Source organism: Ictidomys tridecemlineatus, chromosome 5 (genome assembly GCF_052094955.1).
Source record: "Ictidomys tridecemlineatus isolate mIctTri1 chromosome 5, mIctTri1.hap1, whole genome shotgun sequence".
Lineage (NCBI taxonomy): Eukaryota > Metazoa > Chordata > Mammalia > Rodentia > Sciuridae > Ictidomys > Ictidomys tridecemlineatus.
The window spans coordinates 9,621,873-9,743,768 of NC_135481.1; the positions used below are offsets into that span (position 1 = coordinate 9,621,873).

The following is a 121,896-nucleotide window of genomic DNA, read 5'->3' on the forward strand; positions in this document are numbered from 1 at the left end:
AGATAGAGAGAGAGAGAGAGAATTTTTTTAATATTTATTTTTTAGTTCTCGGCGGACACAACATCTTTGTTGGTATGTGGTGCTGAGGATCGAACCTGGGCCGCACGCATGCCAGGCGAGCGCGCTACCGCTTGAGCCACATCCTCAGCCCCCAGAAAATCCTTTGTTAAAACAGAAAATTTATAAGCAGTAACTTCTTTAATATTTTAAATTTTGGAGAGTACTGGGGATTTATCCCAGGGGTAATTTACCACTGAGTTATATCATCTACCCTTTTTATTTATTTTGAGACCAGGTATCACTGAGTTGCTGAGGTTAGCCTTGGACCTGTGATCCTCCTGCCTCAGCCTCCCTAGCTGCTGGGATTACAGGCATGTGTCACTGCATCTGGCTTTGTTTTTATTTTATTTTATTTTATTTTATTTAACAAACACATATGGTGTAAATAGCTTTTACTGTTCCAGACAGTGTGCTGTACATTCTCTCTTTAAATCCATTTAATTCCTGTAATAGTCTTCGAGGTAGTTACTATTGGTATAATTATTCTCATTTTACTGAAGAGGAAACTGAGGCACCTTGGCCATGGTCATACAGTTAGTGGTGTGAACCTAGGCAGTCTGGCCTAGAGGCCATTGCTCTTACTCACTAAGCCATGCATGTTGTGCAGATACTTTGGTACTGGGCATTTACCAAGGCCAGACTCCTGTTTCTCAAATGTAAATAATGAGGCTCAAATAGAGGATTTTTTCCCCTAAAAGTAAGAAGACATTTATTTTTAAAAAGTGGCACTAAAATGTGTCATTAAAATTTCAAAATGAGTGGATCCAAAGTTATTTAAAGAGCTTATGTTGGCTGGGCATGGTTATCACCTGTAATCCCAGTGCCTTGGAAGGCCAAGGCAAGAGGATTGCAACTTCAGAACCAGCTTAGTGGTTAGGTGCTCCTGGGTTAAATCCATATTACAAAAAAAAATTTTAAAGGCTGTGAGTGTAACTATGCCTGTGATCCTCCCAGTTTGGGAGGCTAAAGCAGAAGTATCACAAATTTGAGGCCAGCCTCAGCAATTTAGTGACACCCTGTCTCAAAATGAAAAAGGGCAGGAGATATAGCTGTGTGATAACAAACTACTAGGTTCAATTCCTAATACTGCAAAAAAAAAAAAAAAAGTTTGGTTTATTTATTTTTTTAAGTGCAACTGTCATATTCTTTTCTAACTGGAAAAGAAGACGATTCATATTACATATGATATAAATTATGAAAATGCCATAAAGCAAACTCTTGTCTCTTGACTGGGGCAAGATTAAGAGCGAGCAAAAAAGTCTACAGAGAGCCAGGTGCAGTGACACACACATGTAATCCCAGTGTCTCGGGAGGCTGAGACAGGAGAATCAAGAGTTCAGAGCCATCCTCAGCAATAGTGAGGTGCTAATCAAAGCAGTAAGACCCTATCTCTACATAAAATACAAAGTAGGGCTGGGGATGTGGCTCGGTGGTTGAGTGCCCCTGAGTTCAGTTCCTGGTATCAAAAAAAAAAAAAAAGGCTACAGAGAGTAGTTTGCCAGGCTATAGTTCTAAAGGTTATTTTAAATAAGATTTCTATCTTTTCTTAATTTTTTCCATTGCTAATTCTTTGTGTTTTCTCTTACAGATGGTCTTCCCAAGGATTCATTCATATTGCTACTTGATTGTAAACAGTTACCTGGAAATGCTGATGATAACATATTACCTTATTTGAACAAGTTTTCCTTTATTGAGTACCAAACCATGTGATGGTAACTTGGACTAATAAAAGGGAAATGAGTTTGAACTGAAATTAGGTATTATTCCATTGTTTGCATTGAGAAACAACATGAAATGCTATGGGGCCTACATGAGGGAATAGGTGACTTCTGAGGAAATGACTTTTTTTCTTTTTACTGGTGATGTGGCTTAGTGGTTGAGAACTCAGGGGCACTCGACCACTGAGCCACATTAGCAGCCTTATTTTGTATTTTACTTAGAGACAGGGTCTCATTGAGTTGCTTAGGGCCTTGCTGTTCCTGCAGCTAGCTTTGAACTCAGGATCCTCCTGTCTTAGCCTCCCAAGCTGCTGGGATTCCATGTGTGCACCATTGCGCCCCACAGGAGATGACTTTAAAGTTGAAGCCTAGAAGACTGGGGAGAGAGTGGTGTTTGTTTGTTTGTTTATTGTCAATAGACCTTTGTTTTGTTTATTTATATATGGTGCTGAGAATTGAGCCCAGTGCCTCACACATTCTAGGCAAATGTTCTTCCTCTGAGCTGCAAACCCAGCCCTAGAGTGTTAATTCTTTTTTTTTTATGTTTATTTTTTAGTTATAGGTGGACACATATCTTTATTTTATATTTATGTGGTGCTGAGTATTGAATTTAGTGCCTCACGCATGCTAGGCAAGCGCTCCACCTCTGAGCCACAACCCCAGCCCTAGAGTATTAATTCTTGATCCAAAAAAATAATTTAATTATTGTGTGATGTTTGGCCTTTGTACCATTAGAGTGGGTTTTTGTTTGTTTGTTTGTTGTTTTATTTTAATAGTTTCTTATGTGTATAAGTAATCACATTTAAATCTGCTTTAGTAACCGAAATATAAAGGATTTACCATAACTAGCTAAGAGGGACCTTGTCAGTCTTCTGGGCTCTTAATAGGTGACAGGAGGAATGCAAAATCAATTAAGTGGTCTGTTCTCATGGTCATGGGAGGGAACATAGGTTCACAAGTACTTACAAAGGTGAAATAAGTGTCAATTTGTTTGCATTTATTTATTTTTAAAGAAAGAGTGAGAGAGAGAATTTTTTCAATATTTATTTTCCAGTATTTGGCGGACACAACATCTGTCTGTATGTGGTGCTGAGGATCGAACTTGGGCCTCACGCATGCCAGGCGAGAGCGCTACCGCCTGAGCCACATCCCCAGCCCGAAATAAGTGTTATGATGGTCTTCATGCTATAAATGTTTGTTGAATGCTTTCCACATAGCAATATGCCAGACACTGAATGCAGAGCAATGAATAGGAAAGTCAGAACTAAAAGTGGGAAAAACTGGATAGGGAAGAAAGTTAGTTGTATAGTCCCTTAATGAGGATTTTGAATTAGAGTGGTAGCAGTAGAAATGAAAAGGTTTGAATTTCAAGAATCACATAATGAGGTATAGTTGATCACTAATTCAGTAAGGGGAAACGGGAACTTTGAAAAGGCCTTTTTTACATGTTTGAGTGAAGATGCCATTATAGGAAGAGTCAATAAAAAGAGGATCTTGGTTCAGGGTGGAGAAGTTGCTATATTTTATTCTGGACCTATTAAATTTCAGGCATCACTGGGCAGGAAAACCTCAGGTTCTGAAAAGAGACTAGTGAGAAAAATTTAAAGTTTGAAACAAAAAAGGGTAATATTTCCAATGAAAACCATTTGTAGGCAGGTATGAAATAAATTGAAGGCTGACATGTAGAAAGAAGAGAATAACTTTTTTTTTTTTTAAGTTTATGGACACAGCACCTTTATTTATTTATTTTTATGTGGTGCTGAGGATTGAACCCAATGCCTCACACATGCTAGGCAAGCACTCTGCCACTGAGCTACAACCCCAACCCAACTTTTTTTTTTTTTTAATATTTACTTTTTTTGTTTTAGGTGGACACAATATCTTTTATTTATTTTTATGTGGTGCTGAGGATCGAACCCAGTACCTCGAGCATGCCAGGCCAGCGCACTACCACTTGAGCCACATCCCTAGCCCCGCCAACTTTTTTTATTATAGAAAATTTCAAACATCGAGGGCTTGGGTTGTGGCTCAGGTAGAGGGCTTGAGTACCATGTGTGAGGCACTAGGTTCGATCCTCAGCACCACATAAAAATAAAATAAAGATATTGTAAAAGAAAAAGAAAATTTCAAACACTGACATTGATATAGTAGTAAAAATCCCCATGGACTCCATTACTGTACTTCAGCAGATAACAGTCCTAGCCATTCTTTTTTTCACCTATAGCCTTCACCCTCACCCAGCTCCAAATACTTAAAATTAAATCTCACATGTTCTTTGATCTGTAAGCAAATATTTTAGAATATCTCAAAAGTATGTGTTTTTTTTTTTTAATAGTATAACTATAATAAAGAAGCACTGTTAACTTTTTTTTTTTTTTTCTTGGAGTACTGGGGATTAAATCCAGGGGCACTCTATCACTGAGCTACATCCACAACCCTTTGTATTTTGAGAATCTCATTAAGTTCTCAGGCTGGCCTTGATCTTAGGATCCTCATGCCTTAGCCTCCCAAGTTGCTGAGATTACACGTGTGTCACCATGCCTGGCATAGATAGATAGATAGATATCTTTTCTATCTCTTACTATACAAAGATCTATGGTAATCTTGAGACACAAACACAGATACACACACACACCACGGATTGAACCCAGGGGTACTTAACCATTGAGCCACATCCCCAGCCCGCTGCCTTTTTGTTTAAATTTTTTGTAATTATAGATGGACAGAATGCCTTTTTTTGTTTATTTTTATGTGGTGCTAAGGATCAAACCCAGTGCCTCACACATCCTAGGCAAGCACTTTACCACTGAGCTACAGCACCAGCCCTCCCCAGCCCTTCTTATACTTTATTTACAGACAGGTTCTCACTAAGTTGCTTAGGGCCTTGTTAAGTTGCTGAGGTTGGCTTTGAACTTGTAATCCTCCTTACTCACACTCTTAAGCCACTAGGATTACAGGTGTGCACCACTGCTCCTGGCACTTATGTGTTTTTGCAGGCTGTTTCACGACTCTGTTCTTTTCCTCTTTGCTAGGTCAAGATTAAATAGATAGCTTTGTATATTGATAAGTGTGTGTCTTGTTCTTTTTAATGGGCATAATATGCCATGGTAGAGGGGATTTTCTTTGTGAAAGGGTCTCACTATGTTCCTCAGAATGGTCTCAAACAGTATTCTCGTCTCAGCTTCTAGAGGTGCTGGGACTATACAGGTATTCCCTACCATACCCAGCTTTTCTGAATAGAGGATTTTTTTTTTTTCCTTTTGCTACAAGGGATTGAACTCAGGCATTTTACCGCCAAGCCACATTCCCAGCCGTTTTTATTTTTTTTTAATTTTGAGACAGGATCTCACTAAGTTGCTTAGGGTCTGGCTAAATTGCTGAGACTGGCTTTGAACTTGTGATCTTCCTGCCTCAATCTCCCAAGTCACTTGGATTACAGGTGTATATCACCACACCTGGCTTGAATGGAGGAATTTTTTTTTTTTTTTTAGTATTTTTAGTTATAGATGTAAATTATTTATTTATTTTCATGTGGTGCCAATGATCAAACCCAGTGTCTCACATGTGTTAGGCAAGTGTTCTACTACAGCCTGAATGGAGGATTTTTTTAAAAAATATTTATTCACAATACCTTTATTTCACTCATTTATTTTTTACCTGGTGCTGAGGATTGAAACCAGGGCCCTGCGTGTGTGAGAGGAACGCTCTACTGCTGAGCCACAACCCCAGCCCCAAATGGAGGATTTTTTAAAATTTTTTTTTTTAATATTTGTTGATTAACCTTTATTTATTTATTTTATTTACATGTGGTGCTGAGACTCGAACCCAGTGCTGCACACATGCCAGGCAAGCATGCTGAGCCATAACCCCAGCCCCCAAATGGAGGATTTTTAAAAGTAATTTTTGTTTGAATTTCGTGACATTAATTTCCAGGTGTATGCCTATAATCCCAGCGATTCAGCAGGCTTGGGCAGGAGGATCAACAAGTTTGAGGCTAGCCTGGGCAATTTAGTGAGATCTTGTCTCTATGTATAATTTTAAAAATAGGGCTGGAGATCTAGAGTAGCATGTATGAGGGTTAATCTCCACCATCACAAAACAAATGAAAAACCAACTGAAGTTAAAGAGCATATGATGGTCAACAAATGATTGGTTTTTTTTTTTTCACTTAAATTGGGGGAGGTTGAAGCCAAGTTATAGGAGGTGAAGGAGTGAGCTTAGGTAATGAAAATGGTTTGAAAGATGGTAAAGGTTGAAGAAAGCATTGATGTTTCTTTTACCAGCTGAAGATTTAGTGTATAGCTGGACAGATATGATAAATGGAACATGGTGGGTTACTGTTTCCTTTATATCAAGTTCAGTTCAGATTTCTGTATTTTGTTTTGCCGAAGTCTTCTCCTCTACTAGAAACAGATGGATGTCGTGATGCATTTTTTGTCAATACTGACTTTTAAATTTCTGAAAAGTTGTGGTGGCTACATGTTAGACTTCAAAAATAAGTCATACTTTTTTTTTAAAAAAAGAGAGAGTGAGAGAGGAGAGAGAGAGAGAGAGAGAATTTTTAATATTTATTTATTTTTTTTAGTTCTTGGTGGACACAACATCTTTGTTGGTATGTGGTGCTGAGGATCGAACCCGGGCCGCACGCATGCCAGGCGAGTGCGCTACCGCTTGAGCCACATCCCCAGCCCCATAAGTCATATTTTTTAACTTGCTCACATTATTTCCTTTATGTCTTGGAGGCAAACTATGGCCCATGGGACAAATCTATCTAGCCCACTACCTGTTTTTGTACTGCTTGCAAGCTAAGAATTATTTTTTGTTTTTAAATGATTGAAAAACCAATATCATGTTATGTGAAAATTATATGAAATTCAGATTCAGTGTTCATAAACAAGATTTTATTGGGACATAGCCACACTCACCTTTTGTATATTGTCTTAGCTACTTTTTTGTTCTTTTTTAAAGTTGTAAAATATAGATAGCACAAAATTTACTATCCATTATTCAGTGGTATTAATTGAATTCACATTTTTGTGCATTATTTATGGCTGCATTTACATTCCATTGACAGAGCTGAAGAGTTGGGAGGAGACGGCATGATTCACAAAATAAAAAATATTTACTGTTTGGCCCTTGGCCAGTTACAGAAAAAGTTTGCCAATCCTTGGTGGGCTGGCAACATAGCACAGTAGTAGAGCCCTTGGCCTAGTGTACAGATAGACCATAGATTCAATCCCTAGTACCGAACCCCACCCCCAAAAAAGTATTTACTAATCCTTAATCTAAAATAATAGAAATAATTTTCAAAGTGAGTATAAGGCCTATTACTAAGAGACAAAAGTAACAAGTACAATCTATGGATAAATTTCTTTATCCCATTGGGTGTCTTTGTCTCTGCTGTGACAACCCCATTAGTCAAATTGCTGCAGAAATTCATTTTTCTTTTAGCTTGATGGATTCTGGCTCCACCAAAGGAAGTAGACAGTAAATACAGAATTCTTCCAACAGCTTTACTTGGATGGGCAGGATTTCTTCTTCAACAAAACAGGGTCTCTAGCTTTTTCTTTCTTGGTGCTTTAAGGGTTTGTTTGTTTGTTTTATTGGGGATTGAACTCAGAGGCACCCAACCAGTGAGCTACATCCCCAGCCCTATTTTGTATTTTATTTAGAGACAGGGCCTCAATGAGTTGCTTAGCACCTCACTGTTAACTGAGACTGGCTTTGAACTTTCGATCCTCTTGTCTTCCTCTTGTCTCAGCCTCTGGAGCGGCTAGAATTACAAGCATGGGCCACCAAACCCAGCTCGAGATACTTGGTTGTAGCATTGCTAAATTGCTCGGGTTGGCCTTAAGTTTGCAATCTTTTTGCCTTAGTCTTCCAAATTGCTGGGATTACAGGGGTGGGCCATCAAGCTGGACTCTGTGCTTTACGTTGAATAACTCCTGTGCTTTACTTTGAATAACTTGAGTGCTAGTAATGTGGCTCTGTGATAGCATGAGCACAGCCCTGAGTTCGATATCCAGTACTGTAAAAGAAAAACAATGGAACTGATAAATGGTTTGCCACCATTTGTTTATACCTAGTACACAGACACATTTTTTTTCCTCATAATCATTTGAAAGTAAATTAAGGCATGGCATTTTACCCCTAAATACTGTAGAATGTATCTAAGAATAAGAACTTTTTCTTCTTACATAACCATAGTCTTTATGCTTTAAATAAAAGTTCAGTTTAGTTGGTGCATGGTAGCATATAGCTATAATCCCAGTGATTTGGGATGCTGAGGCAGAAAGATCACAAGTTCAAGATCAGCCTCAGCAACTTAGCAAGATCCTGTCTGAAAATGAAAAATAAGGGCTGGGGACATGGCTCAGTGATAGAGCTCCCTGGACTCATTCCCTAGTACCAAAAACAAAACAAAAAGGCTAGGCCAGTTACATTATAGAATGTTCTGTAATCTTCACCTGCCTGGTTATATCGTCATTATTAAAATCCAAGTAAACATTTTTGGCCAAATATGCTACGTAGATTATGTAAAATTCTGGTTATATCCTCAGCAGAGTCCTAATACCTATCTCCCATTTATAATATTTGCCTAGCAAATGATGGAAGGCAGCATAATAGAGCAGTAAGGTAACAAAGGGAGTTTGGATTGAGATTGTTCAAGTCCCAACCTACTATATAGCAGCATCAAAGTGAATAAAATTTTAGTCTGATTTATATTTGTATTTGTGTGTACATGTGTGTGTTAACTTACTGGGCTCTGAACTCAAGGCCTCGGATTTGCCTAGCTACATTCCCAGCCTTTTTTATCTTATCTTTAAACAAGTTCTCACTGAATTGCCTGAGCTGGTGTCAAACTTTTAATCCTTGCCAGGTTCAGTGTTGTATGCGTGTAATCCCCATTATTCAGGAGGCTGAGGCAAGAGGATCTCAACTTCAAGGCCAGCTTCAGTAACTTCGTGAGATGGCTATCTCAAAAAATCAAAAGGGCTTGTGATATAGCTCAGTGGTAAAATGCCCTTGGGTTCAATCCTCAGTACCAAGGGAAATTAAAAAACCAAAAAAACTTTCACTCCCTCTGCTTCAGCCTCCCAAGTAGCTGGGATTACAGCCTGCATCATTGTGTCACTATGTACTGTGGATATCTTATCTGAAAATGGAAACTACCCTGCAGCATTACAATGAGAATGAAAGATTAGTGACATTATATTTGTGACAGTTTTGGGATATGCTTGGGAAAAATGGCTTAGGCCTAGCTATTCTCGTCTCAACATCACTAATTGTCACTGCAGTTCTTCCTGTCTAGCTGTTCACCAGGGAGCTCGTCCCTCCTTAATAACAGAAGAAGTCATGTTTTGCAGAAACATTATTTGGTCTGTCATTTTCCTACATAGAGGAAATGTAGTTGAAAAAATGAGATGATTCCGTGCTGGGCTCAGCTGTCCACAGTTGTGGACATGTAACTAGCTTTTTTCCTAGTATATTAATTCTGAAAATATCCTGGAAGTAGATTCTGCACATTTCTTTATGAAAACATGGAAAATACCATTAAAGACACACTTGACCTTTAATCCTATCTACTTGGGAGGCTGAGACAGGAGAATTACAAATTTGAGGCCAGCCTTGGCAATTTAGTGAGACCCTGTCTCAAAGTAAATAATGAAAAAGGCTAGAGATGTAGTTCAGTGGTAAAGTGACACTGGGTTAAATCCTTAGTACCTAGGGGAGATTGACTGGTGACAAGGATTCAACTCTACTTAGTAGAGTATCATATACCTATAAACCTAGCTACTTGGGAGGGTGAGGTAGGAGGATTGCTTGAATACAGGAGTTTGAGATCATTCTGGGCAACATAACAAGACTCTTAAAAAACAAAAGAATCAACTCTTCACCTGTAAAATTTTGTGGCCTTAGACAAGTCAATTAACCTCTGTGACCTCAGTTTCCTCATCTGAAGTGTATATACCAGTGTCATATGAGGCTGTTGTGAAGACTGGGAAATAATCTGTTTACTGGGAGTGAGGTAATATGAGTTAATTTGGGGGAGAAGCAGGGCACGGCCCTGGGACCCTAGAAAGACTCCTATATTTACATACTCCATTTGTTAGTTATCTGTACTACCAGTGCTGGGAGAAGTTGAAGTTTCCCTGAACTAGATAGTCACACCTGGTGAGAAGTTTCTGAGATGGGAAGAGCACCTCCTCAGCAAAATAATGGGATAAAAAAAAAAAAAAGAAATCACTGTCTGACTGGGGATGTAGCTTAATGGTAGAAGACTTGAATTCCATCCCCAGCACCAAAAAAAAAAAAAAAAAGCTAGACATGGTGGTACATAACCTATAATCCCAGTGATTCCAGAGACTGACAGGAGAATCACAAGTTTGAAGCCAGCACCAGCAACTTAGTGAGGCCTAAAGCAATTTAGTGAGACCCTGTCTCAAAAAATGAAAATAAAGGGGCTAGGGATGTGACTCAGTTGTTGAGTGCCCTTGGTTCAATCCTTGGTACCAAAAAACAACAAAACAATATAGTTAATGTCCTGGTAGCCCTCATGTGTGGGTCCAGTTATTCTTAAAGTCTTCCTGAATGCCTGATCTTCATAGCATTGGGCATTCAGCCATTCCTTGAATTCCATGTGTCAAGAAAATCACTATCTACCGACCTCTTTTGATATCTAGCCCCAAATAACTTGCCTATATGAAGGAATTCAGTTACAGTGAAGAGCAGAAACAGTTAAGCTGATGGTGGAGATTCATCTGTTTCAAGACCAAGAAAGGTTAGGTAATAGGTAGGATTCTCATGATTTAGAGCTGAGGATAAAGGATATGACCACCCAAAGGAGAAAGAGGGCCCTCAAACTAGGATGTCTTTGCTCCTAACATCCAAGAATATCTCCACAAGGAACTTCCCCCAATTCCCAATAACAAAGAAATGAGACTGGGAACTGGAGATGGGATAGTATTTTATCTGTCATCATTAAGTCTGCCACAGTCTTCTGTGGCACCTGCCACAGAATCAGAGGTGAATAAAGCTTTGCTGAATATAAGAGTAGAGGATTCCCAGGTGCAGCACAGTCACTATGGGTTAGGGTTTATAGTAGCAAGGTAAGAAAGGGCTTTATGCCTTGTATGTTCTGGCAGTTCTTACCCTAGGGCCTCATCCTCTTATAAACTAGTTTTTTTGTTTTGTGGTACTGGGGATTGAACTCAAGGGACTTATACCACTGAACTACATTATCAGCCATTTTTATTTTTTTATTTTGAGAAGTTCTCACTAAATTGCTTAGGGCCTCACCAAGTTGCTGAGGCTGGCCTCACACTTGGGATCCTGCCTCAGCCTCCCAAGCCACTGGAATTATAGGCATGCACCCCTGTGTCCAGGTCAGCCAAAATTTGTTTGTTTTTTTGTTTGTTTTGGGAACGAGGCTAATTTATTTTTCTTAAGTTCCTAGTGATTTTTTTTTTTGGACATTCTTAAGTGGAAAGGAAATTGCACATATCCAGATCAGAATAATTGGTCACAACTATCACAAGATAGCAGTTTCTTCATTAATTAGTTTAGAATGTATGAGATATTGTTATTTTGTGATGCTGGGGATTGAACCCACAGCCTTGTGCATGTGAGGCAAGCATTCTACCAACTGAGCTATATCCTCAGCCCCCATATATATTTATAGACATATTTAAGATCCTTTCCAACCCCCAAAGTTCTTTTTGCAGTACTGGGAATTAAATTCAGGGGTGCTCTACTACTGAACGACGTTCCCAGTGTATTTTGTTTTTTGGTACTGGATATTGAATCCAGCCAGGGCTTAACCACTGAACCACATCCCTAGTGCCCCCCTCCCCCTTTTTTTCTTCTGTTTTGTTTTGTTTGTTGAGACAGGATCTTGCTAAGTTGCTGAGGCTAGCTTTGAACTTGTGATCCTTCTGCCTCACCCTCCCAAGTCACTGGGATTTTTTACGTGTGTATACCATGTCCCCAGTTCCAAAATTCTATGATTTCTAAGTTAACTAAAAGTTAGAGGGGAAATAGGACATTCACTCAACATATTTATTGCAATGACCTTGTGCTAAAAACAAAGGATACAAAATGAAGGCAAATGAGACTAAATTAAAACACTGTAAAGTAATAATAGCACACATTCCTTTTTTTGTGTATATGTGCTAATGGTCCTCTCACATGTTAGGCAAGTGCTCTACCACTGAGCTAGCTATACCCTCAGCCCCATTTTTTAAAAAGGCTTTATTGTATTTACTTCATCTCCAAGTTCTTCCTTTGTTTTTTTAAAATATTTTTTAGTTGTCAATAGATCCTTATTTATATACAGTGCTGAGAATTGAACCTAGTGCCTCACACATGCTAGGCAAGTGCTTTTCCACTGAGCCACAACCCCAGCCCCTCAGCCCCATTTTTTTTCTTTATTTTCCTTTGTGATGTTGGGTACTGGTTTTTGATGATTTTTGCTTTGTTTTTTGAATACTGGAAATTGAACTCAGAAGTGCTTTACCACAGAGCTACATCCCCAGCCCTTTTCATTTTTTATTTTGAGATAAGGTCTCACTAAGTCGCTGAGGCTAGCTTGTTTTATTCTTTTTTAAAATATTTTTTAGTTGTAGATGGACATAATACCTTTATTTATCTTTATGTGGTGCTGAGGATCAAACCCAGGTCCTCACACATGCTAGGTGAGTGCTCTACCACTGAACCACAATCCCAGCCCCTTTTTTTTGGTTCTTGACTTGGTGTCTTGCTATGTTGCCTAGGCTGGGTTGAACTCCTGGCCTCAAGTGAGCCCCACCTCAGCCTCAAAAGTATCTGGAATCGTTCCTGGTGGTGCATATCTGTAATCCCACCTTCTTGGGAGACTGAGGCAGGATAGCAAATTTGAGGACAGCCTTGGCAATTTAGTGAGAACTGTTTCAAAATAAAAAATAAGTGCGGGGGCGCTGGGGTTGTGGCTCAGTGGTAAAGTGCTTGCTAGCACGTGTGAGGCACTAAATTCAATCCTCCGCACCACATAAAAATAAAGGTATCCACCTACAAGTGTGTGTGTGTGTGTGTGTGTGTGTGTATACACATACACATATACATACACATATATTTATTTACTTATTTAAAAAAGAAGTGCTGGGAATGTAGCTTAGTGGTAGAGCACTCTAGGTTTCAATCCCTATCCTCCCTTCCCCACGCACACAGTAAAAGAGTAGTTGGCACAGGCAGCAAAGGCATAAGAAAAATACTTTTGCAGGGGATTAACAGGGACCTGGGTTCAAAAACTCCAGCCCGAAATTCTTTCTTCTTATCCTACTGAAGACAGTTCTTGGGGTTCAGAGTCTGCATACCATGAACTACCCTGTGAAGGCCAATATATTAGCCATGGAACAGTCTCATGAGATTTGGCAGTTCTATAAGGATCTGGAATTTACTTCCAGCCAGCCAGGAGCATATCCCTTGGGGGTTGGAGAAGTCAAGAGCCTTGACACTGCTCTCTATCCTGCCACACAGAGACTCAAAGAGTACACTTTCACTCTCCTTTCTTGTGCCTATTTTGTTTTTGTCACTGTAGAACAGATAGTGACGTGGTTCGACTTTGTATTTTTTGGTGCTGGGAATCAAATCTAGGGCCTTGCCCATATAAGGTAAGCACTCTACCACTGAACGACACCTTCAACTCCAAAGTTTCATTGTAAAACGCGGAAACTGAGGCCTAGAAAGGGTCAGCCAGTCCAAGGTGTCAGGCACCACGTGGCGTGGCATAAGAAGGTGGGGTTGGCTTCGGATTAAGCAACCCAGGCATTGCAGCCAGTTTGTGCCACCTCTGAGGCCTAATCTCTTTTCTGCGATTACCTCCCTACTGTCTATGGATCTTTTCTCTCCAGCCCAAGCTCCCTGAGGACGGGCTCGGGTTGTGGCGAGAAGACCGCAAAGAAGATGCTGCTAGAGCTTAGAGAGTGGGTCGGTGGAAGGGCATAAACCCTTAACGCCCAGCCGGTGCACACCCCAAGGCTCTGGGCAAATGTCAGTGTTTGATTTCGACTAGAAACAACTGACAGCCTCGACCTCGCCAGGCCCAGACGGACTTAAGTTCTGTAGCTGTGTACCAGAAGAGCAAGACCGAAACTGCCCATCTCCGGGCAGAGCAGGACCTTGTGCCAACCCCCAGCAACTAGGCCGGAAAGTCCGCGGGGAGCGGCCCGCGCCTGCGCGCCGCCATCTTGCTAAAGAAGCGCCCGCCTGGGCCTAGGGACTGCTTGGTAGCGGTGGGGCGGGGCGGGGCTGCGACACCCAGCTGGGCGGAGCCAGGCCATGGCGACCGCAGAGCCCGGCGGGCCGGCGATGAGGGCTGCCACCCCCGGAGCCCGGCCTGGCGGGGCCTCAGGGCACGCGGCAGGAGCTGTCGGACCGCCCTCCGGGAGGAGCGCCAGCGGAGCCCTCCGGCTGGGGGAGCGAACCCCTGCTACAGTGGAGAAGCGTGGACCGTACATGGTGACGCGCGCGCCGTCCATTCAGGCCAAGCTGCGTAAGTGTGGTCCGAGGTTTTATGCTGCTGTGTAACTGGGGCGGGTCCTGGGGCCCAGTGGTCTCGCACCCAGTGAAGGGTTCGATGCACTCCGCTTCCGTCCCCAAAAATCCGTTCGGAGAGCGGACTCCAAGGGTTCAGGGGACAAGGGCAGACTGGGGGAAACTCGGCTGACTAGGGCCCTTTGACTTCCAGAGAAGCACCGGGACCTGGCCAAGGCTGTTCTGCGGAGAAAAGGCATGCTGGGTTCCTTGCCGAACCGCCCCGACTCTTCAGGGAAAAGGTCTCAGCGGGCTCCACCTCCTCTCTGCCGACAATTTCCAAAGTCGTTATTCCTCAGCCTGGGAGACGGGGTGCTCACGTTTAGGGCTGACCCAGTGATTCCCTGACGGCAGCCTGTCAGGTTCACTATACCTAGGGGTACTTTTTCATTGAGCCAACATCCCCAGCCTTTTTTTTTTTTTTTTTTGGTACCAGGGATTGAACTCAGGGACACTCAACCACTGAGCCACTCCCAAGCCCTATTTTGTATTTTATTTAGAGACAGGGTCTCCCTGAGTTGCTTAGGGTCTCACTTTTCACTGAGGCTGGCCTTGAACTTGCGATGCTACTGCCTCAGCAGGAGTGGGCTGGTATTACAGGCATGATCCACTGCTACCCATTTCAATGCCTTTTAGTGCTGTGAGCTGAAACTTGCAGAAGTGAAGGAATTTGCCCAAGAACTTCTGGTTAAATAAGGTAGCTAGGGGGGTGCTTTTGCTGGTTCATAAAAGGCAAGGTATACTTTCCCCAGGAACATGGGTTGGGGAGTGGAATGGGGCAGTACATTTTCTGAGGAGCTATAAGCCAAATAGCTTGGAGCTATAGGCAGTGGTGACCATGTGACCAGTTAGAAGGCAGTCTGGAGTAGTGCAGTCAGTTTTTTCGTAATCGAGCCTTTCCCTGTGAAATGCCTGTTTTCATCTATGCTTGATTTCTCCTCCCCACTTCCCTTAGGTCAGTGAAGTTTAACAAGGGCTATACTGCTCTTAGCCAGAGTCCAGATGAAAACCTGGTGTCCCTTGATTCTGACAGGTGAGTGTTATCCCTTGGGGAATGACCTGGATAGCATTGCAGATAGCTTGGTGCCTTTGCTTGTTTCCTGTCTCCTCTGAGGCCCTCCATGCACATTCCAGGCTCTTTTCTGAGTGCTATCCTTTCCCAGGATGGCTTGGTTAGAAGATTCACAGGTAATCATCCTGCTCTAGGTTTGGAACTCCAATGTTTCCAGGGAATCATCCTGACCTAATGTATTATATCTGCACTGTTAGTGAGATTGACCTTATTCCTGCTGGAGCCAATTGAGGAAGCCATTTGCACTCACTGCAAATTCTGGGCTTGAGTTCTATGGTGTGGTCTTTGCTTCACAAATCCCTCAGACCCGCCCCTCCCTTTGCATGTTCTCCACCTCGCCATGTGCAGCTGTGCTCCACAGCCTCGCCTGAACTGACTGTCTCCCTCTTCTCCTAGTGATGGGGAGCTGGAATCCAGATACTCTTCCGGGTATTCCTCTGCAGAGGCAAGTCCAGAGCGCCTTTCTGTGCAGGGCCAGGCTACAGGCAGCATCACCACCACTACCAAATGCTTGTTTGGTGCCTGCTGTGTGCACAGCACTGTACCAGACTTCCGGTCTGTTCTCCGATCTTCCACTCTGCCCTCTTCCCCCAGCAGAGGTATAGGCGTCTTAGGAGATCTGTTGAAAATCCAGGAGACGGTATATCCTCAGGGTTGGAAATTACCTCAAAAATTTTCTAGTCTAGACCACAACTTAAAGGAATCCTTTTGATAGATCCTATTTAAGAGTTTACTAGCCTCTGATTGCTTGTATGCTTCTTGTAATTGCATACTTAGGACCTTCAAGAAGCATTGCTTCCTACCCACCCCCAACACATACATAACTCCTTCTTCAGTAATATTTAGTAAAGTCTCCCTGCACTACCCCCACCACCAGTACTGGGGTTTAAACCCAGGGGTGCTCTACTACTGAGCTATATCCCCAATCCATTTTACTTTTTTGAGACGGTCTCACTAAGTTGCTAAAGTTGGCCTTGAACTGAGCCTCCTGAGTAATCATAGGCATGCACCATTGTGCCTGGCAAGAAGTCTTCCTTCTTAATCTGAAATGTTTCATGTAACCTGGACCCATTTATTGGTCCAATACCTGCCTTCCAGCAGCAACTGTAATCTCCCTTTTGACTGTCCTATTTGAGGTCAGCCTTCAACACTCCCCTGCTCATCTTCCACCAGTTTTTATTCTTCCAGGCCAAAAAAAAACTTCAGTTCCTTCAGTTGTTCTAGACTGAGATACTCCTGGCTGGCTTTGTGGACATATTTCTGTCCTAGATAGAAATCCAAGAACATAAAATTCTTGGCTAGCCGCAGTGGCATGCACCTATAGTTGCAGCTACTCAGGAAGCAGAGGCAGGATTGCTTGAGGGCAGGAGTCCAAGGTTAACCTGGGGAACACAGACCTTTTTTTTTTTCTTTGCAGTACTTGAGATTGAACCCAGGGATGCTTTACCACTGAGCTACATCCCCAGTTCTTTTTATTTTTTGAGACAGGGTTTCATTAAGTTGCTTAGACTGACCTTGAACTTACAATTTTCCTGCTTCAGCCACCTGAGTTACTGGTATTAAAAGTTTATGCCACCTTGCCCAGCTAAGACCCTGCAAGGAAGAAAGAAAAAGGTCCAACATGTAGCTAACTCCCTTTAAAGGAGGTAAAATTCTGGGTCTATAACTGCAGATCACCAATATTTCTTCCTTATTTTCCTGGAATTTTTGGTTAACCTTTTATGTTTCTGGGAAAGAGAAAAGGAGTTTGCATGTTGTATCCTCCTTGAGTATCTAAGAGTGTTAAAACTAAGTAAATAGCCAAGAACCAGAGGAAATCTTATACTTTTTCCAGCCTTATTTATTTCCTGTCTGTTCAGTGGAACTGGTGAAACCAGGCTGGCTGGTTCTACTTTGCAGGGACCCAGCTTGGCTGGCAGGGAAGGATAACAGGTCTAATAGGCAGTACAAACAAAGCCGCTCCCTGCCTGCTTCCACAGTAACCCAGGACTCTAAGCCTGTTGTTCTGTTATCATTGTCCTATATTCTTTAGCCTTGACAGGGACATCTGGGTTTTCAGTGGGAAAGATAAGAACAATGACTTCAAACATAATCTAGAATTTAGTGTTAGTACCAGGTGCCTAAGGATTCTTTAGTAAGAGCAGCTCCTGAGGGTCAATGAAGACTGGACATTACTAGCTAAGGCTCCTAGGTGCCCCTCATTGCTGAGAAGGCACAACAGGAAAAGGTGATACTTCCTCCTATAGTCAGGAGGGCTGTGTGGGGTTGGCCTGGGGGTGGAGCATGGACAGGAAGCACTGATATGGGAATGTGAGGCTGCCTTTTGGGCAGCTGGCTTATAATCCCCTCCTCTCTCCTCTTAGCAGGTAAACCAGGATGTGAGCCGGCAGCTGCTACAGGATGGGTATCACCTGGATGAGATTCCAGATGATGAGGATTTGGACCTCATTCCCCCTAAGCCTATGGCCTCCTCCACATGCTCTTGCTGCTGGTGCTGTCTTGGGGATTCTTCCTGTACCCTCCAGTAGCCATAATTCTCCAAGGTGGACCCTGCTCACCACGAGGCCTACAGAACCCTGTTGGCCCTTCATAGCTCAGAGTGCGGTGAGAACTGCTGTCAGTTCACAATCATTGGAGGCACTGACTCTCTGGGAAGGTCCATAACCTGCAGGAGAGCCCTCACCTGGTGCTTCTCAGGCCAGAGCCCCACCTCCAATCTGGGTGATGAGGGGATGGATAGAATTCTGCAGTTTTCCTCTGTTGTTGGAGCAGTTTAGAGAAACTACTTTTAATAAGGGCAGAAACAGGATTTTCGACTAACAGGTGGCTAAGAAAACCAATTGCAGAGATCTTTATTGGTATTTGTCATGGTGCTGTATGGAAGAGGAAAAGAGCTTTTGAGTTCAGGTTGTGCTGTAGATGTGTGGAGGCAGGAGACACCACTTTACAGCCTGTAGCGAGGAATTTCAAATTTTTAACCAGTACAAAGAATTCCGTGTTTTCCTCCTCTTCCCAACTCTAAGGTGGATTAAGGAAGCACTGATGTGGGAATGTGAGGCTGCCTTTTGGGCAGCAATTATTTCTGTTCCATATCCTGGCTTATAATCCTCTCCTCTGTTCTCTTGTCTTACCAAGACAGCAAAGTAAATCCCTTTCGTCCTCTTCATATTACATCTGTCCGGCTGTGGCAGTAAATATAACAGGTTGCTTAATGACACATCAGGATCATGGCTTTCAGAACACTGTACCAGTTCAGTGTCTGTGTAAGTTTAGTAACTCATTCAGCCAGGACAGTGTACCAGTTCAGTGTCTGTGTAAGTTTAGTAACTCATTCAGCCCTTCCCTAGAGAAAAACTGGTCCATCATGTACATATTCATTCATTTATATTTCCTTGGTCTGAGCTAGCTTCTCCACCCAGTCTTTGAGCTGGAAGATTGGCTTGGAAGTACTGGCACTGGCTCTAGAAGCCTGAAGTTTTCATGATTACCAGCAGAGGGAGCTGCAAAGGCAGAGTGCCTTCCTATTTGTTGCTTTTTAAAGTTGTGGGAAGTGGTAGAGTGAGTGTTCTGCTGGTGCTGCTTTGTGGTCTTTGGCCTAGACTGCAGCTCTCAGAATTGGGAGGAGAGACCAAAGCTAGAAACCAGGTCTCTGCCTGAAATCAGCCCACCATTACACAGAGCCTCCCCTGTAGTACAGTCCATTGTGGAGCCAGATTCCTCTGCCCCAGCCTCACAGTGGATGCTCAGGATTCGACTTTATGGACTGGGGGTGTAGGAGCATTTACATAGCATGTGTGAATCCCTGGATTCAACCCCTAGCTCTGCCAAAAATAAAAGACTGGGCTTTAAGGCAAACCACAGTGTGAACCTAGCCTCTCTTGGCCCCGGCCTGAACATAGCAGAAATAGGCATAATTCCCCCTGTTGCCCCCACTGGATAATTTCTTGTTATACGTAGCCTCTTATTGGAATTTAGTTTTTCACTGCTCCTCATCCATTTTTTTTTTCCACCTCACCCAGGACCATGGTGAGGTGGGATGGGCAGGGTTCTCAGCTCAAGGGGCATAGGATTAGGATATGGGTCCCATGCAAAAGTGTCCAAGTTCTTGCTTTACATAATGTCCTGTGACCACTACAGGACATGGTATGGTATCCCTACCACAAGAGGTGACTAGGAGACTGAGAAGTTAGATATAAAATATACCTTAGCATTTGTTGGACAACTATCCTCAAGGTCATCCTAATAGAGCTTGATTGTTTTTCTCAAACTGGAAGGTTGACAGGAGCTTACAGTATTCAGAGGCTGTGATTAATTTACTCTGCTAACTCGCAGCATTCTAGAAGGGAGATAGATCGGAGACCAGAGGTATATCACCTTGGGGTCTGGGGACAGAGGAGGCAGATGGTTTTTCTGTTCTGGAATGAGACTCTGCAACTTTACCAAGGTGCCCAACATTCAGAGCAAGGAACATCAGCATCTCCATTCTGAACCTCTTACCCCACCAGTTAGTTTCTAGGCCTTCAGGTGTCTATGGAGGGGAAGAGCAGATGTGGACGGTATAGATTTGGTGATAGTGGTGGGGACTTAGTGAGGGCAGAAGGTAGCTGTGGAAGCCAGGTATGGATCCATATTTCTGTGGGAGGCTTGGTTAGGACAGATTTATTACCTGGGCATTTGGCAGCTGCTGGGAGGTGGCAGGACCCCCAAATCACACCCTCTGGGTAAATTGTTGCTGTAATCAACACTGGGGCACTTGGCTGCAATTCTCCCTGGAAGGGATGTTCCGCAGTTGGGCAACTCTGTAGGAATTACGTGTGGAGAAAGCTGCAGGAATATGGAGCAGGAGACAACTTGTATTAAGGTGGGACAGAAATGGTGAGTTTGGGGTCAAGGGCCACAGACCAAAATACCACCAGTAAAGGCTCTAAGTTGCTCAGAGCCAAATAGCCTTAATTCAGAGTGCTGGATGTTATTATGCAGGTGACAGTCCCCTATGGAGAGGGGTGCATCTAGGCTTCCCTCACAGACAGGAATGGTTCCATCTGGTATTTACACAGTGCTCTACAGACCTCTTGGCTTGTACTTATACACCCTTGTACGTTTAATAAGAATAAATGCAGTCATGCTAGTTGAGCTGTGTCTGTTGTGGCAACAGGATTTTAAAGAAAGGCCTGGAATGCTAAAAGGAAGAAATAGCTAATAGCCCAGGAAGCACCCTCCCCCTTTTCTGCTGTTCCCCATGGGCATCATTTTCAGGCCTGTTTCACTGGAGATCATGAGTGGAATGGGCCCTTGCAGGTCACTATTTAGAATGGGTTCCCTTTAGCAGACCCTTTCTTTCCTGCTTATCTTTAATTATCAGCTGAAGAAACTTTAGAGGAAAAATTTTTTTTTTTTTTGGTGGTACTATGGACTGAACCCAGGGCTACTCTGCCATTGACCTAATCCTCAACCCTTTTTTTTTTTTTTTAAGACAAGATCTCACTAAGTTGCCCAGACTGGCCTCAAACTTTTTTTTTTTTAGTTATAGTTGGACACAATACCTTTATTTATTTATTTTTATGTGGTGCTGAGTATCGAACTCAGGGCCTTACATGCGCTAGTGAGTGCTCTACTGCTGAGTCATAACCCTAGTCCCTGGGCTCAAAGTTTTGATCTTCCAATCTTCCTCCTGCCTCAGCTTCATAAGCTACTGGGATCACAGGCAGATACCACCATATCCTGTCCCAAAATATTTTTGAAGGTAGTTTTCTGAAATGCCATTTTAATAGGGGGTATAGTATAGAAGCCCAGAAACTTTCTTCTGTATGAGTCTAAGCCTTTGCCCCACAGGAAGGAGCAGCAGTGGCATGAGTCTTTGCATAGTCTGGAGCAAAAGGATTTAAGGCTGCAGGTTAGAAACCGCAGCAGCAACACCAATAGGCAAGCAGCCTCTTGCAGAGGTGTGTTTCACCCCTGGAGATGAGCACAAGGAGAGCAGATGCCCTCCTTAGTACTTCCTGCCAGCTTAAGAGAGGTAGCTGAGTTCCTCACAATGGAAACTGGATCATTCTGTCACTGAATCCCTGTAATCTATAATGACAATATGTTTAGATAATAAGTTGACAATTTTTTCTCATAGTTTCAGCTTGGGTTAGTGGTATGGTATAGCTCCATGATAGAACATACAGAAGGTCCTGGGTTTGCTCCTTAGCACCACCAGTTAAAAAAAAAAATGGGGGTTGGGGATGTAGCTCTGTGGTAGACTGCTTGCCTAGCCTGCATGAAGTCCTGGGTTCAATCCTCAGTGACAGAGCCAGTGCTGCAAAAAATGAATAAATTCAGCTTTGCAGACCACATAGTCTGGTGCAACTACATGACTTCATCATTGCAGCCTAAAAGCAGCTAAAATGTATGTAAATTAGTAGGTATGACCAGAACTGGTCTACCAGCCCTAGTTTGCAGACTCTTGATTAAGGTAAATTGAAAAATAGGAGTGTTGCACTGGTTGAGGTGGCACAAATCTGTAATCCCAGTGGCTTGGGAGGCTGAGGCAGAAGGACTGCCCATTCAAAGCCAGCTTCAGCAACTCAGTGAGACTCCTTCTCTAAATAAAATACTTAACAAAGGACTAGAGATGTGACTCAGTGGTTAAATGTTCCTAGGTTCAATCATTGGTACTAAAAAAAGGGAGTGTTGCACTAGTATATTCTTATACTCATCTTCTCTTTCTGGAGAGCTCAAGGAATGCCTGCAAACTGTGCATCCAAGGCTGAAAGTGGCTTCTTCTCTCCCACTACTTGCTATAAAAAGATTCTGGGATCCAGCCTGCCCACTTTATAAGTAGGAATAAAGCAAAAATTGGACAACATTCAGGGAAGGGTGTTTCAGCCAACTTCAGGGACAGAAATGCCAAAGGTGGAAATGTTCTTTACAGGGTCAAAACAAGTGATCTTTAATTGCTTTGACAGAGCAAGAGAGCCTACCCTTTCCCAATCCTCTACAGCTGAAGAAATAAGTAGGTAGTCCCAAGGCAAGAACCTTGTTCTTAAAATATACCTTACCAATTGCTCTGATGGATGCTGAGGTAATGATAGGTCACAGATTTCACTAGACGGCCTCATACCGTGGGCTGAAGTACAGCTGTTGCCTCCTGAACTGGCAAGAGCCTGGCTCAGGTGTGGTGAGGAGTGGTAACAGAATACAAGAGAAGGATCAGGCCTTAGCCCTCCAATGGGCCTTTCATCCCAAGAGAAGATGGTTTAGCCTGGGGCATGCTCGGAAGTCACAACCCACAGGCTTATTTCCCCAGCTCTTCTAGGGTGCACACAGAGTGCAAAACAAGGAAAGGACTTGGAGTGGCCTGGAGCTAGAGTGACTGGCAGAAGAGAGCTAGCAAGGCAGTTGTCTCTACAGAAGACAGCAGGCCCGAAACATCAGCAAGTCCTTAGGCACAGTAAGCTTCAGTGAGACACTCTCATTGGCCCCAATGAAGAGCACCCCACCACGCTGCAGGGAGATTGCAGCCTGTGCTGTGGGAGTGCTGACTGTCACCGTTCCTTCCACCATCAGGAGGATGCTGGCAGAGTCCAGTGCCAAGACCTTGTATTCAGTGACAGAGCCAGGGACCTGGGCAAGAAGAAGCAGGATAATATAGCTTAGACTCTGCATCAATCAGGTCCCAGACTCAGGACAACTTCAAGGACAGTGAGGAACAGCACTGCTGCCACCTCCCCTAATATTCAAGCTCTTTATCAGCATGGAGGATGGGCCCTGTAACTGTCACTAGTAGGTGTGCTTGACAGAAGGGAAACCCAGCCCCAGGTATACTCCATATTGTAGTCCTTGCCAGTTCACCATCCCCTCTCCCACTTACCTCCATTTTCATAATGGTGAAGTCTGGCACAGGGGGGTCATAGATGAAGAGGTATGGGTCTTCCTGACTCTGTGTTGGGAGGAAGAGCCTGTCCTTGCTGGGGGTAGGGGTATAGCTGAGCATCTCACATAGAGTTGGCACATCGATGAACTTGGGTGTCAAGCCAGCACGCACTGTGTTGTCCGAACATGCCATACACTCCACGCAGTCTGGGGGCAGACAATTGTCATGTGCTAAGCTGAGGAATTATGCCTTGGAGAAGGCTCTCTAGGCCGGGCCTCCTAACCTGAAGTCTGTGAACCCCTTATAGAGTTAGGTAAAAATGTGTAAATACAATGCTGTTTTCTGGGAGAATGGAGTTAAGATACCAGACTCCAAAAATAGGTGACAGGTCAGGAGGAGTCATATTAACCCCTAGGGGAGCCCCAAACTCCTGACTAGTCGTACTTCTGTGACAGACTCCTAGGCAGGAGTGGATGCTGCCAACAGTCAAAAATCACCTGTGAGGGGCTGTAGCTATACCTCAGTGTTAGAGTGTTTGCCTCGCACGTGTGAGGCACTGGGTTCCATCCTCAGCACCACATAAAAGTAAATAAATAAATATATTGTGTCCATCTACAACTAAAAATATATATTAAAAACCAAAATCACCTTCTGAGGGGATGCATATCTTTTTTCTTGGGGGCAGGGGGAGGGTGGGGGTAACCAGAGATTGAACTCAGGGGCACTTAACCACGGAGCCACATCCCCCACCCTTTTTTGTATTTTATTTAGAGACGGTCTCACTTAGGGCTTCGCTAAGTTGCTGAGGCTGGCTTTGAACTTCCTCCTGCCTTAGCCTCCTGAGCTGCTGGGATTACAGGCATACACCACTGTACCCAGCCCTGATACATATATATTTTTTTAAACATTTTTTTAGGTATAGATGGACACAACACAATGCCTTTATTTTTATGTGGTACTGAGGATGGAACCCGGGTCCTGCCTGTGCTAGGCGAGCGCTCTACTGCTGAGCCACAATCCCAGCCCCCCTGATGCATATATTAATGTAAAAAAAAAAAATCCAGGTGGCTAGGTGCAGTAGCGCATGCCTGTAATCCCAGTAACTTGGGAGGCTCAGGCAGGAAAACTGCAGGTTCAAGGACAGCATGAGCAATTTAAGAAAACCCTGTCTCAAACAACAAAAAGGGCTGGGAATGTAGCTCAGTGGTGAAGCACTGAGATCAATCCCCAGTACAGTAAAAAATGGTAGACAGAATAGGCATGTAAAAGCTGGATGATGTGAGGGAGAGAAGAGCAGCCTTGTCCAATATAGCCTGGGTACCAACTTCAGTTCCCACACTCACTGACAGGACTTAACATCAGTCTTATTACCTTCCAGGTTGGCAGAAGATCATAAACAGTGTCTACTGCTAAGCTGACATTCTCCATACCTTACTGGCATTTTCCCTTTCTGCCCAGGAGCTCTCAGAGATTAGAGCTGGATGGACCTTAGAGAAAGTATCCATAGCCATCCTCTTTTTGTCCATATGGGAAAACAAGGTCTACCAGGGATGGCAGTTCTGCTGAAAAGGGGCTCACCTCCCTTCACGTAGGCATGAGGCACATTGGCCTCCAGAAACATGGCCTCTCCAGGCTTCAGGGTAAGCAGGTTCAGGAAGTAGATGGCAAAACAGCCAATGTCACCTGGATACTGCTGGTGCAGCTGTAGCAGGAGCTCTCCACAGATGTCCTCCATCTTGTTTCCAGCAGACACTGAGGGTCACAGAGTAGACCAATGCTTCAGTCCCACTTAGTATATTCTAGCCTTACTCAGGGCAAGGAGTCTTGGGGAAGAGTTCTTGCCCCATGAATGCAGAAGTTGTGCTTGGGCCTGTCCTAGTCATCGCCTGCTCTTTGGGGTCCAGCCTTCCTGATACTCCTGCCCACACAGATGCTCTCTCTCACACTGTCTGCCTGGCTTACATTGACCTCTAAAAGGGCTAAAGTGTGTTCCATTCAGGATAAGATCTCTCAATCTCGACACTACTGGTATTTTGGATCCCTTGTTAAAAATAGGGCTGTCCTGCTCATTCTGGATGCATCCTTAGCCTCTACCTACAAGACACCACCATCACCCCCAATCCAGGTTCTAACAACCAGAAAAGTTTCCACACAATTGCCAAAGTTCCCCTGGTTGAGAACAGTGATCTTGGAACTCATAATCTCGATTGGGAGATGGCTCAAAAGGGTTCCATGAAGGAGAACAAACTCTTAGGCTAGGACATTCTCTTTTTTAGTACTGAAAGCCCCATGTCTCAGAAAATCTCACTCCCAGACAAACTGGGATGGTTGTCTACCCAAGAGAACACAAGGTAAAATGTGCCACGGGCCAAAATGTGTCCTGGAGACTGACCAGGGAAAATGAGCTCAGTCTGGCTACAGCAGTGAGAGCAGGATTCTTGGAAGAGGCAGGCAAAGAAGTGAGGAGGGTATTTATAAATAAAGACAGAGTGTGTTAAGTGCCACAGTGAAGAAATCAGCTTGTCTGGGTTGGAGACAGTTCAGTCCTCATAGCCTGTTGAAGTTCAGAAACAGGTCCCTGGTCTGGAGAGAGCCCAGTTTTAAAGTATGCATGTGATGCATAGACTCACAGGTGCTAAGGCTATACCCAGATGTATGAACAGGGAGCTTTGAGAGTTTAGAGCAGGAGTAGTCTGTTGAGCTGTGAGAACAAGCAGAGAAAACACCCAAAACCACTCCCCACAAAAAGAAAAACAAAAACTGTATGCTTCGGTGAAACAAACAATGTGTGGTTCAAAGGAAGCACAGCAGGGGAAATGTGCAGAAACAAAGCCAGAAGAGAGCTCTGGGGCCACTAGAGACGGGATGGGGGCTACCACATCAGCTTATAGCGGAGAGGTTGTCTGCTTTATATTTCTCGATGCTTATATTGACTCTTCAGCCCAAAAGGTGATGACCATACCCATCAGCCATTTCCTGAACTCTCCTTAGCACAAAACAGGCACATAGGAGGTAGTTAAGAAAAAGCTAATGATTGCAAGCACTAAACATCAGTCCTTTAGAGAAAGAGATGATCCTCTTGTCCCCTTCCTGCTTTCTAGCTCCAAACACAAGTCTATCCATGGGAAGCAGTTGCAGGATTGGGGAGAATTTGAATGCCTGGGTAGAAGGCATCAGAAAAGTCTTCAAGTCTGCCTACAATTATCTAAAGAAAACAACCAGTCAGAAAGCAGCACTCCACCTATGGCCTTGTTCCACAAAGACTGGGAAAGAAATGGTAGTGGCCAACAGGTCTTCTAAGTTGAGTTCTTCAGTATTCCTCTTGGGCAAAGGGGTTGAGAACCCTGTCCCCACAGCCTTGTTTCTATGTCAAGGAGCCCAGGCAAGGGAATTGCACTCATCCAGGTCTATAACTATGCCCACCTTGCTGGGAGACCCGCTTCACCAACAGGTTGAGCTGCTCTACCACCACCTTCTTCTCACTCTTCATCAGCTGAGAGAAGCAGTTCCGCAAAGCAGAGGCCACAGCCTGGGCGTCGCTGCTCGTGCTCTGCCTCAGCTGTGTTGATGCAGCATCCCCAATCAGGAACTGGAACTCGGGCACCTCTGAAGGAATGCCAGGACCAAGACCCGTGTCAGGATGGTAAGATGGAACCTACAGGGCTGGGGCTGTGACTTAGTGGTAGAGCACTTCCCTAGCATGTGTGAAGCATTGGGTTCCATTCTCAGCACCACATATAAATAAATGAATAAAATAAAGGTTCATTAACATCTTAAAAAATATTTTTTTTCTTTGTTTTTTATTGTTGGTCGTTCAAAACATTACATAGTTCTTAATATATCATATTTCCCAGTTTGATTCAAGTGGGTTATGAACTCCCAATTTTACCCCGTATACAGCTTGCTATATCACATCAGTTACCCTTCCATTGATTTACATATTGCCATTCTAGTGACTGATGTATTCTGCTGTCTATCCTATTCTCTACTATACCCCCTCCCCTCCCCTCCCCTCCCCTTTTCTCTCTCTACCCTCACTTGTATTATCTTGTCTTCCCCCTCCTTTCCTCTTATATGTAATTTTGTATAACCCTGAGGATCACCTTCCATTTCCATGCGATTTCCCTTCTCACTCCCTTTCCCTCCCACCTCTCATCCGTTTAATGTTAATCTTCTCAAGCTCTTGTCCCTACCCTGTCCTTGGTTACTCCCCTTATATCAAAGGAGTCATTTGGCATTTGTTTTTTAAAGATTGGCTAGCTTCACTTAGCATAATCTGCTCTAATGCCATCCATTTCCCTCCAAATTCTATGATTTTGTCATTTTTTAATGCAGAGTAATACTCCATTGTGTATAAATGCCACGTTTAAAAATATATTTTTTAAATTTATTTTTTAGTTAAAGATAGACATAATATCTTGATTTATTTTTATGTGGTGCTGAGGATTGAGCCCAGTGCATCACGCGTGCGAGGCAAGCGCTCTACCACTGAGCTATAGCCCCAGCCCCCTAAAACCATATTAAAAAAAAAAAAAAGATGGAACACACAGAAGGACTGATAGGAGGCCTCCCTGTCCCATCCCTAACTAAGGAGCCAGGCACTAAGCAAAACCTGAAGTGCAAACCAATTACTTACCAACAGCCCTCTGCAACCACACTTGGGCCTGGTCTTATTAGTCTGACCCACTGGTTCCAAAAAGTGCTGCATGAGGCCAAGCAGCCCTTTAGTTCCTATGACATTGAGCCTCTGTTCTCTGTCACTGTTCCCCCTCTGGTCTGGGTTTCCCACACATCCCAGGCCCAATACTCAGGCCCTCAGCATTCTGTCCAACTTACTCTTCAGAAAGGTTAGAATCTCCTCAACTGGCCGGAAGCCACACAAGCCCTGGAAGGAAGTAAGAGCAATGGCCATCTCTGGCTTGTGGTTGGCATCAGGGTAGTGCTGTGGAGCCTGGAGGTGCAGCTTCTCTGCCAGTTCCTGGGGGTGGCCAGGGGAGGAGAATGGTCAGGGAGCAGCCATCACCTAGCAGGAACATTAGTCCCACCAGCCCCTGCTCTCTACCCTTCCCAGTTGCCAGATGGCAGTGGCTTCTTACCTCTGGCAATGAACCTGGTCAAGGCATGATGCAGAAACTTGGGGTTCAGCCAATCCAAGGCAGGGCGACAGACTAAATCTGGGGGAGAGCTGGGGCAGACTTTAAGAGCCCTCACCAGTGAATTAGGAAACCCAAACAAGCTCTGACCCTAATAGGCTGTAATTTGGGGTAAATCCCTCCCTTCTCTGGGTCTTACTTTGCCTATCTAAAACTGACAAATTTGGAGACAATTGCTTAGGCTGGGACTCAGAAGTCTGTACAGAAAACTCCATGATGGGGAAATGAGGCGACAGCTATGGTGTGTGCCCTACCCTGGAAGTTGAACTCTCCAGAAAGCCAGTTGGGAAGATGATGATAAGACCTGGGCATGAGCTTAGAGAAACTCCTCTGGCACAGGCTGGTCAGCTATCCACTTAAGATTTAGCTACTGGGTGTATCATCAGCATCTGGCCTCAAGAGCTAATTTGGGAGTGGACACACTGGATTTAGCTCTGGGCTGAAGCCTGGTGTGGGTGAGGTAACAGTAGCAGAAAAAGCCCTTCCCTACCCTGACTGCTACACCTACTCTGTCTGGTACCTTGTTAGGGTGTGCTTGGATAGAGAGGGCTGTTTCCACAGAAAGCACTTTGAAGAGGAAGGGCAGCTTGCCATCAAAAGTGTCCTTGACCTTTGAGCCTAGGCAGTCCTGGTTCTCAGCAATCCACTGGCCCAAGGTCTTTTGCGAGATGTGATTGTCAAGGATCTTGGCATCCCCCCGGGGGTGTGTTCCCATCCACAGCTGAAAAGACAGGAAACTTGAAAGAAGAGGAAGCAGAACCTTGCAACACCCGCTGGTCTGCCACATGTTATGCTGTGCTCCCCAAAGAGTGGCTTCCTTCTGGGACAGGTTCCAAGGTCAGGTACAAATGCTCATACCATCACAGTCACAAAGGGAGAGAGCAGACCCCAGAACAACCAGGAATCAGGAGACTCGGGCCTTAGTTTAGTCTGTCTCTAACCATCTATGTGGCCTTCTGCTATAAATTTCTATTTCCTTCCTCTAGTGTCAGTGTTCTTATCTGTCCAGAGGAGAATGACAACTGCACTGTCAAGGACACTGAAAAACCATGATTCTCAAATGGCTCTGTGAGGGGTTAATATTCATTTATTCCAGTCTCACTCAGAAGCAGGGACTAAAGCCTTCCTTGGTTGTGTCTTTTTCTCTTGGTTTTGTCTTTTTCTCTATTAAATAGGCAGAGAATAACAAAAAAAAAAAAAGGCCAAAGTAAAAATATATATATATATTAGCCAGGCATGGTGGTATACAATCATAATCCCAGCAACTTGGGAGGCTGAGGCAGGAGCATCACAAGTTTGAGGCCAGCCTCAGCAACTGAGTGAGACCCTGTCTCAAAACAATAAAAGGGCTGGGGGTGTAGCTCAGTGGTAAAGTTTTGGTACTTGGCTTCAATCCCCAATACCAGAAAATAAATAAATAACTTGTTGTTTATGAGGGCTAAATAAAAATTCAGCAAGCACTGCTAATTGTGGTGGTGCAAACCCATAGTAATCTTTGTGACTCCAGAGCTGAGGCAGGAGGATCACAAGTTCAAGACCAGCCTAGGCAACTTAGTGAGACCCTGTCTCAAAATAAAAATAAAAAAGGCTGAGGTTGGGGCTGGGGTTGTGGCTCAGTAGTTAAAGTACTTGCCTAGCAAGTGTGAGGCACTGGGTTCGATCCTCAGCCCCACATAAAAATAAATAAATAAAATAAAGATATTGTGTCCATCTACAACTAAAAAAATATTTTAAAAGGGGGGGGGCTGAGGATATAGCTCCACGGTAAAGCACCCCTGGATTCAATTCCCAGTACCAAAAGAAAAAAAGTTTTCAGTAAGTACTAAATTGGAGAAAGGAGCGTACAAGAATTCCTAGACTTTTTGTTATGGTTGGATGTGAGGTGTCACCTGAAAGCTCACGGTATGAGTCAATGCAAGAAGGTTCATAGGAGAAATAACTAGGTTTTAAGAGTTTTAACTCAATCAGTGAAATAATCCTGATAGGGATTAACAGAGTGGTAATTGCAGGGGTAGGGTGTGGCTAGAGGAGGTGGGAATTGGGACGAGGATTTGGGGTATATATTTGTATCTGGCAAGGAGATATGACCCCTCTCTGTTGACTGATCACCAATGTGAGCTGCTTCCCTCCACCATATTCTTCTGCCATGAAGTCCTGCCTCATCTTGAGCCCCAAGGAATTGAGTCTGCTGTCTATGGATTGAAACCTCTGAAACTGTGAATCCCCAAATAAACCTTTCCTCCTCTGCAGTTGTTCTGTTTGGGTCATTTAGTCACAGCAGCGAAAAAGCTGACTAAAACAATTTTATAATAACATTTCTTTTGGTGCCAACATCTGGTCCACTGACCTACACTGATCTGAAGAACCAAGAGGGCCTCCTCATTCTTGCTACCTCACTCCTCCTGGCAGATCTACATGACTTGCTTCAGGCCCTTTAGTGTCACTTGAGGTAAGGTACAGCCTGTGTCTCACCTCCGCATATGGTTTGTCTTCTGCGATTTGGGCCAGTGGGTCACTGCTGGCCAGCAGTCGTGCCACTTCACTGCTGGAGCCCATCTTCCCCCAGGCATAATGCTGCACCACACAGGAAAGTGGGAACACTGGAGGCACAGACAAGAGGGTCAGTGTCCACTCCACTCCTCAGACCTGGCTCTACTGTCCTGAAAGCCAGGCATGAGCCGGGAGACTATAACAAGGGATGGAGTCAAACAAGGGCCTTCTGGTTGTTGGGAGAGACTACACTCTTCTGCAAGCCTCGATGTTCCCTTCTGTAAGATGGATATTGTCTGCTGTGGGGCTGAAACGTACGTCCAGGTGACCTTAAGGGAGCAGGAAGTACCTAGCTCACAGCATATGGTCTCAAGTGCCCCAAGCTCCGCTGAAGAGTGGGAGGGCCTCCTCTCCTCGAGGATTGCAAACCCCATCCAGATGCTACCTCCCCTGCCTAGCGCCCACCCATCGCCCACCCATCTTTTCCCGGAGCCCGAGAGGTGGGTTCGACCTGGCGGGTCATGCCGGGATTAGTCCCCAGGGCGCCACTAACACCACGCTCATTGACACCAAGCCTAACGCTCACCTCGCTGACCTGCCATCTCCGCCGCCCGCGACCGGTTCTCCAGCACGTTAGCCCTTCCCGGCAGCCCTCACGGCCCGCACGCAGAGCTCCATGGGAAGTGTAGTTTCCGGCACTGCTCCCCGCACCGCCCGCGCTGAGGCCCTTTACCACCTCAGGGCTTCAGGAGCTCGCTAGTTCCCAGGCTTCCGCGGGCGGTCCAGAGTCTCGGCATTCTTTCCTTGGCCCGCCTGTATTTATTGAGAATTTGCTAAAAGTACCACAGAATGTTTTGAGGACTGTCAGAGTACTAGACGACACTACTCTTTGTAGAGCTTCCATTCTGAGAAGGGAGGACCGACAAGCGAGTATAATACGGAAATCATATAGTAGGTTGAGAGACTGTTCAGGTCACAGAAAGAGAGCGGATGGGAGCAGAAAGTACTGTGGAATTTAGAAGTCCGGGTGCTATGGGGCACGCCTGTAATCCCAGCAGCCCGGGAGGCTGAGACAGGAGGATTGCAACTTCAAAACCAGCCTCAGCAACTTAGTGAGGCCTTGAGACCCTGTCTCAAAATGAAAAATAAGCTGGGCTGGAGATGTTGCTCAGTGGTAAAGCACTTCTGGGTTCACTCCCTGAGAATCCAAATAAATTAAGAAATAGGCCGGTAAGCCTCATCGGGAAGGTGAGATTTGAGCTCAGACTTGGAGGTGAGAAGACAAAAGGGTTAGAGGCAGAGAAAACGCTAGAACAAAAGCACCTAGAGTGGGAACCTGGGAATGTGCCTGTCCTGATCAGGAGTAAAGAGCAAAGGGGTGCAGAGTGAGCTGAACAGGGGAAGTGAGGAGACTGGGAAGGCCATGGGCAGAGCTTCACAGGCTATGGTGAGGACTTCAGGTTTTACACAGTTTCTCAGGGATGAGAGGGTAATTGCTGTGATATAAGTAGGGACTAACTAATAAGGGTGAAGGCAAATGCTACATGCACACCCTTAACCTCTTTGAGCTTTGGATAAATAACACTGGTATGTTGGAAGGTCTGATGAGGTGACGTAGTCAGGGCTTTGTGCTCCCCTGGCCTTTTCTGTTCTCAGTGCCCCTTTTCCAGGCTGCTACTCACAAGCTGCTCACACAGAAGTCGGGAGTCACCAAGAGATCTGTATGGGGGAGGTTGGGGCTGAGCCTTGGTTGAAGTATGATTTTGCTATATCCTGTGGAGAAAGACTCTGCCATCCTAACCTCCTTAGTCAGCAGCCTAGAAGGAGGACAGTCAGGCGCAAAGCAGTCAAAGCTCTAGGAAGCTAGAGGGAGAGGTTAGAGTCCTGACTCTACCCACCTCCTCCAAAACACTGATTCCTACTGTGTCCAAGAGAAAGAGGGAATGCAATTTTCTCTGTGATGTTCAACTCATGAGTGGACATCACCCTCCCCTGGAGGCCTCTGGCTCAGATAATCCAGTCTGCATTTCAAAGAAACTCTTTCTCATATGCTAAGGAATAACACCATGGAAACCATAAGAATCATGGTTTTGTTTTTGTTTTTGTATCAAACCCAGGACCTTACACACAGTAGGTAAGCATTTACCACTAAGCTACATCCCCAGCCCAAGCACAAGAATCATGGAAATAGCTCACACAGAGCAATACCTCCTACTTTGGAATACTCCTCCTTCACTTTATCTCCATCCTCTCAGCAATACCAAGTTTCTGGGATAAGAGTGAGGGATTTGTTTAAACAGAGGGATTTTTTGTTGGTTGGTTGGTTTTGTCTTGCTACCGGGGATTGAACACAGGGTAGCTTAGCCACATCCCCAGCCCCACCCCACGCTTTTTTAAAAAGAGTTCTTTTAATATAGAAACAATATTTTTATTTATTTATTTATTTATTTATTTATTTATTTGTGGTGCTAATCTCACATGTGCAAGGCAAGCACTTTGCCACTGAGCTATAACCCCAGCCCTTTTTTAATTTTTATTTTTAATTTTTTTTTTTTTTTTTTTTTTTTTTTTAGAGACAGGGTCTAACTAAGTTGCTTAGGGCCTTGCTAAATTGATGAGGCTGGTTTTGAATTCATGATCCACCTGCCTAAGCCTTCTGAGCTGCTGGGATACAGGCATACGCCCCCATGCCTGGCAGCACAGAGATTCTCAAAACATTCCCGTTACCACCACCGAAGAAACCAGTTAAGAGCTGAGCTGGGCAGATGCCATGTACCTATAATCTAGTGACTTGGGAGGAGGCAGGAGTTTCAGGGCAGCCTGGAAAATTTAGCAAGACCCTGTCTCAAAATAAAAAGGGCTGGGTTGTGGCTCAATGATAGAATTGCCCTGGGTCCAATCCCCAGTACCACCAATAAAGAAAAAGAAAAAGAAAGAAAGAAACCAGAGGAGCCCTTTTCAGAAATGCAAAACCTCTTGGGGGTAGGGTTGTGGCTCAGTAGTAGAGTGCTTAGTCAGCATGTGTGAAACACTAGGTTTGATTCTGAGCATCACATAAAAAATAAATAAATAAAGGCATTATGTCTGTCTATGATTAAAAACATTTTTAAAAAAGAAAAAAAAAACAGAGTTTTGCACAGGAAAGGAAGAACTTAGATAATTGGTCAGACAAAACCTCTACCTTATATCCTTCAACAAACACAGAAAGATTTGTCTGTAAGGGAAACTAGGGTGTCTGGAGAACTTAATACCTTCCATTCTTTCCTCTTGCAGGTCTAGCTCTTCTAGAACTGACCACATTCCATTATCTAGGGATGATCTACTTTCCTCTTTGCTCCTGAATAAGCCTCTGATAGGGACTGGTTGACAGGGGAACCAACCAAGTGATTAGATGATTAGAAATTTCATCCCTAATCTCACAGCCCCCAGGGAGGGAATATGGGCTGAAGAGTGAGTTGATCACCACTGGTCAATGATGTAATAATCAATAATGCCTGGTAATGAAGCCTGCATAAAAACAAAAACAAAAACCACAAACAAACAAAAACACCCTGTCAGATTTGGGGAGCTTCCAGATAGCTTGAACACATATAGGTTCCTAGAGGAAGGCGCTCTGCAGAGGGCATAAAAGCTCTGTGGACCTTCCCATATGTCATGCATTATTCATATCTTCCATCTAGCTGTTAGTCTGTTTCTTTTGTAATATTATTTTTTTAATATTTATTTTTTTAAAATATTTATTTCTTTTAGTTGTACACAATGCCTTTATTTTTATTTATTTATTTTTATGTGGTGCTCAGAATCAAACCCAGGGTCTTGCATGCACCAGGCGAGAGCTCTACCACTGAGCCACAACACCAGCCCCCCAAAAAATATTTATTTCTCTTTTTAGTTGTAGGTGGACACAACACCTTTATTTTATTTTGAAAATAAAGGTGCTGAAGATTGAACCCAGTGCCTCACACATGCTAGGAGAGCACTCTACCTCTGAGCCATAACCCCAGCCCTCTTTTGTAATATTCTTTATAATAAACTGATAAAGTGCTGGGTAGTGGTACCCACCTGTACTGCCAGCAGCTTGGGAGGCTGAGGCAGGAGGATTATGAGTTCAAAGCCAGCCTCAGCAACTTAGCAAGCCCTAAGCAACTCAGCAAGACTGTGTCTCTAAATAAAACAATAAAAAGGGCTGGGGATGTGGTTCAGTGGTTAAACATCCCTGGGTTTAATCCCTGGTATCAAAAAATAACACAAAGAACTGATAAATGTTTCATTGAGTTCTGGGAACCACTCTAGCAAATCTGTTGAACTTAAGGAGGAGATCATGGGAACCCTGATTTATAGCCAGACAGAAGCACAGGTAAAACAACCTGGGATATGTGAAGTATGAGGAGCAGTTTTGTAAACTCACCTGTGGGACTGACTTGGGAACTATCTATCTCCAGGAGGATAGTGTTGGAATTGACTTGAATTATAGAACACTTAGTTGGTGTCCACTAGAGAATTGCTTCGTGTTTAGAGAAACAACTGCTGCATCTGATGTCAGAAGTGCTGTGTTGAATGCTGGGACATAGCTCAGTGGGGATATAGCTCAGTAGTGGAGCACCTAGCATGCACAAGGCCCTGGATTAAAAAAAAAAAAAAAAAAAGTATTGAGTGACTGCAAGAGTAGAGGGAGAAAAAAAAAAGAGTTTTCCCAAGATAATCCTATGAGATACATATTGTCCCTAGCACCAATTTAATGGTTTGTGTGTGGGTAGTGCTGGGGACGGAATCAATGCTCAGGGCCCTGTGCATGCTAGGCAAGCACTCTACCATTGAGTTATATTCCCAGCCCACCAGCCCCATTTTAGAGCTGAGAAAAATTGATCTCAATAAGGTGAAGTAACTCGTCCAAGACACAGAGTTCCATGTTGCTATCTCCTTCCTTACTGAATAAATGAGACAGTCGTGCATGTCTGTAATCGAGCTACCTGGGAGGCTGAGGCAGGAGCATCATAAGTTTGAGGCCAACCTAGGCAACTGAGCAAGATCCATCTCAAAAATAAAAGGGGGCAGGGCTGGGGTTGTGGCTCAGTGATAAAGCGCTTGCCTCTCACAGTTGAGGCACTGGGTTCGATCCTCAGCACCACATAAAAATAAATAAAATAAAGGTATGTGTCCATCTACAACTAAAAAAAATTAAAAAGTAAAAAATAAAAGGGGCAGATGGTGTAGCTCAATGATAGAGTACTTGCCTAGCGTGTGCAAACTCCTAGGCACAATCCCCAGTACAAAAAAAAAAAAGTGAAAAAAATGAATAGTCTCTGGTTTCTTACAGGAAAGTGGACAGAGCCTAGGACAGATGGGTGGGAAGCCTCCACATTGGTTAAATCAATTTCATTCCTTCCTTACCAGCTCAGCACTGTACTAGGTTGCAGCAGTCCAGGAGGAGGTTAGGAAAGCCTTAGGCTATATAGATTGTTCTTGTCTCAGGCCACAGATAGCAAATTTCTCTGCCTTTGGAGGGGTGGCCATAGAGACTGAAAGGTAGGCACATTCAAAGGGGACACACATCCCATCCTCCCACTTGAGGATATTTCCCAGAGAAAAGTTCAATTGAACCTTCACAGATAGTTGGGGCTTAAAGGAGAGGAAGTTGGTGAAAGAAAAATTAAATATTCACTAAATGCCTATCATGTGTTTGATACTATATTAGTGCCAAAAATACAACAGTTAGCAAAAGAGACTTCACTTATGCCCCTGTGGAGGTTATGTCTAATGAAGAAGACATACATAAACAAATATGCATTATACACACATATAATTACAATCTACAACCAGCATTATAAAGGAAAAGTACAGAGAAATATGATAGCTTATAATGCACGATGGGTTGATCTAATCAAGAGAAGGAATACTACTTCCGAAGAAAGAGCCTGAGGCTTGGATTTGAAGAAAAATTTGAGTACCATTTCTTTTTTTGCTCTATGGAACTAGGAGTTGAACCCAGGCCTCATGCATGCTAAGCAAGCATTCTATGGTTGAGCTACATCTCCAGCCCTTAAAAGATTAATTAGAGAATAATTGTGAGGTAGGAGGTAAAGGCATACCAGTCAGTGCAAAGGCCCTGACACAGGAGAAAAAGACACAAGTCGGAGGAACTGAAAAGCTACTAGAAAGGATGGAATGCAGGAGGCTGGGCAGGAGAAAAGGTTGGGAAGGAGGATAGGTGGGAGCAGATCCTGCCATACCTTGAGGCCAAATTGAGAACTTAATCTGTATAAAAATTAAACAACAGGTTTTATGATTTTATTTCCTTTAAATAGATCTATGGAGCTGGGCATGGTGGTGCACACTTTAGTCCTAGCTAAGTAAGGAGGCCGAGATGGGAGTTACCACTTGAACCCAGGAGTTAGAGATCAGAGACCCCATTTCAAAAAAAAAAAAAACTACAACAAAAACAGATCTCTGGTTACAACATGAATAACCATAGACCAATTAGCAGCTTTGTTCTAGTCCAGGTTAAGAAATTATATTAATTGGATTACACAGTAGAAATGAACAAAGCCAGAAAGACGGGAATAAAAAAGTTGAACTTGTGGGGAGTTAATTAGCCATCTCCTCTATGACTGAATCCATTACTGAACTCCCTCGTTCACTTAATAAATGCCTGATAACCAGGCTCAAATTCCCACCGTGTGGGTCAAGAAATCCTTATCTCTAAAAGGAGCTGCACAGTCCTCGTCTTTCTCTTTCTTGGAGGATTGTTCTTCAAAGGAGAACCCTTCTGCTTGACTTCTTATCCTTGTCCCCTGCCCTCGAAACTATGTAGAATTTCCAAATTTGCACTCTAGGGAAAGTCCTGTCCCACTTTTGAGAGTTTACTTTGGAAACTCAAAGTTGGAAGTTATCAGACTGAGACTCGGATCCGGCCCCTGGGTCCTACTTCTCCTGTGCTACCCCAACCCTGGAAGAATCTACACAGCGAAAACGTGGATGGAAACAGAAAGCCCACCCAGAGTTCTCAAGTGGGCTGGGCAGGAGGCGGAGTGGGCCTCTGTGACGTTACAGGGACACGCCCCCTAGGCGGGCGCTGCGCCTGCGCTAGAACGGTTGCCTCGCTCCCGGAAGTGGAGGATCTAGACAGAGCGCCGCTGGGTCTGGGTGCCCGGAGGCAGCAGCGCTCGCGGAGCTTGCCCGCTGGCCCCCGACCGCCATGTCGGCCTTCGACACCAACCCATTTGCGGACCCAGTGGACGTAAACCCCTTCCAGGTAGGACCCCCAACTTACAGATCTATTTAGAACCAAGGGCCGCCGCCCCGGCCTTTTTTCGCCAGAGCCGAGAGACGTGGCGTAGGAGGGACGGGCTATTTGTCCAATGGGAGAGCGAGCTCTGAGGGAAGACCTATCATAGCGTCTGGGGGCGGGACTAGCAGCAGGTGGAACTGCGAAGGGGGCGGGGCGCTGCAGCTTGGGTAGAGGTGGGATCTTCAAGCACCTGGGGACGTAGTCCTTCTGATTTGGCCCTTCACTGTGGAGAAGGGTACTGGAGCAGGCAGTCGGACCCTTGGGGAGGTCCCTTAGTGTCAGGGAGGGTAGCATAATATGACTATTACATTTCTGCAGTCTTGAAAAGACACCTGTCTTGAGTCACCTCGGGAGGTGACAGCAACATGATGAGGAACTTAGAAGCCTACGGTGATGGAGAAATGTGAGAAAACCAAAGCACTCTCCACCCCTACCACCAGCAGCTAAACTAGCATGTAAAGTATAGGAGAGTCCCTGAGGTTTATTAGGAAAAAAAATAATAGGAGAGGGTAGGTAGATAGCTCAAGTTTTGTGACATTTGAAGCCATTTCCAATGCCTCTCAATTTAAAAATAGCCTTAATAATTTCCACACCTTGGTTGTGGGTCTAGTTTGGGGTGGGTTTTAGAGGATAGGAGAGCCCAGGAAGAGTCTTGAAGCAAAAGAATGTTGTTCTGATGGACCTAAGTGTAGGACAGGGTAATTGAGACTGTCCTATGAACTGGGCCTGACCTTTGGAACAAACACTCAAGAAAGAAACAGTCTTCCTATCTAAAGCTGAAACCTTCCTGCTTTTGAGCAAAGCACAAGGATGTTCTTTTGCCAGTGAAACGCAGGAACTCCTATTAGCTGCATGGCACCTGTGCCTCTTTTGTGTCTGAACAGTTTTAAAGAAGCCAACTTGTGCTGACTAGTGATTTATGAGCACAGATGTTTCTGCTCTGTCAGGTTGTCACTAGGCACGTTAATTCATCCTGTTTGTACTTTATTTTGGTCATTGGCAGCTTCAAAGTTTCCTGCAGTTATCAGGGAAATCCTTGGAGGGGTCCTTCCTGTGAACCACAGCATGAGTTTTCCCACCTTGAATCTCTTCAAAAGTCAGAGCAAAAGAGACTTGAACTAAATGATTATATATTATCAGGAAAGTGAAAATTTTATGATTCTTTCATGGTTTCAAGGTGACTTTTAGCCGATGGAAACCCTCAAGGCATATTTTGGTAGCTTGTTCCTTATAACATTGGAGAATTCTGAACATTCCTCGTAGCTTAATGCTTCTTGACAGATCTCTTGCAGAGACCGTGTCTCTTATATAAGTCATCTTTATTAGTTGGGTAAGGAAAGAACATTTGCATTTTTTCCTGTCAATGCCAATTGTAACAGTTTTGCTTTAATTATAAAACTGCTGCATAATACCAGGAAGGTTCCAGTAGCTTTTTAAATGGGTGGTTTTGTTTTTTTTTTTTTTTATGGGGTGGGGGGTTGTCCTGTCAGGATCACAGTTTCTGCTGACATCAGAAGCAGTTGGCCATCCAAAGAAGCAGAGAGCTTTTCTTCACTGTTAGCAGTAGCAGGATTATTTTGACCTTTATTAATAGCTCCTTGAAAGTCTTAAACCACATCTCTGGTCCCAGAAATGATTGTGCAAACTGTGAGAGAAATAACTTCTGCATTCAAGCAAGATAGTCTGCCCATCAGACAGCCCCCGGATATAGCAGGACAGGAAGCAGCTGTTAGCATATAAACCAGCAACATCTGGTAGGGAACCTTGTATGAGAAGAAGAAAACTGGCTGGCTGTAGTACTGCTCCCCCTCATCCTATGCTGATTTTAGTTTTTAGCATTGGGAATTGAACCCAGGGGCCTTTTACCACTGAGCTACATCCCCATCTTTTTGTGTTTGTTTTGTTTCTGAAACAGGATCTTCTGGGTGGACGGGATTATAGGTGTGTGCCTAATTTGTGGCTTGCAGTTGTGTAGAGAGAAAGTGCTTTGGAGCTGGGTATGATGGTGAATGCCTATAATCCCAGGGGCTGGGAGGCTGAGGCAGGAAGATTGCAAGTTCAGAACCAGTCTCAGCAACTTAGTAAGACTCTGTCTCAAAATAAAAAGAGCTGGGGATGTAGCTCAGTGGGTAAGCACCCCTGGGTTCAATCCCTGGTATCAAAAATAAATAAATAAATAACCAGCTTTGGATATGTGGCCCCCAGTGTCCTCCTTGTGGTCACAGCTTCCCTCTCTTTCCTTAAGATGAAATTGTCTGCTTCCCTGACTGCCAAGGCTGGGACATTGGAAGGGTGCAGCCCTTGGGAGACTGGGTGTGAACCCAGCTTCATTTACTTAAGGTGTTGGCACAGAGCTCAGGAAAGAGCAGGTGGATAGTCGATAGACTCAGAAACTGTCACACCTAGTCAGCCTCCAGAACAGTTTTTTTTTTTTCCCTGTCTTGTCATATAATGGAGGATTGCAAAAATATACTTAGTGTTCAGAGTCCATGGTTAACTGCTAGAAATGGGAACAAGATTAGAAATTTGTTTTAACCTTTTCAGTTTCATGATGTGGAAACTAAAACATGCCAGAGTCACCAGTAAATTAGTGATGGGAAGAGGCTTAGACCTGGGCTTCATTCTGAGGACAGTACTATTTTAAAAGTTTTTTGTTTTCTTTATACCAGGGATTGATCCCAAGGGTGTTTACCCACTTATCCCCAGCCACAGCCATTTTTATTTTTTATTTTGAAATAGGGTCTTCCTAGGTTGCTTACAACCTTGCTGAGTTGCTGAGGCTGGCTTAGAACCTGCAATCCTCTTGCCTCAGTCCTTGGGATTATAGGTGTGAACCACTACACCTGGTTGTTTTAAAGGTTTTTGAATCTTAGACATTAAACTATTTTGAGGTTATTTTAGGCTAGCTAAGGTAAGAGTGTAACATCATTACTATTATCACCATTCTAGAAATTGGAGTACTGGTAGTGGTGAAAATAGCCAATTATTATTAGCTAAGCTCTCCCCAACCCTCAGAGTGAGAGGGATGAAATAATACAGATTTATTATGTGGGTTTTATGTGCTAGGGCACGCATGCACGCACAACACACACACACACACACACACACACAGAATTGAATCCAGAATTGTCAGTTTGTTAAGCATATACTCTGCTGCTGAGCTCAACCCTTAGTGTGTCCTTTTTTTTAAGAAAAAAAGATGTAGTTTTTAGTTGTTGATGGACCTTTATTTTATTCATTTATTTATATGTGGTGCTGAGAATCAAACCCAGTGCCTCACACATACCAGGCAAATGTTTCACCATTGAGCCACAACCCCAGCCCCCTTATTGTGCTTTTTTAAGGTAGTAGTTTAAACCAGTATATGTTTTGGGTAATGGTAGTTTTGAAAGGTGGTCAGATAGGTTTGGGAATCCCTATGTATTCCTTTTTTTTTTTTTCCTGGTACTGGAGATTTAACCCAGGACACTTAATCACTGAGCCACATCCCCAAAGACCTTTTTATTTTTATTTTTTATTTGAGACAGGGTTTCACTAAGCTATTTAGGGCTTTGCTAAGTTGCTGAAGCTGGCCTTGAACTTGTGTTCCTCCTGCCTCAGCCTCCCAAGTTACTGGGATTACAGGCATGTGCCATCGCACCCAGCCTATTCCATCTTTCTTGAAGGTAACAAGTCTTATTAGTTTGTTGAGAAATCATAAAATAAAGAAATCTGAGACTTTATTTGACCCAGCATTTCTCAAGTTATTCAACTGGAACCTCGTTTCTTACTCTTGTGAAAGCCAGTGAAACTCCCAGTGCATTATTGACTCCCTCATCCAAGTTTTTTATCAAGCCCCTATTCACACCCCAAGATGTGGGCATGGGCTTTTATGACCCCTTCCTTAAGTGTGGTTATAGTTGGGATTATTAGAAAACTTCCTGCAAAGTAAAAACTATGTGTGGAAAGTCACAAGAGTGCAGCAGAGGCTTACCAAACTCCTAGGAGGAAGCAGAAAACTGCAAGCCAAGTGTTGACCATTTCACAACCTCCACTGGCACACCCCTAATGCCTCTGTTAATTATGGCATATCTGCTTGGTACTTCTGGGTATTTGGGTTCCTGCTGTGGAAAGACTCTAGGGTGTCTGCCCCCAAAGTAAAGTTTCTCACTAAGTCTTGTCAGGTATTGAAGAAGTGGAAAACTAAAGGGATGCACTGTACTGTACATTTTATTTTTCATAGTTGGTAAAAGTCAGACCACCCAGGCAAATGCCAGAGCTGCTTTCTTAGTTGGTCCTTTTGCCAGATTTTCCCAGACAGAGAACAGTGATCTCAAGAGGGGGAGTAGAAGAGGTGGTGATGCTGAACAGAGGAAGCCTTTCAGTGTTCAGAGTTGCCAAATCACAATCTCACTTTCACACATTGCCTCCTTGCAGTTAAAAGATAATCTCAATGCTGTGATTGCTTCTCAAGGATTTGAAACATTTTTCTCCTGTGGGAGGAGAAAGTGGTGGCAGAAAAGTGATTTGGGTGTGAAGAAAGTTACATGAAGTTCTCTGCATAGACATGAGGACTTTGCCACTTCCCAGAGAGGGTTGGCTCCAGTTTTAACTGTTACTTTGGGAATTCTTAGAATCATGAAGTGGACCTGGTACAACTGTCCTATGGAACAGGATCATTGTCTTAAGAAATTTGAGAGTGTCAAGGTTTTTATATCTTAGGGCTAACTCCAGAAAGCTGCCCAGATGGGAATATTCTTGCCTTTATGGTTTGCACCTGGAGCCAGGCTTGTTAGAATTTGGCTGGAGATTCAAGTGAATTTAGACTCTACTTCTGTTAAATTTTCTCTGGAGCCACTATGTGTAGGATAATCCTATGTTCAGAGAATGGTAATATTTAACCAGGACAAACGAAGGGTACTTGCCATTCATTCAGAGAATAGGGCTGTGCACATTTGCAAGGTGTGACTCAGCCAGTAAGTGCCCCTTTGAGATGCTGACACATTTGTGCAGGTCATTGAGGCCCTGCTGCTATGCAGACCAGTGCAGGAGAGCAAGGTAAATGGGCATGTGGTCATTGGTCAGATAGAGCTTCTAATCCAGCAGAACTAAGAATACTCACTGATAGGACAGCACAGCATGAGTAGGATGATGTCAGTGTGCAAGAGGAACTGTGAGGAATCTTGGGAGGAAGGACAAAGCCATACAGGAATACCCTGGTATTCTGTCTTTGACCCTGTTCTCTCTACCTTCACTTACCATGACCTCAGAATAGCATTCACACACCAGTGATCCTAGATCCTGATCTCAAACTCTCTATCTTGAACTTCTAACTAGTATTTTACAGCTCCCAATTGGACCTTTCCGGCTATTTCAACCAGATATAATCCATAGGTGTCTCTAACCCGATTTAGAATCTTCTTAAATCCCCTCCCTACCTACCACACCCAGCCTGAAAAACCTGTTTTTCCTTTCCTGTCATCATTATCTTAGTTAATGGTGGCAGTGTTCTCTAGTCACCCAAGCTAGCAACCCCCAGTTCCTAACTCCTTCCTTTCCCTTCCCTTCTTGCTCTGCAGTCCTTCCATTTCCCCACCAACCTAGAGTTGCCAAACTGTGGCATCAACCTGAGAAGGTCTCTGGAGTTCTTCCTTCTTTCTCCATCCCTAGCTGCCACTTCTTAGTTCAGTCCTCAGTGTCTCCCATGTTGATTGTCTTGTTCCAGCCAGAGCTCCAGCCATCATCCTTCCGGCATATTCACGTTCCTCACTGCTGCCAGATCATGGCATACCCTGCTCACACATCTCTGGTTGTTACCTATTGCCTATAAGGTCAAGTCCAAACTCTTTCACCCTGGCCTTGCCCTTGTGAGTCTGGTTTCCTGATACTCCTGGCTTCTCTCCACATACCCCTCTCCACAGCCTCCATAACCACCTCCTATTTCCTGAACATTTGCAAGCTCTTTTTTTTTTTTTTTTGGTGGTGCTGGGTATTGAACTCAGGAGCACTCTACCACTGAGATGCTTCCCCAGCCCTTCTTAAATTATGAGATAAGGTCTTCCTAATTTGCTGAGGCTTGAACTTGGGGATCTTCCTGCCTCAGCCTCTGGAGTCTCTGAGCCAGCATCAGCCCAGTGTGTGTGATGGGGTGGGATTGAACCCAGGGTTACTCTATCAACACTAAGCTACATTCCAGCAACCACCCTCCTTTTTTTTTTTTTTTTTTTTCTTTTTTGGTACTGGAGATTGAACTCAGGGGCACTTGACCCCTGAGCCATATCCCCAGCCCTTTTTTAAATGTAATTTATGTTGAGAAAGGATCTCACTGAGTTGCTAAGCACCTCGCTTTTGCTGAAGCTGGCTTTGAACTCTTTATCCTCCTGTCTCAGCTTCCCAAGCCATTGGGATTACAGGTTTGTGCCACCACACCTGGCCCAGCCCTTTTTTATTTTGAGACAGAGTCTCACTAAGTTGCTTAGGACCTTGCTAAGTACTGAGGCTGGCCTTGAACTTGCTATCCTCCTGCCTCAGCCTCCTGAATCACTGGAATTATAGGCATGCACCCCCCCCCACCACCATTGTGTTTGTGTTTTTAAGGTAAAAATAACATGATCACATTATAGAAAATTTAGAAAACTGAAATAAAGGCATCCATATTTCTACCAGTCTTTTGCAGCCATTGTTATTTTGATGTGTATTCCTGCCAATCTTTTTCATATGATTATTTTGAAAAACTGTATTTTAGCATTTATATAACAGAGCCTTTTCTGTATCGTTATGCTGTCTGCATAGCTGTGATTTTTTCTGGCTGTTCAGGCCTTCGAGGGGATGTGCACCAAAACACACTTGTGCTTTGTGTCATTAGATATTTGTCTTTTTTTTCCTCCTTTTGTGAATCCTGGTGCAATGAACATTTCTGTAAGTACAAGGGTTTTTTTGTTTGTTTGTTTGTTTACATGTTTTTGTCATATTTCCTTAGATAGATTCTCAGGTTCCTGGTGAGAGAGCTTGAAAGAGTACTTGTGGCTCTTTGTGCCCAGGACCCAGCCAACTCCACTGGGGACAATTTTTATCATTCTGTGACACTTTCTTATTCTGTGACACTAAGCCTCATCTCAAGCAAGTAGGACTTCACCAAGGTTGGTGACTCTGCCTCCTAGAAGGAAAGACTGAGTTTTTAAATCTGTGAGATATTTCTTAATTGTGTTTATTTTTTTAAAATTTATTTTGCATTACAATTCTTCATACACCATTATACAATGATTTATCATATCTCTGATTATATATAAGGTACGTTGACACCAAATTCACATCTTCATTTTTCTTTTTTTCTTTTAAAGTTTTTTTTTTTAAGAGAGAGAGAGAGAAAGAGAGAGAGAGAGAGACAGAATTTTTTAATATTTATTTTTTAGTTCTCGGCGGACACAACATCTTTGTTTGTGTGTGGTGCTGAGGATCGAACCCGGGCCGCACACATGCCAGACCAGCGTGCTACCGCTTGAGCCACATCCCCAGCCCTGTGTTTATTTTTTTTAAATATTTTATTTACATTTTAGTTTTCGGCAGAGACAACATCTTTGTTTGTATGTGGTGCTGAGGATACAACCCGGGCCACGCCCATGCCAGGGGAGCGCGCTACCACTTGAGCCACATCCCAGCTCCAAATTGTGTTTATTTGAAATCAGCCTCATACTGGGCGCTTGGGGAGAGTGTAACGTGGGAAAACGGGGAAAAGTAAGTGGGCTCAGGCCCACATAGAACCTGTGAAATGAATGGAAGGAGATTTGCAAACCAAGGAAAACAAGTGTTTCATGACCCTCAGGAGCAGAGCCCCTCCTTCCCTCTTCTTCTAGTGTCCTCCATCTCAACTGTGTGGAAATGCTCCTCAGCCCAGGTGGAGGCCTGCCTTCCCAGGCCTTTGCTTGCCTTTTCTCCTTCTTCTGGGAATCCCACCTTTCTCAGCCGTCTGAGGTGTCTATCCTCCCTCCTGGCGTTACTCTGCATCTCACTTTGGTCCCTAGCACATTCATGAGGTGTGTCCACTTGTTTCATCTATCAGACTGTGGACTCTAGAAGGGTAGGTGTTGTGTCTTGATTGTCCTGGTGTGTTTCTTACACTGTCACTCTTTGCTGATTAAAAAGAACTGAGTGTAGGAGTTTTTCCTTGTTATAAGTTCAGTAAAGGGTATTAGCCAGTCTGAGTGGCTGAGGGGGTTTTAGACTGCTGCTCTCTCTTTTTTTTAATATTTATTTTTTTAGTTGTAATTGGATACAATATCTTTAATTAATTTATTTATTTTTATGTGGTGCTGAGGATTGAGCCCAGGGCCTTGCCCATGGTAGGTGAGTGCTCTACTGCTGAGCCACAACCCCTGTCCCAGGTTGCTTCTCTTTTATAGGTGAAACTTAGTCCTCACCATCCTTTTAAATTACCACTTGACCCACTTAAGAACTAATTGGTACTCAGTGAGCAGGAAAGAAAGTTGATGCTGTTGGCTTCCTATTTATAACTCAGGGTGAAAGCTAATGGGGCTGGTCAAGTGTGACCCTTCCTTGAAAGACTCTCTGCGTGTGTCTTACCAAGTATGTTTCCCAAGAATCAGCTCTTTGAAGTCCAGTAAGGAAACAAAGCAGAAGCCCTTGTCCATGTTCTTCTGGAGTGGGGTTCATTCATTCAGCCACACAGTGATAAAACACCTTCCATTTGCCAAGTGCTGTGTCAGGCCTGAGGAACCCTTGCTCTCTTCAGAAGTATTGTCTCATGTCCCTAGAAACAGATAGACTTGGGTTCAGAATCTGGTGCAGCTGCCCCTGAGATCTTAAATGAACTGCTTTCCATCTCTGGGCTTGAGCTTTTCCAGCTGCAAAATAGGAATACTCCTCCCTCATAGAGTTGTCATGAGGAGTTAAATGAGGAGATATATGGCAGACTTTCTTAGCGAGAGTCCCTCAGCTGAGCCATAGAACACAGAAGCTGACTTGAGTGACTTTTCTCATTTCTTTCCAGAATGGATATAACATGTGCATTCTAGATGCACAGGAGAGAAATCAAGTCACTATACATAGAGGATTCCTTATGGGGCATAAGTCTCTCAAAGAACCAGGTTGAAAGAGGCTGGCAGAACCTTCTTTTCTGATGGCTTGACACAGTGGCCAGTTCTGAAATGACTAGAATTTCACAGTAACATGGTTATATATCGTGAACCTGGCACATAATAGACACAGTAAATGTCAGCTTCCTCTCACAATTCCTCCACTTCCCTCCCTTTCTCACCAGACCTCAGATTCTCTTGAAGCTACCCACAGCTCTCAGGGGGAGCCCAGGTCTCCTCAGATGGAAAGTACCCATGTGTCTTACAGAGTGTTTTAGGCTTCTCTTCCCAGGCAAGTTGCCTCTGACCTTTGGGGCCTCTGATATCTACTAGATCTGCCTCCTGGAAAAAGTGGAGGCATTTTTTTCCTCAAATCTTTACTGAGTTGCTGTTCTGCCTTGGCTCCTTCACCAGGCCCCGGGAAGCAAAAAGGATAAACTAGTCCTAGATGCACTTGGCTGCACAGCATTACCAGCCTGTTAGTGGAGACAAAATTTGTTTATGATGAGCCTGGTGAGGACCTAAGGGCCAAGCCTTTAAGATTTTAGAAAAAGGAAGGGAGATCCATATGGATGAGTAGTCACTCCCTTCATCTTTATCCTATCCCAACATCCCCTACTGGACTGCCATTGGCATCTCAACATGGGTCTGGAGGTTGTCTTTTAAACATGTACACCTTGGCCAGATATATATGTGCCAGCACCTGAAACCACTACCAGGGCTGCCCCTCTGTTCCTCTGTCCTATGGTGATTCAGACTCAATTAACCAGTTCCTTGGTGGGTCTGATTTCAGTGACTTCAGCTCAGTCCACTCTGGGTTGAGTCTGAAAGGGAAACAGATACTGAGCCCTACATCTTCCTTGCAAGAAGTCTGTTAATTCTGAAAGAAAATTGCTACTAGTTAGTCAGCTAAAAAATAACCTCAGAACCAATTCCTCCAGCTCCATGTGGCCTCCTAAACCTCATCTTGTCACTTTATTCAAGTCACAGGAGCCACTAGATAAGAGGTTGTATCCAGCAGAAGGGTCATGGTCACAGTGTCTATTTCAGAGGAGGTTGGAGGGCAGTGGGACTGCCTGGGATGAGGCCTGTCCAGGGACTAAAGCTCTAGGCTGGGCCCTGGGGGTGGTCACACAGTCTCAACTTCTAGTTGCTGGCAGCATGGGTGGGAAGATAAGAATTAGTTAACAAAACAAACAAACAAAACCAGGGAACATGTTCAGACTGACCCTCATCTTCATCTCTGTAAATGTTCAGAATAGGGAATTAGCTCCTGCTTTGAATCCCAGGACAAGTTACTTCATCATGTGAGTGTCACTTTTTCCATATCTATAAACAACTCCTATAAATGGAAGGAGTTGTTCTCTGAGGGTCTGAGTTTGAAAGGAGAACAGATACTGAGCCCCAACACTTTTACATTATGTTGAAGAGTTGGGTCTATGGAAGTTTCCAGTAGTGCTTTTCTGGTGGAGGCAAGACTGAGCCTGAAAGACAGGAGCCTGTGGTCGAGTAGCAAGGGGCTGGGAGTGGGATGCAGAGATTCAGGGCTGGTGATAGCCTCGCACCCCTTATGGCTAATTTTCCCAGAGCCTCTGCATGGCCGTGGAATAGGACCCGAACCCTGCACTTGTGACCAGGAAGCGGGGAAGATGTAGGGTCAGGGTGAAAACAGACTGTGTCATGCTACCAGGGGTGTTGCTTGGGTGAAGAGAAGGACAGGAATCTTGAGCCAGGGGCCAGACAGGAAAGAGAGGATTAGAAACTTGGGACAAGGTTGTATTCTGAGGACATTGTACTTTTTGAAAAGAATCCTCCCAAAAACCAGAACAAAAGGTTTTCTTGGCTTTTCATCTGAATGAGCCCTTCATATCTCTACTCCTAGCAAGTATGCCTGATTTAATAAAATCAGCACTGGCAGCCTACAGCTTTGTTTTTGTTCTAAGACCTTATACTGTCCTTTAAAAAATAAGAGGAGCTGGGCATGGTGGTGCATGCTGTAATCATAATGACTTGAGAAATTGAGGGAGAAGGATTGCAAGTTCAAGGCTAGCCTTAGCAACTTACTGAAGCCCTGCTTCAAAATTAAAAACAAAAAATTAAAGAGGAATACATACTTCCTATAGAATAATAGATAAAATAGCACAGAAGGGGGCTAAATGACAGGTAAGCCTCCACCTTCACCACCCCATCCACCTCATCTACTCCCCCCACCAAAAAAAAAAAAAAAAGCCCACTCCTGGGAGGCAAGTTCTATGAACCATCCTGTATCTGTAAGGCACTGATGAGCACCTGTGTGGTGCTGCTTCTAGGCCTCAGGCTGGGTCTGGATCTTTTCTGAGATGTCATTTGAGCTGAAATATTTATAGAAAGGGCTAGGGGGTACAGCTACAGTGTGGCAGGGTGGCCCAGAAGCCTGCAGGAGAGGTTTTTCAGGGCACTAGGCAGGGATCATCATCCTCACTACAGCCAGGTGTCATGGAGTTGCCTGCTCTGGCCTTTCGCCAGGGCACTCTCATCTCCTCCTGTATCTAATACCTCTTTTTCACCTTCACAGGATCCCTCTGTGACACAGCTGACCAGTGCCTCACAGAGTGGCCTCGCTGAGTTCAACCCCTTCTCAGAGGTTGGTGAGCGTGCGTGTTCTCTTGAGTCCTGGGATCCTTTGGTGGTGCCAAGATCTCTGGGGGCAAGGAACTATGGCAGAGAAAGAAGCAGCTCTGAAAATCTGTAGTCCTCAAGGGTACAATCCTAATATGAACTCAGGGTGGGAGTAAGGAGACATCATCAAAGGTTCTCTGCAATTCTCCTGTTAGGATATATGAACTGGGCCCCTCCCTGAGGAGGGCAGAGCACTAGTGAAGGTTCCTGGGTCCAGCAAGGCTGGGGTTACTGGGTTAGGGATCATATTGCCCTGAACTTGAGGCTTGTTGGCCAAGAGTCTGCAGAGGAAGGCCAAAAGCAAGCCCAGAAGGAGTTCCCCTCACCCTGTGGGCTTTCCACTAGTAGAACTTACCTATTTCCCCCTTTGATCTGTCCCACACAGACAAATGCAGCCACAACGGTTCCTGTCACACAACTCCCTGGACCCTCACAGCCAGCAGTTCTCCAGCCCTCAGTGGAACCAACACAGCCAAGCCCCCAGGTACTGTTGACATAGAATCCATTGGCTTCTCCTGCAGTGAGGGCAGATCCATGACTGAGCCCTGAGGCTGAGGGGGAACAGAGGACCTTAATCACTGGCTTCCCTTCAAGGGTCTTCTTGCAAAATTCTTTGGAACTGGTCACTTACAAGTGTAGGGGCTAATTGCCAACTGAAGTACTCACCAGGCTGTGGTCCTTGGTGTATTCAGAGAAAGAATTTGTTCCATTTTACCATTCCAAGTCCTCTTGAAGCCTTTGCCTTATTCTTTATTACTTGGGGCCCAGAATATCTTTATCTATCTTTCTATGGCCCTATTTCTATATCTGTCTCTCTCCCTCTCTCCAACTGGGCTGAGGATAAAACCAGGGCCTTGTCATGCTAGGCAAACACTGTACTACCAAACTACACTCTTGGCCCTACACCCCCAGCCCATCTCTATTGATTTTAACCTAATTTATTCCTGATTTTCTTCATATTTTCCCTTGTCCTTCACCAGATATGGTGAATTTTGTCTGCTTTATGCACAACACTCCACTCTGTCAACTTCCATCCCTATCCCCAGGCTCCTGCCTGAGGCTCCTTGCTGCCTCATGAGTGTGGCCCACAGTGGAATTGTATGTTACAGCTTCTGCCTAGGCAGATTGGCAAGTTCCTGCCTGCCCGATTCCTGGCAGTGGGTGAGCTCTCAGAGAGGCAGATGCTACTAGGAGGAGATAGTATTCTCAGGTAGGCCCAGTGTAGATGCCAAGAGGGAGGCTGGGCATCTACCCTGCCCACGCTGGACCTAGAACCCTGTGGAGGTGAGGCAAGCCTTACATGCAGGGATGACTTTATTTCAGCAGTGTGGTGAGCTGCAGGGATCCAGGCCCTGCTCAGATGAAGGCAGGAAAAGGGAAAGGAGACTAATACCATCAATGTGGTACTGAGGTCTGTTCTCCTGCTTCTGCCTCCAGTGCTTGAAGTTCACCTCCCAAAGGCAATCTTAGCTCTTTGGGGAACTCCTTTTGGTAAAAGGTGTGTTGTGAATGTATGCTAAGTTTGTCATTCTCTGAGATGACCTGCTCCCTAAAGAAGACTGTAGAAGGAACCTGGCCAAACAGTGACAGGAACCTGCAGGAGCAGGGCTCTAGGCCCCATTCTGCTCAGTCTCACCAGAGAGTCACTGAGCTGCCTCGCTCAGATGCTCAGCTCAGCCTGCAGAGGAGATAAAGCATGGACTCTGTACACTGTGAAAGCCAGGCAGGGCTGTGCCTCAGGGCTTGTCTGGGGAGTGTCCAGTCACAGTTCAGGTGATCAGCTCTATTGAGATGGGCTTCTGGAGGCAGCTCCTGCGGGTGGGCAGGGATGGTAGAGAGTTTAAATACAGATCCCTGGGGCTCTATCCCTGACGTCAAGTGACTCCTCTCTGTACTCACTGCTGAAAGCTTTGCACTATTTCCTCTTCACATGCCCACTCCAGGCTCTTCATGTAAGGCATGAGTTTCTGGCTTCATTTAGTCTCTTGTGGGGTTTTCTTCCCTCTGCTATAACCCCAAAGGTCTTTAACTGAACTCAATGCAGACTCCAGTTTGGGGAATAAGGAGGGTGTCATGGGGGATTCTTTTCTTATCTCAAGATTAGGGATAAGGGGAAAGGAGAACCCTAGTAATAGCTTAGTGGCCAGAGGGTGGCGTAGGGGCAATGGGGGATAGATCCCCTTGGCCTCTCTATGGCAGTCCTCAGTTTTTCAAGACACTGTGGGGCTGGTACCTCCTCTGGTACTCCCTACTTGATCTTCTTATTTGGTACAAGGTGCCTTTGCCTGCCTTACCCAAGCTGACACTATTCCTCTGTCTCTAATGTCTGGCTGCCCTCCACCCCATTTTCTCAGGCTGTGGCAGCTGCAGCCCAGGCAGGCCTGCTCCGGCAGCAGGAGGAACTAGACAGGAAAGCTGCTGAGCTGGAACGCAAGGAGCGGGAGCTACAGAACACTGTGGCCAGCTTGCATGGTAAGGGAGGCTGCTGGAGCCTCAGCCCACCCTGCCTGGTACAGGAATGTCCTCAGCCCTGCACAGATTGCCCTCCCAGCACTCATCCTGAGCCACCTTCTTCCTGGGGTAGCTGCAGAACTTCAAGGAATTCTTGGTCTTCTCAGAAGGGCACCAGTCCTAGGGGAGAGCAATAAGTTGGAAGTCTGGAGACCTACAGTGTAGACTTGATGAAGATTATTTTTGCACTCCTTTCCAGCTCTGAAATTCTTTTTCTTTTTCCCAGTAGTGGGAATTGAACTCAGGGTCTTATGCATTCTAGGAAGACATTCTACTATAGCTACCACCCTACCCCTTTTTAAAAATTTTGATTTAGTTTTTCTGGTACTGGGGATTGAACCCAGAGGCACTTCAACACTGAGCCACATCCCTAGCCCTTTTTAAAAATTTTTATCTTGAGACAGGGTCTCATTAAGTTGCTTAGGGCTTCACTAAGTTGCTGAGGCTGGCCTCAAACTTGTGATCCTCCTATCTCAGCCCCTCAAGTAGCTAGGATTAGAAGTGTGTGCCACTATGCACCCAGCCTGAAATTCTGATTCTTTGATAGCATGGAGCAGGCAGTGGTCCCACAATTTCTTACTCATGATGATGACCCTAGTTATCTTGCTTGTGGGCTTGTTATTAATAAAAATAATTACTTAGACCATTTAGCTCTCTACTTCCCAGTGCATTTGGGCTTCATTATCTTTGAGTGAGCTTATTTAAAGGTGTCTCTTTGGGAACGTTTACAATCTTCCATCCCACTCATGCTCCTGCTTGTGGTAGGTCCTCTGCAAACTCTGGTTTGCCTATAAACTGGGCCAGCATGTGCATTTCTCTTTCCACACAGTGAGAGAGAACAACTGGCCAGCCCTGCCCTCATGGTGCCCTGTCAAGCCCTGCTTCTATCAGGATTTCTCCGCTGAGATCCCTGCTGACTACCAGCGGATATGCAAGATGCTGTACTATCTCTGGATGTGTGAGTCCAACTCCTGCCCTCAGAGTTTAAGGGTGCAGTGGGTCTCTTTTTGGTTAGCTTATTCTTCTCTGATGTTGAGACTTTCTTCAGACTTCAGCTTTCCTGATACCTAGCTGTGTAGGGACCTCCCTACACAGGGTGCTCTCTTCTTGAGAGGGTCAGTCGAGACCACTTAGCACATAGAGACTTCCAAGTCCCTGTAAAGCTCACTGCTCTAAAAAGCCCATTTTAGGTGAAAGCCTCTCTCTCAGGCTCCTAGGTTCCTGTGGGTGAGAAAAGAGATTCTGTAGCTCTTTTGTGGGCCACTAGGGCCAGGGAAAAAGTTACTTCCCAAAGATCAGCCCTGGAACTTCACTTTCCCATGACTACTTCCCAGAGACCTGGGCTGTCCTGTTACCTCTCAGGAACTTTAATTTTGAGGTTCCTGAAAACCAGGGTTTGGGAACTGAGATTCTTTACTATTTTTGTAGCTGTCATACAGCATGGACCTCACTTCCTCTCCTAGGGAATGGCTTGCCCTGTTGGGGAGCTTTCAGCTGCCTTGGCTTAGTTTGTTTCTCTCCTCTCCCCTTGCCCAGTGCATTCAGTGACTCTGTTTCTGAACCTGCTTGCCTGCCTAGCCTGGTTCACAGGCAACAGCGCCAAGGGAGTGGACTTCGGCCTCTCGATCCTGTGGTTTGTGATCTTCACCCCCTGTGCCTTCCTTTGTTGGTACCGACCCATCTATAAGGCCTTTAGGTGAGTGGGACTGTGGCAAAGAGTGAGGGTTAGGTTGGCATCCCAGTAGTAGATGACAGACCCTAGGCCTGGGGTCCCATCCCCTTAGTGTATAATAGAGTGCTATGGAAATTTGGTTTCCTAGTGCCACCCAGAGCCAGAGCAGACAAAAACAGGAGCCATTTTCTTCAGTTGGACCTGAACTCTGCTCTAGGCCCTGTCCACAGATGAGGCAAGGAGATCTAGACAAGGGATATGGAGCATCATCTGCCATCCCACTGCACCCAGTCTTGCTGGCAGGGAGGTATTTCAGTTGCTAGGAAGAAGAGTCCTCAGAGAACTCCCCTTGGAGTCTCTAAGTGTGCTTAAGAGTGTTAAGCGGATGTTCTTGGTGGCCTCTCTCTTATGTTCACTGGTATACCCCGTTGACTCTTGGGTATCTGATGAGTGCCAGTGCCTAGGTTAGATACTGTGAACATGAATGGGTACATCTCATAGACCCCTAAGGGTTTTGGAATTGTACCTTCAGGTTGATGTTTTCAGAACTGAAATGGGTCAGGCCCAACTGCATGATCCCATGCATCTTCAGGCAGGACCTGAATACTGCAGGGTACAGAGGTGGAGATGCTCAACCCATAAAGAGCCTTATCTGATATTCCTACTCTCCATTCCCCAGGTCTTTTGTCCATTTTGTCCACCCAGGTCTTTCCAGGTTTTGTGGTGTGGTGGTAGTCGTGTTGAACTCAAGGCCTCTATCACTAAGCTGTGTCCCAACCCCAGGCTTACAGTTATACTATTAGAGATTTATGCCTTTTGCTTAGATTTTTATTGCCTGCTATGAAATGCAGGTACTGCAGGAGATGGAGTGTTAGGCTCTTTATATTATCCTTTGGGCGAATAATTTTATCAGGGAGGCAATAAAAGCCAACCCTTCTTGATTTTTTTGGTAGAATCCATGTGCTTATGTCCTTATGGACAGTGGGACTGGTTCCCTGGGGCCCTGGCTACTTGTCCATTCTGCTTCCTGGCCCCTAGTTAAAATAGATGTCATACAAAGTAAGGAAGGCTCAGGAAATGGCCCAAGCCCTCTCGTGACTTCTTATTTCTCTGTCTCTCCACAGGTCCGACAACTCTTTCAGCTTCTTCGTGTTCTTCTTTGTATTTTTTTGTCAAATAGGGATCTACTTTATCCAGTTGATTGGCATGCCTAACCTGGGGACCAGGTAAGACCTGAGGCATCACAGTGGGAAGTAGGCTTTGAATGTAGGGCTCAGCCTCTCTTGCCCTGTTTACTAGCTCCCAGAGAACTCCATGGATGACCCCAATTCTACCACAGTGGGAGGGGGTGGATGGGCCTGCCTCTGGATCTGCCTTGAGTAAGTTTCCTGCTACTTACTCACCATTCTTAAGGTGGTGAGTATAGGTGAACTTAGCCTGAATCCTTAGGGCTGTACGCTGCGTTGGATTATAGCCTCTTTCTCCCAGAGGCTGAGGGATGACCTGGACTTTATAATATAGACACTGAGCTGCAATGTCCAGAGACATTGTAACTTCAGGAGACAGGGCCCAGCTTCCCCTGTGTAGGCTTCTTCCTGCTGTCCTCCCTGAGCACCTGGCTGACTTGAGTTTTCTGGCTACCTTGGTCCTCAACTCAAAATTAGTCTCTAGAGGAAAAGCTAGGACTGATAATTTGCCTCTCTGTCCCAGTGCACAGAGGCAGTATGAAAGGAAATTGCCGGGTTTCTGTTCTCGTGACTAAAAGGCTCAGGGGTCACTCTAGTTAAACTGGACTAACTAGGCTGCAAGAAATAACCACACAAGAGACACAAATACCTTTTTCTTTGGGGTTGCTGTGACGGCTCCTCTGACCTTAAGGGTCTGCAGAAAGAGAGCGCGAGAGCATGCACTGACCCCTTTTATTGAGAAGCTATTCAAATGAGGCAAGGGGTCAGGTTTCAGGGGACTGAGTCTGTCTTCATTATGTCCACTGTCAGCAGGTTGACTGACACCTGGGTAGGCCACACCCAAGGGCACAGTAAGAGAAGGGGACACACACAAGGCACTTCCATGGAAGATTCTAACCTAAACGGGGCAAGGGGTTATATTACAAAGGAATAGGTGAATATAGCTTCACCCATGGGGTTGTAGGAAGACACACCCATTTCTGTGACTGAGGGCCTCAGCACCCAGCTGGGGAGTGTAACTCAGTCACCCATAAGGTTGGCCTCCCACAGCAGTACAGAAAGGTCAGGCAGGCACTTGGCTGAGAGCCCAAGCCTGGAAGAGTGGCACTATTTTGGTCCCCTCCCTCCAGCACAGCTGGCAAATCCAGAGCATGAGGAGAAGTCTGGCTTCCCTGGCACTCAGAGCCAGTGCCCACTGTCCTCCCACCAGTGTGCTTCCTTCTCACCCAGCTCTTTCTAATCTGCTCTCTTTTTGTGAACTAATTCAATTACTCTTTACCCTAAGCAAGATCCTGATAGAAAGGCTGTCATGGGGGGCTGGGGATATAGCTCAGTTGGTAGAGTGCTTGCCTTGTATGTACAAGGCCCTGGGTTCAATCCCCAGCACCACAAAAAAAAAAAAGAAAAGAAAAAAAGGATAACTGCTGTTTGCCAAGCATGGTGGCATAAACCTGTAATCCCAGATATTCCAAGGCTGAGGCAGGGGGATTGCAAGTTTGAAGCCAGCCTGGACAACTTCAGCAACTTAATGAAACCTTACCTCAAAAAATAAAAAGGACTGAGGATGTGGCCCAGTGGTAAAGTGCCCCTGGTTCAATCCCCAGAACCAAAATAATAATGATGATAATGACAATAACAACTGTTATTCACACTCTGGCCCTGGCCTTGCCCCTCACTGCTCTGCATGGTTCCAACTAGATGTGCTCTGAAGCCTCCAATTGCCTTTCTACAGCCCTTCTGTGACCATTTTCTAATTGTGTTTCACCACATCTTGTTATTTGTTGTAAAATACTTTAACAGAATTTGCCATTGTATTTACCACCTTAACCACTGAGGAATGTACAGTTCTGTGGCATTTAGTTGAATTTTTTTTTTTTATTTCACTCATTTATTTTTTATGTGGTGCTGAGGATCGAACCCAGGGTCCCTCCCGCATGTGCAAGACGAGTGCTCTACCGCTGAGCCACAACCCCAGCCCCTAGTTGAAATATTTTATCAGCCCAGAAGAAAATGCCATTTCACATGGGAAGTCATTCCTCATTCTCTGCTTCCATGAACCCCTGGCAACCATTAAACTTTTTGTGTGGCTCCCTTCATGTAGCATAATGTTTCCAAGATTCAGTCATGTTTTAGTATGTATTAGTACTCTGTTCTTTTGTATGACTGAATATTTCTCCATTGCATGGATATACTATATTTATTCATCAGTTGATGATCATTTGCATTCATTTCAAAATTCTTTTAGCTATTGTGAATAGTGCTAAGAACGTTTTCTGGGGGGTTTACCAGGGATTGAATTCAGGGTCACTCAACAACCACTGAGCCACATTCCCCAGCCCTATTTTGTATTTTATTTAGAGACAAGGTCTCACTGAGTTGCTTAGCACCTCACTTTTGCTGAGGCTGACTTTGAACTTGTGATCCTCCTGTCTCAGCCTCCTGAGCCACCAGGATTTTAGGTATGTGCCACCACTCCCAGCTTGATGTAAACATTTTTATACAGAATTTAATTTGAAGATCATCTTTTGTGCATGTCTGGGTATGTGTGGTGCTGGGGATTGAACCTAGGACCTCATGCATGCTAAGCCAGCCATCTACCATTGAGCTATACCCCTAGCCTCAAGTCTATGTTTATCTTCCCTTTGTATATCTTTCTAGGAGTAGAATTGGTGAGTTATATAGTAATTGTACTTTCTTTTGTTGTGTGGTACTAGAGCTTGAACCTAGGGGCACTTTACCACTGAGCTACATCCCCAGCCCTTTTAATTTCTTATTTTGAGACAAGGACTTGCCAAATTGCTGAGGCTGGCCTCAAACTTGCTATCCTCCTGCCTCAGTGTCTCAAGTCACTGGGATTACAGGCATGTGCCACCACACTCATCTAAGTCTACCTTTAACTTATTTGAGGAGCCTCTAAAGTGTTTCACACAGTACCTGAACTACTGAGCAGTGCATGAGGGTTCCACTTTCTTCATTTTCTCACCAATACTTGTTATTTTCTTTTTAATTTAAATTATTATACCACCCTAAAGATATATTTCACAGTTGTTTTGATTTGTGTTTTCTGAATGCCTAATGATATTGAGTACACTTTATGCTTCTTGGCCATTTGTGTATCTTCTTTGGAGAAATATCTGTTCTATTCTTTTGCTAACTGGGCTTTTTGTTATTGAGTTGTAAGGGTTCTTTACATATTCTGAATACTAGACTTTTACTAGATAATGTTTTCATAAGTTTTATTTTCTGTTCTCTACATTAATTTCTCAATGTCCTTTTTGCTGGGTATGTTGGCACATTCTTGTAGTCCCAACTTGGGAGGCTGAAACAGAAAGATCACAAGTTTGAAGCCAGCCTCAGCAGTTTAGTGAGACCTTATCTCAAAAAATAAAAAGGGCTGGGGGTGTGGCTCAGTGGTAAAATGCCCCTGGGTTCAATCCCTGGTACTGGAAAAAAAAAAAAAATCCTTTCATGCACAAAAGTTATTTGTTTATTACTGGGAACTGAACCCAGAGCCGCATACAAGCTAATAAGCATGTATTCAACCATTGAGCTATAGCTCTACTCTAAAATTTTTGAATTTTGATCAGGTCCAACTTATCTTTTTCTTTTGGTGTCATATCTAAGAAACTATTGCCAAACTTATAATCATGAAGAGTTGTAGTAAGTTTTTAAATCAGGGATTATGAAGATAATCCCTTTTAAAGACGACGATACTGGAACTCAGGGATGTGACAAGGCTGACTAAAGACAGAAGGGGCTATTCCTGAGCTAGTATGAGAAACTTGGTGCCAGGATAAATGCAGCAGGCATTCCATGCACCCTACCCCCAAGGAAAAGGGGGCAGCTGCTACATAATCTTTCTGGACCTCACATGGCTAGAAGATTCCCCATGTGAATCCATTTCTGAGGCCCCAGAGGAGGCCAACCTGGAGTGGCATGAGCTGGTCAGCCCTCAAAGAGGCCTGGCCTCTCTCAGACTAAGGGCTCTGGCCCATAGCGTTCACTGTATTGCATAGAGATGTCCAGGTGGTAGTTGGGACACAGTAGCCAATTGGAAAAAAAACCCTTATGGAACTTCTGGGACCCACTCCCACTTTGCCCCCTCTGGCCCCCCTCTTCCTTTTGTAGTGGTTGGATTGCAGCCCTGTCTACACTGCAGCAAGAGTCCTTGGCCGTGTCCATCATCATGATGGTGGTGGCTGGCTTCTTTACACTATGTGCTGGGCTCTCGCTCTTCCTCCTACAGCGGGTAAGTGAGGGCCAGGCCTCAACAAGCTCAAAGAAGTAAGTGCTCTCTCTGGTCTTTGCCATAAGGGGTGTTCCTCACCTCTGTAGTTGGGCCTTCTAGGACATGGATGTGTACAGCACATGCCTCCAAGACTCTTGAGTGGGCAGTTAGGCAGAGTTGGGTGCCTGGGGGTAAGTCCCTGTGGGAGTATAGCTAGAATTCTGGTTGGCCTATCACTCCACCCTCTTTCCCCAGGTGCACTCCTTCTACCGCCGGACAGGAGCTAGCTTCCAGCAGGCCCAGGAGGAGTTTTCCCAGGGCATCTTCAGCAACAGAACCTTCCGCAATGCGGCCTCATCTGCTGCCCGAGGAACCTTCCAGGGGAATTAGTCCTCCTGATTCTCCTCCCTCTGCCTCAGCCTCTTCTCTCTCCTGCCTTCTAAGCTGCACTTTCCGTGGGTGCCTTATGCAGTGGTTGTGCCCAGCACTGACCCCGGGGCGGGGGGCCTTGTCGTGACTCTTCCTCCTTCCTCAGCAACTAGCTCTCCCTTCCCCCTGAGGGATGGGGAGGGAGGGACAGGAAGTTTTTTTTACACAAGGGAAAAAAAATAACAAAGATCTTTCCTTCTCTGGTGGTGGTTTGGTAGGATTCTTTTGTCTCACTGGAAGCAGTGGGACTGAAGCTGTCTTCCTCCTGTATGCACGCACACACGCGTGCGCGCGCGCTTGCACACACACACACACACAGACACACACACAGAGGATCATTAGCTGGCCTGGGCCTACCCTAGCTGGAATTTTCTGTTGGCATCCTGGAACTCATGTCCTGGGACCACAGTCCTTCCCCAGAAGGCCTGGCCCAAATTGGGCTCTACATAGCGAGCATGGGACCCCCACGGTCCTGCCCTGCCTGACCTGGTTGGGATAAACCTCCCAAGGGTTCCACTTTAGGTGAGCTGCCGTCTAGGTATATGGACAGGTCTGTTTCCCAGATCATTCTGGCATGGTCTCTGGGTTTCCAGAGCCTCTGGCTGGTTGCCCCAGGCTCTTCCCTGCCTCATGTTATTCACAAATATATTCATAACCTTCCTGGTGTGTGTAGCACCTTGTCCCCTCTGGCTCTGAGTCCTTTTCAGACTATGAATGTGCAATGGAGTTGGTTGGGATTGAGATAAGGAGGGATAGGACATTGGTCCCAAGTTGTCCCACCCAGCCTTTGGCAGTCTGCTAGGAGAGTGGGTCTTGAATGTTCTGGTGGTTTGTATGGCCCTGTTTGTTCTGACTTCTCTCCTAAAAGACAGGTATTTGCCTTAGCCTTAATCCTGTCCCCACCAATAACCATTTCCATCTTGTGAAACTCTTGAGGGAGGGGGAATCGTTCTAGAACTGTGTCCTTCAGGCAGGACAGATGAGCCATTTTTCTGAGGGTTCCAAACTAATCCTTCAGGGTTCCTTCCACACCCAGAGTAGAATCTAGGTCATCTTCCATCACTCGGGATTCTTAGGAGGTGTATTACTGTGATGCATCTCTGGGAGTTCACTGCCTGCACCTTGTCCTGCAGAGGTTGCAGGATCTGGTGTGTGGGCTGTGGAAACTTAGCAAGCTGGCCAGTCTGCAGACTTTGGGTCCTGGAGCCCGCCTGAGGCAGCCCCCCAGACTGTCAGCCCACTTAGGCCTAGAGCCACTCAGTGATAATGACAGCGACCAGGGTTTTGTAAACTCCTTTCTGGTGTTTTTCTCCTCCGTGTACAAATGTAAATGTTTTGTCTAAATTTTTGTGCTTAAATAAAAAGACATTTTCAGACAGCACTGGTCCTGATGTCTGGGGAATGTGGGAGTATGGTGTGGTCCATCACATAGAGGCTGAAGGCTTTGGCTGATCTTTGACAGGTGGATGAGCCCCTTCCTCCAAAGACAAAGGGGAAAGGAAACTTGGCCTTTTCCAAAGGCACTGGCTGGTCCCAAGTACTTCTACTTTCAGAACTACCATTCGTTTTTGTACTGGGGATTGAACCCAGGGGTTTACCACTGAGCGACATTCCTATCCCCACCCCCACTCCCCCTTTTGTTTTTGAGACAGTCTTGCTAAATTGCAGAGGCTGACCCCGAACTTGAAATCCGCCTGCCTCGACCTCCGGAGTGGCTGGGATTACAGTTACCACCCCCAGGGAAGGCTGCTAGTCTTGTCTTCCAAGGAGCCATTCTGGGTCCCTCTTGGAATCTCCCCTCCCCCTCACGGTCCTGTTCACCGGGCTCCTCCTCTCACACCCCCTCACGTGGATTATCTCTGGACGCTGTCTCTGGGTGGGATTCCCTGGGTGACTGTATCCGCGGTACTCGGCTCGCTTTCGTGCCCCTCGCGGAAACTTCATTGATCCCAAAAAGGCCTTGAGGGTCCTGGCGGAGGACGCCCAGGGGCCGCTGCGAGAGCGGGAGGAGGACGAGCCTCGGAGCGGGGCGGGGTCGAGGTGCACTTCCGGAGGGCGGCGCTAGGGCCGCGTGGACCCCAGCTGAGCCGCCGTGCGCTACGTGGGCTCGGCTGCCGGCCCGAACCGGCGCCGGGAACCAGGAAGCGCCTGCGGGCGGGCGCGGGATGGCTGGGCCCGGCTGGGGTCCCCCGCGGCTGGACGGCTTCATCCTCACCGAGCGCCTGGGCAGTGGCACCTACGCCACCGTGTACAAGGCCTACGCCAAGGTGGGTGTGGGAGGGGCTACAGCGCCGGGCGCTCGGCTCCTGTGCCGCCGACGCAGGAGACGTGGGGGGTCAGAGACCTCGTAAGATCAGTGGGGCCCGCGGTCTGCCCAGCCCCAGGCTGACCCTGGTGCAGGAGGGTGGAGCTCACTGCCACTCCTGGGTCTTAAAAACAAACACAAGTATACGCCCACTGTTTGCTCTGGAGGGGCGGGGGGACCTTGGTGGGACCCCAGTGTCAGAGGCTGAAGAACTGGCTCAAAACGGAAGTTGCCCGTGGCCTGGGAGGAGTCTGGACAGGACTCTAGAAGGCAAGACCAGTAAGGGGCGGAGTGGCAGTTCTAGAATACTGAGTGACGTACCTTTGCGTGGGCACCTAGAATGCGGTGCAGTGAGGGTTGGGTTGCAGAAGGTTGGAGAACAACCAAGCTGGATTGGGAAGCCAGGATTCCAGAATCCAGCTGCCTCATGAACCTGAGAAGGGGAAGCAGGGATTTCCGCCCCGGGGCTTGTGTGGGTGGGCACGTCCAGGGATTGGAAAGGAGCAAAGGTGCCTCTTCCAGCGAGGCATGACCTTGGCCCTCTCAAGGCAGAGCCCCCAATCTCCTTTCCAACAGAAGGACACTCGAGAGGTGGTAGCTATAAAGTGTGTGGCAAAAAAAAGTCTGAACAAGGCGTCGGTGGAAAACCTCCTGACTGAGATTGAGATCCTCAAGGGCATTCGGCACCCCCATATCGTGCAGCTGAAAGACTTCCAGGTGTGAACCTGGGATGGGGCTCCCCCAAGGGGACTGGAGAAGGGACACACTCTAGGCTGCTTCTCTACTTCTAATCACAGTGGGACAGTGACAATATCTACCTCATCATGGAGTTCTGTGCGGGAGGTGACTTGTCTCGATTCATTCATACCCGAAGGATTCTTCCTGAGAAGGTGGCTCGAGTCTTCATGCAGCAATTGGGTAAAAGCCTCAGATCCCAGCCTCACAGCCCTTCCCATGTTTTCTGTACCTCCTGCATACTACCCCTATCCCCAGGCTTAGAGACCAGGCATTGCTTTGCAGCTGCTGCTGCTTAAGAATTTTTAGGGCCCTGTCTTTCCCATGTTCCAACCGTAGCTTTAGGGTGCTGTGAGAGAGAGGAGCCTCCATTTGCCGGGAGTTCAGGCTTCCACATGTGGAACATAATATGAGAATTTTATTCAACATTTCAAGGCTCAGTAGGTGGAACCCAAGTACATTAACAAGGAAAAGGAAAAGATCCTAAAGGGCCAGGGCATCTCAGGAGACTTGTGAGAAGTCTAGAGGGGAGAAAGGTGGGCACTGGAGGAAAATGAACTTTTGCAAGTGGCAGGAGCCTGGTGCTTATCTGTGAAGCATTTGTGAGACTAGTAAGGCTAGAACTGGGGCTGTGTAAGCTTGAAAAGGCAGATGAAATCCTGGGGAGGGGAGACATAAGCAGGAGAGGGGCTATTCTGACCTGTCTCTCTGCGCGTGTCCTGCTCCCCAGCTAGTGCCCTGCAGTTTCTGCATGAACGAAACATCTCTCACCTGGATCTGAAGCCACAGAACATTCTGCTGAGTTCTTTGGAGAAGCCCCACCTTAAACTGGCAGGTCTGAATCTGGAACAGCAGGGGTGATGTTTTTGGGTGGGTGAGCAGAGGCTCCCTCTGCCTGGCAGGCCCCTGTTGAGACATCAAACAGGGACAGACTGGTAGATCCAGGGCTGAGTCACATCATTGACAGATAGGAGCTTTCTTAGACTGCCTACACTTAACTCCAGCAGTGTAATGGGCAGAGTTAGGGTAAGTTTGTGGTCAGAGTTGGGGCTTACTGTATGTCAGGTTTGGGTTTCAGTCTGGAAACAGTCTCATTGTGTGACCAGCATCAGGGATCAGTCTGTGATCAGGGAACAGACTGGATTGGTTCTCAAACTGTGACTCAATCTGGGGCGGTCTTGGAGGGGGTGTTGTGGGAGAAGAATGGTTGTGGCCCTTGATACAATTTGGACAAGAATGGACTTTAGGCTAGAGGTCAAAGAATATGGTGTAGCCTAAGATGGTGAACAGTGAGGGTGAGGCCCTTATCCATGTAGCTGGTATGATCAGGTAGCTTCCTAGGAAGCAGATGCCTAGAGAGAGTGTGCAGGGTGGTTGGGATTTGCACACCCAGAGGAAGAAATAGGAGGATGTTGCAGAGGCTGGGAAGTGGAATTGATCCTGGTGGTGAGTCTGGAAGGTGGGGAAGAGCCCTGCCATGAGCTGGGGGTGAGGCTTTACAGGCTACAAGTAGAAGCAGCTGGAATTTGAGCCCTGCTGCCTTGCCTTTTGCCTATAGACTTTGGCTTCGCACAGCACATGTCCCCATGGGATGAGAAGCATGTACTCCGCGGTTCTCCCCTCTATATGGCCCCTGAGATGGTGTGTCAGCGACAGTACGACGCCCGTGTGGACCTTTGGTCCGTAGGGGTCATCCTGTATGGTGAGACCTCTGTCCCCCTCTCCCACCCTAACCCAAGGGCTGTACTGTGTGTCCTCTGATAAGACTTCTCTGGACCTCTGGGGTGTAAATGAGAACTACAGTTCTATTGATCTGTGGCCCTGTTTTAAGGAGCATCAGATCCCTCTCCCCAGGAGTGTGCCAGGCCATGCTTGGCCTCCTCCCTTCCCAACCTCTCCTCTGCCTCCATTCCACAGAAGCCCTCTTTGGGCAGCCCCCTTTTGCCTCCAGGTCATTCTTGGAACTGGAAGAGAAGATCCGAAGCAATCGGGTTATTGAGGTGGGTCTGCCAGGGTCTTAGCAACCATGTCAGGGTGGAAGGAATCAGGGCCTTACACAAATTGCAACGTGGGCCCCAGGCTGTCTCCATGGCCATGGGGCAGGCTCTAGCAGGGAAGGTGGGGCTTGGATGCATTGCAGGGATCCGGGACAGTCCACAGCAAACGGGCAGGCCACAACAGAACCAGACCCAAACTTCCCAGGAACATAGTGCAGGGATGGAGGGAGGGATCCACAGACAGGGCTCTACTCCCCTGTGGGCAAGAGCCTGGGAAATGAGGCCTGGCTCTCCACAGGCTCTGTCACCTTGACCCATCTTGTTCCTTTTGGGTCTCAGATTCTCCACATGTCAAACATGTGTCTCTGAGGTTCCTAATAGGGCCCTGGGCTCGGGGCTGAGGTGCTGGAGCCCAGGGCCATTTGTCCCTGCCCTCCTCTTCCCATAGCTCCCCTTGAGGCCCCCGCTCTCCCGAGACTGCCGTGACCTACTACAGCGGCTCCTGGAGCGGGACCCAAGCCGTCGGATCTCCTTCCAGGACTTCTTTGCCCACCCCTGGGTAGACCTGGAGCACATGCCTAGTGGGGAGAGCTTGGCACGAGCAGTAAGCAGACCAACAGGGATGTGGCGGGATAAGGGCATGTGTGGGGGGGGTCCCATCTGCCCCCCCTTGGTGGTGAAAAGGTGGCTCACCCACAGAGGCAAGAGGATGGGCTCGGGGTTTTATCTCAGCCCTGTGCCTGACTCCTGATCTGCCCATCCCCAGAGTGCCCTGGTGGTAGAGGCTGTAAAGAAGGACCAGGAAGGGGACGCTGCGACTGCCTTATCTCTCTACTGCAAGGCTCTGGACTTCTTTGTGCCTGCCCTGCATTGTGAGTGTCAAACTAAGCTCTGTAGTCCCCGAGTACAACAGGAGTGGGGGTCAGCTATATCTGCAGTGATCGATTCCAGAGGAAGTTTCCCATCCAGGATCTTACAGGAGATAAGGCAGAGGATAAACCTGGAACGTGGTGTTTTAGGGATTCTTGGGCTTGGTGTGGCATAGACATCCCTCCCCCCCAAGACTCCTCATGTGAATCTCTACCTTCTGCAGATGAAGTGGATGCCCAGCGGAAGGAAGCAATTAAGGCAAAGGTGGGTGAGATCTTAGGAGGAAAAGGGTGGTATGAGTGGAGAGGCCCCAAAGATCCCAGGGCCTCTGGGGAATAGCTGTCTTAGAATTGGGCTGGGGAGGGGTCAGGCCAGCTTCATTTGACACCTGATGTAGTTACAGCTTCAGAGAGTTATTGAGGACCCACAGGGAGAGCAGGAGGTGGGTGCTACAGGTAGGCAGGTGTGGGACAACTCTCCTCAGCCCTTGACCCTCCTACAGGTAGGGCAGTACGTGTCCCGGGCTGAGGAGCTCAAGGCCATCGTCTCCTCCTCCAACAAGGCCCTGCTGAGACAGGGAACATCAGCCAGAGACCTGCTGAGAGGTAGGCTTAAGTTCCTGGCTTATCTACCAGGCCCCTTGCAGGCCTCCCTCCAGCCTGAGGGGTGGCAGGTTGAGGTAGGCCCCTTGTGTTGAAAAAACCCATCTCCTCACTCTGAGCCTCTGTCTCCTCATCCCAGAGATGGCCCGGGACAAGCCACGCCTCCTAGCTGCCCTGGAAGTGGCTTCGGCTGCCATGGCCAAGGTTTGTATCTGGTGGAGAGTTCTCTATAGGGTAGGGAGGAATTCGAAGCATGATCCTAAATGATCTAGTGTCCTCATGGCTGCAGGAAGAAGAAGCCAATGGAGAGCAGGATGCCTTGGACCTGTACCAACACAGCCTGGGGGAGCTGCTGCTGCTGCTGGCAGGTGAGGTGCCAGCACCACCCACACCAGACCCCTGGCAGCTTTGCCCTCACCACCTGCCCTCTCCTTACAGCGGAGCCCCCAGGCCGAAGGCGAGAATTGCTTCACACTGAGGTGCCTACTAGGGTTGGGAGGCTGGTCGGGGCTTTCTCTTCCCCTTTTATTCTGCTCTTGTCTGTGGAAACTCCTTGGATTCCCTGTGGAGTTCCCTTCCCTTGGGGTTTTCCAAGTTTCCTTCCCTTGGCACGTTCCAAGTCTGAGAGTCAAACATCATGGACTTGTAGTCAGTGGGTCAGGGATGGGATGCTCAGATTAGCAGGAAGTGCTAGGCTCTTGTAGCCAGGAAGCCTTCCTGGAGGAGGCAGCAAATAAGGGGTTAGCGAGGAGACTGTTCTAATGGGGCAGAGGGTTCTGGAAAGCATTAGGAGTGAGGAAGAGCTCAAATTTAGGCCCTGCTCCCATCTATGGGCATGTCTTCCCTCTGCAGGTTCAGAACCTCATGGCTCGGGCTGAATACCTGAAGGAGCAGGTCAAGGTGGGCCATCTTGGGGTGAGGGTTTGTGGGTTCTCTATGCTTGTGGCTGCCCCCTTTGCATATTTTGTGGCCCTCTTCTCTGTTTCTGGTTACCTCATCCTTTGTGCTGCCTTTATGTCTCGCAGATGAGGGAATCTCGCTGGGAAGGAGAGACCCTGGACAAGGAGGGGCTGTCGGAGTCAGTTCGTAGCTGTGAGTCCTGCCTCGGAGGACAGTCCACAAAAGGAGGGATGAGGGTGGCCCAGATTTCTGCTCTCTTTCCAAAGACCTCAGCCTGACCCTTTCCCCTCCCTCCTCCTTAGCTTGCACCTTACAGTGACCTCAGAAGGATGACTGGACAGCACAAGACTCCTGGAGTAAAAGGGCATGCGAATTCAGGCTGACGCCCAAAATTAAATGGCCCTTTGCAGGTCTGGGGAGCTTCCTGGATGGACACTTCTGAGACCTCCATATTCCAGACAATTCCTGGCAGTACTGCCCAGCCTGCAGAGGGCCTGGTGGCCCATGTCATGTGCTGGGAGCACTGGAAGCAGGATTCTGAGACGAGAGTTTCTCTCACGAGACCTTTGTTATTTGGGCACTGCTGGGTCCTGAGCCTGTCAATTTGGGAGCACCAAGCCATTTATGGGTTTTGCTCTGAGAAGAGGGCAGGGGGCCCTCTGCAGGGTACTTTTGCTCTTGCACTGTCCCTGCCAGCAGACAGCTGGACCCACCCTTCTGGGGAGCAGGTATTCCAGCTCATCTTCCTCCTCCACTGGAATAGGCACTCCAGGACCCTCAGGGACCACCCACCCGACAGTGCACTCAGTCCCATGGAACTCCACAGTGTTATTCCGAGCTCATTCCTGCCCACCATCTCTGTACTTTAAGATAATCCTTCAAGCATGAGAGTAATGTTCTTGGTAGGGGTGGTACAAATTTGAGAATCCCATGTCTTATTGTTTCTGCCTTGGCACAACGGGGAGGGGTCCTCAATCCTCATGCCTCTCAGTTCAGTCCTATTTGGAAAACACATATTAGCTGCAGAGTAGGCCCTGTACTGGAATTTGAGCCAAGGATTGGGGGAGTGATTGGGGACTGCTGACCCTAAGAGGCTGCAGGCACACCCAGCACTGTCCAGGATATGTAGTCCTAGGCCTGACACTGCCACTACCCCAGTGTGTGACCCTGGTCAAGCCCCTTTCCTTTTCTGAGCCTCTCATCTCTTCAGGGGTGTAACTGATACCTCCACAGCCCACAGCATGGGCTCTCATGAGGGCAGAGTGAATGTAACGTGGAGAAGAATGTACACACCAGAGAAGATTTCTAACACTTCTGCCCTTAAATGCCTAGAAGTCTAAATTCCTAAAACTAAACACACACAAAAAAGCCTTCTGAAGTGTTGGCTGACTTCTCTGCAGGAGACTGGGTGTAAAGACTGCAATTGTTTCTCTATTAAATTATTTTGGGTACTTGTGCATCTCTTCTTGCCCTAGGGAAAATAGGGAGAGGTAGCCCTGCTCACAGCCGAGGTTAGAGGAGGCCAGGAAATTTGGGGAGCCTTGAGAGTAGGGCTAGGGGGATCACTGCAGGGAGTGGTAAGCACATCTGCTTCCTGCCCGCAGCCCCCTGGGAATCCAGAAGAGCTAGCTGACTGCTGCCATTCCTGCCAGTGGGAAGCACGGGCCTGGGAGCCTGGCAAGGCCCTTTTCCCCTTTGCTCAGAGCTCTGTTTTGGGGCTGGTGGCAGTCCTCAGATGCTCTCTCCTTTATACCACACACTTTCCCCCTCAAGCAGGAGTTGTTTCCAGCAGATTCTGTACTCTTGATCTGACCAGCTGTTGTTAGGAGCGTCCTTGAAGTTTAATAAGAGTGTGGTAGAGCGCTTCAGAGCAGCCACCCAGAAGCTGTTCCTCAGGCTTCCTGATACCAAGCTGCTGTCTTCAACAGTTCAATGGCTTCTGATACAGGGAATGGAGCAGGGAACTAATTCCCCTGAAGCCTTTGACCTGGCCATTGGAGGGCACTGTAGAGCAGTACCACAAGGCAGAAGGAGCAGGCTAAAATCTTGGCTCTGCCACTTGGCTGGGAAGCTTGGGACCCATCAATTAGCCTGTTTATTCTCCATAAAATGAGGATGAAGAAATGTGCCCCATGGGAGTATGTAATGAGGTGTAGTGTACATCAGCCTGGCATACGGTAAATTCAATAAAATGTTATTTTCAGATCTAGGGAGAGAAACATTTCAGATTATCTCTGAAAATGGACCAGACAAAAAGATTGCAGTAGGTGGGAGGAGGGGAATGAATGGACATTTTAGGTGGATAAATGGGGAAGGTGGGCTGGGAGGGAGAGGTTTGGTTCACTGATCCCACCCAACTTGTTATTTCTGATATAGATCTATATCAAGTGATGGAGAACAGGAACCTTAAATTCTTAGACAATGTGGGTATGGAGAGGAGTGGGCCTATATGAAGAATTAGGTACAGGAAATGCCTGGAAGTTTCAGACCCTGAGAAGGTGCTCTCCCTGGGCAAACCATTAGGTGGATGGGTCCAGGCTGGTCCTGTGTGCCAGCCACCTATAATGGAGGCAGTCCTGTTGGAAGGCTAGAGGCAAGGGAGGAGGTAGGCTCTCTGTAGGGCCTTTCTTCTAATGGAAGACACGTGAGAAACCTACAAATTGGCTTTTCGAATACTTTTGCTCTTTGGAGCAGGTTGTTTCCACCTCTCATTTTCAACACAGTGCAAATGCCCCTCAGCAGTGTCCAGGTCTCACCGTGCCTTATCCTCCCACTTTCACAGTCACCCATGGTCAAAACCAGCACCAGGCCAATTTGGAACCTTTCTGCTCCCAAAGGCCACTTCTAGAGCAGATTGAGGGTGCCAGGTGTCCTTGTACCCAGTTTGCCTATTATTTGGCTTCCAGGGATACAAAAGGATATAGAATCTTGGTCCCTACAGGAAGTTATCTAGAAAAACTCTTGTCCACAGAGGCCAGGATGCTGTTCCAGCATCCAAGCCCTTCCTGAGAGAGATGGCCTCATGAGGCTGAGGCATGAGGGATGGAGAGCATCAAGGAATACTCCCCCAGAGTAACTCACACTCACACCTACACACTTGAAATCCCATGGACACAAAACCAGAAAGCCATGTCCAAGCTCACAGATTACTGAAGATCCCCACACAGACTTCCACTCATGGTCACACACGGGAATGGCTCTTGCTGGATGAGACTGAGGCAGCCTTAACATTGCTGCTCCTCTGGACGCAGGCCACCCAGACTCCTCACGCCTCATACAGACTCAGGATGGTGATGCCTGATGGGTACTGGGTTTGAGGCAGAGCAGTGAGTTTTGTGGCTCCCCACCCCCACTGCAGCCTCAGGTCTGTGGGATGGGGGACAAAAGCTCCCACCTCCCAGGCCTGAGCATCAGCTGGGTCAATAGGCATTGTCAGCAGCTTGGCTTAGCAAGTGAGCATGCCCCAGATGTCCCCAGTGCCTGCCTATGGCCTCCAGTGTCTGAGGAGGACCATCTGGATGTTGGGGAAAGGGAGATCCTACGCGCTCCAAACGCCAGCCACCCTCCCCAACTCCTCTCTGGGGACCATCTGGCCTCGGAAAGTCACTTGTTTTTCTGCACCCCTCCTCCCACTGGGTCTGGGCTGACTGGTTGAATGGTCAAGGCAGAAGGGGACTGGAGTTTCCTGAGGTAGGGTCCAGGGGCGCCATCAATCTTCCCAAAATCCTTTGGAAGGTGGAGTCAGAGCCCTTGAATGGTGGGAGGGGAGGCCATCCATCTTGACCTCCCCTCTCTCCTTGAAAAAGCATGTGGAGGACAGAAGGGCTTTCTTACCACCTGCCTGCAAGAGGAAGAAGGAAAAAGGGGGAAAGAATAGGAGGGTAGGTGGAAAGGAGAAGGCACAGAGCATCAGGCTCCAAACTATGATGCTATAGTAGTAGGGTTTGGGGCACTGTGGAAGGGAAGTTTTGGTGGCAGGTAGCTTTCTTTGTGGCCTTTACATCACACCAGGTGGGAGCATGTGATTGTCCACAGTAAGAAAGTATAGAAATGGGATAGGAAGAGAATGAAGTGGATGCATTGAGGGCCTGGAAGGAGAGGCCCCAGCTTGACCCGTAAGCCCTGTGGAAGGCAGGGGTACAGGACAGGCACTGAGCCGGGAATGAGACAGAGGGTAGGAGGACACAGGGGAGAGCAACACAGACTGAGAGAGAAACCCAGAGCACGGAGCTGACAGGCAAACAGGGCAAGACCAGCAGAAGCAGAGAGCCCTCAGCCTGCGCTTTCACAGAACTGGACCCTTCTGCCTGGTAGCCTTCTCTACTCCATTCCAGGGACAGTGCAGACAGGTCAGGGCTTCTTGGGATTCCCAAGACGTGAAGGGAGAGCCAGTGTGGAGGGTCAGTCCCCTCCCACTTTCTGACTCCAGGCACCAAACAGCCCTGCTTTGACAGGGTTCATCGAGTGTCCCCCAATCACCCCCCGACACACACGCTGCCTGCCACCCCAGGCTGGCTCTTGGCCCTGCAAAGCACAGAGGGGGAAGGGGGCTGTCTGATCTCATTAGGCAGAAGGCCCCTGGAGCGCGAAGTGCTGACGTGGGTCCTGCTGCTGACGCTACTGAGGCAGCCCACGCGCCCCCCACACCTGGCTTGGGGCTCCTCCAGCTCAGGGAAAGTCAGAAGGGGTTTGTGTGCAGTAGCTGCGGGGGCCCTTCCCCAGGGTCTCCTGGGAGCTGCTCAGGAGGGCGAAGCCCATGTGATAGCCTAAGCAGCTCTGCCTCCACTCCTGGCCTGGGTCCCTTCTACTTCCCACTCTCAGCTCTTCACCTTCTTTCTCCCCTCTCCTACCCCCACATCACCTACTGCCCGTGTTTTGTGTTCTTTGTTCTTATTTTACAAAGGGAGCCTAATGGGAACTTTGCCCTTGACAATCATCCCTCAGGAGGCTTTCCCACAGGCGGACCTGAGCTTCAGGGTGGAGGGCACCCTGGGTTGCCTGCAGTGTTTCCTTCCTTCATTGCAGGTGGCCCAGGGTGACCCATTTGCTCAGGCACCTTCCAGGAGTCACCAGGACCCTCTGCTCCACCTATCCCTGGCACCAAAGGTGAGCAGGATGACATTTGGGCTCTTCATTTTTTTGTTGTTTTAAAAAATTCAAAAGCATTCTTCACTGCCTAAGCATAAACTCCTGAATACACTGAGCTTGGGAACAGGACCAGCTTTCTGCCTCGCCTCAGGCCACCTCAGGAGCCTGAGGGTGCCAGGGGAGCCTTCCCACTGACTTTGCCTGCCCAACTAGGAAGTGTCACATGACCTCAGAACCCACCCCTCTCCTGTTTTTAAATAATGAGTTACCATCTATTTATTTATTTATTTATTTTTAGTTATACATGGGCACAATATCTTTTTATTTTGTTTATTTATTCTTATGTGGTTCTGAGGATCAAACCCAGGGTCTCACACTTGCGAGGCCAGCGCTCTACCACTGAGCCACAACCCCAGCTCCCCATTTATTGATATGGCCTATCATGTGTCAAGGGCTTTACAAATGGTCATCCTTTGGGGCTGTAGTTGTAGCTCAATGGTAGGGCATTTATCTAGTATGCCTGAGCTCTGGCGCTTGATCCCCAGGACCCCTGAGAGAGAAAAAAGTCACCGTTTGAAACTTGTGCTATTGTTATTTTAGGATGGTGGGACTCTTCTTTTTACAGGGGCAAATAGGCTTAGAGAGGAAGGGAGCCTGCTCAAAGCCACATGATAGTCAGGCTGGAGCACAGGTTCCCTGCTTCTTTCTGTTACATCCTCCATCTCCTAAGTGAGGAAAGGGTAGTAGGCATAGGTGCCAGAGAAAGCTGTGGTTGAGTTGTGGCAGTTCCTGTGGACCCAGGTAATGCCCTGAAGGCCCCCACCTTCCCACATATATCCCCAGATGGCCATCACATCCCCCTCAAAGCCCAGAGCCCAGTCCCTACTTCATCTTGCCCCAGTCTACTGGGTCAGTACAGCCCCCCACTCTCACCCATGGCCCTGGGAGGGTAGAACTAGAACATCTTATAGGGACTGGCAGTGGAGCAGTTCCCTTCCATTCACAAGACCCTTCCACTCCTGGCACTGAGTGTGTCCTCCCCACTGTGCCACTCAGGTAGGCGGTAGAGGATGCCCCTCCAGGGCGGGCTTGGGGCTATGAGCTCCAGGACTCAAGATCAGTAAAAAGTGAAAAGAGAACCATGACATTTGAAATTTTTATTTTTCACTGAGCTAGGAGAGGAGATTCCAGCTATAGAATCCAGACAGAGAGTTCTACAGGAACAGGACAGAAATTGGCTGGGCCCTGGGCCCAGAGAAGGCCTGGAGCTGCTTGGGCTACTGTTTGATGCCAGCTCCATCCTTGGCACTTCGCCCCTTACCCAGCATTGCTCAGCTCCCAGAGCCCACAGTGGCAGCTGCTTGAGGCTCTGACTGCAGCTGCGGCCCTGCCCAAGGAGGAGTGTGGGTTCGGCTGGAGTGGCCAGGGATGCAAAGCCAAAAAGAATCTTAGGAATCATCCAGTCTGTTCCCATTTTCCAGATGATGAAATAGGCCCTGAAAGAGCAGTGGCCTTCAAGGACAATAAAGATGGAGATTGGAATGCAGGCCTCCTGTCTGCTAGGGTATCTCCTATAGCCCTCCTCTGAGAGCATCTGAGGGGTGGTAGCTGATGGGGCTAGGAACCTAGGGGTTGTGTGTCTTTGTGTGCCAGGGTTATCTGTGGCCAACATGGCAGGGTCATTGTGTCCCTTTGTGAATGCTCCTGTGTGCAGGAACTTGAGGGCCAGAGAAGGATGGACATATTTCTATAATATTGGGTGGCCTCCCCAGGCTGAGAAGGGGGATGGGTCCTAAAGGATAGAAAAAGGAACAGAAACTTTGCTCCTAGTGGGAAGGGAGGCACTAGAAGTCAGGTTTGGGGCAAGGATGAGAAGGGTTCTGAGGCTAGGTTAGGGCAAGGGAAATAAAGCCCAAAATGGGGTATAGATCCCTGGAAACTGAGACACACTCTTAGCCCTTATGTGGACCAGCCCTCTGGCCATCCCAATGGGCAACCTCAGGGGAAGTGATCACATGATGTAGCACTTCTCAGCTGATTGCTTGAGGTCCCCCAGTGTGGTCTGGGCCTTGTCCTTAAGTGAGCCGAGGTCCAAGCCTGGGAGGCTGCTCAGCTGCCCGAGGACTGAGGCCTTCTCCTCCTCCTCCTCTGTGTCCTCCTCAATCATCTTGGCCAGCTCCCGGGGTAGCTCCACATCTCCACCTGCCATCTGGATCTGGCTCTCATCTGTCTCGTTCTGAAGGGAAAAGGGGGCGGGGTGGAGGTGCAGGTCTGTGAGGACTCAGAGTTGAAGTGTCAGGAAAGAAACCTGGACTGGGTTCCAGTCCCTGAGCCATAGCCTTAGCTGTCCCCCAACCTTTTTTTTTTTTTTTTTTTTTTTTTGAGATAGGTTCTCATTAAATTGCTTAGGGCCTCACTAAGTTGCAGAAGTTGATTTTGAACTTGCAACCCTCCTTCCTTAGCCTCCCAAGCCACTGGGATTATAGGTGTGCACCATCGCCCCCAGCTCAGGTCCCTAGATTCTTGAGCCCCATGTTCTAGTGAGCTCTTCCCCTACCCATAACACCCCAGGGTCAAGCATTTGATGCATTGACCTGGAGGCCTTGCACTTTCATACTGCCTTACTTCACTCTGAGACACTGAAGGACTTAGCATACTGAGTAAAGAGAAAATGAAAATGCCCAGGAGTCACACTGTTAAAATCAACTGTCATGTACTGACTATTGTTAACACCACCAAAGGACATAACCAATAATAGTGATGGGTACCATTTATCAACTCCTGTTTTATGGCTAATGTTGAGCTGGGTTGCTTTTAATTCTCACAATAAAAAAGTATCTAGGAGGTAGTTCCTCTTGTCTCCACTTTACAAATAGGAAATAGAGGTTCAGATAATTTAAGTAAGTAACTTGCCCAAGGCCACACAGCTAGGAAACAGGGGAGCTAGACTCAAATCTATGTCACTGATTCCAACATCTATGCTGTCTTTTCACAGCACCTGCCCATGGCTAGTGCACTTCTTTGTCCCTGTGGGAGGCATTGGGACCATGTGTCCTACTCAGTCACATCCAAGTCTTGCCCCTTCTTGTAGACTCAGAGTTCCCTAATGGTAGGAGTTGTGTCCCTTAGATACTCAGTGCAAGCATTTGAGTAATGACTCCATTCCTAGCTGGGTTTGCAGCCAGGCAGGCTTTTTGGATTGGTTTTCCCTTTGAGAGACTTCCAAAAGACTGGTGCTCTGTGGGAAGTCAGAGGCAGCCAGGGGCTCAGTAAACATTTGTTGAATGAGTGAAGGTAATGTTCACTGATCTTTCAATTCAAGTGGAAGATCAAGGTCAGAAGTGTTATAGCACTTTACCTCTATTTCCCCTTCAGTCTAGCTCTATTCCAGGCACTCTAGGGTGATATCCTGGAAGTGGCTTATGCTTGGGTTGCTTTCTTAGGTTACAGAAGTAACATACTTGTGTGCTTACGGTGCTGAGTGATTACAGGAGCACAGGGGACATCCTGATAAATACACCTTGGCTGCTTGGAGGTACTTTGCTCTCTACAGGCAGACCCCATGCCAGGAAAACAGCCTTAGGGCCTGAATTGAGCACAGGCTCAGTATTCACAGGCATGAGCTCCATCTCTCTCTGGCTATATGACCTTAGCCAAGTCCTTTAATCTCTCTGAGACTTAGTTTCCTTATTTGTAGATGTGATAGCTACTTGGCAGCATTATTGAGGTTATTAGATGAGAACATGGCCAAGTACCTCTTACATCAGTCACTGGCCTTCTCTTCTTCAGCATGCCCTCCATGCATGCTCAGAAGGCCTGAGAATACTCATTCCTGAGGTAAAATCTACTTTCTGTCTCCTTTGTTCCTTCTGAGGCCAGGCCTGATTGGGGTGGAGGGTTGGGGACACAAACCTGTCAGTCTCTGGATGATTGGGTTTCCCCTAAACACCAAGCCCTCACTCTTGGCAGCGCTGATTAACTGAGTGAATGAACAAATGAATGAAAAAGAAAGATTCAACCAAGCACCCTGTGAGTCTCACGGGCTGAGAGCTCTGGCGCACAGAGTGGATCAAGGAGTTCTAAGCCCAGAGCTCAGGGCGCGGTCCACTCTTACAGCTTGAGCTCTCGTACCTTGGGCAGTCGGTATTTATCTCGAAAGTGAGTCCGCAGCGTGGCCCGCTCTGCTTTTCTCTGCGTGAACTGCGCGTCCCGCTCCATCCTGCCAGGATACCGGGGTGGAGTCAACGCAAGGACTGAAAGAAGGGGCGGGGTCTGCGAGCGAGGGCCCCAAGGGGTCTCTGGAGTACTGGTAGCAACCTGCATGGGTCCAGCCGTCTGGCCTGTGCATAGCTAGGGCTCTCAGACCTGACCCGATTAGATTGCTTTTTGTTGCTTTTCCCCATCATCGTGCCCTCTGCGGACTCTGCACCCGCCACTGAACGGGGGTGTCAGTCTTTCTAACCCTCTCTGCAGATCCCAATATTTGTGCCGTTCCTGACTCATGCCTGTCTTTCCCTCCCTGACAAACTGTGTCATGAGGGGGGAAAATATTAGGAATAGATCTGAGTTCCTATTGTGGCTCCATTACTACTTTAGGGTATGTCTTTAGGTAAGTCACTTGCCTTTCTCATCTGTAAAATGGGGATGAGACATTGCAACTCACAACGCTGTTAGGATTAAGTGAATTAACAAGTAACATTTAACGAAGATTTGCTACGTGCTAGGCTCTGGGCTAGATGATTTACATGCATTAAGTTATTTAATCTACATGAATATATAAAGCATATATTAAGACGACCATCCCCTTTCCAGAAGAGGAAAAGAGGCATAGAAAGGTTAAGTAACTTGCCTAAAGTTACCCAGCTAATGAGAAGCAAAGCCAGGATCTGAACCCAAGCAGCCTAACTGCACCCCCACCTCCGCTGTGTCCCAGGACTGCTGGAACACAGTAGGCTCAATATCCACGGGTGCTCCCATCTCAGGATCTGTCTCCGCGACTCTGAGCACCCCCACCACCACCTCTGCTGTGCTGCTTTTCTCAGAGCTTCTGGCTCAAAGGAGCCCCAGTTGGAAGACACAGGCGGCTAGGACCAGATCGGATTAAGGGATTATTTGCTTCGTCAGAAATGCACGTGCACCCAGCTCCCTGTCCCAGGCACCGATCACCCCTCCCCCTATGCCCTCTGGGCCAGAGTACAGAGCTGGAGCAGGGTCCTGGGTTTGAAAAGCAGTGGCTGTGGGAGTAGCCTAGAAGGCATCTCCCAGCCTCTTATCACATGTAGGAAGGCAGGGGAGGAAAGTTGGGTCCCCAGATTGACCCAAGGGTGAGCACAGCGGCTGTGTGTATGTGTGGGGGTCGCTGGAACCGGGAAGGGATCCCACTCACTTTTCTTCCACCAGTTGCTTCTGATACTCCTCGTACTCCTCTCGGCTCATGCCCTGCGCTTCCGCTGCGGACTTGTCCCCGTCCCCCTTGTCCTCGCCGCCCCCCAGGCTCCCGGTGAGGTTCTTCAGCTGGCCACCCACCATGGTCTTCACCATGAACGCCATGGTCTTCGCCAGCCGGGGCACCAGGCGCCTGGTACCACACACCGGGCTCCGGCACGTCCGCGCTCACTTCAGCACCAGGTCCCGCGGACAGCTCCCGCCGCTAGCCCTCGCCCCACGCTTTGCGCCGCCTGTCGCCCGCCCCCGCCCGGGCCCGCCCCTACCTTCCCAAACCCCTCCTCACGGGGGGCGGGGGGCATGCACGGGGCTGAGAAGGCTGGACCACGTGCCCGCTCCTCACTCCCGCCTCTCCCACGTGCCTCCTTCAACGCCAAGCTCTGCTGGCCACTGCTGACAGCGGATTAGGGCCTGCGGTGATGGGGTCGCTCCTCCGGGGACCGGGGTTGCGCTGATGCTTTCCCTGCTTCCTAACCTCCTTCAACCTACTCCCCTCCTGAGTCACTGATATTCAGGATTTCAGCTGGGAGATCCAAGCAGCAGCAAGGGGCAAAACCTCACCCCATCCTTCTTTCCTCCACCCCCCAGCCCCGAAACCTGCTGGCCCTCGAGCTTGGGACTGGGAAGGAAGGCCCGAAAGCGTTAGCAGGAATCCCAGTTATGGATTCATGTGTTCCCCTCTCGGGGTTCCTCAGTCACGTGCCTGCCCTGCTGTCCATGAGCTGCAGGGATTGAAGAGGGAGAGGATTGTTTGGTAATGCTAGCAGGGCTGGGCCAGGAGGGGCACTGGGAGACACCGCTCCTTGTTCTGGGTGAATTGGGGACGGAATTATATGCAGCTATTACTCCCTCTCCTTCTCTGGTCAAGAGGGAAGGGCTGTGGGGTATCTGGTCTTTGGGCAGGTAAGTGAGCCCTTGGCATGCTTACTTGCTTAGAGCCCACTCCAGGTTACCTACCCAAAGCGGTGGAAGCCATCAGAGAGATCAGACTTGGAGATAAAGGAGCATATCAACACACACAGAAGAGGGAATTCACCTTTAATAAGATGGGGCTCACCAAAAGCTAAGGTGTGGGCAATAGCTGGGCACCCAGAGAAGAGGATCCTAGCAAAGTCCTCTTCTCCACCCCCAGAAGCCACCTGCTTCCCAGAGAGAAGTGGCTTTGAAGTGGGTCAGGCATGCATGCTGGGGGAGAGGGGCTGCCTCCTCAGAGTTCCCAGCACCCTAGAGATGTGTGGCACAGCACCCAAAGGAAGGTTTCCTGTGGACAAACACTCCCGAAGCCTCTTGTCCAGCTCCTGCCTGCTGCAGAGAGAAGATGGTTGCTTGACTTTTTCCTTTCTAGTCTTTTGTTTTTGTTTTTTGGACCAGTGATAGAGCCACATCCCCAACCCCTTTATTATTATTTTTTAAATTTTATTTTGAGACAGGGTCTTGCTAAATTTATTAGGGCCTTGCTAAGTTGCTGAGGCTGGCTTTGAACCTGTGGTCCCCCTGCTTCAGCCTCCCGAGTTGTGGGGATTACAGGTGTACACCACTGCACCCAGCCTCTTCTGGGCTTTTGAAACCAAGACTCACAGTTGCCTTCCTCCATTCACTGCACCACAGCCTTTCTTGCTCTGGGATCTTCTATGGCTCCCTTAGCATGTCACATGAAGTGCATATTTCCCCTTGGCATTTAAGGACCATCTGGGTGGTTTATTGCTACCACTGCCCTTCTGTACACCAGGAAGCCTGTGATTGTTTCCACTTTGTGCTTTTTAAAGCTCAGCACACTTTATTCCTTCCCCGGGATCATCCAAGCCCACACTAATTCTTGTTTTGAGATTCTCCAGCAAGGACTGTCAGTCCCTTGTCCAGGGCCCTCAGCATATCTGCATCTCTAAATGAGAAAAAAAAAATGATAATTCAGTACTTTTGGTGAAAAGAGTCGGACCAGCGCTCATCCATTCAGCAAACACCCATCAAGCAGAAATAGTGACATCCCCTGCCTTTTCAATTATCAATTTCACAAACTGGTCTGTTCGTTTCACCAACAGTACTGAATCATCATTTTTTTCTCCAAAATATTATGCTTTTTTCATTTCCCCATGCCTTTCCCCATGCTGTTCTCTATGCATCCATGCCTTTACCCATCCTGTCATGCTGGGAAACTTCTAGTCATTTTGATGACCCTTATCAAATGTCCTTTTCAGACCAGATCCCTGATCTTCACAAGCTCTATCAAGTGCTTTCTCCTGTACTTCCTGAAGTCCCTGAGCTTCCTGCCATTTATAGCACTGATCATCTAGGGTGTGACTACTGGTTGCTTATCAGTGTCTCACTCTGGCATGAGCTCTGTGACACCAGGACCAGATGGGGCTGGGGTTGAGCAGGTGGTCTGTGCCTGATGAAAGTATGGGTTTGAGCCTGTGCTTTGCTCCTTGCCATCTGGAGGACTGGGCAGCTCCCCTCTGGGCCTCAGGGTCCCTCTTGCAAATTGAATAGCTGTAACCCAGAACCAAGTGATGTTGAGTAGGGTGGGAAGTGCTGCTCATGGAAGACCCACCTAAGATTCACATAGCAGAAAAAGCCAAAAGTCTGGATGAGGAGGAAGAACAGGAAGATGCCGGGCCGTAGACAAGTGGAGGCTCCTGGGGGCCATCCAGATGGGCGGGGGGACTTGACTGCTGCTTTCTGAAAGGGGAAAGTCTGAGATCTTGATCAGCTTCTAACACAGAAGGAGGGGGGGGTACCTGGAATCTGTGCCATACTTGAGCCCTGTTTATCTCCCCAGGTTTGGGGCATGCTGGCTCTCATCTGGGGAACCTGGAGGAGAGGCAGCATGCATTTCCTCCCCCACCCCAGCTCTGATGGCTCCATCTGTGAGAAAAGCTGGGAAGACCTAGATCCTGAGATCATCAGGAGGCCAAGGGCTTAAGAGATGAGAGAAACTGAAGTGGAAAACAAAGACAGGATGAGGGTGAGGGCGAGGGAAAGAGCAAGAAGGTACAAGGGCACAGAAAAGAGCCCCTCTACCATAAAACTCTGAATGATCTTGGGCACAGCCCACCCCATTTCCCTTCTGGTGGTTGAGTTGGAAGAAGGGTGAAAGAGCCCGGACCTCAGGGCTGGGGCCCCCATGCTACCCACTACTTCTCCATTACCACTGGGTCCCGAAGACTCTTATGCAGGAGGCTCAGGATCTGGTCCAGCTCTAAGAAATGGTGCTCGGTGCCCACAGGCAGGTAGAAGATCTGGGCTCCTGAGGCCATGCGAGCAGCTGCATTGCTGGTGTGTGTGTGGAGTGAAAACCATAGGAATGACTCATTACCCCTTCAGGTTGTACCCAAATTAACTAATCATTTCCCACAATTCCCAGGGTAGTGAATAGGTGGGGAACAGACACCATTCATAGGGGGTTTTCTTGGGGACTGGTCTTTTTACTCCAGATCTTTTCCTTAGATCTTGAGCCAGCTCTAGCTCAGACAAGTTCTCTTTAAATCTGTCTTTCTCAACCTGAGGCTCCTTGGGCTCTTTCTTTCACCTACAGACCCCAGGGAATTTAGCTTCTTCCCTCTTCCCCTATACCACCCCAGGTGTCTGGATGTGGGGTGAGAGCGCCCATGGCATCCAGGTGATCTCCCCACTCTTAGGAGTCTATGGGTAGCTCCACAGGCCTGAGTGCTCCAGAGTAGGATGCTAGGAGGCTGGAGAAGGGCAAAAATGAATTCAGGAATTGTCTCCAGCTGGTCTGATCTTGGTTGTGCTCCTTCCAAGAATGTTCATCAAAACATTCGTTCCTTCCATAAACTATCACTGGAGGAAAGCTCAGAGTTACTAAGCCTCGCTGGGGTGGGAATGTCTCAAGGTGTCCTTCATGATGGGCTTTTCCTAGGGATAGTTGCTTTTAAACTAGGACTTTATTCAGTTAAATTGAGGTCAACTCAGCTAACATAACTTCAGCCCCAGGCCCTCTCATTGCCAAACTCTGTGCTGGTTGTTCAGGAAATAATGAAAGGAAGGAAGGGCCCAGAGAGGAGCTGCAGGCAGACAGACAAGTTAGTAGAGAGGCTTCTCTTCCCTCTTCCAGCTCCTCCCTTACTCCACCTTACCTCATCTCTTGCAGGGCCTGGAGCAAAGTCTGCTGTCCATAGAGCAGGGTGCTGATCTTGGCAGAATCCTGCGGAGAGCCAGTCTCTTATCTTTGGTCCAGGACCCAGCTGTCCTCCCCTCAAAGCCCACCTTCCCCAGAGATACTGCAGCCCCCCTCCTTCCAGAGGCCTTACCAGTTTACCAGGGCCCTTCTCATTTGGGGCAGGTAGAGTTTACCTGACTCCTGTTCACCTGGGCTTCTGAAGTCTTCTCTCCTGATCTCAAGCCCCTTCTCCCTAAAGAGGCTTGTTCCCACCAACAGAGTCACCCCTAGACCTTATCAAGCTCTTCCAATTTCTTTTTTTTTTTTAACACAATGCCTTTATTTTTATGTGGTTCTGAGGATCGAACCCAGGTCCCGCCTGCCTGTGCTAGGCAAGCGCTCTATCACTGAGCCACAATCCCAAACCAAGCTCTTCCCATTTCTAAAAATGTTTCTTCCTCCCTGAAGTTCAGCCCAGTCCTCTCTCCCTTTACTTCTCCCAGAGCATGACCCAAGCTGGAGGCCAGTGCTAGTTAACAGCCAGGGCTTGGTTCCCAGTCCTGCAGAGTGACCTAGAGAGGTGGCTGCCCTTTTGGGGGATGAATGGAATCTCTCAGGAACTGAAGGTAGGATCAGAGAGGACTGGCCCTAGGGTGTAAACCCCCTCCCCTCTGTCCCACTCCAGCAGCCCAGACTAATCTGCTCTGGTCTGAGGACAAAAGATTAAAATCTTGACCCTTCAGAACCCAGCAAAGCCTGAAAGTGCTGCTGGTCTCCTCTGCTAGGCACCTAAGCACCTAAGTGTTGGCTGGGTTTAGCTCTCAACCCCCAAGGCTGGGCAGTGCCCTGGGACATGACTCCCTGGGGTTGGAACTTGGAGGGACAGTGAAGATGAAAAGAGGATTCTGATGCAACTGAGCATTAAGCAAGCCACAGGCAAGTCACTTGTGAAGCTACATGCAAATTAGCACCTAGTCTATTTCTGTCATTCGTCTACAGACCCAGATCCAAATTCCTGGCATCTCCTCTCCCCAGCCCCAACTGTATGGCTCTGGAGCTTTTGCTTGTGCAGAGATGTCCTCGGGCATGCTGGCCTGCCCCATCCTGGGACCTGCAGTCTTTAATCCCTGCCCTCTTTGCACTCCAGACTTTAGGGGAGACTAGTTCCTGACTATAGTTCTTTTCCTCTTTTAGGACCACAGGTGGAGACTTGGATGCCCAAGGGGCCACTCACCCAGGCTCCCTCAGGCCTGGCCTGGCCTAGGAACCCCAGCTGCTTCTTCCATTGCATCTCTGCCTGGGCCAACTGCTCAGAGAGAGCCTGGAGGTCCTGCAGGATCTTGTTGTGCCTGCCCAATGTCTCCTCCAGGTCAAAGAACCTTTCCCCTGGGGATGGGGCAGAGCTGGGTGGGTGGCCATTGGGGTGGGGAAAAAGATCCTACCTTCAGGGACTTGAGGAGCATCAAATGGTATGGCTGCTCCCTTGGAGAGTTTCTGGGTGGAGAGGATAGTACAGGACACCTGGGTCCACGTTTGGCTTAGATATGGCTTCCTTAGACCTCCATTTCCCCACTGGTTGAAGGACTCCTGATTCTAAGGACATAGGATCATGATACTCAAATGGGCCACTTCCCCTCCTGCCCACTCCCTGGGTCTCTACCCTCTTCCTGGGCTTTTGAGTTTGGCTGTGGAATTATAACCACCCTGCTGCCCAGGGCCAGCTTGGCCTGCAGCCCTTCCAGCTGCCTTGCCAGACGAAGCTGCTCCATCTCCAGGAAAGGCTGAGGGGGAACCTGAAGGAGGAAGACAGAGATCAAGCCTCAACCTATGGGAGAGCCAAAAGTGGAAAGAGCCTTCCCACAGGATCCCGCAAGAGCCTAGCTTCCCTCCCTGACCAACTATTCACCCCACCCTGGGGGTGGGGCTTCGCTCAGCCTCCCCAGCTCTTTCTAGCCTTCTGAGCTCTGCCTCTACCTCCAGCCCCACACCCCACACTCTTCCCTCCCTGTTGCAGCCTCAGGCCTGTGTATGTAGGGTTCCTTTAAGCTCCCTCCTCCAGGCAGCCTTCCCTGACCCTCAGGCAGTTTAGACCCCTCCTCTGTGCTCGCCACAGCCTGGGTGCCTTTTTTTTTTTTTTAACTAAACTTTTTTCCATAGCTTTATTTTATTTATTTTTTATTTTTCTGTGTGCTGAGGATGGAACCCAGTGCCTCACATGCGCTAGGTGAGCACTCTACCACTGAGCCTCAACCCCAGTGCCCCCTGTGCCTTTTGATAGCCAGCACAGATCACTCTGAGCTCTCTCATATCATAGCCTGACTCCACCAACCAGCCTGGGAGGCCTGGAGACAGAGCCTGACCCCCAGCACTGCCAAGCACAAGGCTTGGGGCCCGAGCAGAATTAAGAGAACAGGTGAGGATAAGGGCTGAAATGGTGAGTCTAAGGACATGATGAGACCGGCAAAAGCATCTGGGGAGGGGTGGGTCCCTGGGCTGCCTCTCGGAGGCAGGCCAGGGCTCGTATCACCTCTGGACCCGGCTCATTCAGGCTGAAAGTCAGGAACGACAGGACATCATGGTCATCTGGAAGGGGGATAGATGAAGGGGACATAAGATCCCTCCACCCAGCAGCCTGCTCATCCAGACCTCACTCTGCCCCCAGGCTCCATTATATCCCAGGAAGGCAAGAGGTCGGGGTGACTTTGGGCATTTGTCTTTCTCACTTCATAAAAATGGTGTGAGAGCCAGGGAAGCAGATGTGTGGGCTGTGAGGGTGAACCACACATTCAGCTAGGCCCCTGTGCGTGGGAATACTGGACAATCACAAAGCATCCAGGGCTGGAGCCATGACAGCAGGCCAAGGGACACCCTCCCATCCCAGAGCACAGTTGCTTTTGGCAACAGCATCCTGCAGGGGCTGCTTCCCCACGGTGGCTTGGATCACATCTCTCTCCTCCTCAGAAACCTTCCAAGGCTCCCCAGTGCCCAGTCTAAAGACCAAAGTCCTACTGGGTGTGGTGGTGCACATCTACAATCCCAGCATCTTGGGAGGCTGAGGCAGGAGGGTCCTGAGCTCAAAGCCAGTCTTAGCAATTTAGCAAGGCCCTAAGCAATTTAGCAAGACCCTGTCTCTAAATAAAATTCAAAAAAGGGCTGAGGGTGTGGCTCAGGGGTTAAGCACTCCTGGGTTCAATCCGGTACCAAAATAAAATAATAAAATAAAGACCAAAGTCCTGCCATTCAAGGACTGCCATGCTCTAATCCCAGCCTGCTTTCCAGCTGCAGACCCTCATGGGCTCCCCCCTGCATCACCTCCCTCTGCTCTATTTCCCTAAATGTCCCCTGTAGCCACTATCCTCCTTTCACCTGCCGCATTGCATGGGGGAGGGGCAATACTGGAATAAAAGCTTCTCACGTTTTATCACATTTGAGAGTTTCGGTAACCCTGCAAGGCAGATGTGACCTTCTCCAGATGGTAATAGAGACCCAGAGAGGGCTCGTGACTTGCTCGGGTCACATGGTGAGGAAGTGGTTGACCCCACACACAGAGCTCTTTAGAAGGGATGCGAAGGATGAGTCATTTCACAGGGTCCCTAGGCGAGCCGGGGCTCAATGGCAGAGCACTTGTGGCAGAGCACTTCCCTAGCACAGCAAGGCCCTGGGCTCCACCCCAGCACTACCCACACAAAAAACGAACACTGCCCAGGGAGGTCCTCACCTGCCAGGGTGCTGGTGGCTGCTGAGACCCCAAAGAAACCTCCAGGAGCCAAAAGCACGGACCCCACATCGACACAGACCTCATCTGGGTCACTGGGAGTGAGACCAGTGCTCAAGGACACCTGAAGGGCATAGAGGGCATGAGCTTCTTCTTGTCGCCTTACCCAGCAGCGGGGGATCATCCCCACCTCTGACTCTCTGGCTCCCCTGGTCCTGAAGAAGGACAGACAGCCAAGTGCTTGGGATCTAAATGACATGAAGGTGACCTGCACTCTGGTTTCATGTGAACACTATGTGCTTGTTCTCTGGGTGACTGCTAGGATTCTGTATACAGGTGGAGGATCCCACATGGGATGTGCCAGGAATGCCACGTGAGTGGAGGGACCCTTTGTCTCTGATACCCTTTGTGGTATCACAGACACGAGTCTGTTGGGGCCATGGGCACCCCCCACAGCAACTGTGTAGCTTGGAGCTCTGTAATCTGCCAGCAAAGGACCCCTAGAAGCAGGAGGGTGACTCACACGCAGCCTCTGCCTCCAGAAGGTGATCCGTGTTCTGATGGGATATGGCCGGTTCCGGAAGTCTCGGTGACAGGAGCCCAGTACCTGGTGATTTGCTCCATCCCTGTGAGAGCTGGAATCTAGCCAGGCCACTTAAGACCCTAGGCCCAGCCAATGAGGGCACTCCAGAAGTCACTCTGCTGAGGCTTGTGGTGACACCCCCTTCCCAGTGGGTGGCCTGGTATGAGACTTGAGTCTCCCTTGCTGTACTCTGCCTCCTTAGCATAAGAAAGAGGGATAGGAAAGCAGGCTTCACCTGGCAGAATATTGGGACTTGGAGTTTACAGAGGAGGCTGGGGCCTCCCTGAGGCCTTTCCCCAGAAGGCCAGAGGCTTGAACCAAGTATGGGTTTCTGTTCCCTGCACCCCACCACCTCATCTCATTGTCCCTTTCTCCCTTAAACTCCAAGTCTCCCCATGACTCTGGGGATACTTCTTTTCTTCTCTTCTATCAAGGCTTGGACCGAGCGGGACTGATAGCTTGGCACATGTCTTTATGGCCAAGGACAATATGACCAGCTCATTTCCCAACAGGGGTGACACAGCAGGCTCTGGAGAGTTAGGAGAAGAGTCATGAGCCCTGAGTTCCTCTGGGCACATGGGTGCACAGACACTGTGGGCAGCTCACACCAGAGCATGTCATTCTCACCTACATGGGAGAGGGAAGCAGCACAGAGCCAGGGAGAAGCAGATCCAGAGCAGCTCCCTGAGTCTGCACTCCTAGCTGTGTGACCTTGGGCAAGTTACCTCACCTCTCCATGCCCGGGGTATTCCCGGTCTTTAAAATGAAGAGGATTATTGCCATTACCTCATAACAATGGCTATGAAGGTAACTAAGAATGAATGTCAAGTGCTTGGGCACTGTGCCTATACAGTAAACTCAGCTCCACAAAGGTTAGCAATTATTCTAATTGTTATGAGTGGAGGGATGTTTGCTAAGAGACACCGACAAACCGGCCCAGCCACTGAGGAGCAGCTGGGCCACGGAGGCCAGCAAGCCACGTCATCCGGGAGAAAGGGAAGACTCAACTGGTGCAGGGAAGGGCGTGGAACCTCCATGGGCAAGTCAGGACTCCAGTCTCAGCTCTGCACACAGCTGTGTGACCTCAGTAAGTCATTTCACCTCTCTGGGCCTCTGTGTCCTCACTTAACAATCCCCACTTAACAAGGGGATTTCACTTGGGACTATTGGGTTGAATTACTTGAGAACTCTGTGGGGCAGTTCCCAGGAAGAGCAAGTGTTCTGGTTTTGGGGCTGCTGCAGGCACAGCTGACACCCAGTAAGAGGTGTCCCAGGAGGCAGCTGTGGGCTCAGAGAGAGCCAGCATGGTGGCAGCTCTAGCGGCGGTGGGGGGCTCCCTGGGGCAGGGGCTGAGCCCTCATAGCCCAGGGTAGGGGCAAGTCAGTCCCCACAGACCCTTACCCAAGCTGCTCAGAAGGGACGTACCCATCGCTGGCCACCACACGGATTACAGGGCTGTCCTGCATGGGAGTGACAATCAGCCTGAGCCCTGGGCACAGAAAGGAGGGCAAGGGAATGGGCAGGCAGGAGAGCGCTACTCACCTGGGTATCCTCGGCCGAGGAGTCAAAGAAGATCCCGATGCCGTCCCATGAGGCCAGCCCCCCAAAGACAGAGCCAACTTGGCCCCTGTTCTGGGTATACCATACAGCCTGCAGGTCCCCAGACCTTCAGCTCAGGGTCTCTGAAGGACACTGGAACCCAGGGCTCATCCCCCTCCTCCCTGACTCACCCACTCTGTTAGGCCTGGGTGGTGGCTACTCACCATGCCCTGGGCTCCCCGGTGCCCGGGCCCAGTCACCCTCATCTGCATCTCCACCTCCCAAGCAGGGAAGAGGACAGAAGTCTCGCTCCACACCGCGCCCTTCTGGTTCCTCATGGATGGCACTAGGCGTACTTCCTCCAGGCCCAGGATGGTATCTGTGGAGCAGGGAAGCTCAAGGGCCAGGGCCCACTATCCTCTCAATCCCCAACTGCCTGTCTTATTGGCTGGAGCCAGGCCCTGGGAGGGGAAGAAGGTCACACCTGACCTGCTATGAAGTCAGGAGCCCATTAGGGCTGGAGTTGTGGCTCAGTGGTAGAGCACTTGCCTCAATCCTAGCACCACATGAAAACAAATAGAGGCATTGAGTCCATACACGACTAAGAAATATATATTAAAAAAAAAAAAATCAGGGGCCCGTTGGACCCATGCAGGAGCCAATTGAAGAAGGGAGATCTACAACCCAGCACAGGAGGGGACAGTGTCCCGGGTGGGAAAGTTGCCTGTGTTCTCACTTCAGCTTCACTGAAGCCTGTGTTATCTGTTTTGATGAGACTCCATTTACCAATGAGAAAACGGAGGCTCAGAAAAGTCAAGGAACCAAGTGGATTGGAATTCATTTCAATCTGACTTCAAAGTACAACATTTTACTGCCATGAGAGAGATTCGTGTTGTCAGATTAGGAGATTAAGGACTTGTGAGGGCAAGGGGAGAGCTTGAAACTACAGAGCACAGGAGAGCAACTTGTGAGAGAGTAGCCCCAGGAGGCTCAGGATTGCAGGTTGTGGAAGCTCAGAGGACACTCACTCGGCTGAATGGGGCTTCATTGTGTGTGTTGCAGGGAGACCTAGTTCCTTCCAAGATGAGGAAGGCTTGAAAGCAGGAGGGGTGGGCAGAGGTGGCTGCTAGCTCTCAGGTCAGTGAGGAGGGGAGAAGGATGGAGCTAGTGTGAGAACCATCCCTGGTGTTGGTGGGGACCTACATAGTAGGAGAGCAGAAAAAGGAGAGACACTGAGAGACTTGGTAAGAACCAGGGGAAGGGAAGTCTGAGTCCCCACTCCAGCTGGCTCCCCAGCCCTCCGGCCTGCCAGCCTGGAACCTGGCCCAGGGCCCAGACCCTGCCAGGACTTTCCAAAGGCTGCTAATCCAGCCTGTTTGCTCTGCAACGGCCAGGGATGGGGGCAGGGAGGCTCAGACACAGCAAGGCTGCAAGTCCCAGGGCCCCTGGAAGCTGCTGCCACCTTGAAGTGACTTGCAGGAGACCAGGGTTGTCTGCTAACTGCTACACTTACATGCTCAGCCTTCTGTGGAGTGTCTGTGGACCTTGCCATAGACCATGGGCTCCTTGAGCCTGACCGGGCTGGACACAGAGGAGCATGGGAGTGGGGGTTCCATAAAAGGTGAATGAATGAATGAAGAAGCTACAAGCAAAATCACTGGGTGATTTCATAAAATGTGCCTCTGCTACCCTACACAGTCTGTGACACTTGGCAAGGCCCAGAACAATGAGCATTGTACCTGCCCTGCCATCCTGACCCTGAGGCAGAGCCTGGCTTGGTGCTGAGAGAAAGAGCCCACTCATATGTTTACTTCCCGTTCCTCTGTGAGGAGATTAGAACAAAGACCCTACTAGCAGGTTTTATCATCTTTAAGGGCCTCAGTCAGCAAGTGGGCCATTTTCCAGAACTTACATCTCATAGATAGTAATACACAGGCCATCTGCTTGCTCTCTTTGCTTTGCCTGCCAGGAAGCTCTAAACTAAATCTATGGTTAAACAAATCTCAAGGTATATGTTTTGGAAGAAAGCCACATTCCTGCGCTTATTTCCTGCCCCATTCTCATTGCAAGTATCTTTCTTACTTATTCCTAAATTAAGCTCCTTTGTATTTTATAATTCTTAGTCATCACAAACTTTTTTTGAGAACAAAATCAGGTAGAAGATAGACTCTTTGTAACAGTTCTGGGTTTGGAGGGCCTTATATACAGACCTGTGGAGTAAGATGCTTTCAGGTTTGATTCTATCCCCAACACACATACAAGGAAGGGCTGGTGCCTGCTGTGGCAAAACAGCTGGACACGAAGATGCCTCCCTCCAGGTAGCCTCCCAGTTCTTGTGGACAGCCATGACCCACCAAGATGAATCCTAGACTGTAAGCTTGTACTGGTCTGAGGTAATTTGTTTCTGTGTGTCTGGGACTTAGAGTGTGTATATGTGTGTGTGAGAGGGAGAGGGAGAGAAGGGAGAGGAGAGGGAGAGGGAGAGGGAGAGGGAGAGGGAGAGGGAGAGGGAGAGGGAGAGGGAGAGGAAGAGAGGAGAGAGAGTTCATGTGTGTTTACCGTCCGAGAGGCAAAGGAAGATGAGGGGTCTAAGGAGAGACAAAGAAGAGAGTGGTCCTAGGGTAGGGAAGGCAGAGAGGAGAAACTGAGGCTCCTGGGTAGGGATGGAATTATAGTGGGTAGAGCAGGAAACCAGCCTGGGAGTGGTCCTGGGGCCCCGACGCTGTCTATGCCAGCCAGGCCCCACCCTGGACAGAGGCACTGGCAGACCCATTCCCCATCTAGTCCCAGCTCCAGCGCTCTGAGGGACCCATGGTGTGGCTGCTCCCCACCTCTTCCCCTCACCTCCGTGATGGCTCCAGAAGGGTATTCCAGCCCCAGGCAATGCCAGCCTTGGGCCTTTGAAGCTGAGCTTGTACTCAAACCTTCGCCAAGGAGGACGGTCTCCCTCAGCGCTGTGGGGGGCCAGGAGCAGGAATAGAAGGCAGAGCAAACGATCTGGACCAAAGACCCTCAGCATCGTGAAGGGAGCCAGTGTCCGGGTGCCAGGGTGGATGATAGGAGGTGGATGATAGGCTAGGAGGCCAGGGAGGCCCTCCTGGGCCAAGGCCAGGTAGGGTGGAGCTGGGGACTGGCCAGGACCTGGGTTTTGGCTCTGTCTTCTTCCTCCCTCCCCAAAAGAGACATCCTGTTACTTCTAGGCCTGATCTCAGGCCCCAGCCCTCCCTCACCTCCAGCCTGTGGAAAGGGCAGCTGACCCCTGCCAGCCTGAGCCCTGTCCCTGCTCCTCAGCTTGGGACGTATTTTCACCTTCCTTAAGCCCCAGCAGCTGGTGGAAGGAGTTGCTCAGGGATGCACAAAGACAAGCCCCACCTTTCAGCAGCCCTGGCCTCTTCTCCCTGTTGGAGAGACCATCCTCTGTACCCTATCTCTGTAATCAATCGCACATGGATGTCCTGACTCTGACCATCCATCCACCTCCCTGCACTCTTCAGCCCAAAAGCTTACCCTGCCCTGCACCCTGGTGCCTCGAAAAAGAAAGGGACTCTTAAGAGACTAAGGAAATAAATGCAGTGTGTAGATACTGGAAGCCTAATCTTAATCCACCAATTGGAAAAAAAAATAAGACAATTGGGTAAACCAGACAATGGACATTTGATTATGTTATGCAATTATCATTAAATTTTGGAATAATATGGTATTTTGTTGTTGTTGTTACTGGGGATTGAACCAAGGGGTGCTTAAATACTGAGCCATATCTCCAACCCTTTTTATTTTGAGACAGGGCCTCACTAAGTTGCTGGCTTTGAACTTGGGATCCTACTACCCCAGCCTCCTGAGTTGCTGAAATTATAGGCATGTACCACTGTCGTGGGCTGTGCTTATATTTTTAAAATATCTTTTGTCTCAGCCAGGCTCTGTGGTGCATACCTATCATCTCAGCTTCTTGGGAGGCTGAGGCAAAAAGAGGGCTAGAGAGTTAGCCTGGGCAACTTAGACCCTGTTTCAATGTTTTTTAAAAAATGAAAAGGGCTGGAGCTTAGCTCAGTGGTAGAGCACTCGCTTAGCATTCATGAGACCCTGGGTTCAGTCTCTATTACTAAAAAAAAAAAAAAAATGTATTTTATCCTTTGGAGAAACATTCTAAAGATTTATGAATAGATTCATATAATGTCTGGGATTGATATTGCAGAGTCTGAGAAGAGCAAGTGAAGTGTAGACAAGAAAGAACTGACCTTGAGTTGATAACCGTTGAAGCTAAATGATAGGAATTTGGGGTTTATTATACTGTTCTCTCTACTTTCTATTTATTTTTGTGATGCTGGTGACGGACCCTCACAAATGCTAAGTGCACACTTTACCACTGAACTACACCCCAAGCCTACGTTTTTTGACTATTTCTGTGATTGATTAAAAAAATTTTTTAGAAGGTAAGGAAACCCTTTAGTTTGAGTATTTTAATATTTCTTTAGTTATTGATGGACCTTTATTTTATTCATTTATTTATATGTGATGCTGAGAATCAAATCCAGTGCCTCACACATGTGAGGCAAGCACTCTACCACTGAGCCACAACCCCAGTCCTTGAGTGTTTTTTAAAAATTTTTCTTTTAGTTGTCAATGGACTTTTTTATTTATTTATATGTGGTACTGAGAATCGACCAGTGCTCACACATGCCCCTCAAGTATTTTTGTTCAAATAAAGGTTGATTTTCCAGAGTGATTCATTAGCCAAGAATTCTGGATAGCTGAAGTTTCTTTCTTTCTTTGTTTCTTCTTTTCCTTTTGTGGTACTGGGGATTAAACCCAGGACCTTGGACATACTAAGCAGTGCTTTACCTCTACCACCGAGCCATCTCCCCAGCCCATTTTACTTTGGGGCAGGGTCTAATTGTCCTAGGCTGGCTTTGAACTTGTGATTCTCCCACTTAGACTCCAGAGTAGTTAAGAACCATAATTTTTTTCCCTTCATGCTGGAGCCCAGGGCCACATGCATGCTCCACATGAACTCTACCTCTGAACTGTACCTGCAGCCCTGCATAGCTAAAGTTTTGCTATGCTTCGTAAGTTCTCTGTAGGACTCAGTTCCTGAAGCTCTAGGAATTGACTGAAGTCATGGTTGTAAATGGACAATTTTAGGATGTGCTAAAGGAAGTCCTTTCTCAACACTAAGCCCGCAACACTTTTGCTTGCTCTCCCCCTGGATTTTAAAGCAAAGCTTTGGAAACGGGGATCCCAACTTGTCCTTTCTTCTTGTCCTTACTCCATTCTTCCAGCTCCTGCCCTGTGGTCCATGAGAATTGCTCTAGCAAGGCCTGAGTAATGGGCCCTGTTCTCTGGACCTAATGAGCTGTTCTCAACCCAACCTCTGCAACATGCAACCTGCCCATGTCCCCCACCCCAATGCCCCTATGTTGTTGAGGCCTCCCTTCCCTGTGCTGAGGCCCCTGCCTTTCTCAACCGCTTCTCCCCTACCTAGGCTGCTCCCTTAGCTGCTTTGTCTCAGCTCCCTAAATTGGGGCTCCTCAGGGCTCCTTTCCCTCCTCACTTTCTATATGCTCCCTGGCCCAGCCTATCTAGGCCCATAGCTTCCAGCACTTTGTTGTGGTTTTTTTTTTTTTTTAGTTGTTAATGGACCTTTATTTATTTATTTATATGTGGTGCTGAGAATTAAATCCAGTGCCTCACACGTGCTAGGCAAGTGCTCTACAACTGAGCTACAACCTCAGACCCCTTTGTTGTGTTCTTGTTCCCCAAATCCCTACTACCAGTATGGCCTCTCCCTGGAGCAACAGGCCCTGAAAGAATGTCTCTCTTTCTGCAGGGGACATCTCTGCTTGTTTGTCACTAAGACTCTCCCAACATCATGTCCAAACTAAATTCCTCTTCACTAGCCCCTACTCAGCCTCCTTTAGTCTCACCACTCATCTTATCATGCTAGAGGGTAAAAGGAATTGCCCCAAGGAGCTGGAGTTGTGGCTCAGTGGTAGAGTGCTCTCCTGGCATGCACAGGCCACTGAGTTTGATCTTCAGCACCACATAAATATAAAATAAAGATATTGTTTCCACTAAAACTTAAAAAATAAATATTTTAAAAATTATTTATTTTTAGCAAAGGAATTGCTCTTAAGTTTGCTCTTGTCATTTTTACACTGTGTCACCATGTCCTTCAATCTCTCTGAGCCTATAATGTGGAAACAATAACAATATATACCAGGGCTGAGTGTGGTGGTGCACACCTATAATCCCAACAGCTCAAGAGACTGAGGCAAGCGGTCACAAGTTTAAAGCCAGCCCCAGCAACTTAGCAAGGTCCTAAGCAACTTAGTGAGACCCTTTCTCAAAATAAACATTTTTTAAAAAAGTACTGGGTATGTGGCTCAGTGTTTAAGTGCACCTGTAATCAATCTCTGGTACCAAAAAATAAAGAAAAATAATATATTCTTCCAAGAGTTTCTAGAGAGTTCCGGAGGTAATACAAATCAAAGACCCATCAGACTGAGTACTCAGTAAAATGCCACCTGTAACCCCAGAAACTCAGAAGGCTGAAGCAGGAAAATCCTAAATTCAAGGTCAATATTGGTAATTTAGCAAGACCCTGTCTCAAAATAAAAAACAAAAAGGGCCAGGTTTGTGGGCCACCACAACTGTAATCCCAGCCACTCAGGAAGCTGAGGCAGGAGGATCACAAGTTTCAGACCAGCCCCAGCAATTTAGTGAGGCCCTAAGCAAATTAGTGAGACCCTGACTCAGAATAAAAATAAATAAATAAATAAGGCTAGAAATGTGAAAAAGCACCCTGGGTTAAATTCCAAGTTCCCCAAACCCCCCAAGCCAAGCCAAGCCAAGCCAAAAAAAAAAAAAAAAAAAAAAAAAAAAAACAAACCAGCTGAATTTATCTTCCTCTCCACACTGTTTCTGCAGCCTGGACCACCATTAATCACCCTCCAACCTGGCTACAGGCTCCCTACCAGCTCATCTCCAACCACAACCTAGACCTCCTCCAGGCCAGTGTGATCTTCCTGAAATGCAGATCTAACTACATCATTCCTCTGTTCTAAAGCCTTCAGTGGCTCCTGGTCATCTTGGCATGCAGTTGAACTTCTCTTTGGACACAACACAACGCCTTTATTTTTATGTGGTGCTGAGGATCGAACCCAGGTCCCGACCATGCTAGGTGAGCGCTCTACCACTGAGCCACAATCCCAGCCCTGAACTTCTCTTTGGATCTGCTAAGCCAATTGGGATCTGGGCCCTGCTTCCTCTTCAGCTTCATTTGCTCCCAAATCACACCCTTTGGCACCTGAGCCCAGTCATACTAAAGCACCTCACCAGCTTTGCTCCAAACTGCCCTTCTTTTGCCGGGAATGCCCTTGTTGTCCCTGCTGCCCTCCCAGTGTTCAAGAAGCTGCCTGGCACCTCCCTTTGCTTCTGCCTCACTAGCTGGTGCTGGTATCAGGGAGCAGGTGTCACCCCACTGGATTTCTGGGCACCAAGTTGAAAGTCTGGAGAAGAGGTTTTCCCCGTTTGTCCACAAGCTCCTAAAGATGTCTTCTCATCTACACTGAGCCAGCAGCCAGCACAGAGCAGAAGGGAAGGATGAGAGAGAAGAGGCCAAGCTACAAAACGAGACTGAGAGACCGTTTGAGAGAGGAGTAATGAATGAATGGGGACATGCTACCAGGTGAGAAAAGAATTGGAACATCCAGCTGCCTGGGCCTACCTTCACTCAGGACCCTATCAGCTGGGCCCTGTCGATTCATATGGGCACCATTACAGAATTCTGGACCCTAGTTGACTTGGACTAGCTAGTGAGAGTTATGAAAATCTCCACCCACCCCTGCATTAGTGAAGTCAGGTTGGTAGGCTCAAACTGGCCATGGAGAATACTTATCCCGTAGGTATCATAAACACTATAAACACTATAAAGAGCTCCCCACCCCACCCCCTGGCCCTAGATTTGGTTGTTAAACATTCACGAGTACACCACTGCATGAACTCTCTCCCACTCTGCAATATCTGAGGGACTGTCCCTTTCCCCTCCCAGACCCTCCCTCCCTGTGCCAGGTCCAGCCTCCCATTCCTTGCTGTAAGGAGTGTTCCACTGCCATTTCCTCCCCCTTTGTATCTTCTGCTTCCCTTACAGGATTTGGACATGACCCAAAAGTCAATGTCCTTCCGGTTGGCAGTCAAATTTGCTGAAGCCTTTGCCTTCATAAAAACCACTCCACATATTCCTCTCTCAAGCTCTCCTTCCTCTCCATTATGGTTAAATTCCTCAGAAAGTTTTTGACCTCAGATTGCTTGTTCCTTCTAGCCACTGCCATCTGGAAAGGTCCCTACCAAAGACAGATATTGCTAAGGCCAACAATGACTTCCTTGTGGTTACTCAGCAGGCAACTCGGCCTCCATTTCCATGTCTCTTGTGAAGCAGGGACCCTGGTGGCCCCACTCTGATCTCTCCCTTGGCCTGTGACGCAGCCTTTTCTTGTTTCCTCCTCAGCACCTATGTAGCCAATTTCTTCATTTTTCTCTTTCAATGATAAGAGTCCCTCAAGGATTGATCTTGGACCTTCTGTGTCCTTCCACAGTGACCTCATACTTGCCCATGGCTTCAGGTTCAATCCTGAAGGGAAGGATGAGAGAGAAGAAAGGGGCCAAACTAGAAAACAAGTCTGAGTATGTGTGTTTGAGAGAGGAGTAATGAATGAATGAGGACATGCTACCAGGTGGGAAAAGAGTTGGAACATCCAGCTGCCTGGGCCTACCTTCACTCAGGACCCCATCAGTTGGGCCACACTCTGGTCTCTAAAATAACTCAAAATTTCTTCCTCTAGTGTCTGGGTTCTAACAACTTACTCAACACCTTAAAGTTTCTTTTCTTTTTCTTGGTACTGGGGATTGAACCATTGAGTTACATCCTCAGCCCTTTTTGTATTTTGAGACGTCTTGTTAAGTTCCTGGGGCTGGCCTGGAATTTGCCATCTTCCTGTCTCAGCCTCCCGAGTCACTGGGATTACAGATGTAGGTCAACACATCTGGCCTCATGGCAGTTTCAACAACATTTAAAATTCAACATACCCTTAACATAACTCCTGATGCTCCCTCCTAAACACAAGTCTCCTGGTTCCCTTGCTTAACAGGTGCCCTGCACATACCCTGCCTGCATCCAGTCATTGGGGTAGTCAGGCATTAATGGTACCTCCCTCTTCTTCATCCTTATACTGAATCCATTACCAAGTCTGGTCAATTTTACCCCTTACATCTCTCTAGAGTCCACCTACCTCCCACCATTCTTTGTATTGAGACAGGGTCTCACCAAGTTACCTCACCTGGCCTCAAACTTGTGGTCCTCTTGTATCAACATTCCAAATTGCTGACAATACGGACACCACACCCAGCCAAACGTGATCATTTTAAAACTACAGTCTGACATGTCACTCTCCTATCCTGCTCATAGCCTGTCATTGGCTTTCCAAGGCTGTTGACCACATCCTGGCTAAAGATTCCCTTCTCCAACTCCATCTCCCTGGCTAAAGATTCCCTTCTCCAACTCCATCTCCCAGCCCCAGGCTATCTGTATAGAATCATCACCCATTTTCTTGGATATTCCAAACAAGCTACCCCCTTGAGTCTCAACTTCTCTCCCTGATGTGCTGCTTACCACCACCTGTGTTCTTGCTCAACCTTCTTATCTTAAATGTTTCTTCCAGGAAGTACTCTTTGATCTCAAGATTCCCATGTTACGCGTTTCTTTCACAGCCCTGATGCTTGTTACTATGTGTGATTGTTTGTCTTTCCAAACATGAACTCCACAGGGTTTGCTTTTGCTCACTGATGAATGCCAGGACTAGCACACAGCCAATATGCAAATATTTGCTGTTGAATGAATGAATGAATAATGGTCCACTTTCAAAAAAATTAGTCTGGCAGTGTTTGCAGAAGATGGAGGTGATGAGGCTGCTGCACCGGCAAGGAGAGAGTGCAGTGGAAGGAAGTGCAGCAGGGCTGAGAAGCAAGTACCAGGCACACTTAAGGTCAGAACACCCTGCTTTTCAGTCTTGCTGCGGTGAGAGGAGGGTCAGGAGTGCTGGGACAACTGGAACCCCCCATCTGCCTCAGGGATTGAATCAAGCCTTCCCATCTTCCCAGGCTCTGTTGGACAACCTGAGTGCAGGGAGAGAAGCCCATAGCTGGTCTTCATTCCCTATCTGTGTGCCCTGCATGGAGTGGGTAAGGAAGATCCCTGAACACAGGGCTGGATCTCCATCCCCTGCAAAGTCCAGTAAGGCACAGGGGTTGGTACAGATGATGGTGGGGTCAGGGCAAAGCTATTACATGGTAGGTGAAACGTGAGAACCACCAAAGGCTGGAGCCTCCCCTTCCCCAACATGGTCCAGGGTTAGCATTTTCAGGCATGAGCTACGCATCTGCCATGGGGACCCCCTCCCCATCTGTCAGGCCTAGCCCCTCCCCTACCCTCAGTTCCACACCCCTTGTGTTGAAGGCTTGAACACAGCAGGAGAGGCAGCCCAGGACCTTCAGGCAACACCCTGTGGACAGCCCCCGCCCCCCCCAGCGCCAGGGCCAGGTGGCACTGGGTGGGGAGGGGCGGACAGTGAGCGCTTCCCCAAGGGCAGACATAGGACAGTCGCTCGTGCAGCTGACACAAAGCGGAGGCTACATTTCCCGGCCATGCTTCCTCCCAGCTCCACTCACAGAGACAGAGGGATGGACAAAATGGCATGGGGGGACGACCCGGCAGGACAGGCAGGCTCGGCGGAGGAAGCGCCGAGGCTGGATGGCGGTGTCCTCATGGAGTGGTTTATTACGATTCCATCTCACAAGGCAGGTAGGCGAGCGGCAGCGGCACATGAAATCCAAGCCCCTGACAGACGTCTGCCTCGGGCGCATGCAAACAGTGCAACATGGTCAAGCGCAAACACGGGCGACCGAGGCGACACGGGACACGGAACACGGAATGGGGAACGAGGCTGGGGCATGGGTCCCTAGAAAGGGGCCAGTCCCCCCCACCCTGGGGAGCAGGACAGGAAAAATAAGATTCGTACTTCTTGTAAAATGCCCATTTGCTGGGTACTTTCTTTCTCCTTATCTTGAAAAATAATAAAAAATAAACACACGGAAAAAAATCTCAAAAAAGTAAAGGAATAAAACTCTAAGAAGGCGAGCGATGGGAGGCCAGGAGATGGCTGACTGTGATGGGGGCACTGCCTCCACTCCTCAGCTGCCTCCCTTCCTGGCCCCTGCAGTGGGCAGGCACCCCAAGCCCTACAGGTGGGTCCATGAGAGAAGGTGCCAGGCTTAGGTGGGGTGCCTGGGGGCCAGAGGGGACAGGCTGGGCAGAGGAAAGAAGCCTGCCAGCCCACTGGGGCTCAGTTCAGGTTTGGGCCCAGCGAGCAGCAGGGGCACCAGGTCTGTGTTCCAGGTTCAGTCCCCACAGGCCCATGACCTGGGTAGAAGCAGAGGTCACAGGTGCAGCTCATGGGCTTTGATGTGTTCAAGCTGCTCTCGAAGCTGGAGGAAGGAGGGCCGTGTGGCGGCATCCAGATGCCAGCAGTTCTTCATGACCTCATAGACTGCGGGTGGGCAGCCATCTGGGGCGTCCATCTTATAGCCCTTTTCCACCCGAGGGACAACGTCCTTCAGGGGCTGTGGGAAGATGAGTGGTACATGTTAGGGTAGTGCCTGTGATAGACCCAACCTGATCTTTTCTTAAAATTGGGAGCAATCTCGCCACAAAGCCATGAAAAGGAATTTCGGCTTTACTATAAATTACTGCAAATTCTGAACCTGCTTGGAATGCCTGCCTGTGCCTTGAACTCACCCACGCCTGGCTCTCTGACCAGAGAGCAGCCCTCTCTGAAACTTTAGTGACACCTCATAAATATTGGCCTTCCCTGGCCAGACAACGACCTTCTCTGAGGCTCTAATGGTCCTCATAAATTCTGATGTTGGGGCCAGCAAAAATTGTAAACTACCATTAGTGTGATGCTTGTCAGAGTTCTGTTATCTGTAACCCCCCTTTGTGTAACTTTCTGGGCTATAAAGCTGGGCTGCAGGAAAGCTGCTGCTGCTGCTGTCTTGTTCCTGCCGTTTTGGGAGGGAGAGGCAGCCCAGCCAGTCGAAATAATAAGCTTGCTTTAATTTGATTTTAATTGGAGTCAGTGGTCTTTTCTTGCGTCCTGGTCTAACACCTGACCATAGAGAGGATTCCTACCTGGCATCCCTCTTCAGGGACCCCCCCTTTCAGCTCTACCTCAGACCCAGGCATGGAAGTGGCCTGGAAACTCCCCAGGGCAGGTCTGAGACTTCAGACCCAGTGGGATGACACACCCCTGCCATTCTATCAGTCCCAGCCATGCACCAGGCCCTAGCGCCCAGACTTACAATTCTTGGGTAAGGCACTCGCCCAAAGGAGTAGATTTCCCAGAGAAGGATTCCAAAGCTCCACACGTCAGACTTGGTGGAGAATTTCTGATATGTGGATGGGAGAAGAAATGTCAGATCCTGAGAATCTAGGGGTAGTGGGTGACACAGAACCCTAGCCCACCACAGCTTAGGACCCAGGGGAAGGCTGGTCCCACCTTCTCTCTCAGAGCCTCGGGGGCTGTCCACTTGACTGGCAGTTTGCCTGTGTCCTGGGTGCTGGAGGCCTCCTTGGTGAGGCCGAAGTCGCTGACCTTGGCCACATTGTCCTCAGACACCAGCACATTTCTGGCAGCCAGGTCCCGGTGCACAAAGTTGTTGCCCTCTAGGTATTCCATGGCCTCACAGACGTCTCTGGGGGGCAGGCCAGTCACATGGCCCCTCAGATCAGGGCTCCCACAGCAGGTTGGGGAGTCTTCCTAGAACCCTCATCCCAACCCCAGGGACTGCTTCACTCACAGTGAGAACTTCAGGAGACAGTCTCCGCCCAGCACCGACCTACCCCGAGATCTCAGGTAGTCCACCAGGCTGCCCTGGGGGCAAGACAGACAAGATCAGCCCCTCAGGTCAGATTTGCCCTGTAGCCCCCTGGACAGTGGGCTTGAGGGCTAGGTAAATGGCAACACCAGGGGAGTAGTAAGAGGGAAGGAGCGGGACATTGCTGCTGGACACCATGTCAGCATTACCCCTCAACCCTCACAGAATCTCTGAGGTAGGCTTATTATTATCATCTTCATTTCACAGGTGAGGAAACTGGCTTGGAGAGGTAACCTGAACTCTTCAAAGTCATGGTCAGCAAATCATGGGCTAGGACAAAAGTCCGGCCCTAGTGATTTCAAAGCTCAGTTGGGGTGGGGGCAGGGGGAGTCAAGGAGGCAGATCCAGCCAGGATTTGGGCAGGTGCTCACCTTGGCCATGTATTCAGTGACAATGTAGAGCCCGCCCTTCTCCTCTAGAATTACACCGAGAAGCTGTACCAGGTTGCTGTGCCGAAGTTGCCTGGGGCAGGACAGGGTGGTTGGAGCCTTTGGAGCCTGCCCAGCTCCCCCCCCCACGCCCCACCCTTGCCTGTGGGCAGCCTCCCCCTGCCTCCACCCAACTCACGTCATGACAGAGGCTTCAGCCAGGAAGGCCTGGGCGGTGGCATCATTCTTAATGCACTTGACAGCAACTTTGTTCCCCCGGTAATCACCCAGCATTACATCTGGAGGGAGAAGAATTGAGGGCTGTTCCTGGACTCCCCAGACATCCCCACTCCCAGCTCTTCCCAGGCTCCTAGACCCTCCAGCTCACCTCCAAACTCTCCCTTCCCAATGGTCTGCAGCAGCTTCAGCTCCTTCATGTTCAGTGCCCAGCCACCTGTGGGAGGGGTCAGTGAGGGTGTGGATGCTGGACAGGCCAAAGATCAGCCCCCAATGGGACAGACAGACTGGACTATCTCCAGAATGGGGGCAGAGCCAGAGGCCTGGGGGTGGGGAGGCAGGTGAGTAGGTTTGGGGTAGATGCACTCACTGCGGTAAAATTCATCCTGGGCTGCCACTGTGCCCTCCATGACCTTTGGTTTGATGAGGCGTGTGCAGAGTCCATCTGCATCAGTGGTGTAGTGCTGGGGAGAGGAGGGCAGGTGCTTAGAGCCAGCCTCCAATGGGCCCCATGTCGTCTCAGCTAGTATGCACTGCTCAGGCCTGACCACCAGAGGGCAGCAGAGGCTGACCCCACCCTCCTGAACTATTTGCATAGGGAGGGCTCCCCATTTCTGGCAGGGCAGGAATGTCTGTCCATTTCCCATGCCACCCTACACCCAGCTGCTGGACAGACAGCTGGCTGTTGCTACCATTCAGGCTCACCAGAATCCTGAGGTAGAGGGCAAACTCTGGTTTGGTCCTAATGTCAACCTCTAGCCAGGTGTGCTCAGGACCCCACCTTCCTTTGCCAAGACAGCGAAGTGAGTCTGGAGGCATCTGGGAAGCTACCGGCAGCTACTGGATGCCAGGTGTGGCTGGGCTAGATCTGAAAGAGCTGGCCTTGGAAGCTGCAAGAACCTATGAGCATGTCCATGCAGGGGAAGCTAGATGTACCTGACCATCAAGGTGTAGGGCTCCTGTTTACATATATACATCTGGGCATGTGGTTATGCAAATGGAGGGAAGGGAGTTCTAGGATGAAAGAGACTCGGACTCCAGTCCTGGAACCTTCAATATATAGCTAGGGGCCCTTAATTGCTTTGAACCTTTATGTCTTAATACACAAAACGGGGATAATGCCACCTTTCTTAGGGGAGGATTATAGGATCAGAGGTCAGCCCTGGCATGCAGCAGGTGCTCCACCAAAGTGTGAGGAAAACAGAGGCTTAGAGATTGCCAACATGTCTGGGTTAGCCCACCAGAAGCTGCAGGTAGGATTAGAGCTAGAATCTAGGGTTGTGTGTTAGTATCCACAGATAGGTTTGGGGTATATGTGGGGATGGTGAGGCCACCTACAGGTACCCTCCCACCCTCACCTCCACCAGCTGCATTAAGTTCTCGAAGTACACTTCTTCGTCAATGCTGAGTTTGCTGGCATGGTACATGATGCGGTAGTGCTCCACCTTGCCGTCACAGCTTACGCACAGTGTGTAGTCCCCGGGGTAGTTGGTACTTTCCCGCACCAGGAACAGGCCTGTCTCCGGTGGGTATAGAAGCCGCTCAGCCTGCTCCCGTGTGATCTTGCCATGGAACCAGCTGGGGAGTGGTGTGGCCAGGGGTCACAGTGGCCCAAGGGTACTGACCACCCTGGTGCCTAATGCTCTGCTTTCTGAAAGTGCTTCCTCTGTTCCTGGAGCTCCCACTGGCTCAGCCAGGCTACCAAGGTCCTTATCTGCTTCCTGTCTCTTTTTTCTTCTGTCCTTGTCAAACCCCTCCTGCTCCTCCCTCTATGAGGTCTGGCCTGATGTCCTGTCCCTCCTCTTGGACCTACATACAAGTCCCTTTCTCTGGTCCCAGGCTTTCCTCTGATGCTCTTCTGGAAGGACCACGCCTACTTCCTCTTTTACCCTGTCCCCATCTTGTGGTACTCACGGCATGAGGCTGAGTTTGGTGCCTGCCTTCACGCCCTCCCGCTTCTGGACATAGTTGGCTGGGATGATGCCTTCACGGCCCACCTTGTTTTTGGCCTTGTACCAGTTGGGGTCCTGGCGAGAGGGTAGCCCAGATACATCCTCAGGTCCACCCTCCCCTGCAAGTGAACCAAACCCAGAAGGAAGTCCCAGAGGTGGGAAGATGAGGTGGGCATAAGGTCCCTGAGTACCTTGGTGACAGCCACAATGGTGAGCACATCTCCTTTGCAGAAGGGAAGGTCCTGTTCAGCAGTGCCATGGAAGTTGTACTTGGCAATACATTCTGTACCGGATGGCCAGGCGGCCTGAAGGGCAGGTGATAGGTGGGTAGAAGCATCCTGGGCCTCCTCTCCACCCACCTGCCTGCATGCCTTTGATGTCACAGACTCTCAGTTGAACTCATGAGCCTGGGTGATGTGTCTCTTTCCTGAGAACTCTGGGTCCCTTCCTTACCACCCCAGACCTGTGCTCTTATCTTGAGGCCCTGTGTCTTGACAGTGGGTGCTGGAATTTTACTTTACTGAAAGCCTGGGTTGGGACAGAGGGTGGGAATAATGAAGGTAGGCTCATCTAAGCTCCCCCTGCTCTTTTACTAAGCACCCCTGGGGGGTGACAGGGACACAGAAATGCCTGAAATCTGCACCTCCGCGGTACCTGTATTGCCGACATCTTCTCAGGAGATCTGGCGTCTCCGTGTCACAGGAAGGCTGATCTGTCACTTGGTACCATTAGAGCTGCGGGGAGAAAGATGAAGAATGAGGAGGGGTAAGAAGAGATGGCTTCTACCCATATTGGGATTGACTCCTTCCCCAAAAGGAGTGTGATCAGGTGCCAAGGCTTCCAAGAGCTGGAATGTGAGAGCAGGGCTGTTTTCTCCAGACTGAGGCAGGAGCATGAAGTCTCCCAGGATCAGAGGCAGCTATCAACCCTAAGTACATAGGGGGCCTTAGAGGTCCAATGGAATGACCAAGGGGAGCAAAGGAGGCTTGGAGAGTCAGCAGCACTACAGCCAACTGCCCAACAGTCCCAAGCTTGGGGCAGCAGCTGGCCTGGAGAGAAAGGAAGCCCAGGACAGCTTTGTGAGACTCAGAAGGTGCTGTGTCACCTGGGAAAGTCCCGTGTGTTCTGTGGGCCTACCAGATTCCTCTACAAAAGCCCCCTTCTGGGTACATACCAAGAAAAAAACAAGGCACATGTCCATCAGGACAGGCACAGGCTCACTCAGATGAATATTTTGTAGTAAATTGCAGATTGGGATGGGCTCAGGTACCCAGAGAATAAAATGGTTACAAGAGGAGACATTGTACAGGGACAAGCACAATACACTTCAGCTACAAAACAGCCTTGATGAATTCCTAAACATAACACAAACCAAGAAGCCAGAAACAGAAAAGCACATACTATGTGATTCCATTTGTATGAAGCTCAAAATCTGGCCAAACCAATTCATACTGTCAGATGACCACCCTTTGAGGAAGACTGGAAGGGGCAAGAGGGAACCTCTGGGTGATGGTTATATGAAACATTTGAACCCAGTCATGGAGTGGGTGCACTCTGTGGCAATTCACTGAACTTCACCCTTATGACTGGTGAACTTCTTGGTTGTGTTTACTTCAACAAAGTTGAACCACCCAAAGAACTACCCCAACCAACTCCACATTCCAAGAACAGCAAGCAAACCTTATCTGCACACCTGTGTGACTCCTTCCACCACCACCACCTTCCCAAACACAGTCCAGAGGCAACTCTGTGGCCACATTTTCATTGGGACAGAGACTTCTCCATGAACCTTGTCATCATGCTTATTTTGATGGGATGGAGGGGTTCAGCAGCTGGGCTGATGGTAACAAACATGATCAACTGCCTCCAATCAGATAGTGGGAGAGAATATTTCAGTGCAGAGGTGTGTTTGGGGAGTACTGAGCTGAGCCCTGAAGACTGGAGGATTTACAAAAACAGAGGGAAGGTCAGAGAAGGTACCCCAGAGAGAAATTGGTGTGGCAGCCAGAGAAAGGGTGTTGGTGTAGGGAGGAGACAGGCATAGCCTGAGAAACTGGCTAGGATGGAAGTCAATGAGGAGAAAAGGCAGGACAGGCTTCACCTGGAACTCCATGACCCCAAGCTTCCAAAGCCCAGCCTTGTCTCTGCTGTATCAAAGGTTTGGGCCTGACATAAACCTTGCAGGTTGCAGGGGGGCTTCTAATCTACTGTATGAAACAGGGGATGGATTCTTTTTTTTTTTTTTTTAAAGAACTGAAAGTGGAGACTCAAGAGATATTTTTATTTTTTTTAAATAGAGAGACAGAGAGAGAGAGAGAATTTTAATATTTATTTTTTAGTTATCGGCGGTCACAACATCTTTGTTTGTATGTGGTGCTGAGGATCAAACCCGGGCCACACGCATGCCAGGCAAGCGCGCTACCGCTTGAGCCACATCCCCAGCCCAGGGGATGGATTCTGAGGGCATTGTGGCCTTGGGAGGTTTGGATCCTTAATCCTAGAGCCCAGCAGAAGCTGGGGAGAAAGGAACCAGGGAAAATGACCACTTCTAGGCCATACTCCTGGCTCTACACAGTCAGGCAGATCTGGATTTCAAACCTTGCTCCGCCATGCAACTCAGGGTGAATGACTCAACCCTTCTGAACATCCCTCTTTCTTAAGTGGAGCACAGAGGCCCCATGCAAGCAGGTTGTGGAGGAAGTGCAATGAGACCCCGAACTTGTTTAGCATGCCCTGCTCCTCATCTCTGCAGAACACACAGCCCTTCCCACATCCAGAGGCTGTCTATTCAGGGGCACTGAGGCCCATGGAGGATGAGCTTGGATTTCCACAGCCACATTCACATGACTGAGCCACCACGAGTACAGGAACCTGCACTTGGGCCCAACAAGATGCATGCTACAGGGAGCTGTGAGCTCTCCTTACTTTCATTTTACAGACTAGGAAACTGAGGCTCCAGAGAGTGAACAACTTGCCTAAGGTCACAAAGCTAGTTAGGAATGACATTCCAAGCTTGAGTTGGGGTTCCACTGTGGTTAACTTGGTCCCCAACCTTCAGGTCCTTTTAGCCAGAAGGCCCTGCCAGTATTTAACATCCCCACACCTCCCCCAGCTTCCCCAAACTCAAAACCCGGCTGCCACCACAGGAGGGCGCGGAGGCTGTTGCCCTGTTAGTCACCCTTCCAGCTGTCAGTTTGCAAACACTCCTTCCCAGCCTGCAGCTGCTGCTGCCACCTCCCTGCTGCCTCAATGATAATAATAAAAATAATAACAGGTCCTGTTTTCTGAGCACTTATCCAATGCCAGGCCCTGTCCTTGGCACGTCATTGTTCACCCAATCCTAATAACTCTGAGAGACAGGCTATTATTATCTCCATTTTACAGATGAGGACTTCAAGTGAGGCCCAGAGGGGCATGTGGCCTTGCCAGAGGTCGTCACACCTTGAGTGAGCTTCTGGAGTCCTATTCCAGACTCCTGATCTGCTCTGCAGTCCTCCTGGCACCTAAGACCCCTTGTCTTATGTGTCCACACTATGCCCCCAGGAGTTGCTGTTGGACTGGGAACCATGAGATTGGGTCAGTGCAGAGCAGTGTGGGGGAGAGAAGCAGCCATAAGAGTCTAAGACATTAGTGCTCAGAGGAAGGGGCAAGCCCAGGAGTGTCCAGGGTGGGCTGTCTAGAGGGGTGGGGCTTTGAAAATCAGAAGCTCTAGACTCAGAGAGGAGCCAAACCCATTACCTTTACTCAACTAGCTGTGCCTCTGGGACCCATTTCCTCTGTAATTCTCAGTGAGAACCTGCAGTTCCAAGGGCTGCTCAGAGGAGTGGAGTTGCTGGCCCTTCTGAGAGGCTCTTCGCTGGTGAGATCCTGAGCCCAGGATGGCTCAGCAGTCCCCTATAGTAGCCAGGCTGGGGCCTCCTCCTTAAGGGATCCCCAGGAAGTGAACCCCTTCCCTTCTAGGCCTGAGTCATGAGAGACAGTGGCTGAGAGAGATGAATGCAATCTTAGGTCTCCACAATCCAGCCTGCGTCAAGGACAAAGAAGGGTCCTTCATAAGATTATCTGCAGAACACTGTCCAGGGAGTCAGGCGCTCTGAGTCCTGGACATGCCTCTGCTACCAACTGCTGTATGACCTGGGGAGTCACTTGACCTTTCTGGGACTTGCTACCTCCCAGTACTTTGGCCCGACTTATTTCCCACTGGCTATTACCTATATTCTGCCCACCTCCCTTCCTTGCCATTCCTTCCCTGCTCCCTGTCTCTTCACCTAGAGAACATCCATTCAACCTTGGGGGTGCAGCAAGGGAATACTTCTGCTGCACAAATGCCCCCTAAAATGTAGTAGGACTACTGTTCCTAGTAGCAAGAGATGGGAAGAAAGACTTTATGCCCATTAATGGGGGACTGGATAAATAAGTCAAATTCCAGAGAGGGAACAGCATCACTTCAGCCATAGTGGAATCAGAACTTATCTCTAGGTGAGAATTAAGAAGATTTCCCATGATACAGAAAATAAAATGGAAAAACACCAGCTCAAGTGTCACTAAAGCTTCTAAGTATTAACCTCTGGATTAACCAGAAAGGGGAAAGAGAATCTTTTTTTTTTTTTTTTTAAATATTTATTTATTTTTTAGTTATTGGCAGACACAACATCTTTGTTTGTATGTGGTGCTGGAGGACCGAACCCGGGCCGCACGCATGCCAGGCGAGCGCACTACCGCTTGAGCCACATCCCCAGCCCGGGAAAGAGAATCTTAACAGTAGGGATAGCTGACAAACACCTCAACCAAGGAATCATATGAAGTTGAGCACCATCAATAAGGAGACAAACAGATACCAAGTGTGTCCTCCTGTGATGCACTGAGAATCCAGTCTCAACCTATGTGGTATTCCTGCCAGTGCTGTTCAACTTGATTCGAATGAGGAAAGCAATTCAACAAATCCAAAACAACCAGTTCGAACTCTCAAGGCCAATGTTATAAAACATAAAACAAAACCAAGAATACTCCCAAATCAAAAAACAGCAACAAAAAGGTTAGGATGATGTTTTAGTTAAATTGGACACTAGAGGGCTGGGGATGTGGCTCAAGCGGTAGTGCGCTCGCCTGGCATGCGTGCGGCCCGGGTTCGATCCTCAGCACCACGTAAAAACAAAGATGTTGTGTCCGCCAATAACTAAAAAGAAATAAATATTTTAAAAAATTCTCTCTCTCTCTCTCCTCTCACTTTAAAAAAAAAAAATTGGACACTAGAGACTGGGATTTTGGCTTGGTGGTAGAGTGCTTGCCTAGAAAGTATGAGGCACTGCGTTTGATTTTCAGCACAGCATATAAATAAATGAATAAAATGAAAGTCCATCAACATCTAAAAAAGTATTTTTAAAAAATTGGACACTAAACAAACATAACAGGATTTAATGAGTGATCCTGAATTGGATTCTGGATTAGGGAGGAAAAAAAACAAAACAACTAGAATAATCGTCTGAGCTGGGCACAGTGGCACATGCCTGTAATCCCAGTGGCTTGGGAGGCTGAGTCAGGAAGATCATGAATTCAAACCTGCCTCAACAACTTAGCGAGGCCCTAAGCAACTTAAGAGAGACCCATTTCAAAAAATAAAGAGGGCTGAAAATGTGGCACAGTGGTTAAGTGCCCCTGGGTTCAATCCCCAGTACCGAAAAAAAAAAATCATTTGAGGACAATTGGGAAATAGGAATAATAAGATAATTTGGAATTAATGTCAACTTTCCTAAGTATAATTATATAAAAGATACATAGGTTCTCAGGAAAAACATGATACATGCAGCACTAAACTCAGCAAAAAAATGCATTTTCATATGTATTTATATAGATAAAAGAGATAAGAAAATTCAGGAAAATGTCAAGAACTGGCAGATCTGAGTAAAGGATTTATGAGTATCCATTTCAACTCTGCATGTGTATGTACTATTGGCTCTGTGCATACCAGGTAAGTGCTCTACCACTGCTCTACATTCCCCACCTCCAGTCCTTTTTAATTTTTGAGACAGAGTCTTGCTAAATTGCACAGGCTGGCCTTGAACTTGAAATTCTACTGCCTCAGCCTCCCCAGTAGCTGGGATTATAGGTGGGAAGCCATTCCTGGCTATTATTTCAACTTTTGGTGGTTTAACACACACACACACACAAAAAAAAAAAAAAAAAAAAAAAAGAAAAAGGCTATGGAATACAACCGGGTACAGATCATCTGTTGTATACCATGAGTAGATGTGTTTTTCTTTCTTTCTTTTTTTGCAGGCAGTACTAGGGATTGAATCCCAAAGAAGTCTACCACTGAGCTAACATCCCAAGCCCTTTCTATTTTAAAATTATTATTATTATTATTTTGGGATCAACTAGGGGTGCTTAACCACTGAGCTATATCCCCAAACTTTTTACATTTTTTTCTAGAGATAGGGTCTTGCTGAGTTGCTTAGGGCCTTGCTAAGTTGCTAAGGCTGGCTTTGAACTCTTGATTCTCCTGCCTCAGTCCCCCAAGCTGCAGGGATTACAGGCGTGTGTAACGGCACCCCGCATTTTTTTTTTTAAATTTGAGATAAGGGTCTCGATACGTTTCTGAAATTGGCTTCAAACTTGTGATCCTCCTTGTGTCTGCCTCCCAAACTGCTAGGATTACAGGCATGCACCACCTGTATGAGTTGTTTTTGAAGACATACAACATATCCATAGACTCAGGTATGTCTAGGTTATCTTTGGAAAGACACAAGAAAAAAATAACAGAGGTTGCCTCAGAGATGGGATGGGAGAGTAGGATCAAATTCAAGGAATACTTTCTTTTTACTCATATTTGATATTTTGGGTTTTTTTGGCTGCTTTTATTTATTTATTTTTAAAAATATTTGCACCTATTGCCTTCCCCCTAAAAATAAAATTGAAAATGTCACTTTCTGAAAACCACCTCTGCCAAGAGTCTTCCTTGGTTTCCCAGCTATGCTGGCTGCCTGCCTCCAGAGTCTCACATTTTAGCAATGCAGCGAGAACCTCACTGGCCATGGCCTGTGGTTTAGGGCGTACTGGGAGCTCTGCAGGGGGAAAGTTAGTTCTGACTCATAACTGCATCCCCAACATGGGCTGGGCCCAGAGTGCCTGCTCAGTAAAGGAGTGCTGAATGAATGAAGAACGAACAAAAGGGAGAAACCAGACTGGCTGTGCCACACTGAGGTCCTGTAACTGGAAAACTATATTTAACCCCAAAGGGACAGCAGCTGTCACCCCAACCCCCACAGGGTTGGAGGAAAGGGGGCTTGGGATGTGGCAGGACCAACGCTTCACTCTGACTTTCTGCCCTAAACTCTGCTCCCAGCAGCCCTTGTGCTAGGGTCCTGGGAACAGGCTGGGCATTGTGCCCAAGCACTGAGGTCAGTGGCCACAGCCTCAGGCAGGCCTTTCTTGGGAGCCTAGGCTATCAGGAAGGGGGGATGGAGAGGAAATTGGGAGCCCAGAAACTCCCTGGCTGCCCTTTCCCTGCCCTGGAGGCAGCTGTAGACCCCCAAAGCCAGACACATGCAGATGATCAGGGTAAGTTAAGGGGCCCCTGCCCTGCCCCCTCATCAAAACTCCACTGCTTAATGGGGCGTGGGAGCTTCAGTAACTGTTTACACCCAGCTAAAAATACCCACTGAAAAGGGAAGTGTACTAGAGACCTGGGGGGACTTGAGGCCATGGCCCCTAGAGACTCTGGTCTTGAGACTGAATATATGATAGCTGAATAATACAACTGAATACATAATTGCTAGTCCTTGCAAGGATGGGGGCAACCACTGGAAGCAACAGGAAGGTTCCACCTTGCCTTTTGCTCTTTTGAACCAATAGTTCAGGGGCCTTCCTCTGTCCAGTGTCATATTTGGTGGGCCAGGATGGGCAGGAGGAAGAAACGGCCCAAAAGGTCTTGCCCCTGGAAATCAATTCATGAGCTTTTCCTCTGTGCCCATCCCAGGGCTAGGTGCAGGAGACCCCAAAAGAATACAGATCTGTCTTCTATCCGACTACATAATGGTCAACCATGACTTAGTGTGCTCAGTGCCTCAAAAGATTGAGGACAGGATGTAACTCAAGTGGCAGAACACCTGCTTAGAATGCCCCAGGCCCTGGGTTCCATCTCTGTGCTGTTTAAAAAATAACAACAAAACTGAGGAAGGACAGGGCCATTCAGGAAATAATCTAAGAGGAAAAGTGGAAAGGAGGAAGGGAGCTGGAGCTGGAAGGATCTCAGGGGAAAGTAAGAGGGAGAGGATTGGAGGGATGCCCTAGAACAGGGCAAAGTTAAGATTCCAACTGCAGTATGGAGGGAGTTAATCAAGACTGAAGGCCCAAGGAGGCTTTGAGCTCATCCCCCAAGTTTCCAACAGGTCAAATGAGCAGACACAGGCAGAATTAAGTTTCAGACTTGGGCACGCCCCCCTGGAAAGGGCAGAGCACCTGAGGAGGGTGGGGCTCCCCCACCCTGCACCAGCAGTTGGGCTGGTTTGGCAGCAATAAAATCAGCCCCACCCCTGGTTCTGCATAAGGCACCCAGGCTGACAGCACTTATATCCCCTGGCCACACACCAGGTGGTGGGGCTAGAGGTTTCCTAGTGATCCCAGAAAGCCTGGGCAGGTACACTCATTGCAGAGATGTCTGGGGGGAGGGGGCAAGGAGTAGTAGGATCAGGCACAAGACCTTTTGAGATGCCTAAAGCTCCCTGGGAGTCGGAAGGGAGTAAAAGGATGGCCTCCTTTGGCTCCAGTACATGCTGTCCTACCCTCACCTCTGAGGCTCCCTTCAGCTTTCAGTACCCCAACCTAAGGAAAGAGGTGAGTTTAATGACTGAAAAATGTTAAAAACCAAATTACAGCAACTCACTGGCTTTTTTCCTGTCCCCAATGGCTTGGTGGGACCGGAAATCCTGTCTAGCGGTTTGGGAGCAGTGGGGGCTGGGTTAGAGGAGGCTAATGGGGAGCCTCCTCCCCCAGGCACCACTGCAGCTAGAGGCTGCCACTCCTGGCCCAGAAAGGTTTCTAATTACCGCTCAGAAGCCTAATTACCTACATGCACCGGGCAACCGGGACTCTGGGCCTCCCCAGGGCCCTAACCCAGGCCCCTGCTCCCCCACAACCCTCTTAGTGCAGGCTGTGGTCTTTGCATCTTTATTTGCTTACATTTACATGCAGCTTCCCAGGACTAACCTTCCACAAACCCTTCAAAGTTATGGATTGTCCTTGTCCATCATTTCAAAGTCTCTCAGTCATGGTAAAGGACGGAAGACTGAGGGTAGAGGCCCATGAGCTGTCTAAAACTTTGGCCCTCAGAGTTCTGGTCTTCCTATTTCCAAACTGGGACCTATAGAACACAGCTGGGAAGGCAAAGCTATTGGGGCTAACACAAGGACACATAGCTTACTACCCATGTGAGGGGAAAGGAGGCTGTCAACACTCCCCTGCAGGATGGACTGCAAAAATGAAAGCATGCAGGTACAGCCTACTGGTTCAACTGGATTCAGGGATCTGTGTTGGTTATTTAATCCGAAAGGAAAAACAAACAAACAAAAACACTCACAGTCAAGTACTGTTGATCCTTGTTGGATAGAAGCAGAAACAAGCTCTGATAAGGGTTACCCACTGGGGGCCACCTAGCTTCCAAAGGCTAGAACAGACTTGAGCTCAGATCTGTCTGAACCTTGGTCAGGAGACCTTTCTTTCAACTTTCCTGAGGCAGGATAGATAACACCCTAAAAATGAACAGATTGGGGGCACTGGGGTAAAGGGGATCTGCCTAGCACTTGGCCCTCTTATTCTAGGAAGTAGAGGTAGGAAGAGGCCAAGGGCTGGTTCAGCAAGAGAAGCCAGCAGCCCCTGTGAGAAAGAAGCTCCAAACAAGAACCTCCGCCCCCACCATGCCTGTCTTCAAGTGATTCTTGATTTTCACATGCTTATTCCCTCCCTCCAGGAAGTCCTCCAGGCTGTTCCAGCCCACCCAGGGTCCCAGCTTCTGAGCTCCCACCAGCCCTGCCAGGAAGAGGGAAGCACAGGCCTCTCCTGATGGACTCCTCTGAGCCTGGCTCCTCTATGCCAAGCAGCAGAGCTTGGCACCTCCTACCCCATCTTCTGGCAGTGTGGAGAGCAAAGGCCATAGATGCTCAAGGCTGAGTGAGGACCAGGGGCAGGCTGGGCAGGGCTGAAAAGCAGCAGCCAACATGGACAAGGGTGAGAAGACACCCAGTTTCACCCACCCACAAGGCTTCCAACCATGCAGAGAGCAAGACAGGCATGGGGGCGCACAATAGCCCCTCTTTTGCTTGTTATAGACCACAGAGGGGAGGGGAGGGGCGGAGGGAAGCTGCGGTTGGAGGGTGTACACAGCAAGTGTGTGAAGAGAAGCTATCCTCATCACAGCGCCTCAGAACCAGGAAGAGAAACTGAGCGGGAGGAAGGGCGGGCTGGGCCGTGGGGCCTCCAGCCCTGGGGCCTGTGGAGGGGAGCTCCCAGTTAAACCACTTCAGCCTCTGGGCCTCAGTCTCCCAGTAGAACAAACGGGATTCTCTATCTGCTTCTATCAAAATGCCTCTGATCCAAGCAGTCTATAACCGACGGGCACTGCAGGCTGCATCATGCCTGATAAGAGCACCCCCAATTCATGGAGCACTCCTGACCACAGGGAACAGGGGCTCAGCTACAAAAAGCCAGTCTCCTTCCCTGCTTGTTTCTCCCTCAGCCACACAGGGAGCACACTAGCTCTTCCTTCACCAGCTCTTTATTTTTAGGTCTGAATTTGACTTTAATCATTACTTAGCGGATTCTATTTCCAGTCCTTGGATGAAGGGACCCAGAGGGGAGGAGAAGGGAGAGCCAGTGCTCCCTGCCGGGCGTGGGGGGCAGTCTGATCCTCCACCCATCCTGTCCTCAACCAAGGGTGGGGGAAACTGAGAAACACCCAAAGGGCTCGCTCTAGTCAGGCCAGCATCTTGGGGAGGCTCCACCCTGTGACCTCATCCCAGCCCAAACTGTGGGACAGGAGGGCAACTGTAATGCCTACTTCCTCTGTACCAAGACCAGGCAGGAGGAAGAAGTCTGGCAGCCAGAGTCCGAGGTCACAAGCCTGAGGGACCTCTGCATTGAATGGGCCACCTCAGGGAGGACTCCTTGCCTAGGTTAGCCCTGGGACACCTTAGAGTCATCTGGGGCTATAGTCTCTTGGACCCAGGGAGTGCCAAATTGAGAGTTTGCTCCTACTGTCCACAGGGTGGCCCCTGGAGGACACTCCCAGTTTTTCAAGTCTGCATGGAAGCAGAATAAGGGGAAGCAAGGTTTGTCACAATGGCACAAACTCAGGTTAGACCTGGGCAACACCTGCCAAGGAACATTCTAGAGCTGGAAGGCTCTAGAATACCCCCTACCCTACCCCTCAGCTTTCTTCCCCTCTCAGGTCACTGGGAAAGGTGGGAAGCTGAAGCTGGCCCGGCTGTCCCTGGGTTGGGGCTCAGGGTGCCCTGCCTAAACTCAGGCTAAGGAGACCTCTATTTCTACAAGAGAATGCAGGACTGGGCCATACTTGCAGAAGCTGGAAGGCAAGAGGCCTCCTCCACTCAGCTCTGACACTGGCAGACGGGAAGGGAAATGGGTGGGGTCAGACCCTGGACATCAACCAGCAGCCCATCTTCCCAGGGCCAGCCCTTGCCCTGAGCCAGCCAATCACATAGCAATGGCATTTCTACCATGGGAGCTGGGGGCGGCAGGGAGGTGGAGCAGCACACTGGCCATAGTAGCCTGGAACCTCATAGAACCTCAGCCTCTGGGCCTCAGTCTCCCTGTAGAAAAAAACGGAATTCTCTATCTGCTTCTATCAAAATGCCTCTGACCCATGCAGTCTATAACCAATGGGCATTTCAGGATGCATCATGCAGCCTATGGAGCCAGGTTCAGGGAAGTCAGTCAGGAGAGGCCTATGCTTCCCACTTCCTGATAGGGCTGGTGGGAGCTCTGAAGCTGGGGCCTTGTGTAGGCTGGAACAGCCTGGAGGACTACCTGGAGGGAGGAGGTGGGTTTCAGAGGGGCTGGGCATCTCCCTGCTGGGCCCATGGCTCAGGTGTCTTCCTCCATTTGAGCCAGCCTGCAGTGGGCAATCCCCTCAATGACAACCTCTATCTACAGAGGGAGAGGAGAGAGGATATGCCAGGCATTTTCTAGTTCCTCAGTTAACAAGTTCACACTTCTCACACTTTCCTTTAAAGCATACATCACCATTCCTGTTATTTATACAAAAGAACTCTGGTTCAGAGGGTAGTGACTTTCCAACCCTTCATTCTGGCCTAAGTGGCATCGCTAGGCCTGGTACCCACGTGGCTTGAGTGCCAAGTTGCCTGCTCTCTGCTGACTGCTTTTGGGGCTCATAGTAACAACCCCCACAACAGCAACAGATGGGAAGTGCATGCTCAGTAAGAGGGGATGAGTGAAGCTGTTATGGCAGAGCTACTTAGAATATTCTGTAGCTATTTAGGCAGTTACTTAGACTGTGGAGCACCACAAAAAAAATGCCCATACACTCAGTACTGAATGAAAGGTGTCACGGCACCCACACTCCAGTGCTCCAGTGAAAACAGTGACGAAGGAAGAAAATCAGGAAAAAACTGGCAGGGACTCCAAAATGCTAGAAGTCACTGTCTAGTAAAGAAATAGTGGGTAACTTTTGTTTTCTAAGTTTTTTGCAGCCATTTTGTTACTTTCTAAATTAAGAAAATTAGTATGTACATAGTTTTCTTCCAAAAAGCTCATATTTGCTCCCTTAGGTCCCACCTGGCCCCAGTTCTGGCCCAGGTGTCTAAGGACATTTCTACCATGGGACAGCTTTTTCCACCTGAGACAGCCTCTCAGACATAGGAGGATCTGTCCCTACCTTCTTTCCCAGACTCAATGCCTCTGTTCTGTTTTTTGAGGGCTACTTGTTAAGGTTCGAAATCCCTCAAAAGATGGAGTCCAGAACTGGACCCAGATAGTTCCATCCCATTAGGCCACGTAGGTCACACAATCACAAGGTACTATTTTGAGGGAGGCTGAACTCTGCCCTCTCTCTCCAATACTTGCTCCATGTGGCTCAGCCTCATGGGGCCAAGGGCCCCTGCAGCAATGAAAGGACTCATCTTCTGGTCTTTGCCCTGACCTAGTACAGGGAAAAGAGCAGCCACTTCTGAGCGGAAGGAAAGAACTGAGCTCAGATTTAAAAAAAACAAACAAACAAACAAAAAAAAACTCCCTGCACATATGTCAGCCTGTGTTAGGCTCCTTTCTACAAAGGCCTTTGGGGATCCTGGGCCGCACCCTTGCAGCTCACAGTTGGTAAAGAAGCAACCAACTATGTCAGATGTTAGGTCCCAGCCCCAGCTCCTCAGGATGGAAAGGAAGTCAGAACTGGATGTGAGGCTACGTGAGTACAGCCTCACAGGCTCAGGACATCTGGGCCCCTTCTTCTATGTTTGTCAGGGAAACAAGAGAGGGAAGAAAAAGAAAAACCTAAATCAAGAGCAGGGGACCTCAAGTAGGACAAAACTGCAGGTGACTCCAAGGTGGCCCAGACATGGCTCAACCTTCTCCAGGGAACCAGAGGATCTTCCTATAAAGCCAAGCTCACTCCTGCTGCCTTTGCCCCATTCCTGCTGTGGCCACACCAAGAAAGACACTGGAACACCTATGGTACAGGTGTTAGAAATGGGCCCTGGTGGTATCCCCACTCAGCTGATGCTCCCATGCCTGACAGGGTGCTACCAGTGGAGACAGAGATCTCACCTTATCCATCTGAATTTGGTGTGTTCCTGTGCCTGCTAGGCCAAACATATAGGGAGGGCTAGGTCAGGACTGACCACAAGACTGTTTGAACTTAGTGCCAGCAGACTTCTGTGCCATACTACACAGGTGACCCCACACATTCACCACATCCCCTGTCAGTAGGACCAAGGCTCGGACTTTAAGGAAAAATATTATGGGTAGTTCTGATGCTGTCTGAGCCCAGACCTAGACAAAACTAGGGCCGGAAGCCCTCTCTAGTCCTCTGCAGTGGAACACGTGCTCATCCTACAAGATCCCTCCTAGGCCAGGCAGGGGGCTTGCATCCTTGATAGGTAACAGTGCCTGCCTGGTTTCCTCCCACCCATAGCAGTCCAGCTTTGCAGAACTGAAGGTGAAAGACAGCTGGCTTCCCTCCACCAGAGGACTGGAGTAGTTACCTTCCCACCTTTGGGCTAAGTTCCTGGTCTTCAAAATGGGCAGTGAAGAGAAATCCTAGTTAAGTTCCAAAGATCTGGTTGATGGACACACCCCTTCTTAACATCTGGGCCCAGAGGAACCTGGGAGAATGGGCATTCCAGGGTGCCAGGAGGTGGGAGCATGAGGCTATTATTACCAGTGTTACCTCCACCCCAGACAGAAGCCCTGCCCAGTTTCTCCACCCAGGGGTCAGAGGTCCCTTGACTTAGGCCTGGTCTTCCCAGAGGTTCAGTCCCAGGACCTGGGTTTTAAGCATGGTTCAAGGGAGGTGGCTGGGCCCTAGGCTGTTTGGAGCCAGAGTACCTTAGTGTAGGAATGGAGGAAGGGGTCAGAATCAAGTGGACCAGGGCATCTGCAAGGAGGTCTTGGGCAGGAAAGGGCAAAATCTCAGGAGCCAGGCTCATTCTCCTGGGCCCTGGATCTCTAGTCACCTCCTACTCTGAGCTCCATACTGGGGGAACTCGGACAGACCTCAAAGAAGTCTGCTGGGCTGCTGAGCGTACCTCCCTGGTGGCTCCTTCCCAGCAAGATTCTGACAGAGACTCCCGGGAGAATTCGAACCCGTGGAGGAGAGGGTGAAGGAGGTGGGGGATGGGAGTGGACGCGACCGCGGTGGTAAGAGAGTCTGGACGTGCGACCTACACCCTCCTGGGGACCCGACGCCCAGCTCCTCCCGGGCTGCCAAGCACTCACCTTTCTCGGGGCACTGCGGTCCGGGCCACCTCGACACGGGCGGCATCAGCGGCCTGCAGGACGGTCCATGCGGCCAAGGGGGAGGGGAGGGGCCTGGGGGTCCCCAGGGGGTGCGATACAAAGAGGTACGGATGCTAAAAAAGGGGGAGGAAGGACGGCCCGACAGAGGCAGGGGGACAGCCGCAAGGCCCCGGTCCGGGAGGGAAGAAAGGCGGGGGAAGGGGGCGGGAGGGAGTCAGGGGGAGGAAACAATGTAGCCGGCGCGGCCCCGGTAGAGTTCCGCTTCCAAACGCCGCTACCAAGGTTCGATTTTGGAACGTCCCGCCGGCGGCCCGGGGCCACCCTGGACGCTCGGTTGGGGGCCGCCTGGCTCCCCGCGCTCCAAGCCCGGGGGTTCGGGCGGCCGAAGACTGGCCGGGGCGGGAGGGTCGGCTGGCCGGGGGACGGCCCCGACGGCTGCGAGACCGAGCGGTCGCCCCGTTCGGACCCCGCCCCGGCGGGATCCCCGGGGCAGTGTGCAAGGTGGCGCTGGAGCCGGAGGGCGGCGGCGGGCTCGGCAGCGGTGGCGGCCAACCTCTGCTAGCCCGGGCTCCGCTGGGAGGAAGCTCGCAGGCCTGGCGAGAGGAAGCGCGGCCCGGATCCTCCGCCCGCCGCAGCGCGCCTGCGCGAGGGGGCCTGCCCGGCGCGCAGCGGGGCGTGGGCCGGCGGGACAGCGCCCCCTCCTGGGCTCCTGGAGGACTGCGGGGGGTGTGTCCGCGCCCACGCCCTGCCCCCACCCGCCTTCGGGCGTGAAGTATCCCGAAGTGCTCTCCCCGAGGGCCCACCATCTCGTTTTGGAGCAGCCTCGCAGTCCTCTCTAGACGAAGCTCCCTCGCTGCTGAAGCCGGGCCTGCTTCCCTCTCTTCGGGTGTGTGTGTAAAGAGTGAACCTCACTCGCAGCAGTAAGCGCTCATTCATTCACAAACATTTCCTGACGCTGACAGTATGACAGGCCCTGCTCTGGAGTCCACTAATGACACCGCTTCAGTACTGTTAGGCGTTCTTAGTTGAGTGGAGACAGGCCCATAGGTCAATGGGTCGTCACTTAGAGAACTAATCAATAAAAGTGGAGAGGTGCTTGTTCAAGGTCCACAGGAAACAAAAAAGAAGGGAAGGCAAGTGGGGAGACTTCATAGAAGTGGGACCCTGGCAGAGGGAACAGCATGCACAAAGAGGCAGGGAGCAGTGAGAAAGCTTGGTGACTTCTGGAAACTATAAATAGTTCAGTAGGTTGCAGCTTTAAGTGTGGGTGAGGGGAGATGGGTTCCTTGCAAACTACAAACTACAGGGGCAAGAGAGAGCCAAAGAGCCTCATGGGATTCTCTTGGACTTTATTTTGAGCCTGGAGGAAATAAGAAAGTTGTTCATAGTTGTGTTATCTTGAACAAGTTGCTTGACCTGTCTGTGTTGTAGTATCCCCATTTGATAAAACAGGGAAAATAATAACAACAACATAAGGTTTTGTGGGGAAATAAGTTAGTAGGTTTAAAGCACTTAGTGTATAGTGCCTGGCATGGGGTGAGTCCTAAATTAAATACAGACTGTTATTATGTATCATTGTTCATGGTGAGCAGGGAGACTCCAGCAGAGGTAGGCAGTATTCAGGTGCTTTCTAGGGACTGGATCCTGAAGGAAGAGTCACTTTTAGATGCACAGAGAAAAGGGGACATTCCTGGATGGGGAAAATGAGGCTGCTGGCAATGTCCTGAAATGCAAGATAAGTAAGAAGGAGCTAAAGGAGTGAAAGGGACAGTATAGACCCTGTGGGAGGCAGAGCTGGACAGACAGTGTGGCTGCAGATTGCAAAGAGCCCCATAGATGCCAGGACCAGGAGTTGGGCACTGCCCTCCAGGCAAACTACTGTTAGGCACTTTGACCCACATGCCCCAGGACCAGCTTAACAGCAAGGAGCCAGCCATAATGATATGGGGAGGGATAATTTTTGAGGAGGCATCCAGTAGATCTCAGAAGTGTGGCACAATAGGGGGTGGGATATGGATTTGGGATTCAAATCCCAATACCTTTATTTTATTTATTTATATATGATGCTGAGGATCGAACCCAGGGCCTCACGCATGCTAGGTGAGTGCTCTACCACTGAGCCACAACCCCAGCCCTCAGGGTTAAATCTTAACCAGGCCTTTTACTATGTATGTGACCTTGGACTAGTTACCTAAGTTCTCAGCTCAATTTCCTCTTCTGTATGATCAGGCTCAGGCACACCTCTGTTATGAGAGATGGGGCAGATTATAGCAAGATAACGGCTTGGGGTGAAGGGGTGGAGCTGACTTCTTTTGCTTTCCTCTGAGGTCAAGATGGAATGATAATATGGGGCCTGGGGGAGCAGGGGTTGCCACTCAGCCTGAAGGAAAGTTCTTCTGCAGCAGCTCTGCAAAGGTTTATGCAAGGGAGAAATTGACATCTCTTCTCCAGCCCTGGCTGAATTAATTGTCAGAATGATAAAGCAAGACTTTGGGGACTTGGTGAAAACACTCTAATCCCTACTCCAGTTTTGTCCCCGACCCATCTTCCTTTACTCGTAAACTCTTCCCTCTGGGCCTGCTATGGCCCTATGTGTGAACTTTGGAGTCAAATAAAACCCATATTTGAATACTGGCTCCACCTCTTTTTGTCAGGGTGAAAATAATTTTTTAACTTTCTCAGATCCCAGGTACTGGGGATAAAATGAGCAAATAAATAAAGGAATCCATCCCGTGGAGCTCTCCTGTAGTGCAAGGGCCAGTTAACTTCCAACCTCATATAGTTCATTCATTCATTCACATGACAAATACTTTATAGAACACCTACTAAGTGCTAAGTATTGTTCTGAGTGCCAGAGATAAAGGAATGAAGGCTATCACCATGGTTCTTGCCCAAGAGTATAAGTGGGGCTGGGGATGTGGCTCAAGTGGTAGTGTGCTCCCCTGGCATGCGTGCGGCCCGGGTTCGATCCTCAGCACCACATACAAACAAAGATGTGTCCGCCAAAAACAAAAAAAATAAATATTGAAAATCTCTCTCTCTCTCTCTCTCTCACTCTCTCTCTAAAAAAAAAAATAAGAGTATAAGTGGACAGGGCCAACAGTCACTGTAGTCTGATGGCAGTGAGCATCCCAATGGACGGGAGAGAAGGGGGAGACAGATCAGCTTCCAGACCCCAGGAAGGGACTGAGCCAATGTTGGTGGAATAGGGAAGGAAGGGTGTTTCAGGTAAAGAGGACAGGATGATTAAGGACCCTGAGCCACAGAAAAGCTCAGTGGCTCAAGTAACATATGGAAGGCCAACATGATGAGACTAGAAGGGAGAGCAAAGCCAGATACTGGTGTGGTGTTACATGCCTGTAAACTCAGCAACTCAAGAGGCTGAGGCAGGAGAATCACAAATTCAAGGTCAACACTGGCAATTTAGCAAGAACTTGTCTCAACATAAAAATTAAGAAGGGAGTTGGGCATGTTAGCATACGCCTATAGTCCCAGTGGCTCAGGAGGCT

At 48.2% G+C, this 121,896-nt stretch overlaps 8 protein-coding genes and 1 long non-coding RNA gene across 19 annotated transcripts in view; 5 read left to right on the top strand and 4 right to left on the bottom strand.

Moving 5' to 3' along the window:
* Positions 1 to 1,813, top strand: part of Cox5a (cytochrome c oxidase subunit 5A) — a 12,954-nt gene extending 11,141 nt beyond the window's left edge. Inside the window, exon 5 of the mRNA XM_005316808.3 lies at positions 1,649 to 1,813. The gene's annotated coding sequence lies outside the window, so the exon portion shown is untranslated. The remainder of the gene's footprint in view (positions 1 to 1,648) is intronic.
* An 11,807-nt stretch (positions 1,814 to 13,620) lies between these two features.
* On the top strand, positions 13,621 to 30,680 carry Fam219b (family with sequence similarity 219 member B). Of its 8 annotated transcripts, XR_013438693.1 has the most exons (6): positions 13,992 to 14,307; positions 14,503 to 14,590; positions 15,304 to 15,381; positions 15,817 to 15,865; positions 17,784 to 18,024; positions 26,730 to 30,680. XR_013438693.1 is itself a non-coding variant. In XM_078049276.1 (5 exons), exons 1-5 carry the CDS (start codon positions 14,094 to 14,096, stop codon positions 17,837 to 17,839), a joined length of 639 nt encoding a protein of 212 aa, XP_077905402.1. In that variant the 5' UTR covers positions 13,621 to 14,093; the 3' UTR covers positions 17,840 to 19,275. The 8 variants fall into 8 exon arrangements, 7 of the variants coding, with proteins under 7 accessions (XP_077905402.1, XP_077905403.1, XP_077905406.1 ...); XM_078049276.1 differs by lacking the exon at positions 26,730 to 30,680 and having other exon boundaries at positions 13,621 to 14,307; positions 15,817 to 16,019; positions 17,784 to 19,275; XM_078049277.1 differs by lacking the exon at positions 26,730 to 30,680 and having other exon boundaries at positions 13,621 to 14,307; positions 15,817 to 16,019; positions 17,787 to 19,275.
* Mpi (mannose phosphate isomerase) lies at positions 22,327 to 31,727 on the bottom strand. Of its 2 annotated transcripts, none has more exons than XM_005316806.5 (8): positions 31,508 to 31,727; positions 30,904 to 31,031; positions 28,952 to 29,152; positions 28,115 to 28,256; positions 26,702 to 26,884; positions 24,857 to 25,030; positions 23,276 to 23,484; positions 22,327 to 23,028 (listed from the first exon to the last, which is right to left on the bottom strand). In XM_005316806.5, exons 1-8 carry the CDS (start codon positions 31,521 to 31,523, stop codon positions 22,810 to 22,812), a joined length of 1,272 nt encoding a protein of 423 aa, XP_005316863.2. In that variant the 5' UTR covers positions 31,524 to 31,727; the 3' UTR covers positions 22,327 to 22,809. The 2 variants fall into 2 exon arrangements, with proteins under 2 accessions (XP_005316863.2, XP_040129849.2); XM_040273915.2 differs by having other exon boundaries at positions 31,517 to 31,718.
* A 6,273-nt stretch (positions 31,728 to 38,000) lies between these two features.
* Scamp2 (secretory carrier membrane protein 2) lies at positions 38,001 to 61,343 on the top strand. The gene is made up of 9 exons (XM_005316805.4): positions 38,001 to 38,173; positions 49,835 to 49,903; positions 50,324 to 50,422; positions 52,293 to 52,410; positions 53,279 to 53,407; positions 53,986 to 54,145; positions 55,246 to 55,347; positions 59,437 to 59,557; positions 59,792 to 61,343. The coding sequence occupies exons 1-9, from the start codon at positions 38,117 to 38,119 to the stop codon at positions 59,924 to 59,926; spliced, it is 990 nt and encodes a 329-aa protein (XP_005316862.1). The 5' UTR covers positions 38,001 to 38,116; the 3' UTR covers positions 59,927 to 61,343.
* A 667-nt stretch (positions 61,344 to 62,010) lies between these two features.
* Ulk3 (unc-51 like kinase 3) lies at positions 62,011 to 68,825 on the top strand. 2 transcript variants are annotated; one of them, XM_078049271.1, is made up of 16 exons: positions 62,013 to 62,232; positions 62,847 to 62,987; positions 63,068 to 63,188; positions 63,736 to 63,840; positions 64,564 to 64,707; positions 64,923 to 65,005; positions 65,451 to 65,606; positions 65,769 to 65,874; positions 66,096 to 66,136; positions 66,375 to 66,477; positions 66,614 to 66,678; positions 66,764 to 66,842; positions 66,913 to 66,953; positions 67,327 to 67,374; positions 67,500 to 67,566; positions 67,677 to 68,825. In XM_078049271.1, exons 1-16 carry the CDS (start codon positions 62,131 to 62,133, stop codon positions 67,691 to 67,693), a joined length of 1,419 nt encoding a protein of 472 aa, XP_077905397.1. In that variant the 5' UTR covers positions 62,013 to 62,130; the 3' UTR covers positions 67,694 to 68,825. The 2 variants fall into 2 exon arrangements, with proteins under 2 accessions (XP_077905396.1, XP_077905397.1); XM_078049270.1 differs by lacking the exon at positions 62,847 to 62,987 and having other exon boundaries at positions 62,011 to 62,232.
* A 4,779-nt stretch (positions 68,826 to 73,604) lies between these two features.
* Positions 73,605 to 78,147, bottom strand: Cplx3 (complexin 3). Its single transcript, XM_005316803.4, has 3 exons — positions 77,849 to 78,147; positions 76,594 to 76,681; positions 73,605 to 74,698 (listed from the first exon to the last, which is right to left on the bottom strand). Exons 1-3 carry the CDS (start codon positions 78,010 to 78,012, stop codon positions 74,474 to 74,476), a joined length of 477 nt encoding a protein of 158 aa, XP_005316860.1. The 5' UTR covers positions 78,013 to 78,147; the 3' UTR covers positions 73,605 to 74,473.
* A 781-nt stretch (positions 78,148 to 78,928) lies between these two features.
* On the bottom strand, positions 78,929 to 95,006 carry Lman1l (lectin, mannose binding 1 like). Of its 2 annotated transcripts, XM_021728489.3 has the most exons (14): positions 90,706 to 95,006; positions 88,086 to 88,240; positions 87,865 to 87,972; positions 87,724 to 87,782; positions 86,263 to 86,365; positions 85,743 to 85,863; positions 84,552 to 84,607; positions 83,685 to 83,817; positions 83,222 to 83,410; positions 82,572 to 82,636; positions 82,002 to 82,069; positions 81,054 to 81,177; positions 80,456 to 80,583; positions 78,929 to 79,209 (listed from the first exon to the last, which is right to left on the bottom strand). In XM_021728489.3, the coding sequence occupies exons 1-14, from the start codon at positions 90,878 to 90,880 to the stop codon at positions 79,080 to 79,082; spliced, it is 1,614 nt and encodes a 537-aa protein (XP_021584164.1). In that variant the 5' UTR covers positions 90,881 to 95,006; the 3' UTR covers positions 78,929 to 79,079. The 2 variants fall into 2 exon arrangements, with proteins under 2 accessions (XP_021584164.1, XP_005317013.1); XM_005316956.4 differs by lacking the exon at positions 82,572 to 82,636 and having other exon boundaries at positions 78,929 to 79,212; positions 83,259 to 83,410.
* On the top strand, positions 86,692 to 99,011 carry LOC144377696 (uncharacterized). The gene is made up of 2 exons (XR_013438700.1): positions 86,692 to 87,409; positions 94,786 to 99,011. It is a non-coding gene; the product is annotated as an uncharacterized LOC144377696 (long non-coding RNA).
* Positions 98,664 to 119,028, bottom strand: Csk (C-terminal Src kinase). Its single transcript, XM_005316802.4, has 13 exons — positions 118,367 to 119,028; positions 104,057 to 104,136; positions 103,594 to 103,707; positions 103,365 to 103,477; positions 102,809 to 103,028; positions 101,821 to 101,914; positions 101,602 to 101,667; positions 101,413 to 101,512; positions 101,217 to 101,307; positions 100,768 to 100,841; positions 100,467 to 100,662; positions 100,270 to 100,356; positions 98,664 to 99,531 (listed from the first exon to the last, which is right to left on the bottom strand). Exons 2-13 carry the CDS (start codon positions 104,069 to 104,071, stop codon positions 99,349 to 99,351), a joined length of 1,353 nt encoding a protein of 450 aa, XP_005316859.1. The 5' UTR covers positions 104,072 to 104,136; positions 118,367 to 119,028; the 3' UTR covers positions 98,664 to 99,348.
* Between the last annotated feature and the right edge of the window lie 2,868 nt (positions 119,029 to 121,896).

Bases quoted from the DNA above. Each gene is read 5' to 3' on its own strand.
- Fam219b (XM_078049276.1), top strand. From the start codon at position 14,094: ATGGCGACCGCAGAGCCCGGCGGGCCGGCGATGAGGGCTGCCACCCCC. The intron at 14,591-15,303 runs GTCTCAGCGGGC...CACTTCCCTTAG, and splicing joins CCCGACTCTTCAGGGAAAAG to GTCAGTGAAGTTTAACAAGG. The intron at 16,020-17,783 runs GTATAGGCGTCT...CTCTCCTCTTAG, and splicing joins GCCCTCTTCCCCCAGCAGAG to CAGGTAAACCAGGATGTGAG.
- Mpi (XM_005316806.5), bottom strand. The intron at 23,485-24,856 runs GTGAGCCCCTTT...GTCTGCCCCCAG, and splicing joins TCATGCCTACGTGAAGGGAG to ACTGCGTGGAGTGTATGGCA. The intron at 23,029-23,275 runs GTAAGTGGGAGA...CTTCTTGCCCAG, and splicing joins TCACCATTATGAAAATGGAG to GTCCCTGGCTCTGTCACTGA.
- Scamp2 (XM_005316805.4), top strand. From the start codon at position 38,117: ATGTCGGCCTTCGACACCAACCCATTTGCGGACCCAGTGGACGTAAAC. The intron at 38,174-49,834 runs GTAGGACCCCCA...TCACCTTCACAG, and splicing joins TGGACGTAAACCCCTTCCAG to GATCCCTCTGTGACACAGCT. The intron at 54,146-55,245 runs GTGAGTGGGACT...GTCTCTCCACAG, and splicing joins CCCATCTATAAGGCCTTTAG to GTCCGACAACTCTTTCAGCT.
- Ulk3 (XM_078049271.1), top strand. From the start codon at position 62,131: ATGGCTGGGCCCGGCTGGGGTCCCCCGCGGCTGGACGGCTTCATCCTC. The intron at 64,708-64,922 runs GTGAGACCTCTG...TCCATTCCACAG, and splicing joins CGTAGGGGTCATCCTGTATG to AAGCCCTCTTTGGGCAGCCC. The intron at 65,875-66,095 runs GTGAGTGTCAAA...TACCTTCTGCAG, and splicing joins CTTTGTGCCTGCCCTGCATT to ATGAAGTGGATGCCCAGCGG.
- Cplx3 (XM_005316803.4), bottom strand. From the start codon at position 78,012: ATGGCGTTCATGGTGAAGACCATGGTGGGTGGCCAGCTGAAGAACCTC. The intron at 76,682-77,848 runs GTGAGTGGGATC...GTATCCTGGCAG, and splicing joins AAGCAACTGGTGGAAGAAAA to GATGGAGCGGGACGCGCAGT. The intron at 74,699-76,593 runs GTACGAGAGCTC...TTTTCCCTTCAG, and splicing joins ATAAATACCGACTGCCCAAG to AACGAGACAGATGAGAGCCA.
- Lman1l (XM_021728489.3), bottom strand. From the start codon at position 90,880: ATGCTGAGGGTCTTTGGTCCAGATCGTTTGCTCTGCCTTCTATTCCTG. The intron at 88,241-90,705 runs GTGAGGGGAAGA...CCTGCTCCACAG, and splicing joins CTTCTGGAGCCATCACGGAG to ATACCATCCTGGGCCTGGAG. The intron at 87,783-87,864 runs GTGAGTAGCGCT...ACTCCCATGCAG, and splicing joins CCTCGGCCGAGGATACCCAG to GACAGCCCTGTAATCCGTGT.
- Csk (XM_005316802.4), bottom strand. The intron at 103,029-103,364 runs GTGAGTACCACA...ACCACTCCCCAG, and splicing joins ACCAAACTCAGCCTCATGCC to CTGGTTCCATGGCAAGATCA. The intron at 101,308-101,412 runs GTGAGTTGGGTG...GTCCTGCCCCAG, and splicing joins GCTGAAGCCTCTGTCATGAC to GCAACTTCGGCACAGCAACC.